This window comes from Drosophila simulans, chromosome 3R, assembly GCF_016746395.2.
Source record: "Drosophila simulans strain w501 chromosome 3R, Prin_Dsim_3.1, whole genome shotgun sequence".
Classification (NCBI taxonomy): Eukaryota; Metazoa; Arthropoda; class Insecta; order Diptera; family Drosophilidae; genus Drosophila; species Drosophila simulans.
Window position 1 is genome coordinate 8181157 of NC_052523.2, and position 121896 is coordinate 8303052.

The 121896-nt window shown below is 42.1% G+C and overlaps 6 protein-coding genes and 1 long non-coding RNA gene across 9 annotated transcripts in view; 1 reads left to right on the plus strand and 6 right to left on the minus strand.

Moving 5' to 3' along the window:
- Nucleotides 1–371, minus strand: part of LOC6727624 — a 1509-nt gene extending 1138 nt beyond the window's left edge. Inside the window, exon 1 of the mRNA XM_016175516.3 lies at nt 1–371. This exon is cut by the window's left edge and continues 1138 nt beyond it. Within this exon, the coding sequence (XP_016034215.1) occupies nt 1–275 (275 nt within the window). The 5' untranslated portion in view covers nt 276–371.
- Nucleotides 372–26715: 26344 nt separating this feature from the next.
- On the plus strand, nt 26716–34526 carry LOC6727626 (fibroblast growth factor receptor homolog 1). 2 transcript variants are annotated; one of them, XM_016176501.3, is made up of 2 exons: nt 26716–27217; nt 31218–34526. In XM_016176501.3, the coding sequence occupies exon 2, from the start codon at nt 31856–31858 to the stop codon at nt 34037–34039; it is 2184 nt and encodes a 727-aa protein (XP_016034228.1). In that variant the 5' UTR covers nt 26716–27217; nt 31218–31855; the 3' UTR covers nt 34040–34526. The 2 variants fall into 2 exon arrangements, with proteins under 2 accessions (XP_016034228.1, XP_016034227.1); XM_016176500.3 differs by lacking the exon at nt 26716–27217 and adding an exon at nt 30413–30686.
- An 881-nt stretch (nt 34527–35407) lies between these two features.
- On the minus strand, nt 35408–37942 carry LOC120285086. 2 transcript variants are annotated; one of them, XR_005544388.1, is made up of 3 exons: nt 37514–37942; nt 36844–37439; nt 35408–36759 (listed from the first exon to the last, which is right to left on the minus strand). It is a non-coding gene; the product is annotated as an uncharacterized LOC120285086 (long non-coding RNA). The 2 variants fall into 2 exon arrangements; XR_006541969.1 differs by having other exon boundaries at nt 35408–36062; nt 36197–37439.
- Nucleotides 37943–47018: 9076 nt separating this feature from the next.
- LOC6727627 (tubulin alpha-3 chain) lies at nt 47019–48649 on the minus strand. The gene is made up of 3 exons (XM_002102968.4): nt 48356–48649; nt 47995–48298; nt 47019–47935 (listed from the first exon to the last, which is right to left on the minus strand). Exons 1-3 carry the CDS (start codon nt 48579–48581, stop codon nt 47098–47100), a joined length of 1368 nt encoding a protein of 455 aa, XP_002103004.1. The 5' UTR covers nt 48582–48649; the 3' UTR covers nt 47019–47097.
- A 29-nt stretch (nt 48650–48678) lies between these two features.
- On the minus strand, nt 48679–50653 carry LOC6727628 (SPRY domain-containing protein 7). Its single transcript, XM_002102969.4, has 3 exons — nt 50406–50653; nt 49588–50154; nt 48679–49532 (listed from the first exon to the last, which is right to left on the minus strand). The coding sequence occupies exons 1-3, from the start codon at nt 50647–50649 to the stop codon at nt 49435–49437; spliced, it is 909 nt and encodes a 302-aa protein (XP_002103005.2). The 5' UTR covers nt 50650–50653; the 3' UTR covers nt 48679–49434.
- A 384-nt stretch (nt 50654–51037) lies between these two features.
- LOC6727629 (plancitoxin-1) lies at nt 51038–52862 on the minus strand. Its single transcript, XM_002102970.4, has 2 exons — nt 52703–52862; nt 51038–52127 (listed from the first exon to the last, which is right to left on the minus strand). Exons 1-2 carry the CDS (start codon nt 52804–52806, stop codon nt 51131–51133), a joined length of 1101 nt encoding a protein of 366 aa, XP_002103006.2. The 5' UTR covers nt 52807–52862; the 3' UTR covers nt 51038–51130.
- A 5947-nt stretch (nt 52863–58809) lies between these two features.
- LOC6727631 (protein couch potato) lies at nt 58810–105049 on the minus strand (the record flags this gene model as incomplete). Its single annotated transcript, XM_039295493.2, is given in 10 exon segments — nt 58810–58888; nt 60301–60887; nt 61029–61066; nt 61404–61762; nt 61843–62045; nt 62975–63119; nt 64661–64723; nt 64831–64884; nt 64950–65027; nt 103703–105049. Coding segments are annotated over 10 exon segments (2901 nt in total), but the record flags the coding sequence as incomplete, so codon positions are not given.
- Between the last annotated feature and the right edge of the window lie 16847 nt (nt 105050–121896).

Consider the following 121896-nt stretch of genomic DNA (forward strand, 5'->3'; position numbering starts at 1 on the left):
TCGATGTCCAGGAGTCCAAGGAATGGCGTATTTGGACCGATGATCAGGTGCAGTCGCCTCTGCCAGAACTTGAGGATCTGGGGCATGAACTGTGGATAGGCCCTAGCCATGCGAACCTGATCGATCAGATTGTCGATCTCTTCGAAAATCTGCTCGAAGAATATGATGTGCAGGTTGTCGATGTAGTTCGGTTCAACTTCCTCCATCGCTGGGCAGGTATTTTGCTGGACAACCAGAGCGTCCTTGTAGAATGCGGTATTGTGCATTTGCGACATTATAAGTATTGTCTGTCAAAGGTGATGACTATGTGTTGCTTCCTCGAAGGCTTCTGTTGGTTGAATGTGCTCTTGGTTTGATGAACCTAAGTTTTTATGCAAATTTAGGTAGTGTATTTAGGGGAGTGAGTCAGGTAGTAGTGGGGGAGGATTACCCAGTGTCCTTATCTCTTCTGCAGGCTAATCCTTTGGCAACAGCTGTGCCAGCTTTCAGCAGTAGTTACCTGTAGTTACCTGATCTGTAGGATCGCGCCGTGATTTGCCGCTCCTCATAAATCGCGCCGTCGTATACTGCCTGCAATTTGTAAGCCTGTGTTGTTGCAGAAAAACCCCTATCTGTACAGTTATCGCTAGAGAGACTCACTAGTTTGCATATTACACGAACCCAGACGTGTTCCCAGCCAACTCCTCTAGCTGCCCTGTTCCAGTCCAGAATCTTGGCCGGATGCGTTGGAAAAAACGTGGTCAGCATTTGGCTTTGCCTGGCTGGGCTTCTAGGAAATGCTAACAACTCTCGCAGAAGAATCGTAAGCGAAGAACAGTCCCACCGAATGGAAGAGAATAGAATGGAATGGATTCTGTGTGAGCTTCAACGATCTAATAATCAAAGCCATGTGTTTTTGTCTGGCAGCTTAGCAAGCGATTAGAGGAATCACAATTGGAAGCAGAACGAGGCAGAATGCACTGAAAAAGATACTACACATTTCATTATCCGAAAAACTACATTTTTAAAAGATATTATCTTTATATTTAAGGGGAAACGTAGCTGATGAAAACTGTTGTGGCCATCGAAAGCGAATCCTTTTCACTGAAGTATATCCAAGGAATATATAAGATCACATGCATATATCTTCGCAAACCTTTGTCAATAATATATTGAACATATAATCAAATAGATAAATCATATATAGGAAAGTAAAATATAAAAATGGTTTGAGGAACAACATTCTTAGTTTGATTTCCTTAAAAATCTAGTAAAATCTTGCTAATATAGACTTAAATACTATTATTAGACAATTTTTGTGAGTGTTGAAGAAGGCTCACACCGTTTCCCGTAAAAACTTGTACAGTTTGCCCTGCGTTTCCCATTGATAATTCTTGGATACCCTCTGTTGTCAATTGTCGTTGGGTTGGCTTTTGTCCAGGGGACTAATGGCATTGTTGTCAGCCTTGTGTGCGTCTATGGCCTGTCAAAGCATAAAACTGGCTAACAGACAATGCTGACAATCTTGAGCGGGGAGCCAACTTAATGTAGATATAATGCACATTTCTGTTTTGGCCCGGTTGGTGAAAATATTTTCATTTGTTCATATTTTTCAACAACTTTGTTGGCTACACCCCAAAATCCCATGTTTATGAATTCTCAGCGACTCGGTTTTCTTCTTTTGGGAAAACGTTGCTTCACACGAGATTTGGAAAACGGGTTGGGGAATATATATCTCTGATGCAAATGCACTTGTCTCTGGTGTTCGGTTTTTCGGCTATAATATACATTTTTTTGGTTGGTCTCTGTTCGACTGTCTTATCTGAGATCAGTGTCGATCAAGGCAGCAGACGAATTGGGAAACATGACATACTGAGTATGAGGGACTCGAGACTGTTTTAATAATTTTGACGTAATCACATCACAACAATCTACCGTGGAGGCTGTTGGCTTTTGACTTTTCCTGGCTCCCAAGTGGACAGTTCTTTTTAGCCTCGATCTCTGCCTGATTTGTTCATTTAAATGAATTACAATATTTTATCTTTACACAGAGATCGTTGGAGCTCACATATCTCCTTCTCTTTATTTGCAGGTAAATAAAAATCAAAAAGTTGTGAACTTTCCAAGCATCCATCTGCCTGAAATTCCTATAGCCATAAAAACCGGGCTGGTACAAAAGGATCAGGCGGCGGCTGAAATACAGCTGCCACTGCTAAATCAGGTAAGCCCTTTTGGCCAAATTACTTCACACCTCCGTAGTGACAAGCCAACACGATCGGTAGCCGTTGCCGCTGCCAGAAAAAAAGGTAAGTGCACGTTTTTTAATTCATTTGTTCTAAAACTTAATCAGCCAGTACGAAAAGAGGAAGACTGCGTTTTTTGGGCAGAGACAAGAAGTCGTGATTGCGCAACTCATAACTCACACACAAGCCAACTTGAACTTGGCTGGCTTTTTGTATTATACTTTTTTTTTAACTTCTTCTTCGCCTTCTGCTGGCTTACATTGTTTAATTAAAAACGAGGCTGTTGTTGCCGCTGCGGCTGCTGTTGCTTTTGCAACACGTACCACGATGATGACAACAACTGCTGCAGCAGCGCAACTGCAACACCAGCAGCAGCAGCAACATCAAGACACACTCTTCAGCTGAAGGGGCAGCACTTCAAGTGGCTCAAAAGGACGACACGTTTTGGCTTCTGTGTAGAGCCGTTGTTAGCTGCGGCTAGCAGTTTGCAGTTGCAGTTGCAGTTGCTGTTTGCAGTTTGCAGTTTGCTGCTGCCATGGTGAAGTGGAAAGCAGTAGCTGCAACGGCAGCCACAAGAGGCGCACCACTTGCCACAATTACCGGGACGGGACTTTCAGCGAAACTCCGTAGTCGTCTGTCTGCGCCGGCTGCTTAATTTTCAGACAACCAGCGATTATATTGCTCCAGAAATATACGAAAATGATGGTTGAGATACGCTATCCAAGAGGGTATATGGCATTCGCTATTAAGTATTAGTAATATGAAACATTTCCTATAAACTACCAACAATTTGTACGATAGTTGTACTAAGGGTCATAAACTATGAGTATTCCCATTACGATTCCTAAGAAGTTAAACCTAGAAGTGTATACTTCCTGGAGTAATTTTTAGTTCGATCCTATCTAGGGTATCCTTTATTCGTAGTTCCCATTCCCGTTTGCTTTGCATCAGCGCGCGGTGTTTATAATTCGCGAATCATGTTGCATTGTTCGTAGCGTCTGGTGGAGCTTTTGCCTCGGGAGATTCTGATTTTGTTCCTGTTTCGGTGGCGATGATGAGGAGCTTCACTTTTTAAGGGGGACCCGTGGAAGCTGGATGGCACCTGGATGGCCCGACATGATGGGGCACATTTGCCATGTGGACTTGAACTTGGCTGGCTTCTGTGAGCTTGACTCGCCTTTAACAATGACAATTGTTAGTGCCGCAGATCCACAGTCGACTGCTGATTATTTTGACTTGATAACGAGCTAAACAATAAAAACAAGCATCAGTCCAAACAAACTGAACAAAACTTTTCGCCAAGTCATGTTTATCAGAAGACCTGGACAGGATTCATCCTCCGAGGCTCAGAGTGTGTTCGCATGTCTTGGTTTTGTAATCAATTTGAATGGCTTGGTGATTTTATTTGGTTGCATTTGAGTTTGTTTTGCAGCATGTTTGTTGTGTGTTTCCATAAGTTGTTGCAATTATGTTCGCTGCACTCTGCATAAAAGTGAAAACTAATTGAGGGGAGTGGCCACTGGATAAATGGCCAAAGTAAACAATTGAGAAATTAACATGTTCTCAGATGCGGATTTAATGGTTTTCCCTTTGCTACCTTAATGTTTGGTAGCACTTTGTGTCATTCGACACGTTTCCTTCTTAGCAGTCGTAAATTGGCGTTCCATAAACTGGCCAAACAATAAGCGGCTAACAATCGGCCAACAAAATGTGGACTATGATCATGAGATCTCCTTTGTTGGCAACCCCAAAAGCGATTTGCATAAGAATGCAGCCAACCTGCGAGGTGGTAGCTCCACATTTCCCACCTGCATTTAGTCACAAATGTTCCTCGCTCATAAAGTGGAGTCCACAGCCGAATGTTGTATACTCCAAATGGACTCCAGATGAAGTGTATTGTGTTGGCTCTTCAAAGGGCGGATATCTATTGTGTGCTTTTTGGAGCTATCCACTGATGGGATGATATTTATTTTAGTGCTGTTTTACTGCAAATTGTTTTGCTTCTGAATGTCCAAACTATCGATCTGAGATTTTAATTCCATGGTGCTTTGATTGTTTTGCTTCTGAATGTCTTAACTAGGGTATTCGTTTCAGCTCATTAGGTGGACAGTTTCTTAAATGGTCTTTTGAAGTCTTGGCGATCACTTAGTCACCTGTTTTGGGGTTACAACTTCAGAACTTCGGTTCTGAAAAGAAAGTATATTTTGCTTTTAGTATGCAATCATGCAGAACCCATCTACTGTGCTCTTTTCCCAGTTCTCCATGATCGGTTTCGATTACTCACCCACAAAATTCCCAAGAGACCCCACAGACAGCGAACACAACCCCCTGTCCTCCTCACTCTGGATACTTTATGTTTTCGCCTTCGTTTATCATTGTACACTTGACTTGACCTCCCGATCCAATTCATAAATCAACAAATCATTAATTTTTCACTCCTCCATCGAGAAAACTACACGCCTGAGTACCTTACCAATTTACCAATTCTTGGTCGAGTTGGAAAACCACACCGAGATCGTCGACAAGGAATGGGGGAGAAATGATAACCCTTGCGCAGTGGGAACTCTTGGCTCCCACAATTAATCAAAGTTAAATTCAGAGTCGAGGCATTGAAATGGAACACGCACACCCAGATAATTTGTTTATTGATCCATTGTGTTGCTTGATCTGTGGATATATACGAGTATAATTGAACATGCTAATTAAATGTGGGAAATGTGGGCTGGGGGGGAATCTTGCGACATGAAAATCCATAAGCTGTGACCCCCACTACTGGAATTTCGTATCCTGTCGGTCCTTAAGATCGCATTCCTCCTTCTTTTTTTCACTGCGGCATGCTACGTAAGATCGCTTATCGTCGCTTCTTAATAAATATCAGTGCAAGGCGATAGCACTCACACTATTTATTATACAAACATATTGTAGATTGGCCGCTTATCGCCGCATATGATCAGCCGGGTATTCCTGCCACAGACTTTCGGATCCAGCCAACCATCGACCATCGACCATCGACGATCGTCGATCGCCGATTGATTGATAATAGCACGAGATGCTGTATGGCTGTGCGGCAGAACGGGTTGGTCGGAGGAAAGAAGAGCAAACAGAAAACTCATTAACGCAATAATTAAGACGACAACAAGGTTTTTAAGATAACAGACAGCAGACAGGGATTGCGACATGCTGCAGAGTATTTATTTTCGGTATGTCTGCACTTGGAAAATATTTGAAAGGACTTATAGGCATAGATACAAAGTAATAGTGGATGAACTAAGAACTTTATAAATATTTTACAACTTGAAAACGCTGCTCAAATGGGCTTATTTCAACTTAGATTATATGTTAGTACATTCGCTTAAACCAAGTTATTCCAAAGTTTGATATGTTTTTTTGAATGTTAGTTCCTTTTCAGACAAAATAAACTTATTTAAAAGGCCAGCATTCACCATCACTTTAATCATTTTAAATGGCAAAGTGAGCTGGTATTTTTTTCCAGTGCACGGCGAATCCGCTTTGCGGATCTGGGCCAGACTCTCCGACGCTGACGGGCTGCTTAGGCATTTGTCCTGAGCGGGACACGCGGCGATTCCCGATACTCGACTCAATTCCCCCTGATTCCCGATACTCGATTCTGGGATTGCTGATTCTCGGTTTTCTGTCAATGTCTGGTACCTGCCCTCGGGCCAGATGTGATAATGATAAAGGGCTGCTACATCAATCGCTGACAGTTGGGCTACCACACTTTTCATTTGTCCCTCCAATCTCTCAGCTCGCGATTCCCGATCATCCGATCTCCAGATCCGCAGATCCCCAGATCTCCAGATCCTCATCCTAAGTACCACTTCACGCTCCGCGATGCCTGCTTGTGATAAGATATTCTGGTTTGCACTGCCTGCTCGCCGATCGGATCGCTGCGGAAAGAAGAGATATTTATTGTGAAATTGATTTTTTATTACACTGTCACATTTGCAGAAGAGGATCGCACATTCTTCTCGGTTCGACTGGAGTGTGTTTAAAAAAAAGAAAAAATAAACCACATTCAAGACCGGCAGCAACGGGCAATTTTACGCTTCATTTAGCGTGACGTTTAATTGGAAGTTGCTCGATCTTTCGCCCAACTCGTTTTTCCATCTTTATTCCCTGCGAGATCAGGTGGAACAGCCAAGCAGATATGGTATGGAACGATCCCGACCAGGTGATCACTATCTGGCACTCTCTCTTTCTCGGTCTCAGCCATTGCCATTGATCGATTATAGCGTTCGCTTTAATTGATTTTTGTTTTGACTCGCTTATGAATTTGGTTATATATACTATGTAGATAAATGCCGTGAGTGAGCAGAAAATTTGGAATATGCCGGCTCATGGCAATTAGATGAACATGATCGGCGATCACAGTTGACCGAAGGTGTTGGCCATAACTGAGTGCATGGGGGATTCGTAGGACTGACTACCTCCTGGCGTTATTTAATTATGCCGCTGATAACATTCCGCCTAGATGGTGGCAATTATTCATCGGGATGCTGCATACAAACAGCAGTAGTCCGCAGCAAGTTGGGTGGAAAGGATTGAAAGGCTTGCAATAAATAAACCAAAATGATAAATGGGCCAGCGCTTTTTTAAATGTATTTTAAATGCAATTCGAATGCGTTGTGGGTAATGGGTAGCAAAAGGGGCATCGGAAGCGGCATCCACGGCGGCGCCTGTTCAGTCTCATTACGAGGATAATTTATGATGGCCAAGTGTGATGGACGACGATGGCGGTGAACCAATGGAGAACCATAAACCTGTCCACAGAGCGGTGGGAAATAAGTAATTTAATTTGTTTAATAATTTTGATTTTAAACTCTAGAAATGCGAAGGAAAGATACCAGAAAAATTACACTCTATAAATTGATTTTTAACAATTTATAATATTTATAAATAATATCTATAGCTTTGTTAATTTGTTGTTGCACTTTTTTGCACCCCTTTTTCTTTATTACATTGTTTGTAAATCCAACTTAATCTTGGCAAATAAATGACATGCTGTACATGCGTCACATTTCATTTGGAACAACTTAATTAGATTGCTAATAGGTCACCCAGTTGTGGCACGCCACATTGAGGGGCATACCCAATCCCCATCGTCTTTTCCACTTGGCGCCATTGCTGACAAGTGCTTGGGTGGCAACAAAAGAAAATAGGCCACATGGAAAAAAAGGGTGGCGGTCCCCTTCAAAATTTCGCACATGTTTATGGCTTGTAAATCGTGTAAATGATTGAGGGTGCATCATTAGCAGTCACTGGTTGAATTAATGAGCACTCAGATTAGCCACACAAGATCATCATGATTCTCTTTTAAAAATGTTAAATGCAAGGAGATGGGATCCGCTAGGTGGAGCTAGTGTGCGATCTAGAAATAGTAGCTTTTCTACTTGCATAAGTCAAATTTCTGGAACTTCCTTTAGTTGAGTTTCAATATATTTAAAATTTTCTTATTGTAAAGATTATTTCTTACACTGAACCAACATTTTATCAACTTTCAATATAGTTACTGATTAAACAGAAATACAAATGTAAACTACCTAATGAAAAACTGACTTGGTCATTCTAAATTCTTTCGTTTAACCTGCTACTTTCTTCCATCTTCAGATACTTCTCATTTGGAACATGCTGTGTTCCATTTGAAAATTACGAATGTTTAAGCTGAACCGCTTTTGTTAAATGGATGTTCGTATGCATTATTAACGAAACATTTATGAACCAACTGGTGGCCGGCTCTTCTTGTGTTTGGCTTTGTTAACACCTGCTGTTTACATACCGAAATCAGCATCTAATTGTGAACTGCCCATATTCCGCCTCATGCATCTGGCATCGCGACTATTGGATTCATTATATCGTTGGAGCTACATAAATTAACATATGCTTTGCTCCAAATAAACTGACATAATTGCCGTTGAATTTATGGCTGCTGCACAAGGGTTTCTTCTCTAAGACAAAGCCAAAGTGTCAAAGCAAGTCATTAGGTCGAAATTTTTGGGGATCGAGAGGTTTTCGATTAATTAGATATTCGTATGCCTCTGGGCGTCTTTTTTTTTTTTGTTGTTTTGGTAGAAATCTTTCACTTTGTCGCCTGGAGATGCCGACACTGCGATCGAGATAAAGAGATAAAGCCACAAATAAAAAATGCGATAAAATCTGATCGAAAATATTTTCCCCCATTTAAACTCTTTTGGCCTTTTAATTTTTATTCCAATTTGCATTTTTTGTTTTTTTTTCAGGTTTAAACTAAAATAAATTGCCATCTAATATATTATATGGGTGGGGTAAGAAAATGAAAACCTTTGGAGATTGTTTGCGGCAATTTTGCGGGCTAATTTGCCAATTTCGAGGCACGCCAAGTGAGATTGATCATAAAAATTGATTTTTTCTTAGCTCAAGTCGTGCGGCGGCATCGAAAGCCAATTGAATTCAATTGCCTGGTGGTTAGACGACCGCTTGGATAGAAGGTGTTGCTTTGGATGGCCTGGAGTTTCGAGTCAAGCCGTTGGCTAAGTGATTTGCTTGTCATATAAATATGTTTGATTTCCCAACATTTCCACGAGCCATGAAAATTTATGAGGTCGTCTCCTACGGAATGTCCAACGAATGCTTAGCTGCGATAATGAGGCTTGGAGTGAACCCAGGTCTGATCTTTATGACAGACCCAAAATTGTACCGTCCATAAAATAATTAAATACTACTTAAAACACAGAATAAAATGCGGAAAAGGTTTAGCATCATTAGAGCCAAAGTTGTTCGTGAGCTGGGCTTTTCTGAACCCGCATGTTTGGAGACAATGTTAACAAGGCTGTTATAGTTTTCTAATGAAGTCATTTTGGTCGATTTCTAATTGGGGGAACATCGAGCCTGTGGCTCCAAGCGAAGAGCTCCAAGCTCAGAGCTCCAATCCCCAAGCTCGCTTTCTAATTAATGAACGATGTCGAACGATCGCCATGTACTGGAATCGAATGTAGCATTCTCCCCCGAAAACATTTATATGCATTTATTGATTTGCTCTCTTGCCGCGTCTGCTGATATATTTTGAATTTTTATGGGAGTTTAACAAGCCAAAGTTTGATGCGAGTTAATAACTTTATTAGCGGTTAAGGCTCCCCGTTGATGGTTTTCAGCTGTCGTGTTGCGTGCCGTAATTTAATGGCCCCCAGTCGGAATTTATAACTCCAAATGAGTCTGAACTATATTTTACAGTAGTTTAAGCTGGTTTTATGATCGCCATGTACCGTAACGCCATTACCAAGATTACCATAGAGATCCTAGGGCCAGCATTTCTGGGTCTCCGACACTGGGAAACTCTGGGCAGAACGGATACTACCAGCACATCCGAGTTTGTGGTCGATAAAAAATCGTAACTGACATTTTTCGTTTACGAAAATGTCACAAACTCACAGCGGGACTGTTGCCAATACAAGTGATTTAAATTCAATAAATCATTGGAAACGCTGTCTCAGCCGAGCTGTGCAATCCATTGATGGCTCCTCCTCGCCAGATCCCCCGCGCCAGCCCTCGTGAATCTCGGAAAGTGTGAGTGCTCTTGGTTGCGGAATCCCGTACCCAAGGAGCTTGGTCTTTGGCTCTGGGCCTGGCTAAAAAGGTTGGCTGCTGCCAGAACAGCGAAAAATATTTATGCAGCTTATTGCGATTTAATTACAATTGGGGGCATTCACATTGCTTGCCCCTCGCCGCGGACATTATCTCATTTAAATTGGCTATTAAGCTAAGTGGAGGGGGAAGCTGTTGGATTGTAGTTTAGATGGTTCTCAGATGATGGTGAAAGCAATTACCAGGAAAAGGAAATAAAATTAGTCGCAGATTGGGTTGCCAATCATCTATAAACTTTTTATTAGGCTACAAATAATTGGTAATACTAATATAAAAACAAATCTGTATAATCTCTACTAGTCTAAATTTTGCAAAAAGCTAGCTACAACTTTGTGCCACTAATTTAGTCATAAATCAGCTTCAAATCGCTGCTTTAATTATTGTTATGGAAAAGGTTAATAATAAAAAAGTAATAGCATTTTCTGGTACAGTCATTCTAAGCACATAAAAATTCGTATTGAGTAGTTAGCATGATTTTAAGTTTATCCACGCCCTGCGAGGCTTAAACTCACCTTCCAGGAACTTAGTTACCTGCATGCCTTGAGGACCCTGACCTGCCCATCGAATCGAATTGAACTCTTCTCCTTAATGAGAAAGTCGGATACGTGTCTCTCTGGATTTTTGCAGCTTCAGACCGCACAGCACCAGCAAACTTTTGACTTTGACTCTTAACATATTTATGGGTTTTTGTATTGCCGCGTGCCGTGTGCCAAGTCAACCTCACAGATACTCGCAGCGCACATCCCAGAGATGCTTGAAAACATATATACATATATAAAGACGCCCAGCGCAAGACTTTGCCGTGAATGGAGTGGAAAAAGGGAGGAGGGCCGCCGCCTTTTTGGCATTCATAAATTTGTAACTTCACTTGGCGTGACAATTGCAACACATTCGTGTGTACATTAGCCCGTCCTCCAGGCCGCCGGTCCGCCAGTCCTCCAGTCCGTCCAGATCGCGGTGTCTGGATATGTGGGGAAAATAGACGTTTCATTGTCGCCTGGCACTCGCCTCGACTTGGAATTGCAGTCGGAGTTGAAGTTGAAGTTGGACCCGACTCGGATCTGACTGGGCCTGATCTTCTGGGGATCTGGGATGTGGGGTCTTGGAGCCAGCGCCGCTTTTATTTATCGGGGCCGGTGCAGCGGCGTGTCCAAAGTGGAGGTCGCAGGAGCAGGAAAACGCAAAAGACGGAAAAGGGATCATCGATCGTCGCGCGTGTGGCGTTGCCCCGCAGCTGTGGGGATTTGTTTTTGGATTTAGTTTTGGTTGTGGTTTTGGTTTTGGCCTGTCCATTATAATGTTGTAGCTTTCATTGTTGGCCCGGCCGGCGACGATAAGAGCCATGTCCACTGCTCCGCTGCTCCATGCTCACCGGATCGAGCTGACCGAGCCCTTTCATGTTCACAACATGTACCTTTAGCTAGTTTTACAAGATGTTTCCTGTCGTCGCAGCCGCATCGAATTGTTGTCAATATGCACTGCGAAAATATATGAAATTTATTAATTTATATAAAGAACATACCAAACATACAATGGATATCATTCAAACAATAGATACGAATTTTCATGCAGAGAATTATGTTTATATAAGCATACCTTTTCGATAACACTTCCCTTTTTCAACGAAGTTTATATTATAAGCAGGCTTTAATGTTTAATAATATATATTGATAACTAACCATTTTGCTAAAATATTATTAAACATTTCTAAATGCATATGGGTATATTAAAATGTCATATAAATTCAAGAAATGGCTTAGTGTTTCTTGGTTTGATTTAAAACACAGAAATATATAGAATATAAAGATATAGTATTTGAATATTTATTACACATTTAATTTCTTAATATAAAATGAGAATTTTTAGTAGTGTAACCAGAATGAATACTCTTAAAATCCAGCAAAGACAAATCTCAAAGCAGAGGTCCCTCTTATTTTAGTAGAGATTTCGCCATTTCCATAACGTGGACATTCTTAATCATTGATTTAGACATACGAAAATTGATTAGATGCGAAGCACCATCGCAATAAGCGAAATATGAAATTGTTGCATGCTGGAATTTATAGAGCTCCCCGTGATAAATAACAATTTGCGGGCCAAAATGAGAGTTGAGTTGATGATGAGCGCGCGACGAGGACACTTTTATGGCCAAGTCCGTTTGGTTCACCTCCGGTTCTCCCCCGGAGCTTTTCAGCTGATTGCAATGGCCATGGCAATGGCAATGGATGGCGAAAATCAGCGTTTCATAAATTCCAGCCGCAAATGGCCAAGCACTTGGTGGCGCAATTTATGCGCCTGTAATTGGCTTCCCTCCTCCTTGGACCAGAAATAAAATGCAGACCCATCCGTCGCCGGCTGGCGGAGCCAAAGTGAGACGACCTCAGTGCGTTATCAATAAATTCAAATTGACACTTCACACTCGATATGTCACACGATACTCGCCAGTCGACACTTTACGCCAAGAGTCGCCAATGAAGAACGCAAAACACGAATACCCAACTCAAAAAGGAAAACTCTGCGACAGATATGGTAGGTATATGGCATGGCAGGACTGCAGATTGGATACATCCAACCTTTGGCAAAACAAAAGCAAAAAAAAGGAAGAAATTCAATAAAAAAAATATGATTGCGATTGAACACTGCAGGTTCATGTAATCTCTTAGCCAGAACAAACTTATTAAATGAGTGCCAAAGCACCAAAAACCGGCCGATAACCGGCCGCCATCGAGGGACAAAAAGATAAACGCATATGATCATGTAAAAAAAAGTGCATTAACCGACCATCCTCGAATCCGGGCGCCAGTGGAGAAACCCCATGCCACATGCCCCATGCCCCAATCCCTCTCCCGCCAGATGGCAGCATCATTAAAACAATCTGCAGAGGAGCGCCGCCGTCAAATCAATGGAATCGGGTTAGGTTCTTCTCTATATACGTTCATATATATATACATACATGTGTGTATATAGCATTTGGGTTGGAGGAGCGGTTCGCCAGTGGTTGACAGGAAAAGGCAGCGCAACGATTGCCACTTATCGCCGGCCTGGCTGAGGTTGGGCATTTCCGGCTGCCCAATGCCCTGCAGAAAGAGAAAGCTGATGGCTTAATCATTTGAATTGGCTTAGTAACTAAATTCGGGTTTATTAAAATTTTTTTTCGAATTTTTAAAGTATTACTTTATCACTTTATATAACATTATCTTGTTTATGTTGATAAGTAATAGATGGTAATTGCTGATAATAGATAGATGAGAGATGATAGTTGATAATCATAAGCTCAATAGAACTTATTACTTTCCGCCTGGCTTCTGTTTGCACATTTGATTTTTGCCAATCTTTGTATAAAATACTTAAAAAACTATACATATAACTAAATATATCTTCGAAATATCTATAGTTATACCAACTCCTTGTTAGTAGCGCACTTTAGTGAAATGTACAGCCTACCCCGAACAATTGCAAATGCCGCGGCCCTGATAAAGTTCACATTAAGAGTCTCGTTTTACAAAATGTAAACATGTTAAGGGTTAATAAACATAAATAATCTACGCTTATTAACGGGGCAGCAAAAAGGGGCAATGGCATGGCTTCGCCTTACCAAGTTATCAGTGCTCGAGTGCATTTTGCAAAGGTGTTTGTCTGTTTTTGATTGGAGCAGCCTTTTTTCGGACGGACTGCAGCGCTCCCGAGTGCAACCTGTACAGGACGACGCCGGGCGTCAAGCATCATGAAATATGTGTGTGCCAGCAGCACAGATAGCGGTGCCAAAGTGACTTAATTAGCCGGGGAAAGCCGAACGGATGGGGCCAACTTTATCGCCCCTTAATTAAGTTGCAGCCAATTTGTCAGACAATTAAAAGGGATTCTTTATTTTCATGCACATTCCTCGCTTTCGGGCTAAGGATTTGCATAATTTGTGGCAGGTCGGGGGCGCAAAGTCCAAAAAAATAATGCAAAACTGGTAGTCCAACATGCGGCAGCAGTCGGCGCCACTCCGCATCACAACCGGACTTAATGGCAAAGCAACCAGCTACCGACTAAGCCAAGTCAAAGCATTTAAACATCACCTTAGGCCTCATTAAAAACAAAATATTATGTAAATTTCATTAAATTACACACAAATCAATGATGGTGGCGTCTCTGGCCAGTGGGGCAAGGAGCAAGATCTTAGATCCATGTAGCAAGGAGCCAGTGCCAGTTTTAGTCTGCGAACTAGCTGCTTGTTGAGCCAATGAGTATTCAAATGGACACTTGTCAAGCCATGCATGCGGCTACTAAATCATATTAAGACCAGACAAGGATTTCCAGACTGAAATTGGTGTAACATGTAAGCACTGGCCGGCGGAGGAGATTGTCCGCGGACGGGAGGGGGGCTTCTACTCATTTACTGTTGCGGTGGTGGTGGGGAGAATCCGCCAAAAAGGGGGAGACTCTGCGCTACGCATGATGTTCAGTTGACACGCAAGGCGACACCAGCCCAGCGAGGAGGAGCAAGTGGCGCGGGCAGGGACGTTGGGACATGGCGTGGCGGACGCAACAAGATCGCTTTGGAAAAATATATATTTTCATTTAATTAAGTTGGCTACTTTTCCGCGATTTTATTTCCATATGTCACTCGCTGTTTTATACACTTGCAGTGGGTTTTTTTTGTATAAGTGATTAAAACTAATTTATTTCGATGGAATTTTTAATAAAATCTATTAATCCATTGGGTATTACAATGAAAATAGTTTTTTTCATTGATTTTTTACATTTTATGGTTTAATTCTTGAATAAATTGATTTGTATTTATCTGTGTGAATTTCTACTATATTTTCAATTAATTTGTTTGCAATTATATTATTATTAGTTGAAAGGAATGTATAGGGCACTTTGGTCTTCGTTTTGCTAGCCTAGCATTTTTTCCTTCTTGTTTTCATTTTTCTGTGACAACGACTGGCGACGGGGAAATGTAAACATTTAAACTCCTGCTCCGCAGTCCAACTGTCCAGCTTTCCAGTTGTCCGCTGTTCCAGGGGCGACGGACAGCTCTTGATGCTGACCTGACACCGCATCATCTCATCATCATCATCGCGGATGCCCGAGGAGAGCGCGAGATCTCTTCCAGCTTAAACTGACGTGCCCCTGTCGCAACATGGCAAAACTCTGGCGGCTAAAACACAACCCGCTCATTAATCAACATGGAAATGGGTTGCTGGTCAACTGGTTATGCAATCTGCAATGGGTTTGGCCTTTTATGTCAATTTCATCTAGTCATAAGGTACACACTCCTGCGCTCCGTTAAAAAAGCTCCTCCTTAAAATGGCCTAACTAATTTGAAATATGTACTTCATTACAAGATGTTTTATGACTTGGAAATTACTTAATTTTATAGGTGGTTTTATGAGCTATTCAATTGATTTTTCTTACCGAAGTTAAGCTAACTATTTAAAAGCTATGTTTATTATGGGTTTTATTAAGATATTTTTGTAAAGCATACCTTGTATACCAATACTAAAGTCATAGAGACACACACTCCAAAATTCCAAATCTCTTTTCTCAGTGATTTCAAAGTGGCCTCCGGAAGTCTGTGCCTTCTGCTGCACCTCAGTCTTTGAGTTGGCCACACTCGACTCCGCTCCACTCCATCTCCATCTCCATATCCACCCGCCAAATCTGCGGCTCCACCTCGGATCGGATCGGCTCGGCTTTGCTTTGCTTTGTCATTGCCGTTGGCTCGGATCTGATACGAGGCAGAAACATATGTTGGCCCCCAATCCGGCTGCTGCCCCTCTTGATTTTCGGGTGGGTATCCGTATCGTGGCGGCCAGCGCCATTTGAGATTAAGTAACATGTTTGCGGGGTCCGTGCGTCCGCGCAAAAGCACCGGCTCTAAACCATTTGGTTAGCCAATAAACGAAGGCTTATCTAAACAAAAAATCTTTAAATTGATCTAGCGAAACCTTTTAGCATATTTTGTGCGATTTGGCAGGCGATCAACGCACCGGCAGCACCATTACCATGGCCCAAACCCAAACCCAAACCAACGAAATGTACCAGCGACTCGATTGAGGTCCAGTTTTTCCGGGGCGTAAAAGAGTTGTTGTCTTAGCCGACGTCTTTCGCGTCTTTTTAGGCAAAAAGCATACATAGTACCAACCGAGTCCCGATTCCCGAGAGTTGGCTCTGTAGGACCGTAAGCCGCCCCATTAAAAACTGCCTGGCCACAGTCATAAACATCTGAGCTATCAAATTACAGAACGATTTGTTAGATGCCGACGATGCAAAAATAAAAAAAAATAAAGCACAATATCACAGAGCAGAAAACGCATCCAGAAAACCTCGTGGAAAAGCAGCGAAGAAAACAACGCAGTTGCTAATGGATTGCCTGGACTGTAGCGGGTTTGGGTTTGGGTTCGGGTTCTTCAGACTCTGACTTGGTTTCGCTGAACTCTAATAGCTCATAGCATGAGGTAAAGCTAGACGGAGTCTCTACACTGAGAAAAATGTAAGCTTTCTTATTATATATTGTTATATTTAAAGTTGAGAAGTTGGTAAGCCTAAAATAATACTGAAAGCTTTAAAGACGCTTTTCAATTTAAAATATTGAACTTTCTAAAGGCAAAATATTCTACATAAAATATTGTATTTAAATATTGTATTTGTATTTAATGTCGTTCTTAAAAAGTAATCGATGAAAGAGCTTAACCCTTTGATGGCATAGCCCATCATTTTCAAGCACTACATCTTCAGATTGCATTTCTTTCAGTATCCGGAGTCTCGGAGGAGACGACGCAGCGTGTCGGTTTTGCGGGCCGATATCTTTGTTATAAATCTGTGAACTGAGTTCAACATGGTACGGGGGATCCATGCTGGGTTTGTTGGTGTGGCCCACGAGGAGAGTTTGGAGGCAGGAGGTCCGCATCTCGTAAAAAGCTCGTTTGTTGCCTTTTGGCACGCGCAGAGAGCAGCTAAAGGTTAAGCTGGACAGCTTAACCTGACTCCACGGACTAGAAAAAGAAGCGGAAAGCTACCCCCATGGCCCCCAAGAACCTAGTGCCCAGTGCCCAGAACCAAGTCGAAAATGAAAACGCCATCATAAACGATTGATGGAAGCAATTTTACAACTTTATAACAGCAGCGTCCAACTTTTGACTGGCCGGCCATAAATGTCTCGCCGAGCTGCCAAATGCCGTCCAATCTCCGGCAGCTGTCAACCCAAACTGGGATCTTTTGGGGGCATGGAGCCGAGCCTTGCGCCAACAAATGACATCATTTGCATGCTACCATGGAGCACCAGAGTCTGGAGTCCGGCTAAGAGCAGGTTAAGAAACAAACAAACAAAAAACTCCGGCTAGAGTGAGCCATTAACAGTGCTTTACAGCTGGGAGCTCCGTTTAATTGTTGTCCGCGTTCGGGGCCCAAAAATCAATAGTCGTCTGTTCCGCCTGCTGGGAGCGAAAGAGGCCCGCCTCGTAAATAAATTGTTTCCTAGCCTTTTTGGCCGCCTTTTACCAGTTTATGGCTTAGACAAAAGCGGCCGTTCGGAGCTTTCTGACTTTTATGGCTACTGCTCGGTGCTCGGTCACTCAAAACATCCATCCACTGCCAGTCAAAAGTCACAGCTCACGGTTGACTGACTGGCGACTGGAGGAGCCCAAAAGCTGGAGTATCTCACATCACCGGTTTTGAAGGGGAAATATCTATGAGATGCATTTCGAAATCCGAAAAAAAGGTCGGAAAAGTAGGGGAAAGTGCCCGAGAGAGAGAGAGAGAGCGCGCGATCAATGTGGGTGTGGGGAGTTTTCAAGCTGTCGTGGTGAAGAGCAACGATCGAGACATTGGCTGATTGGAATCCAATACGAAACGGAGTTTGAATGGGTTTCTGGTTGGAGATTTAGCATAGAGCATAGAGTTTTCATTAGAAAACAACTTGCTGATCAAAGTTTATAAAGATCTATATAGATCTATAGTTAAGACATGTAAATTAATTTGGAAACCCTTAGGTTACTACTTTTAAAAATAAGTAGTATAAGTAATACAAACTACTTTTAAGGTATTTATTTTAAAATAAATACTATTTATTGTTGTTTGTTTCTTGAAAAGTTCGATAAATATACCTTTTTTTTCAATTGTCTAAAAAATTAATATTTGTAGATAAATGTTTGACAAAAGTCCATGTAATTATATACATATATGTAGATTTATTTATATTTTAAACAAAATTGAGATGTTTTCTTCTAGTGCCATTAACCCTTCCTAAAAACTTCAGTGAGTAATGGCAAGTGGTCAGCAATTCACTTTCATTTAAAGCAACTAGCAGCGGCGCCGGCGCCGTTTGTCAATGGATCTGTCTGGCGAAATACGATCGCGGATAATCAAGCCTAATCAGTGACTAACCCTAGCGTAGAACATGTATTTTCACGCCATTAAATTAGCCAAGGAATGCGGAACATCCAAGTCCGGCTGGTGCGGCGAGTAAGTGACCAGCAACTAGTTTCAAGTAGTAATACAAAACGTGAATGCAACTGCAACTGCAACTGCAACGCCAGCGACTGCAATTCACTTTGTTTAATGTGCTGGCTTTTGGTTTTTGAAGAAGTTTTGCCCTCAGCTACTTACAGACAATCAGCACGAGGCCGGAGACCCCCAGTACCGACTTCCCGTGCCCAGAGTTTGCCCAGTTCCCGGCTCCACCAATAATTCCTCCGCTGTTATCCACCATTAGAATTTGTCTCTGCGGCTGCCGGCGGCTTTGCGCACGCGCCATGGATGAGGATTAGGCTGGAGATCGGGGAACGGGAACTCTAGCTGAAACTTAAACGAGAACGGGCTAAATTTAGTGGGTATTCTAAGAAAACGAGGGTGTACAAGGCTGGGTGAGAAGCATGTATCTACTGAGTACTTTTGGTTATATATCGAGGATAACTTCTGTTATGACCACCTTTGATTGATTAAACATAAATTTAAATGTTTGTTAAGTAAAGTACCAGGTACCTTTGTAGTCGTTATCCCCGACTAATCCATCCAACTTACTTCCATTCCCGAAGTGCATTGCACGAGATGCTGGCAGCCACATCCATTCAGCTGGGCTGGCTGTTTGTTATGTGCACTCTGTCGCCGGCGGTAGAATTATGCTCAAAGTGTTAATCAGGAAATCGTTGCATGTGCTCCCAAGCGAACTCCTCCTCGATGGACTCGTACTGCGACTTGGACAGTCTCTATGAGGTCGGACAGTTTGGACCCTTATAATGGCGTCTGCTCTACTGATTACCGACCGGCTGACTAGAGGGAGCTACTTATCAATTGAAGCCGCCGCAGTGAAAGTGGAGCGATGTTAAAGGAGTCATAAGCCCATTATCGGATTTATGAACGAACGGACTACTGTGTGGAACGGAACGCCCACTCCAATGGTAATAAAGCAGCAATGATGGTGATGATCATAAATCAGGATCAACAAGCCATGATTGAAGCATGGAGCCATGATCAAGCAACAGCAAATCAATTGGGATGACAGTTTTACAGCGATCAAAACAAAACCAAAACAAGCCAAAGGGTCAAAACAAAAAATAGAGGCTGTGACCGCACCCAGATATCTCCAGAGACACTAAACTAGTTGAATTTCAATTAACAATAAAATTGAATCATAAATTGGACAAAGGCCACACGCAACCCGCAGCATTCAGTGACGATTGTTATGATCGGCTGCTGTCCCCCAGACAAAAAAAAAAAGAAAAGATCGAGATCGCTGGTGGTCCATTGGAAAATGAAGTCAAGATAGCCAGTGGGGGAAACGTTAGAAGAAATTGAATTGAATTATCAAAAAGCGACAAGGAAAGTGGTCGCATGGCATCCAGGTTGTAACGATTGTTGGCAGCGACACCTCGACAGCGCCGCACCACCAAACTATCAAAACCACCAACCGCCGGTGGATCAATGATCACTATTCGTTGGATTGCTGGATCGGATCTTCTCCAGGCCGTGTGTGTGGCCCTGCTTTAAAATGTCACATAAACTTGAACGCTGATTAGCACAACAAAGTCGGTGCATGACGACGGGAGGATTAGGGTCTATATAGCCATCGATGTCGGCTGGCTGTCGGTTCTGCCGCCCGATTTACTATATAAATCAAAGAGACCAAAAGCTCGACGATCCATTGTTTACACATTTTGGTGGCACTAACTCATTTGACTTAAGTAGCCGACCATCATCTCGGTGTTATGACAAGACTTTAGTCGCTACTCAGACGTGTGGGGTCCCAAAAGACCACCCAATGCGGTGAAATTTCCAAGACTTTAATATAGACCGCTTAGAATTGGTTAACGATCGAGATACTTGGGAATCAAAGAACGCAGCTTAGCTTTTTGTTCCCAAAAAAAATGATAAATTAATGCAGAATCTAATCAGGTTGCGAAATATTTGAACATTTAACCAACGAGATCATTTGCAAAATGAATATCTAAATACTTTTTAATATGCTAATAAAATGAAATAAATGCGTTCATATCTAAATTTTGATTAATTGCGACTTGATGACAAAATTGAGACTCGCAATGGATATTGATCGCATTCGCTGCTATCTTGGCAGATCTTTATTTTAATTTCGTACGACAAACTGGCGAGCTGAATGAGGAAGTTAATTTCGATCAGCCCAAAGCTAGACAAAGTTGGTATTAATTTTTAATTGATCAATTATGTTTGGCGGCAACAACTAGCAAGTGCAACAGTAATAACAGCGCAACAGTAGGAAACCGCAGCCGCAACAACAAGCCCAAACAACCCAAAGTGGCACAGCTCAGGGAAAACATAACGCCGAACGATGGATGCTGTTGCTGATCATAATCGCAACGATTTAAGTGATTGCCATTCCAGCGTCTGGGATTCCACGGGATTGGGGTGGAGTGCCAGTGCCAGGGCAGGATTGGGTTGTGGCACTACACTGCAAAAAAAGGATCATTAAAAACCTATTGCCATTATTTTAATTCGAATTTTTAAAAAGCATTTGAGTGTTTGATGTGGATATCATTTAGATAAATTATCTTAAAAGAGCTCTTCTGCTGTGGTAGTACCACCAATTTGAAAGCATTTTCTTGCTTGTTTCCATATTAGATAGTTTTTTTTTGCAGTGCAGCGCCGTGAAGTGGGTGGAGCCGTGGCTAGACCCGAAAGCGAACGGTTAATGCCAAAACATGCACCACCTGGGAACCTCCGAGATCGGGAAATCTGGCAACAGGCATCCGAAGATCGTGCCTGCACCTGTTGCACCGCTGCATCTTTTTTTGTCTGAGGGTCGCCGCCGATCGCTGATCGCTGAGATCGTTGGTGTGAAAAGGCATTTGTTCTTTGGCCGCCGCTAACGCCGATGATGATGATGATGATGATACCGAAATGATCACGACTACGAGAGCGCTGAACGCAAATAGGCGGAGTTTTAATTTAATTAAAAGTTATTAGCAGTCAGCCAGTGGGGTTTTTTTTTCCACAAAACGATCATTAATGATCACTTTAGTAGCTGGCAATTGGCCATTGAAATATAAATGAGAAACCATTTTCAACTCACTGTACTTTTGGGGCCATAATTGGTGGCTTCCACGAGCGGCGAACCTTATTGATCAGCCATTGATCGCCGGCTGATGAGCTGAGCGACATGTGTTAGATCGTTGGACAACTCATTTGGTTGAGTTGGCCTTTTTGGAATGCCAGACACGTACGTGCCACGAACATGGCGATCAACACCGAGCGAAACTGGGTGATCATCATGGATAGCAGATCGGTGATCACTGATCATGATCAAAGTCGATCAGCATCGCGCTAGCCTGATTAATTTGTGGCGCTGTGTTGTCAGCCGTGCTGGGAAATTGTTTCAATTAATTTAGTGATTAATCCCAGTACGTGATCGGTGTAACAAAGCCGGGCAGTTGCCGTTCAAACCGGGTCGTAAAACGCAGATTAAGTGCAACCAAGTGGCATGTAACGTATTATAACTCATTCACGGCGGCCCAGTGGAATCGTAAACTAAATTGCTGCGCCACAAAGATGACCCAATTTCCTTTTTGCCATAAAATTCGAACTTAATTTGGTGTTAATGCAGCTAGCCGGTCACAAAAGGCGCTGATTTTGATTGCCCCCCTGAAATGGCCATAAACGGGCATTGAGGAAATTATAAACGCATAAAGCGGCAAGGAAAAATCTGAAAGAAAAAAAAGAAAATAATAATAAAATGAAGGAGTATAGACTCGCATGCCAGGATCTCAGGTGCAGCGGCTGTCCCATGCATATGCATTTGATTTATTAACCTTTAATAGCCATTCGTGTCGACAACAACGACCGGCTATGCAAAATTAATGCGCATTGAAACGCCAAACATGCAAAGCCTTAGACCCGAACCGACCATATATCTACTCCGACCAGATTCAGATACCGATTCAGATACAGATTCAGCTCCAGCTCCAGATTCCAGGTCCGCGATCCTTTCATGTGCCTCGACATGTGTTTGATGCCAAAAACAGCGACGTTCGCCGAAATCTGGGGCTGCTGGAGCAGTGGTTCTCGATAACCGCCTACCAAAACCAATGAAACCACCAGCCACCGAAGCCACCAACCACACACCACGCAACACCACTTGGTGGTTGGTACAGTTATGTCAGCGACGTTTTTGGAAGGCCTGCCCAAATGCCAGACAACCTGGCACTGGCACGCAGCTCCAGAAGATTACCCCCTCCTATTTCCTCCCCCCTCTTTTTTTTTTTGACAGTGTCGGGTAATTGCGGGGGCACGGGGGATTCCAGTCTTGGGGGGCAGGAGGCCAAGATCAAATACGGTAGCCTTTTGCGGAATGGATCGCAAATCGGCGGTTCGACCGACAACCGACAACAATAAATTTGCCAACACTTTTGAGTACACTTAAAATCGCAATGGGGTATAATAGTTATATTGTTAAGTGGTTTATAATTTGTTTATAAATCATACAAGAAAGAAACTGATACTCATCTATAAATGTTAGGTTTTAAATATGTGATATTTTTATTCAGTGAGAATAAGTTCAATTGTATCTAAATGCGAAGAAATGCAGAGCAGTATATATATTATATATTTGATCCTTTAGAGTATTTCCTCTTCGATTCCTGATATTTTGGCCATCACCTCGAGTGACTTATGCGAACGCATTTGCATTGTGTGTAACCTGCCCGACATACGTGTATGGCTTGTGTAGTGCCATGCTTTTGGTCCGTGTAAGCGACGCCGGCGTGTGTGGGAAATATTTGTTGAGCCATCGTTGCTTGGTCGGTAGCAGTGGGCACTTGGATCAACTTGGTCCCAGGGATACATGGTCTCCAGGTTCCTGGTCTCCAAGTTCCAGCTGCCCCTTTTTTTTTGCCAACCCAGGTGCAGTTATGATTTATGCGATACTCCTTCTCCGCCTCCTGCTCAGCGGAGGTTTGAGGTGAGGCACCAGTGCTTCGAACGGCGTAAATTATATCGGGCTTAGCATAAATCGTCAATTACAGCACATGATTATTATTAGGGATTATGGTTAAAAACCAGGGAATATACATATACAAAGGCCACGCCCGCGCGCCAAGCCCAATCCGGCCGAAAGGTCTGTTTAAACGCACTTTTAAGCGCCAGTTTTAGCCGCCCCAGCCCATTTTCCTGCCCCCCACCTCCCGTCCAAAGAGCCAGCTTTAAATTATGGCCTAGACCGCGACGGCGGCTAAGGCCCTTGGTGGAACAGAAAACGGCCAGATAAAACCACTTTCCGACCGAGAACTCGAACTCGAACAGTAGCCAGTAGAACGGGGAAGATCGTGTATAAGATCTAATATAATTAATACACCTTTCATTAGATTCGCCGACTCGACTCCGACTCCAGATTTCTGCTGGCTTTCGTTTCGAGCGTCGTGTTAAAAGCAAGATATCAACGATCGCCGGGCTGCTTAAGCTGATTTACCATAGATCCAGAGATACATCAACCCAGCCAGCACAATATAAATCAATCAAGTGCATACAAGTTCATTGACAGCTCGCACAGCTTGCCGAGCCCCAAAGCGCCCGGCGATGGCAACAATTTCCAGCCCCACATGATCCATGAGCCATGATCCTCCGCTTGGATACCCGAACTCCTATCGCTGGCCAACTGGGTCCAAAAGAGCCAGAGAAGACAGAAAAAAAAGGCCAACAGCCTGTCAAATTGCCGGACCACATTGTAAGTTATGATTAGCTCACGCGCTCCAAGATTTAAGACCGGAAATGGCGCGGTGCTGGCAAGGTGGAGCCAATAATTCAAATTCGAATCTCCAATAGTTTTTGAGTGATTGGAAATTCGATTTCGGTCGTTTGTTTTTTTGTTTTTTTCTCGCATTTTTGATTTTTGTTTTCCGTCTGTCTCGAGGCTTATTGCATTTTCATTTATTTATTTATTTGCCTGCTCTTGTGGCAAATGCAAACACACCCGCATAATTTCGCCTGCCAGCAGCAAGCAACCCACTCGGTTTGGATGGCGAAGATGCCAAATTGCCACGCATAGTTGATGCATAAATTATCATCGACATCGACATCGACTGAGCCATCGAATTGGTCTGGTTTTAAGCGGGTTTTGGTTCTGAGCCATGATGAATCAGCTTACTTCAGCCCATATGAACTTAAATTCTACAATTTAGTTTCCCTAATCTACTTTCCTAGCATAACCCCAAACTTAATTGATTTCCCAAGTTACCTGGCCAAGTTAATATATTGCTCTTCCTTATTTCCATTGACAGCTTCAATAGCCCATCTGTTTATCTATTGCAACTGAATAAGTCCAGTTTTGGTTGCCTTATTTTTTGGCTGTTTAATCCGCTGGTCGCAAGCGTTTCTCATTGGCATATTTCGCATATAATTGGCTATAAAAATTCATGTTAATGTGCAATTAATCATATTAGCAATTAACTTTATGCTGTTTGGCTGCTCTGCACGAGATCTCGACGAGCTGCGAGCTGGCTGCAGATCGTGTCGCCCAACTCGAAGATCGTGTCTCCAAAAGCCTGTTCCCGTTCCCGATTTTTCATTTCCCATTCCCAGATTCCCAGAGCGCCAAATGGCCAAAGGCTCGACCGACCAGACTTTGAGCCAATTTCCCAATATTTATTTCTATGTTCGAAACGCTAACAACTTGCGTTTCGTTCTGGCCAAATTGAAAAGCCATACGGAAGCTGGAAGCTGCGATCGGCAGCCTTCGAGGAGGAGCACTTTTGGTAGCCAAGAGGAGCCAGGTTGGAGCCGAGAGGCTTGCCCAGGAGTGCATAAAATTTAAGTATTATGACCATACACACTGGTCGGTCGGTGGCCGTCTTTAACCCGTGCTTTCCCCGGCTCTCTGCGGCTTTACGAGGTTGTTAACTGTTGAAACTATGCTAACCACTCATGGGGATCCTCCCTCCCATTCCGCGGAGCATCAATTAATCAGTCAGGCGTAACGCCATTTGGCACTGAGCGGGCCTCATCGGCCACAATTGATGGTCAATAATCGTTAATTGTTTTCGATTTTCGGCCAAAATCCCCTGCACCGTCCATTGTTTGGCTAACCCTTTTCGTTTTTTATTTTTTATTTTTTTTTTTTTTTTTGTGTCTCCATAGAGACAAACGCTAAACGATGCCATTGTCTTTGGCGCACAGCGTGTGTGCTTTGATGGCCTTTTCTACTCGAGTGTCATTCATTAGAGGGGCTTTCTTCCATCGCCACTTGGCTACTGGTTCTGATGTGGCTTTGGGCCATTTGACATTGGCTATAAGTAGCTCGTAATTAATAACTGCTAACTTACTTAGCGCTCTATTGTGTTGGCTAATGAATCCCATTCCGCATTATCCATCTGGAAAGAAGCGCGATGAAATGCCTCAAGTTTTTCTAAAATTACTGCTTAATAACTATTTGATGTGTGATAGCTGGCAATGAATTTTTCAATAGAATATTTATCATAAATATAAATATTAAGCCGTCAATATTTTTAATAAATAATAATAATTGAATCAAGCTGATTGATCTAACTAAGACTAGTTAGCTATTCTTTATAAAAAAGCATGATGAATCAAACCAATTATAACCATAAAGATCTTAATATAAGGAATCTTTTGGACATAATATTGATCTGAACATAAGGAATCTTTTGGACATAATATTGACATAATATCAGTAGAATATTTATCATAGGCCATAAATATTTTTAAAAAATAATAATAATTGAATCCAAGTAATTGATCTATTCTAATTAGGACTAGTTAGCTATTCTTTATAAAAAAGAATGATCAATCCAACCAATTATAGCCCTAATATTGATCTTAATATAAGTAATCTTTTGGACATAATATTGATCTTAATAGAGGGAATCTTTTGGAGAACTACCCAAGTTCTTTCCACCCTCATATGATAATGAGATTCATGAATTTCCCCGCTGCGCTCGAAACTATGCAACATATTTTGTGGCAGAATATCTTTGAGATATTCCATTCGACTCAATTGAACGAATTTAGAACGAGTGCGGTCTGTGCACTCAATTACATTTCACTTTCCAAGGGAAGGCCGCCACTCAGCAAAACACACACATGTGTGTGTTGGTGTGTGGGTCCCCCATATGTAGGGTATGGGCCCCTATACCATATAGTACCATACATATAACGCATCCCCAACCCCTCGCTTTTCGACCCTTCCTCTCTTTGACTGCGGATTATACAATGTGTGGCTGGCGTTCCGTTCAATTTTTGTGTGTGTTTTCTGTATTTGTTTACGCGCCTGCCGCAAAAATACATTGCAGAGATGTGTTCTCCAGCATGTTGAAGTTGATGGGGGAATGTGAATTCGTTTCATTTGTTCCCTCATTTAATTGAAGAGATTTATTTCGCAGAGCTGGCTCGGTTCTGTTCGGTTCGCTTGCTTTTGGACTCAGTTGCGATCGGACTGCGTGCCGTTACAGTAGGCGAAATCGGAGGAAAATCGGTGGAAAATTGGTGGAAAATCGTTGGAAAATCGAAGAAAAATCGTGGAAAAGTAGAGCGAACGATCGATCGCGTAATAACGCCATATAATATAATTATACTAATAATTATTAGTAATGCCTCTTGGTGAAACACACACACATTTTGTGGGTGGAAAGAAACAAAACAGAGTCAAGTGTGCAACAGTTTCTGGTTCTGTTTAAGTGCCTAAGTGCCATATAAATGCGTACTAAAACATTTCTGGAATTTTAAGTGGAAACATTCTCGAATTCTGTGAACTTTCCCAATTGTGTTTTTAGTGAAAGACTTACAATTTAGACGAAGCCAAGGAGAAATTCCAACGCAGAGACACTTTGGTGGATATTTGGCAAGAAGCTTTTTGCTTTTTTTCGTGGAGCAACGCACTTTGTGAGGTAAGTCTTTAAAAATACACACCGTGCATCGTTTAAATTAGTTTATTTTGTTTTTCGGTTTTTGGTTTTTTTGCGTAATTGCGCAAATCATTTGTTTGGTCTACTTTTTGATTGACCGCGCACAGCAATTTGACTTTTTTAACCCAAAGGCCAAAAAGTGTAAAATGTGCAGTGGTTCGTTCGGTTCCAAAGCAATTTGTGTCGTTTATCCCGCTGTGTGTGTAGTCAATCGTTCAATTATCTATTCTCTGGCTACCCCATAATACTACAGTGAATATGGCCAGTTGTGGACTCCCCATAGAAAAAAGTATCTCGGTTCTGCTATGGTACATGCTCAAATTGAAAGCACTTTTCCACAGGGTTCCCATTCTAATTTATATTTATTTATTTGCTTTTACAAGCCAACCGCGCTCGGAAAATATTTCAAACTCATAATTCTGTTATTTTCTAGCGCTCCCTTATGAGATTTTGTTTATTAACCAACAGCATCTAGCATGTAGCATATAGCAGCATATAGCATCTAGCGTCTAGAGTCTAGATTCTAGATTCTAGATTCTAGACTGTATAGGAACATGCAATATTTTCTAGCCGCGTAAACAAACATTTCAACTTGTCTGCTCTTTGTCCGACTTGCTCTATATCTGTGAGTATATAGCTAAAGATATAGCTATCTGTGTATACATATATATATTTATCGGGTATCTGTTTTGTCGGTCGGTTAGCTTTACGATGCCATCTTCTCGGTGATTCGGCTTCTGTTTTGTTGCCTTTGGCAATCACTCAATTTGCTGGCCGACAACCGACGATGCTGCTTACTTTTCGCCTCCCTTCTCTGCAATTTATTTATGAATGATAATTAAGGTTAGGTTTGTTTAGCTAATTGTGCGGCCAGTTCCCGGTATTGTTCACAACCCATCTCAGGTGGGATCGCCGAAGACTTTCGGCATGGCCCTTTGATCTTTAAGATGCTAAAGTACAAATGTCACGAAAATATATGCTGGCTATATTATATTAAATGTTTTCATGAGATTTTAACATAAAATCATATAATAATAATTTCGATATAGAAATGTATTCACTTTCTATTTAATTCAAATGTCAACAATAAAGTAATAATGTTATTTTTTGTTATTATATATATTATTTGATAATATGATTTTATATATTGGGTTTTCCCTCATGCTTATCAATGCTACAGAATTTTAATAATAGATGTTGTTGTCCAAATGTTTTTGAGTACTAATAAAATATTAAAGCTCAGAATTTAAACTTAGCTCATATTTATTTCAACTAAATCTGATGAACATTCTTTATATAAATCGCTGCGTGCTTTATATTTCTGAAATGCAAATCGAATCAATAATTCACTACCCATATACTTTGTGATAATTTAACGTAGCTCCGCGTTTTTGATAAAGTCGACTTGCCACAATCGACCTTTCGCTCCATCTGCTTCTTTTCGTTTGCCCCATGGGATGCAACCTTCTCGCCGTCACGTACTGAATGGCATATGCTGGATGAACGGGTGGATGGATGGCTGGATGAGATTGGATTGGGTGGCTGATGGCTGGTGGAACCTGCCGACGAACCGTGCGAAATAACAGACTCGTGCCGGTCTCGACTTGGTATCGGGATACACTGAGCGGCAGCGGGGCCACCGCCAAGTGCCAAGTGCGTCAATTGCGGGTCAACCCGTGCGATTGAAATGGATGCGCCAAGTGACCGGCGGGTTCAGTGCGATGGGAGATGTTTGTATGCCGTGCAATGTTTGTATACTTGGCAAATACTTTCCGGAACGTGTTTGTTTATAAATCGGGCGATTTTGGACGGCACAGGAAATACATATACTAAAATTGCGCGCTCGTTATCGATGGAGGTGAAGGTCGGAGGGTGGAGATAGGAAAGCAAAGACCTATATACATATTTATATACAATTTTTGGCAGTTTCCGATTTGGCGGATGCCTTCCTGGAAGTCAACATTTCGGATAACCCCATCATTTAGCCGCTGCAGTCGCCACTCGCTACTTCCCCTCGAGCATCGACGACAATGTCTGTGCAACACATGTGGCACGATCTTAGGTAGACATACACATACATTCGTGTGTGTTCGATGCTGATGATGTGCCCACATGTTGCAGTCAACAATAGAGCAGCAAATGCAAGCCGAAACAATATTTGCCCTTGTCTGCTCTGACTCTGGCTGTGGGCGTGGCCCCGGGGGCGGGAGAACAGAGACAACTGAACACTGTAGTCTTCTCGCCGGCCGTTATTTTTGTTGCTTTTAATTTCTTTAATTTTTTTTTTGTCCGCCAGATGTGGGCTGAATGTTGAATGCGGACTGGAAAGATCAGACCCAGAACGCCGAGAGAAACTGTGTCTGTTTTAATTAAAGATGAGAGTACTACTCGTGGCGAACTGAGAGATACCGCGATACTGAGATACAATGGCTGGCATGTGTGGAAAATTAAGGCTGCCGTTGAAAGCGAAAAGATGCGGGACGCTGAAGGCAACGACCATCCAAACAGAACCGCAATGGGAATGGAATAGCGAGCCTGTCAATCTATTGACTATAGCATACCTGGCATTTTGACAACTCGACTTTACTCGAAAGCATAAAATATGGTAGAAAAATAAATATTAAATTGAAAGAACTAAGTATGCTTTTAATAAGGCTCCAAATTATAGGGTATTAGTGTGCTAAAGAAACTAGCATCCACTTAAGTAAGGGATATAAAATTAAAGATCCTTTATAATGACATATGTATACCAATTATGCCATTATGTTTTTAACAGAAAATAACAAATATATGGCTAGTATATTTATTTAGTATTTATTTCACAAAAAATATTTGTTGAAAAAGGATGTTTATTTTGAAGCACGAAGCTTGAAACGCTTTGCTCTTATGATCATAATATCACATCGTTTGCTTATATGATCAAATTCGTGCATACCCCATGGCACCCTTACATTACAGGGTATTAGGCATTGGAAATTTAACGGCAAAAGTGGAAGCGACTCGAGGGCCCACTAAATTGAGTCGCCTTTTCCGACGCCGGCGCATTGAGTAGGACATTTGTGTGTGGGAGAGAGATGGTGAAAGAGAGAAGGGCGATCGGATCCGGGGTGAGAAAGAGAGATGGCGAGAGAGAGTGTGGGAGAATTAAGAGAGGTAGAGAATCGGAATCGTCGCGATCACCAGTAGAATTGGAATCGGAATTGGCATTGGGCATATTCAGTACATCGGACTACGCGGACCAATTTGGAACAGTGTTTCGCTTGGCTCCGTGAAAATTCACAACATTTCGAATTTGAAAACGCAATCCCTTCTAGAAAACCAAAAAAAAAACGTGACTGAGTTGTGCGAAAAATAGAAACACATTTGAGGGCGCAGTGTTATGTGTATACATAGAATCCCCTCATAAAGTAAACTGACAACAAGTTGAAAAGAGTTTTCCCTCGCCAAAAAGGTAAACGAAAAGACAGGTCGTTATTTTATGGCGGTATTAAAAACATTTTTTGTGTGGCCATAAAGCTATTTTGAAAATCGATAAAATATGCAACGCGTAAAAGATGAAAACCATGAGTATTTGTTGTTATATGTACATATGTGCCGCACACATTCTGAGCTCATTCCACTGGACCATTTTTAATTTATGGCACGCGCTGGACAAAAATCAGAAACGGGTATACGAGAAATTCTGAACAAGTTACCGGAAATGTGCGCGACATTTTAATTAAGTTCGCCAAATGGAAATGGCCTTTAATCGAGTCAAGACCAAAAAGAATCTCTGCGAAAGACACGAAAGTTTACTCGCAAAGAGCCAATAAACAAAATGGAAAGGAAATTCATTGAGTCAAAGAAATTGAGCGGATGTATCTAGTACACTTCCGATTTCCCACTTATTATTTGCACATCATCTTGTATCTTTGCAAGTTTACGTGTAGCTAAATGAATGTACCCAAAGTGATCATAAATCTAATCGCATGCATTCTTTCAGGTGTTGCAGCAGTCACATCAAAAGCGATCCAAGGAATCCACCCTCCAGAAGCCAGCGAATGATCTATGGAACTCACCGTCATCCACGCCCACGAGTGGAGCTCCTTTGGTGACAATATGGCTGCCATAAATCCATCAACTCACTGAGTATATCACACACGAGCAGCCATCTCCCCCCCATAAGTGGAAGTTTTTGGGGGAAAGTATTTCCGTTACATCGAGAAGAGAGATAGGTGATCATCGAGAGGATCATCTCGGCCTCATCTCATCATCAACAGCATCCGATTGCAATCGTGGGTGGAGTGGAGGATCACTTCAAAGGCACACATGTTGCACTGAAGAGGCCACTGTTGCAGTTGTTGTTTCCATTATAAATTAGGAACTAGAAGATCACCGATCTTCTTCCGGCGCTGGCGAAAGAAGGGGGAGCGCGGTCCAAATAGAGCGGAGCACTCTAAAGTGGATTTCCGGTGAATAAAAAACCAAGCAGCACATGCGACAAAACTCCGACAAGGGAGTTGCCGTCGAAGTTGCAGTTGCACCACATCCAGTGGCAGTTGCACATCCAGTTGCACTCGCTGTTGCACATTCGAGGGTGCTGCCCTGCCGGCAAGAGTTACAAAAATAAATATACCAAAAATGGCTGCCGCCTGGAGTTGGCGAGCCAGTCACTCGACGATCACAATGACAAGCGGATCGCTGGTAGTACTCTTCCTGTTGCTATCGATTTGGCAGCCAGCAGTGCAGGTTGAAGGACGACGCCAAATGGCCAACAGCCAGGAGATGATCAAGGACCATCTGGGAGCCAGGAGTCAAAACAAGACACCAGCCATCGCGAGCAATGCTAATCAATCGAGCACATCCAGTGCGGATCTGGATGATGGCGCCGCGGATGACGATGATAACAAGGCCGATTTGCCGGTGAATGTCAGTTCGAAACCCTACTGGCGGAATCCCAAGAAGATGAGTTTTCTGCAGACGCGACCCTCGGGCTCCCTGCTCACCCTCAATTGCCATGCCCTGGGCAATCCGGAGCCCAATATCACATGGTATCGCAATGGCACCGTCGACTGGACGCGGGGCTATGGGAGCTTAAAGCGGAATCGATGGACCCTGACCATGGAGGATCTGGTGCCGGGCGATTGTGGCAACTACACCTGCAAGGTGTGCAATTCGTTGGGTTGCATTCGTCACGACACCCAGGTGATTGTAAGCGATCGAGTTAATCACAAGCCGATCCTGATGACCGGCCCATTGAATCTCACACTGGTGGTCAATTCCACTGGCAGCATGCACTGCAAATATCTGTCGGACTTGACCAGCAAGAAGGCGTGGATCTTTGTGCCCTGCCATGGAATGGCCAACTGCTCCAACAATCGATCCATCATTGCCGAGGATAAGGATCAGTTGGACTTCGTGAACGTTAGGATGGAGCAGGAGGGCTGGTACACGTGCGTCGAAAGCAACAGCCTGGGTCAATCCAATAGCACTGCCTATTTGCGAGTGGTGCGAACTCTGCACGTCTTGGAGGCCGGAGTGGCCAGTGGTTCACTCCACTCGACCAGCTTCGTGTACATCTTCGTCTTTGGCGGACTCATTTTCATCTTTATGACCACCCTGTTCGTCTTCTATGCCATCCGGAAAATGAAGCATGAAAAGGTGCTGAAACAACGCATCGAAACCGTTCACCAGTGGACCAAGAAAGTGATCATCTTCAAGCCCGAAGGTGGCGGAGACTCCAGTGGTTCCATGGACACCATGATCATGCCGGTGGTTAGGATACAGAAACAGCGCACCACTGTCCTTCAGAATGGCAACGAGCCGGCTCCCTTCAACGAATACGAATTCCCACTGGACTCGAACTGGGAACTGCCCAGAAGTCATTTGGTACTGGGTGCCACTTTGGGAGAAGGTGCTTTCGGACGAGTGGTCATGGCAGAGGTCAATAATGCCATAGTGGCCGTGAAAATGGTGAAGGAAGGACACACGGATGATGACATTGCCAGCTTGGTGCGCGAAATGGAAGTGATGAAGATCATTGGGCGACATATCAATATTATTAACCTTTTGGGCTGCTGCAGTCAGAATGGTCCACTCTATGTGATTGTCGAGTATGCGCCACACGGAAACCTCAAGGACTTCCTCTACAAAAATCGACCCTTCGGAAGGGATCAGGACAGCTCGCAACCGCCTCCATCGCCACCAGCTCATGTGATAACCGAAAAGGATCTGATCAAGTTTGCCCACCAGATTGCCAGAGGAATGGACTATTTGGCGTCGCGGCGATGCATCCATCGAGATTTGGCAGCCAGGAATGTGCTCGTCAGCGATGATTATGTGCTGAAGATTGCTGATTTTGGACTGGCGAGGGACATCCAAAGCACGGATTATTATCGAAAGAATACGAATGGCAGACTACCCATCAAATGGATGGCACCAGAGTCGCTGCAGGAGAAATTCTATGACTCCAAGAGCGATGTCTGGTCATATGGTATCCTGCTGTGGGAGATCATGACCTATGGGCAACAACCATATCCCACTATCATGTCCGCGGAGGAGCTGTACACCTATCTCATGTCCGGTCAGCGGATGGAGAAGCCAGCGAAATGCTCCATGAACATCTACATTTTGATGCGACAATGCTGGCACTTCAACGCCGATGATCGGCCACCCTTTACGGAAATCGTGGAGTATATGGACAAGCTGCTCCAGACGAAGGAGGACTACCTCGATGTGGATATCGCCAATCTGGATACACCGCCCTCGACGAGCGACGAGGAGGAAGATGAAACGGACAACCTGCAGAAGTGGTGTAACTATTGAACGAATCAGGATCCTTAGATGAGTTCAAGCAATTGAAGCCTGGTTTTTGAACCAAAGTCAAATTGTTAACTAGAGATTATGGAGTGTCCTTTAAATCCTTGTTAGGATACAAAAGAATCCTACAAATCGTACTACACTCGAATTTATGTATATAACTCTCATTTAAGTCTGTATATCTCTTGAAACATTTTACCAAAATTGCACCAAAGGCGTAAAACCAAAAACAAGCAGCTGCTCGAATTTACTTCTAGTTTAGAGTTGATTTAAGATACACCATAAAACATGTAATAGTATATGCGTAGTAGTAAGTTATGCTTAAGACTCGGTTGTATTTTCTGTTGTATTTCATATTGTACTGATCTTTGTAGTATTCGCAGTTTTATACTCGCTAAATTATACTCGTAGCCCATAGAAACACAACAATGTTCTATCTTAGCGTTAGTTGCATGCCGCAGTGCCTTATGAAACAATAAATGTTGTACACGAATCCCAACGAAAAATGATCATAGCCTGAGCATAACCGAGGAGATCCGACGGAACCGATGGCCAGATCATGACGTCTCAATTTGAAAATCGGTGAAAAAAATCACACTCGATTTGAGGCGCACGAGGCACGCGCGTCACTAAACGAAAAATGATGAATGGAACGGCCTGCGGTCCGCTCTGTTGTTTTTCGTTTTTTTTTCGTTTCTTTTCCTTTTATACGAGTATATTTTCATTTTTCAGCTTCGAACCGCTGCTTTGAGGTGTGATAGGATTAAGGGGCCGGGGGTGGGGCTCTTTTGGGGCTGGGGTCGCGGCGGCGGCTCGTTTGTTGACGCGCTAAATGCCACGAGCGTCGACGATGCAATTAGACGATAATACAAGACCCGCCGCATTGGGGAGAAGAAAAATATGTTTATAAAGTATTGTAATTGCGGGAGATTTGTGGAGTGTCCGATTTATTTGGCGGCGTATTCGCAATGAGCCTCAACCCGCTGCGCCGCCGGCCAGCAGTTGGCCAACTTAGATCTGTGCTGCAGCACAGCGATGCGATGCGAGATCCGAAAGATCTTGCAACATTGTGCGCCTGAGATACTTGCCAGATAAATGGGCATTGGGGCATATTTAAATTAAAACTTGTGTCTTGATTATGAGTCGCTCTAAGCCAGAGATCAGCGGTAATTGCCACGACTTCATGTGGGTGTGGAAGCCAACAGAAGTCCAAACTTATGAGCCTGGGATATTTATTCAGCGATTAACCCGTTGTGATGCACACATGGGCTTGTTTTTTTTTTATAGGCGCTTATTTAATTAGAAATTTCGGTTGAGTCAGTTAAATTGCAATTTAAAATGCACTTTAATTTTTATTATTATATTTATTTGCACTTGTGTTATTTATGTTGATGCTGTCAATTAATTTAAAGGCATCATTAAAGTATTACCAAACCATTACGATATTTTATAACTTTGTCTAGAGTTTAGCTGTTGGCATTTAGAGATTTGATAAGCTCTTCTGTTTTCACTGTTTGATTTAGCATGCAATAAGTTCTAGCAGCTAATGCCAGCGTATCAAATTGTCAAATATTTCATCATGCTCTGGCTTTTGTCTATATTGTTTTTACTTTCCAGTGACCTACTGGATTATACACTTTAGATTTCCATCCATTCTTTCCGAGCGTGGCAACCATTAATTAGGCGGCATTACCGCGGAGGATCGCCAACGCATCCGATAGCATGATGACGAGCGGCCTGCTGGTCCAATGATCAATCTCAATATCTTTTTGTCTAAACTGCATTTCGATAATTTATCAATTCGAGGGCTTTTCATCTGCGAGGGCCATAAAATTAAAATTGTTTTGTCTGTTTATTAATTAGGGCCCCTGCAGCAGTGCGAGTGGGCGTGGTGCGATGAGCCCCCTTCTCCTCCTAATGATCGGAAGTTTGACACGTGTCTGCCGGGGATTCGGGATACGGCGGACGTGGGTGTCTTTTTTATTTGCCTATTCGCTGGCCACTAGAGACGTGGGCCGCTTGGAGACCCCTGCAATTATTGCGTGAATATGTTAATTGAAATTTGTTCATGCAGCCATGGAAATCAGACCACATTTCACCAGCCAAATCGAGACGGCTACCTCAGGAAGTCTGTGATCAGCCGGAGAGCATGCGGGCACTTACCACCAGCACCAAACTTAATTCGCGTCGATCGATCGATTGTCGGGTCTATAAGTCTGGTCCGGTCCGCAATCTCAGCAATGTTACCTGTCTCGAGTGATCAATTAATTTTTCGGCCACAGTTGGCTATTAATTTGCATGCGCTTTTCTGCTCTTTCATTGGGTATATAAGATAAGTTATCAAGTTTGTAATAGAATTCAATAGTATCTACCAGATAGTGGAGACCAAATGAGATTTATTAAATTGGAAAAATGTAAATAATTATTCTGTGTGTTTCCCTTTTAAAGGTAAAAGTTTATTTTGCAATCTATTCGCTTTTTACAAATGTTTGGCTTAATTACTCTGAGCTATTTGGCTTTCCAATTGGCTTCTTTTGGGAATGTTGGCCTAAAGTCGCAGCTTGCTTTTGATGGTAGAAACAGAAAATTTAAGGATATATATTGCATAGTTGTTACTAATATCTTTCACTTGATAAGAAGCTCTCTCATACAGAATCAAGAATCGATATGGTATTTTACAAATTCCGCCTTAGCATTCGAAAATAATGATTTAGCTTTGGATTTCTCTGCAATATATAAAATTTACAGAATATCTAGAATTCTTTAAAAAGAACATCCAAATAAAGTGTATATACGAATGTGTATCTTACCCATTTCGTCTTATCAATCGAAAGTAATGATTTAGGTTTCGATTTCTCTGCAATATAATAAATTTACAGAATATATAACTCGGTTTCTTTAAAAAGAACATCCCAGGGAAGTGTATGAAAACCTTCGACTTGCCAAAAACCGAATCCTTATTGTTTTGTTTTCTGTGGTCAATCGTTTTTGGCGATCGGACAGCGCACAGGTTGTCTGGTGGATTGCCTGCTGGCTGGCTGGTTGGCGGGCTGAATAGTTTGAAACTATTTTAAAAGTCTACAAATTGCCTGTCTAACGTCGATCGTCCAGATCGTGGCCGTCATTCAGTCAGTCAGTCAGTTGGTCAGGCAGTTGGTCGATTGCACAGCTTGGGTTTGACCTCGTCTTGGGGCTTTTTTGTTTGGAAAGGCGGAGCGAAGGCAGATAGATCAGGGTGATCAGTTGGGTTGAGGTATCATTTCGCCACCGACATAATTGGCGCCTTATTGTGGGGATAGTTCAATGGAACGGTGGGTGCAAAGTTTGACAAGTGCTTAAAGCATTAGATGTGTTTGCATTTCTATGGATACATTATTTATCGCTCTGAGCTTGGCAGCACTCGAAACTGAAAAGCACCGGAAATAATAAATTAATAATAATACATTTGAATAGCCAAGCAGATGAATCAGTTTGGCGCACCTGTCAGCAAAATGTTGATTCACAGTGGCATCAGCCAATTCCACAGGAACACTGAATCGCTATTTCTTGGCCTAAGTCCACCGGGGCGTATGAGTAATCTCGAGTGGTGCTTCACGTGTTTTAGATGCAAATTTTACGCTCTTCCATTCATAAAACTTTACCAAAACTCGAAAAAAAGACACAAAAACACACAGCTGAAACAGTTTCATAACCGGCAAACCGGTCTGGCAATTCTCGGGCTAAAAGCTTTGAATCTTTAACGATTTGGTGCCTTTTTTTTTTTTTACTACAGCAGCCGCGATCACTTGACTTGGCTTGTACGAACTATGCAAATCCAGTGAAAAACATTTTGCCATGTGTGGGCAGCAGTCGAATCCGAATCCACCGAATCCAAGTCGAAAACTGTGACAGAGTCTCTGTCGGATTTTTATGAATGAAACGAACGGTGGAGTGGAGGTGACAACGCTGAATGAATCGAGCAGCGGATGTGCCTAATTAACATTGCTGATTACATTTTGTGTGTTATTAATTAGAAATACTCGACTGGTCGCATAAATTTCCGAGTCTTCATATTGCATATGCATTATAATGAGCGAAAGGCAGGGAATCGATAAGTTTTCTGATTCAGTAATTCATTTTCTCGGCTCTCTTGGTTTTTTTTTAATTTTTTTTATTTTGTCGCCATGGTCCGTGTTCGTTGCATCTGTCGGATTTGTGAAATCATTTTCGCCGACTTGCCACCAAATTATTAAGCCAATAATCTGTAGCGATAATAGAATGCCCTTTGCAGCATATGGAGTGTACTTTAATAATTAAAGTTGGAAGACTAAACAAGAATTCAAAATATCGAACTTGTTAATTTGAGTTATAAAATCTTCAAAACTGGGAAAAAGTATCGTTTCATCCTAATCTTAACTTTTAAGTTATTTATTTGCCAAACTAAAATTCGAACTAATCTATCTTGGTTTCCTCAAAGGGCATCACTTTTGGCCAGCAAACTTAATTTTCGATTTGAGTTACCCAACTCAGTTACCCAATTCCTTGGCCACAGCCTTCAACAATCTTGTATTCGAGTGACTTTTGTGGGTCTTTTCTCTTTTTTTTTTTTGCTGCCATTGCCGTTGCCTTTCTGCTACTGTTAAACGCAAAATTTATGAACAATTTTCAAAAGGAGTCACGCGTTAAATGTACGACACGAACTCACGCGACATTCCCAGGGAGCGGAGGTTCGAGGGGGTTTGCACCTGGAGAAGATCTGAAAGGGGCGCCGGAGGAGGATGTGGTGGATGATTTCGTTAACGCATTTGGGCCTGAATGCGACCAGAGAGCTGGGCTCGCAACCCGGTTGGCCTTTTGTATTGCGCCTTGTAATATATTTTATTAACAATAAAATGTTAAGTGCCACAAGCAAGGGGACAGGGACGGATCGGGGTATTGGGGGATCCAGGAACAGCGCGCCGGCTGGAGCTCCTCCAGAAAGTGTTCGGATTTCAGGCCTTCATGCTGGGCCAATGCTACTGTGCTGCAGTTGCAGGCAAAAAAAAAAAAAATAAGGCAAAAAGCCGTAGAGAAATAAGAAAAGAAGATAAACTGCGTGCGCACATATAATCGCGCCATGAATCAAAATCACACCAGTTGGCTATATATAGATATCCGGCTAGCTGCAACTGCAACTGCAACGTGCTGCTGAGCTAACGAGGGCAAAGCTCGCAGGAGGACACGTCCACGACCATTGGAGCTCTGCAGCGGTGTCACCGCTCCAAGTGCCACCTGTGCGAACCTGGATCAGAGTGCCACACTCGCGAATGGCACCACGCAAATGCCGAAGGAGGAGCATTAGGATGGAGTGGTAAGACGATGGCAATACCCTATTGGATGCGGAAACAAAACCAGATCGGAGTCGCTATGCTTAAGTCGTACTTGAATACACTTTGTTTTCGGGCATTTTATTCAATTTAATTGCTACAAATAGGTGTGACTATTATACTTACTATATTATACTATTTCTTTGGTACCATATAATATTTAATACATTATGTGATATATTTAGCCTGTAGAAAAACTTAAAACACAAAGATTCTGCTGCCATACGTGACGATTAAGCAAACAAAATTAAACTAATATTTAGCTCTATGACTCGGCCATTTGGAATAAAACAAACAAAAGCTGTTAAGAGATGCAGTGCAAAATATACATATATTCCAAAAAATTCAGATTTCAAGAAAATTATAATACTTTCAAGTAGAGAACGCAGAAAAGAAGAATGGATGCCTAAGCCCGTTCTCAGTTTTGTATTTCGGGATATGCAGAATGCCAAGACATGCCGAATTCGGTGGCTCAGTGGTGCTGCTGGTGGTGCAGTACATCTGTGGTGCGGCTGCCACCCACAATTGGTCAACAAATAGCGGTCACAATTAACCGTACGATGCAAATGCGTCCCGGGACATTGACAATGCCCATAAAGAGCCGATGCAGATGATGACGGGCCCAGACGATGATGCAGGGTGGTGAACTGGATCTGGATTCCAGACCATTCCCATTCCTGAACGCTCTGGCTCTCTGTCAGCATCATCAGTGGAGCATTTATCTTGCACCCGCTATTGAAATCCAAGGAGCACAGGGCAGCAGCGGCCGGCCCAATGGGTTTGGCCAACAGATTGGAGCCAACAGAAGCCACTGAAGCAACAGCTCTGCAATGGGGGGACCACACAGCATTTGCCATGTGCCTGGTCATTTATCTATTTCGGATTTATCATTGATTAATCGGCCGGCGGCAGTCGGTGGAGATGCCAGTGGCCAGGAGCCAGTAGCCAGCAGTCAAAAGTCAGTGCAATCCGGTAACCAGTCGGACTACGGAGTCCTAATCGTCGGCATATTTGCATATGCCACTTTATATAGCAAATGGTCTAGTCAATGATCGTTAAGCCGACTTCTGAGTTGATATACCCTTTCTAAGGGTTATACTATGTACATATGTACGATTAATCTTGAATTTTATATGAGCTAAGCTAGCATTATACATCAATTTATTTATTTGCTTCATAAACAATAACAATTCTAATTTACTTGAGCATGTGTGTTAAGTTCTTGATTTTTTCTAAAACAAATAAATTCAGAAGCATCACTTAATCTCCTCATATTTATTTAAGCACTAGATTATTTCATAATTTTATACAACCGGAAACCAACAGCTGTTAAACCAATTATCACAAAAAACAATAAACCTGTTTATTCTTCTTTAGATTATAAACAAGAAGATGCTTCAATGAGAGGAATCACTCACAAATAATAACAAATGGTTGCTATTGTTTACAGAACTTATTGTTTTAAACTTTCGCAATGGAATTCAAGCATTCAAGTGTATTCTTCGGTGCGGATGCCAAATTTAGCACAACTCGGATTGCATGTTTCGGAACCTCCCCGAATACATTTATGTTTGTCATAGATCGCGGCTCAATTAGCACACCCAAAGACAGCGAGATGGAGTGGCATGCACCTGTGCCTCAGTAGTAGTCCCCCTGGTTCCACATTCATTTTGGCCACGTGTTAAATGGTCCGCTAATTGGCCATGGTTTCCAACCGCTGGCCACATTCGCCATGGCCTCCAGGGTTCATAAGATCTTGGGCTGTCTCCCGGTTTTGACTTGTGACCAATCAGTTTTCGTGCTGCCTGTCAGCGGGTTTTTTCTGCTTTGCTGACCCTGTTCCCGCGTAATCCTGTCAAGCTGTTAAATTAATTTCTGTGCCCCCAAGTCCAGGATGCCAGACGCACTTATTCGTATATGCCTTGTATATGTGGTACATATACATACATAAAGACAGACGAGAAATGGCAATTGGGAGCTGCCCTGCCCCCAAGTGCTGCCATTTGTGGCGCCCATTCAATTTCGCTGTCGGCCGGGTCCAGTTTTTCTAGCCGCCACTGGTCGAACCACTGGCAAAGTGTTATAATCCATCATCGTAATCAACGCAAAAGTTGATAATTGTGCCTGGTGAGCCCGGTTGCCTCACCAAATAACTGTAACTAATGGAAATTGTAACACTTTGGCAATGTTTTTTTAAAAATGCAAAATTACTAGCCCCACTATCTTCCTGCCCCTCCTCAGTCTTTATCTACGGTTTTCAGCGCATTTATGACGCCTCGTGAGGCGTTCAAAAATGATTAGGATTAGGAACGACTACCAAAGACAGTTATTATACAAGGTACGAACAGATATCGCGGGGTATATCGAATTGGAAATATATATTCAGATGAAAATAATTCTTTCGCACTCCAATAGATTGGTTCATATCACAGCTTGATTTATTACCCCATAAGAATGCTAAACGTATACATTTCTTTTTAAGACTATAGCTTTTTGTTAGATCAAAAGTAATGCGCACAAGCATGCAAATATATTTATACTTGAAAATTATATTTGAATTTTAAATAGTTATAACTTAGCAACTATAAACTTTTAAAATTTTAATACTATAAAAGTTTAAAAGCAGGTATCAAAACGTCGCCATGGAGTGCACAATAACTTTAATTTACCCTGTGATTACCGACGGCCGTTGAGTGGAGTTGGCCACGCATTTAAGCCAAATTATCAGGCCATATAATGCCCGACTCCCCAATCGAGATATCCAGCTGGCCGCGTCGATCCATCAAGATATTGGCTTCAAAACACGTGACTGCGATCCGCGGAAAATTGGAGCTTGACAAACGCTTCGCGGCTTTCAGGGCCCCAAAAACATTCTCACGCAACGTGGAGAGGCTTGGTCTTGGTCTTTTGGCCATAAGTGAGACATTAAGCACAGTTTGCAGTTTGCAGTCGGCTTGAACTTTGACCCAGGCCATATTTGAGCAATTTCGGGCGATCAGGAGAGGGGTGCCGTACGGAGTACTGAGTATAGAGTAGAGTATATGACCACGGCATCATTAGGAGTGGAAAACATTTGGCCAGGCACGACCCAAGGCACTTGATTAATTGCGTTTAGTGCAGAATTTGACTTTTTTGTTGCTCAAATTGCAAGGCTGCAGCCCAGAGTTTTTTAGCCAGAGTAATTACCATGCCAGCACAAAAGCTTAAAAGCTAAAAAAAATCGAGTAAAAACCACAATGGACTGCGACTCAGTTTCAGCCATTCGATTCTATTCCAAAATGCACTTAATATGGAATTTCAAGTTCAAACATGGCCTATGCTTTTCACATGCTAACCGCCGATAGCCAGCTTGGCATTTGGCCATTTCAGTCAGGCGGCATAAAAATCCATTTGATCTGGCCGTTTTTTAGTCATGGCTTAGTTAGATGATGTCATCTGCCGGCTCAAATGGCCCCCGAGAGATCAAAGACTGTCAGATTGGCAAATCTTTTCACAAACTGTTTGTTGTCCGCTAATTTCTACTATAACTAATTGAATTATTTATGTGCGTGCTATGCAATGCACGACTGGAACACTGGGAAAAAGATACAATTTAAGTTTAAAAGTAATGTAAAAAATAATAACAATTAGCTTTTAAGAAGTTTTGTTCAATAGGAAAGAATTCAAATGGATTTATACAAATTATACAATTTATACAAATAATATTTTTAATAACATCCCATTGTTAGAATTAATTTAGATGAAGTTAAGGAGTAAGTATGCTTTATCCCTCAATTAGGCTACATAGTTAGATTGTTTTTTTGGCTTAATATATTATGTTAAATTTACAAACTCTCACAAATTTCGCTCAGTGTACTTACAAAGTGGCCTAACGATTTGCACACCATTTTTGGCTGCCATCCGGCGTGCGTCGTCTGCGTTTCACAGTCAATTTGCATATGTCGATTGTCGCTGCCAGAGATTTTCGAGTCTCAAGTTGCATGTTGCAAGTTGCCTGGCATTTGGCTGCAAATGTGGCTGCAGTGCTGTGCTGCTGATCTGCGATGTTGGCCAGATCTGTGGCCAAATTATGTCGTTATTTGTGCCATTTTTGGCAAACGCCTCCACCTTCGACTCCACACACCGCCACTGACGACGATCCATCGTCAATGATAAATTCCATGCACTTAGAGCTCTCCTCAGAGTCTGTCTGTCAAGGAGTATGTCAATTGGCTTGCTAATGGCTGCCAGCGCGACTGGGTCGGCAGTAAAATCCTCTTAAAGTGTTGTAAACGATGCTTGGGAGACGGCTAACGAGCCGCGTCGGATTCAAAAGCTGCAGAGATCTTGGCATTTATCATAAATTTCATGCCAGTCGCCTCATAACCGCATAGCCAACAAATTTCCAAAAGGGAGGAGCATTGGGGCATGGATGGGGCTGGCGTTCGGCATCCATTGCCAGGTCTCGAGGCAATAGGAAGCAGCAAAGTGCAACAATTGAATAGATAATAACTCACGCCCCACCTACCCACCACCCACCCATCGATGCCAAGCGGGCAAAAGCAACATAATAACCGAAATACTAGCCGAAAGCCACTGACCGTTGACCACGAAGAGTCCCTATAAAAATGGCAGGAGTCCTGGTTAGCCGGCTATTTAAATGCTCTTTGAATGCTGCTGAAACACCTATGTTACTGTTAAAAAACAAGGGGTATGATTTATTTGATATACTTGCTAAGAGTTCCTTTGAATGTTGTGCTTTTGTTTTCATTGATACTGATAACTTACCATCTCTGTAGTTCCTTTACTACAAATTTATATTTGGTGAGTTACCAACTTCTTCCCAAAACCAATATACCCTCTCTGCAGCGCACAAACAAAAGCAACAACAAGGCCTGTTACTGTTTGGAGCTGGCGCTGTCATATTCAAATTGCTAATATGATTGGTGTTTACAGATTAGAAAACAAATATTTCACAAATATTACCACTAATAATTTTGCCATGTAAACATGGAGCGCAGGCGAGATCGGCGTCATTATCATCGTCGTGATGATCATGCCACATGATGAGGCCGCATAAATGCAGCAAGTGTGGCGATAACCTTTTGACTCCGATCCCCACATCCTTCTCCCGCCACCACCAAGATCCGCGGGGCAGGGGCAGTGGAGATCTTCGCCTCGGTTTCGACTGGGTTTCGTTTTGTGCTAGTGCAAAACTGACAAATTGAATGAATAAAAGAGCAACAAGTGGTCTTGCGGCGGGCTGGTTAAACATTTTGAATGAAAATGCCGCAGTCGAGAGACGGCCAGAGCGCATGTGGCATGCAGCATGTAGCATATATAGCATAAAGCCTAGCTGTGGCGGCCGAGGCGCAAAAACATAAATCGAAACACTTGCTGCATGGCATACACTGTGGGAAAATATCATATCAGATTATAACAATAACTATACTTAAGTTTATTGAATGCTATTTAAAAAAATTTGGAAATTTCTGACTAGTAATTATTAAAAATTCTAGCTTTTTACTTGAGATCTTCTAGCAAGAAAAGATTGTTTCAATAGGATACCAGCTTAAATCATCCACCGCTACAATTCTTAATATGTACTGAGTAAATTCCTAGTAAACTCTGAAAAAATCTTAGATACATTTTATAACAATTTCTAGATACATTCCCGAATTAAGTGGAATTTTTTCTAAGTGTCTAGTCGCCTCCCTTATGTTTCCTGCCTCAGTTTCAACCGCCCACCGACGGCTCAGCGGGCTGTGGTGTTTTTTGTTGTTTTGGCCATTTGGTGGCTTGGTGCCTCGATGCCTTGGTAGGTGTTGCCTTGTGCCTCGAACTCGAGAAAAAGAAGGAGGAGGAGGAGGAGGAGGAATAAAGCCAAACCAAGGCGTTCAGAGCCTGGAAATGAAGTCGAAAATTGCAATTCCAAAATGTTTGCCCTCGGCTATGAAAAAACAAAAAAACAACAAAAGTGGAGTGTGCAGTGCATTGGAGTGGTCAGTCATGTGGCATCTATTCGGATTCGCACACATGTGGCATGGGTCGGCGGACTAGAGCTGGAGCTTTTCCTGCCTCTTTCTTGGATTTTGGCCTGCCTGGATTCGTTTCAATGTCTTCTGTGGTGTGTGTCGTTTAATGCGTGGCCGCCTCGCAAGGCGCTTTATTAATTCACTCGACGGTTGTTTAATATTTTTACCTCTTTGCAATACCCTCATTTTGGGTACTATGATGACTTGGTGAGATCTGTTTTGTTACATTGATATACCTCTAACTGCAGTCTTCAGGAAAACTTTTCTATTCAAACTAATAACTGCAAAGAATTTGAAGATTGAGGTCATATCCAAAGGATGCATCTTTCTGCTAAGGAAAATAATATGGTTATAAACAAAGATATATTATTTAAATATCCTTTTATATCCTAGAGCTGTAGAGCATTTCCTAATCGACCTTTTTAATTGGGATCCTGAATTGCTGTCTCTTTTGTTGCGGGTGCGGGCTATAGCAATGGTTGTTGTTCCTTTTGTTCGTTGCTTGGTTTGTGGCATAAATCGGCCCCAGGTGCCTCGACGAGCATTTCCCACGGATTAGTGCATAAATAAAGGAGGTCAGGGCAGCCCCAGAGTTAACTAGATATTTCAAATGTTGTGGCCCAGGGGTCGTCCTTCCAGGCCATTCATTTCGTTGCCTTACCAATATCTACCCCTTCAGATAGCCACGTTCTTTTCGCAATCAGAGCGAATTGCTTTATTAGCCTATGTCGAACGGAATAACAGCTTAATTCGCACTAACAGTGCAGCCCACGGTGGTGCTTCTGGCATTTCCTTAAGCTCATTAACACCCCCTGAAAAAGTATATATGAAAATCAAGTTTGGGCTAAAGCCACACGCAGCGGTTCTCACGCTGCGAAACAAAAGCGAGAGGCTCGACTTCAATTTAAGATTAGCAACAGTTAACACACAAAGGAATTGGCGGAAAGGCACCGGGATCTCATGATGATAGTGCCCTTAATAACAGCGGTCATCCTGCGCAAGGACCACACCAAAAGTTAGCCATCCCGCTGATAAGATGGCCAAGTGAGCGGTCTGCGTGCTCTGGCCAAGATCCCTTCATCGATAATCGCGCACTAAGCGTGCGTAAGTCACGTCACACACAGCTGCCAGCGGTGGGGCCACCAAGGGGTTAAGGGACCAGTCCCGCCGTCCCGGGATGAAGATCATCCGAAGATGCCGGATCGCTAAGACCTTGCCCTGGGTGCGATCGCGATAAGCGCGACTTTTGCCTCGGTACGTGCTAAGCCCCTGGGCTGCGATCATTTTAATTATACCCCATATCGGCCCGACCGGCCACGCCCATGCCCATCGGCTCCATATAGCCCCCTTTCATCCGCGCGCCCCTTGCCCCTCTGGCGCTGGGGTCAAGCAACGCAAATTGCAGGCTGGGTCAATGTTTGTTTTAGCCAACCATAAATACTTAATTTGGGCAACGGTTTCGAGCTGACGAAAGCCTCGGAAGAGAAAGATATAAAAGGGCTGGGTGGCTTTGCAGACCGAATGGAAGATACTCTCAAAAGATATTTAGCTAAAGATTGTCAGATAAGATTTTCTACAATTTATAGTATTTTATATGATAGGTATTAGTTCCACTTAGTCTTTAGTAAAATCTTCAATACGTTAAATTTATTAAAATTTCGTTGATTCAAAAATACAGACGAAAGGGGCAGATACAGAGCACATATCAGTCGAGCGAGTCATCCTCCGGATCGGTGTCTCGTCGCGAGGCGGGAGCCGATGCATCCACCTCCAGATAGTCGTGCACCAGCTGGCAGATGTTCTCGGAGGCCTCGTTGAAGTTGCCCTCCTCGAGTCCTTCGCCCACATAGTGATAGACGAAGGCCCGCCGCTGATAGAGCTTGTCGAACTTGTTGACCAGGCGGCACCAGGCGATCCGGATGTTCGTGTTGTTCGAGATGGCCACGCAGGCGCGATTGGTGGGCGCCAGATCGCCGCCAGGAACATAGTACGGCGGCATGTTGCTCACGCCGATCTTGAAGCCCGTGGGCGACCAGTCGACAAATCGGAAAGACCTGTTACGCTTGATGTTCTCCAGCGCCGTATTGATCTCATTGGGTGCGATGTCACCGCGGTAGAGCAGCACACTGGCCATGTACTTGCCATGCGAGGGATTGCACCTGACCATTTGGTTGCTCATCTGGAAACACTGACCCGTCAGCTGGGCCGTCGACATATTGACGAACTGCGAGTGTGAAATGGGTACCAGTGGTGCGTAGTTGATCAGCGGATAGTGGATTCGTGGATATGGCACCAGGTTCGTCTGCAGCTCCTGAAAACTCACGGTCGATCCGCCGCCAAAACGCTGCGAGGCAGTAAAGCTGGACACGACTTGAGCGATGATCCTATTGAGATTTGTATACGTGGGAGCAGGTACATTGAGTGTATTCGCACATATGTCGTATAGAGCTTCGTTGTCCACAATAAACGATACATCCGCGCAGTCCATGGAGAAATGAGCAGCCAGCAGTGCGTTGTATGGCTCCACAATAACCGGAGAGATTCTAGGAGCAAACCAAAGTGCACATGAGTACCAGAAAACATACATAAACACTCAACTTACGAAGGCGAAGGATACACGAGGAACTCCACAACAGTCATCTTCTTGCCAAAGTCTTCGACCAGTCTCTCCATTATGCGAGTTCCTAGCCCGGAACCAGAACCTCCGCCGATTGCCCGAAAGACCAGGAAACCCCTGAGATTTCTGCAGCGATCTGCCACGCGACGAATGGCATTCATGGAGCGATCCAACAGCTCGCTGGCCATCAGGTTGTAGCCCCTGGCGAAGTTACTGCCGCTGTCATCCTTGCCCGTGATCAAAGTATCCGGATGAAAGAGGTTGCGGTAGGAGCCGGTACGGATTTCATCTGGAAAGGAAGATAACAAATTATATTACACAAGTCAAGCTTCTGGAGGAAACATACCTATCACTGTGGGCTCCGTGTCGATCATGACGAGTCGAGGCTGCACACATGGCTGATGGCTGGTGAACTCAAAGAACGTGAGGAAAGAGTCGTCCATGGACGATTGGGTAAGCCTTCCATTGGCCAAAATGCCGTGCTCCAGGCAGAAGAGCTCCCAACAGGCGTTGGCTATCTGCACACCGGCCTGGCCGATGTGGATCTGGATGATCTCCCCCTTTCCGGACATGTGTCATATCTTAATTTAAACCATTAATTTCCTTTCAAAATGTTCTAAAACCAATTCCTTGACAATCTGAACTAGGAAAACTTGCCACACAACGGAGTAAGTACATAACATTGATTTATTGTCCGCGCGCGGATTAATCAGTTTTCGAAGCGTTGGATACGTGTAGATACAATTTATTAGATATACAGATATATTCTTACAATTAGTTAGGTAATTCCGTGCTCGAGTACGTTGCCGTTGTAAATTGGAATGTGTTTGAAGTCCGAATTGAATTGTGGCCACCTAGTCCTACAAAAAAATTCATCTGTATCTGTATGCAGATACGTATCTCTGTGTATAATACAATTGCAGTCGCGAGGTCAAGCTACGTAAATAATTTACAAAACATTAATAAAATTATACAAATACTTTCGGTTTGGGTAGTGCAAGGACTAGAGAGTTTACAAAGTTTATACACCTGATGTCTAAATGAGAACAGAACAGTGCATTTTACGACTATAAGTAAATATGTGGAGAAAATCTACAAACTCACAAGTGAAATAATTTAATAATTTAATAGTTTGTGAGATAGAATTTAGCTTGGAAACTTTTCTTTTTGACTAGAGAAGAAATATGGCAAAGGATTTACTTATACTAAAACTAAAATGTGGACATAATTTGTTTTATACTACAAGTTTATATTTTAAAACTTAAAGTGTGTTTCTTGTAACTAAACTTTTTCATAAAATAAAAGCTTTAAATTACTGAAATAAAATGCTGCCTAAAGTCCTAAAATGCACCGTCTTTAAGTTGTTCTTGTTAATAATTTGTTCTCATGCTGCTAATTTGTTCAAGGCTTTTTTGTGTGGACTATCTAAAGAAGCGACTGTTCCAATAGAATGCGTTCGAATCCTGGTGGTGGTCCGTGCGAAAAATTATCCAAGATAATGTCCAGAATGGCGCCATTGCCCACTGAAAATAGGAAATACGGGTCAAGCTTCTCTTAAGAGTAGTAGAGGTAACTCACCATAAATGACGGGAAAAAGTGCTGCTCCTCGTACATTTCGGAATGGAACCTCCAGGTTCTTTCCATTGAAGTAGAAATTCAGCTCTACATGGTCAAAGGCAACGCCCACAATGTCTCCTTCATCGGGAAAGTCTCGCTGTGGCGATGCCATCAACGAATCACCGATATCCACATCGGATGGTGCCACTCCAGTGGTCATCAGCAGATCTTCCTGCTGCAAATCCTCGATGGCGATGAGTCCGGCCGCTTTGGCAGCGCTATTGTTCAGGATTCCATTGCTCGTCCTCGCCGGCTGAGTGGTGCAAGCAGCCTGCACCACTGGTCGGAACTCCTCCCGGTCATTGTGACGTGTGGCATTATCGGAGCACAGGCACCAGGACTCTCGATCCCCGCCGCCGCTCTTGCGGCTGAGATCCGTTTGCCGCGTTGCCAAGCCCACCGACCAGCTGCCTCCGTGCTGGATCTTCACCTCGAAGTAGGACTTCGACTGGACCAAAGGCGCCGTGGCCAGGACGCCACCAGTGCCCGTTACGCGCAGCTGGTGTGACAGCAGGATAACATCAGGTCCTGCCAAATGGATGATATTTTGTTAGTAAGATACAAGATGGTTAAGCCTCTATTGTATGTACATATATTGCTATCTGATCACGTATCTGAATTGTGCGATAAAACTGGTAATGTGGATATCTTTATTGGTATCACTTGTTATCGAAACAAATTGGTATTTTGGAAAAACACATTAGTTCTCTCGGAATCGCTTCAGTTGAGCATTATTACGATAGTGTAACTTAATCCTTTTATATTTAGTAAAATTTTACCCATATGCGCTGCATCCAGGTGAACATCGGGTTCCCGCAGGCGACTGGTTGCCGTGGGTTTTCTCATGTGTCCTCCATTGAGACAGGTGCGTAGGCAGCAAAACATCCCCAAATCTATATAGGTTTTGCGACTCTGTTCGTATAATCTAGTTTTTACTTGGATTTCAAAAATCGCCAATAATTTTCGCTTCTTGGCTTGGTTTTGTTTTTGTAAACAGCTGCTCTCTTTGCAGCTGATGGTCATACTGAATTTGAATTATCTGGTATATGTGATAATTATGGGTAGAAGAGTGACGGATAGGTGGTGCTATAAATAAATAAATATATTCATCAATGTAATATGCAATTAACACAATTATAATTAATTTATATATGATTTTTAATATTTCAATGTTTTTTGGCAAATAGTTTTGAAACAGCTGTATAACTAAGTAAAGGTTAAGTACGAGCGCCACCTAGTTTTCAATGCGTTTTTTAGTACCTAAAATGTACTACAAAAGTATGTTGGAGAAATGGCGCTAGCGAGCGTGCGGAAAAGAGCAGAAAGAAGAAGAAAAGGTGCCTTAAATTTGAAATTTAAATTATTAAATGCAAATAAGTTCTTTGTATAAATAATACATTTTTGTAACATCTTTCATTTTCTTTTATGCATTAAAAGTAATGCAAAAATAGTTTTTATTTTATATTTGACGCAACTCTACAAATGGTCTTTGTAAATCCAGATTCTATTCCTGTTCGGCGCACTTGTCGTAGTTGGCGACCAGCTGGCGGTACAGATTGGATACCCTGGCGCTCTTGTGGCACACGGTTCCACCACCACGGTGCAACTGACCTTGTTGCCGGTTGATGTCGCCCACACAAATCCAATCTCCGCCGCCAACTCGCCAATGGTAGATTAGAATGCCCGTGGGGCGAGATACCGCCCACTTGGAGTGATCCTGGGTAGTCTTAAAGTCCACCGATAGCTCCGGATTGGAAATGGACTCCACGTTGAGGATCTTGTCGGACTTATCGCAGCTATTCGGTAGGTTGCCGGCACCGTCGCGCCACGCCTCCACGAAAAGACTGACATCCAGAGTGGGTGCGACCACATCGGCGTACAGCTCCACATTGGCGCGTCCACTCTTGCCAAACAGCCGGAACTTCTTGCCGTCCAAGCTGCGCACCTCCAAGTCATTCTGGAACGGTGTTTCCGTCCGCCACTGACCATGCAGAGCTCTTTCCAGGCTCGGGAACAGCTCATCGGAGCGAGTGGCCAGCGGATTACGTTGGTAGTAGAAGTGCGGTTCATTGTACACCAGAATCTGACCAACCTTCTCCAGATCCTCGCCCTTCAGTGTGACGCAGAGCATGCTCTGCGCGTACTGCTCGCCGGAAGTGGGGTAGCTGTAGTCCGGAAGCGTGGGAAATTTGGGCACCGAGTGGACAATCCAAATAGCCGTCTCCCCGTCACTGGCCACCACTCCCTTGGCATGACCACCGCTGCTGAAAACAGTGCCATTCGGCTGCTGATCGTTGTAGGCGGCCAGCAGAGTGTGGCTGGGATCGGCGTTCAAGGGGTTTAGGGTCTGGGCAGGCAGCGATAGGGGGTCACTAATGAACTTTCCCGACATCTGCCAGGTGTCGTAGTTCTGGCTGGTCACGTACAGGTACTTCAAGCCACTGGTGTCCTTGCCCAAATCGTTGTGCTGGTAGTGCTTGGGCAGCTTGTAAAGGTGCCACCTAAAATGTAAAATGAATATTTAAAGAAATTATTAAATAAATTAGAAACACGATTATTTAATCAAGAAAACCTCTCAATCTTTGGAAACTCGTTTTTAAGATATTAAAAAAAAAGCTAATTACCATTTAATCTATTTTTGGAAATTAAAAAGTATTTAAAATGATGAGATTGTAATCAAATTAATAGTGTTTGTTTTGAACTAATCGTTTGAATTAGACTAGCAAGCAACGTGGAATTAATTCTCTCATTTTAGGAAACAAAATAATATACTAATTACTTTTTAATTTCTTGTGACACAGTATTGTATAATTATTATTAATTTTTCCGCTTGAACTCATTATATTCAATTTGTTTATCTTTTGGAATAATCTCTATTCAGCAGTGTATATAAATAACTAAAATGCGTTGTGTTTGCAAATTGTTAATGATATGCAAACAGGGACTACAGAGAAATGAAAAAGTGTCAATATTTATAAGTAACTTTCTAATGAGCAAATCAGCACATTAGATAATGCAAGTTGATGATTTATGAGCTAAACTCTTTATTGTTCGTTCTGTTAACCGGAATACTTACCAATCTACATCGTTTCCAGCTTCATCCTTACAGGAAACCTTAGACTTAGCTTCGGTTTGGCTGAGAAACCAAACGAGCAGCAAAATGAAGCACTGAGATCGCATTGTACAACCTTCAAGTTGCTCGGCCGGAAAACAACTAAATAAGTGTCAGTGAATCCAATCCAATCAACGTCTCTGCTCATACAGGGTGTCTCAGGGTGTCTCTTAATCTTTTTCGATTTCTTCACTAGGTAAAAACGCTTGAATCGAGTGAAAACTGAGATCCTTGCTGTTTGCCTGCTTTATCTAGCAGTTGGATTTGTAAATATGTAAATGTGCGTGGGTTTTTACCCAGCCCATCGCCACATGGTCGGCTATCTGAGGGGTCAGCCACTTATTGCGAAAGATCAGTCGCACAGAGAGGTCGCTGATAAGCCGAGCTAACTAAATGCGGCTACAACGAATATATTATACCCTATTATATATATTTGGCTTCATTTTTATGGATATTAAAAGAAACTACTGAGAAGGATATTTGCCCAATCTGTATCTCATGATAAATACCTACCCATTTCTCCATCACATAACCATCCATCCAACTGGCGTTGAAAAGAACTCCACTTCTTTACAATTACACAAAACAATTGTTAAAGTTTTTATTTATTATTCGTATTGTATTATTATAATTTGTCGCCTGCTGAAAACTGCGATTTGTTGCTCTGCTCCCCGTTTGCTTGGCAGGGCATATCGTTTGTGCTTTCCTCCTCGATCGTGATCGCATGAAAATATTATCGTTATCAAATTGTATAATTTGTCTTGCGGGCGAGCCCATCAGCTATTATTGAATTATATTGGAAATAAACTGTCTGGTAAATTAATTGAATTCAACTTCGTTAGTTCTTATCGCTTGGTGGCTGTCTGTGAAAAAATGGTTCACCTTTCATTCTGTTTCGGATTTCCACTGATCTGTTCTGATCCGATCTGATATGATATTATCAGATCTGTCGGTTTTGTTCTTTTCTGTTTTGCCAATCGTTTGGTATTGCCATTTAGATTTATATTTAACTTAGGTGTACCGATTTGTTATGTCATTTCTTTGGTTTCGTATGCAACAATACATTTAAACTCACAATACAATATTTTCGCTAAATATTTTTTATGTTTTTGTATCAATTTTTTCATAGTTGTTAATAATTTATTAATATTTTGTATGGTTTTTCATTTTTTTGGTTTTTCAAATATATATATAAAGAACAAGGCTGATATTTATATTTATATATATATATATATACGAGTTTTGTTTCTGCTTTATGTAAGTTTTATAATAATATTTAGCTATACGTTTTGGTTTTCATTTGCTTGAAAAATCAATTTGTTTTTTACAATATTAGCAAAAGATCTTTATTCGATTTGAAAAAAGAAGGTCGTACTTGGTTTCGCGAAAATGTTAAATAAATGAGCCTCAAAATAGACAAATACTTGCCATTTCTTGTAGTTTTTTTTTTTTTAGTTTTAATATCTCAATTAATATTAATCATTATTTTCGTATTATTTACGGATAAAAGTAGACTCAACTGTTGAGTTATGCAAATAAAATTGCATTTCCCGTTAGACTTTCGGCATATTTAATAATTTTATCATTCTCCTTCTTTGTTACCTTTGAAATTTGCTGCGCCTAATTTGCGGCTGCTTTTCATTAATATATGTATATATATATAGTGTATATATATGTGTATATATAGTTTTAATCGGGCACGAGTTTGATATGTTTTGACTTGTGTTATCTCCATTTATCTGCCGGTATTCGGATACCTCTCTCTGCCTTGATATTTTCAATATTCAATATCAGTTACCTTGCCTACTTAACCCTCTAAAGATACTATACATATGTCTGTCTGTATAAGATATAGATATGCATAGTACTTAAGTATTACAAATGTACAGCGATCTTCTCAGACCTGCCAGGTTGAGTACAATGCCATTCTAGTTGGCTCTCCCGCAAATGACTCAAAACTCGAAGTGGGGAGAGAGATGCATATATGTGGTATAATATATTTAATTGTATAGTTGGTTTTAATTTTCTTGCAAAAATTGTCACTAATTCAAAATTCGTTTCTTCAAAGGTTTATCGCTTGGTTGTGTGAGAGTTGGAACTCAATGAAACAATAAGGGGTTTGTTTAACGAACAAAATATAAAGTTTATTATGCGTAATTAATACCGTCAATTGAAAAGTTCTAAGTTAAGGCTACACAAATGATATAAGTATATTTATATAAGGGTTTATCATAGAGGTATACCATACATATACATATAAATTACTTAGAAATTAGTATTAAATTGTTGGTAATTTTAGTTTATTTTTTTTAGGCAAACATAAGGCAATTTCGGGGGCAACTTAAACTAAACAGAAATCAATCAATCAAGTACGCAATAAAAGTATTTTCGAGACACAAATTATAGCCGTACAATAATAAATACAATAGAGTAGGATATATACTGTTACTGATTTTTATCGTTATGTTTACTGTTACTGTTACTGTCTTTCTATTACTGCTGCCACGTATGTAGATATGACATTACTAGGTAAGCATATAGCTAGCATTATGTAAGTAGTTCCGTAATCTATTACTAAGCTTTCAATCAGTTATGCTTGCTTCCCCCTTATTTTTTGGTAACTGCTTTCTGCCTTTTTGCGCTTACAATGTTTAAAAATTTAAAAACCACATCAAAACATATCGGTTTTATGTTCCTTAATAATGTTGCTTGTAAAAGTTTTCTTCTCGCTTTGTTCTTTATCCGTTTTGCTGATATGTATTTGTTATTTTCTCATCATTTGTAATTATTATTAGGTTTTCGTTTGTTTCAAAAATGTTTTAATATATGCGTATGTATATTCATATAATGTTCCCATAATTCATATTGTTTAGTTTAGTTTTTCTGTCATTCATTTTAGCTTGCTCTAGTTTATCCTTTACGAGCTAGGTTTTCATCTTCTGCTGTGTTTTCGAGATATTCCCAATTTTTAGTTTAATATTTGCATGCTGCAGATTTGTAAAATCTGGATGTATATAGAGCTATGAAATTTAGTTTAAAGAATGTCTGGAAATCAAGCCTCGAAATGGTTTTTTTTCTATTTGGGGGTGGGGACTGAACAACCTTGCCAACGCGCTGGTTTTCCCTCTTCCTATCGCTTCCTATCTTCAATGAAAATTGCACAAGATTTTCCCAGATGCACACACACGCACGCACACACACTGTTGCACACTCACACACTTATGCGTACTTCCATTGCTTTTGTTGCATACTTTTGGGCTCGTCGACCACACTTAGGCGCTAAAAATTAATTTCGAAAATATTTCTTTCGTACTTTAGCATCTATCGATTTTTGTTTCGTTATTTATGCTTATTTGTAGTTGTAAATATTTTTGTTTTCCATCGTCGGGCTTTTTGTTTTTCTTAATTGTTTTTGAAAGGCGCAATTTTATGATATGCATTAGTATATTATGTATAATTAAACATTTTTCCTTGCTTACACGCTAAAACTTTAACTAATTTACTTGTCTTTGTGGTGAGCGTGTGCGTGTGTGTGTGTGTTAGGATTACAGACTTATAAGTAGACCTCTGTTCTTAACTCCGAATGATGATGCCTCTCAAACCAACGCGATGCTGGCGAAGAGATGATATTTTTGGGCAAGAGGAAAGCACGAAATGTAATTGGACGGAATATGCATTTTACATTCGACTAAAGTTAGACGGGAAATAATGTAATTAAATATTTAAAGAAAAATTGTATGGAAAATAGGGCTAAAACAGTACCAATTAGTAAATGTTTCTCTTTTTGTTTCATATTTCCTTCTAACAATTGTGGTTTTTTGTTTCAAATATGCCTTTGGTATGTCTAGTCACGTTTACCCTAAACTAAGCTTTAAAAACGTTTAAAATTAGTTGATTTACTCGTGGGTTTCTTCTGTTTTTGTTCAACAAATTGTGTGTGAATTGGTTAACATAACTTGTTTAATTAGTAAGGACAACTTTGGTAAAAATTTAAGATTTTATCCGTATATATATATACTTATATTGGTTTAAAAACAAGGCTGAACGAACTCTTTCGAAAACCATTCGAAAATTATGATGTAAAAAGCTTGCTTACAATTTGTTTTCGTATTTAACTATATATAGTTGTTAGCCTTTAAGCTTTACATTGTTTTTATTAATTAATTATAGTTGGTTTCTGCTGTTCTGCTGCTCTTGCATTTAGTTACAATAGAATTTGTCTTTGTCGCTTTCTTATGCTTTGTTACGTAAGATGATATGCCATTGATTTTATTTACTCGTCCTTGTTTGCTGTTACCTCTTAAACACTCTCCCCACCCTCGCACGGTATCCGATATTCGATCCCTACGCATCCGATCTCGTCCTGCACCCTCCCCCCCACTAAATCGATCGTTGGTTTAGCAAGAAATGTGATTTGATTGTTCTAGCATTTCGAAAGTTGGTTAGGAATAGTTTCTCACTATGTAAATGGAGTCCTGCGGATTTGGGGGCCTCTAGTAAAGTTCAAGTCTTTGTAGGGGAAACGCAGAAAAGTCTCAACCAAAAGTGGCAGAAAGAAAACATAGAGTTCTGGGCGGAAAGTTTGGAGTGTCCTGTGCCAGCAGTTTCAGCATTTCTGGTTTCTTGTTTCTTAAAAATCGTTTTTTTCGAGTCTTTGCTTCACTACAGCGCACGTGCAACGTTCATCCCATGTCGTCGATAGGTCTTATCGGGTAAATTTGAAATTCACATTTAAATTTTGTTATGCTTACGTTTGTAACAAATAAATTTCGAAACCAGCTTTCAGTATTCCTCAATATAAATTTAAATTTATACGATGACGTCGACTACTCGTTGTGGTTGGTTTTGTAGAATTTTCTTGTTGAGTAACATTTTGAAAATTTACCTTACTAGTTATACAATTATTACATTAATGCATACATTTAAATTGTTTTCTTTTGGTTTTTTTTTTGTTTCATATTACTTTTCATAATTCTAGAAAGAGAGCTATTTAAAGGGCACATTCGGTTAAGCTATAATTATATACTTTCTTCCTCCCTACACTTTGTTCATAATTTATTCCCTTACGCTGTTTGATAAATCGAAAAATTAGAAATTATGAGATTAATACGAATTTCATGTCTCAATTCCTTGTGTGAAAAGTCGGTTAGGTTTCGGGGATTTTGAATGAAGGGGAAGAAGTAACAATAAATGAACGCAAACATTTCACAAACAAAAACTTCAAACAAAATCAATTCATCAAGCTACAAAAGAACTTTAAATGGATATTGAATAACAAACAAATTCTCGATCAGCTTGCTCTATATATATGTTTGTATATATAGGTTTATGTATATATGTGTGTATTCGTTTATAGGGGGCATATCGGCTGTATTTGCAACTAACTTAGTTAAGTAGTTCGCTCAGCTTTCGATCTATGGTAAATTGTATATTTTACTACAAGTTTATCCCGTTTTTGGTTTTCACTACAAATCTTTTGTTGCCTGTCGAAAAATTTCACTAAACTGGGGTTATACACGGCTGCTTCCTCTCCGTCACATATAAATTAACTTCTTTTTGCATTTTTGTTTTTAGTTTTTTTTTTTTTAGATTTTTCAACATTTTTTTCTTTGTATGCCTAGAACTAAAGGTTCTTACTCCTCGCATGAATCCGTTGCATGCGGAGCTTCTTTGCCTCGATTTTCTCAAACTCAAATGTGGCCACTTCAGGCTGCTATGTGACTGACTGCCGGCAGCACGTACGAGTAGATGTGGTGCGGCTGCATCTGCTGCTGCTGTTGGTGGTGCGGCTGGTGGAGCTGATGTGGGTGGTGGTGCGGCGGCGTCGTCGTCGTCGTCGCATAAGGTCAGGTTGCTGTCGGCGTCATCAAGAACTGCTGCTGATGGTGATGATGATGGTGGTGGTGGTGGCTCAGGTGCTGCTGCTGTGCCTGCTGTTGCTGCTGCTGCTGTTGCTGCTGCTGGTGGTGCTGCTGCTGCTGTTGCTGGTGGTGCGCTGTCTGGTGGCTGTGGTGGTAGTGCTGCGCTGCTGTGTGGTGGTGCTGCTGCTGTTGCTGCTGCGTCTGGTGGTGCACTTGCGTCTGCTGTTGCTGCATTTCGCGCTCTAGCTTTTTAGCGAGCAAATCATGCCGTGATTCCATACCCGCTCCTCTGGAAATAATTTGCAAAGTGAGAGGTACAATTAGTTTTTGTCAGTGTAAGTGGTCCAACTACGGGTTTCGGTGGTGCTGGCTATTTAAGTGGTTATTTGGGAACTACTCATGCTCAGTATTCTAAATCACTTTTTATGGCTTCTAATTTTCTATTTATTTTAATTAGTTGGGGTAAATATTTGAGACTAAAGAACATAAAATAAATAAAATATATAAATTTAATTTAGATATAGACTTTAAAATACCTGAAAAAGTTACAATAAAATCTAGTCAAACATTTTAATCTATATGTAATATGGTAAAGTTCATTTAGGCAGGAAAACCTTCTTTTTAAAGTTTTCTTACTTAAAACTTAAATAAATTGTTGGACTTTTGTACTTTATAAAATCGCAATTTCCATTAGTTAGTGTTAAAATTTATGGCAGCTCGGGCATGCTCACCCCTCGATATGCAAATTGATTTTCAAACAACCTACAATAAAGTAAAGTACCGACCATGCCTTGAACAAAAGTGGTTTAAAGCCCGAACGTTTAACGTGGTTGGGTTAAGTTGGTGGGGCATTCAAGTGGGTTATGTGTATGGCAATATAGGTGTGGCATGCTGCGTTTAATTTTGCATTTTTTATAAAGCCGCTGCCACTGCTGCCGTGGCTTTTTCTTGCAGCAAATTGAAAAACATATTTATGTGGCCGTTTGGCATTTGAAGTACGTGAGTCAAAGCCCACGTTATGTGGAGATAGAGTGGTTGGCGGGGCAGTCTCCCAGCGGAAGCTGGCATTTAGGAAACGGATGTCTATGAGGAAGTCCCAGCAGCACCTCCTCTGGACCCGCTCCACTCCCATTCCCCTTCCCCCACCTCGTTATGGCTGCCAACTTTTTGTGTGCTACAATTTGTGTTTAAATGCGGCTCCAATTGTTATGGCTAAGTGTGTGTGAGTGTGCGAGTGCGCTCCGGAGTTCGGGCCAAACTCATATGGTTTTGGCCATCCCTTAGGTAGGTTCTTACTTGTTGTTGCTGATTGCTGCTGGATTGTTGCTTGCTGCTGATGCTGCTGCTGTTGCTGTTGCTGTTGTGGTGTTGGTGGTGGAGGTAGCATGCAAAGTAAACGGGCAAGCTTAACAATAACAATTTGCAAAATTTTATAAATAGTTAATGGGTTTCCCCTTTTATATTTTGGATTTGGGTTTCAGGTTCTGTGTTTTGGTTGAGGGTCATGCATTCGAGGGACTTTTGGGCCTGTAAAAACCTTTTTGCGGATTGAAAGGCTTATTCTAATATTAATGGGCCAAGGGCTAAGCGTGTGTGCAGTTTAGTGGAGCAACTTAATGATAATGATGGGGGTTAGATTACACTACACAGACATACATAGAAGAAACTTGGTTCATTTGGTTCACCCAGAATAATACATACGTCTCTAAAGAGATGATTTTGGTGGTGCTGATTTGGATGATGAAGTTGGTGGTGCTGTAGTGAGTTAACAACAACGCTAGTGGTGCTGCTGTGGGTGGTGGTGCTTGCTGCGGTGCATGGTGCTGCCACGGTCAGTTGGAGTTGCTGCTGCTGCAGGTGCATCTGCTGCTGCAGTTGCTGCATCTGGAGTTGCTGCTGCTGCTGCTGTGCCGACGGCGGTGGTGCTGGGACCAGCAGATGCTCGACCCCCCCACCGCCGTTCAGGATGTACATGGGTGCTGGTGGTGGCGGTGGTGCAGCAGTAGCAGCAACAGCAGTGGGTGGTGGTGGTGGCGGTGCCTTGGTGTTCATTATGGTCACCTCGTTGATCATTTTGCTGCGCGCAAACTCGATGCGGATGGAACCGCGATCCGAGCTGAGCAGATATTTACCCTGCAGCTGCTGCATGGCCTGAGACGCGGTCGGTGGGTCCTTGAACTCGATGAATGCCACCGGATGTTGCTGCACCGCAGCGTTGTTGTGGTTGCTGTTGCTGCTGCCACTGCCGTTACTGGTGGAGCAGCTTGAGCCAGTTGCTGTTGCCATGGCTGGTGGTTCAGGAGCAGTCACAGTCGCAGACGCAATCGCAGATGTGGTTGTTGTTGTGGAGTAGGAAGTTGAAGTTGGTTTGGTTGAGGTCAGAGTTGAAGACAAAGTAATAGGCATAGAATTTGTGATTGGGTGCGTACCTTTTGTGTGCATTCGTAGGCGACAAAAGCCAGGCATACTGTGCATATTATTTATCATAGTTGGGTATATATAATTTGTTGTTAGATATATATGTCGGTTATCATGTATCATACAAGAAGAGTGATCGGGTGGGATGGTGGGCAACAAACGAACCAAGGAAGAGAACGCAAAAGTTTTCGGTTAGTACTCGGTTAAGAAAGTTCACAAAGTGCCATCAAGAGTGGTGGTTGTTATGGTGGTTATGTGTGATCGTGATCGTGATCGTGATCGGGTGGTTTATACTGTGGTGATGGTTTCCAGTGATCCCAGTGCAGTTTTCATTGTGTCTCAAAAGGATTACAAAGTACGTTTGGCATTATTCGTGTGCAATTTACCTAGAGAACACCTCCTTCAGCTCGTGCTCCGAGACGAATTGCCCCAGATTGGCCACAAACAGCGTGGAGCAGGGCGCATTGGCCGCGATCTGTGGATTGCCCGGATGACTGGCGTTGTTCGTGGATCCAGCCGGGCTGGCCAGCGCCGGACTCGACAGATAGTGATGATGTGAGGCAGCAGCCGCTGCAGCGGCACTTGCAGCGGCTGTCGCAGCAGCACTCTGCGGTGCAGCAGCAGCGGTAGCCGCTCCCCCGCCTCCGCCGGCTGCTGCAGCTGCCGCAGCCGCAGCCATGTGAGCCATCGCAGCTCCGGGATGAATAGCAGTTGTCTGATGATGTGGCGGCATGGTCATTTGAGTCTGCAAAGTGGGTTAAGAAGAATATTAATAATCTTTCTCTCTTAGATGTTTCTATTTTTATTGGAAATAGTGACACTTACTTGATGCATCGGCTGCTCCATTACTTTGTCTGTATTTAGTCAGAGATAGGAGCGCACTGGCACCTGCGGATGCAGGGCCGGATGCACTAGCGTTGCATGCTGCAGTGCAGCAGCTCCTGGCAATTCGGCGGCGGCGGCTGCCGAATAGGCTAGCGGATGATGCCATAGCTCCGGTCCGCCCGGAAAGAAGGGACCGCCCAGATCTGCGAGTCGAGAAGAGAAATAGTGGGGTAAATCAGATGGCAGCTCACCTAAGTGGGGTACTAATTGAGTATTAAACACTGGTTTTAGTTGACAAAAATCTAAATGGTAAAAACAAGAACGGTTTCCAAACGAAAAAAAAAAAATATATTAAGAAATGATTTTTATGCTTAAAGTTCGTTGCCTCAGTCTTTTGTTAAAACAGCTTATTTCTCAATGACTCTAAAATTAATCTCTCTAAGTTAATTAATTGTTTTAAACATTCTTTAGGATGAAGCTATAGAAGCCTATTTATTCAGTACTAACTTTTAGCTCTTTGGCTCATTTTTTTTCTATTTTTTGTAGGCGTGTCTGGTCTTTTCGTGTGTGAGTTGCACAAAATGTGGCAAGTGATCAAAGTGCAGTACATTATATATAGATGTTGTAGTTATCGTGGCTGTAACCTAGTTGGGAATATAAACAACGCAATAGCGACTCGAAGTATGCAGAGATAACAACTTGATATGGTAGATATAGCATACAAAAGTATTTACGATATATATTTGCTGTTATATATATGTATATATATATATTTAAAGTTGTGTGCACTTGAAGCTAGTTTGGTTTTGTTTTGTTCGTTTCCATATATAACATTTTCAACTGCTCAATTGTTGGATAGATCGGTGTAAGAGTGTGCGAGTGTTCGGTGTGTTCGGTGTGTTTGTGTGTGGTTTTGTCAATAGTTAGGAGGAGGTGCTCGAGTACGCCTTCGGTTCGGATTTCTTGTACCCTTAAACATAGTATCGGTATTTCATAGATATCAACTACATACACAAAAGGAAAACAAAACAAACTCAAAGAAATTAGCAGCTGCCGAGTTCTTTTGCTTTTGATAATTTCTCGTTACTGTTTTTATATTTGTTTTATTTTTTGTTCATTTTTTTTTACTTACGTCCAGTGAGTGGGTGCATCAATGCAGGATGTGAGGCTGTTGTCGCTGTATTGGGCTGTGGTTTGGGTTTGCTCACTTTCGTGTTACTCTTGGCGAATTCCAAGCGAATTGTTTGGGGCATATCGGGATCGAAGCGTACACCCTGCTGTAAATGATCAGATCAAAATACAGCGGTTTGTATTTTCCATTGTTTTCTTTTTTTAAGTAATTTATACTTTCGGCAAAGTTCAAAGGTTTCGTGGGAGACTTTTCAAGTAGTTCTTTTGCAACAATTCGCCAAAAATAATTTTGAATGTCGCGTGAAAGTAACGTTAACAACAAAAAACAAAAAAAACTGTGGTCAAACTTGTGTTTCTCATTTTTTGACTTGGAGAACTATTGCTTGGGGTTTTTTTTTGGGGGGCGGGAGACATTCAACGCGTAGCATTTGTATTACGTGGTGCCTGCTCGGTAATCTGAGTTTTGGTTTTGGGGGTCGTGACAGCTGGTTTTGGCTAAGTGTTGCTATGGATTGGGGTCTTTGGGGGAAAATCACTTGAATCGGTTAAAATCCTAGGCATTTTTCAATATTTTTCAATCACAGTTTTGATAATACTACAAAAATCCAAATACTGTCGTTATGAAAATGATTTGATTTTAAAATCATGATTTTTCTAAACATAAACAATCAATACACATTTTTTGTTCCTTTGGAAAAGTTTGAAAATATCGATATTTAAGTTAATTTCTGAAAAATGTGTCTTCGAACTAAATATTCTTTGCTGTTCTTAGTTTTATTTCAAGGCGAACTATAAAATGACTCAAAAATGCTTTTAGCTTAAAGTCAGGACATCAGGATCTCCAAGGATAATTATAAGTTGTTTCAAGGAACTTGAGGGTGCTCTTCCAGGGGCGGTTGGCTTTTGGGGGGCGTGGCTGGGGGACATGCACCACAGGCTTGAGACGTTGCTTTTCGTTTGTTGGTGCTTTTTGCTTTGCCATTTTGCAGATTTTTTGCCAGAGATGGAGGTGTGTGTGTGTGGGTGTGATGAGTGTACCAGTTTACGTGTGTATTTGTGTTCTCTGCGTGTCAAAGAGTTTTCGTAGAATGAGCAAATAATAGGGGGGGATGCAGATACCAAAAACAATAAGATAACTCAATGGCAAGTTAGAGAGAGATATATAGAACGACAGAGAGAGAGAGAGATATAGATACATAGAGAGAGAGAGAGCGGGACAGCAAAGGCTAGACAGAGAGGGAAACACTTAATGCGATTTGGTGAATTTTAAGATTCTTTCTTTCAAATGCAAGCACGTGTTCGTGTGAATCGTTGTTTGTTTGTTTGTTCGTATTTTGTTTGCTATCATTTGTTTTTTTTGTTTGGTGATTTTTGATTTTTGGGTGATGCAAAAGGAGCTTGCAGCTCGATTTTTGAGCAGCGGCAACGAGGGGCCTAAAGGTATTTAAGCCAGGCAATACGAGTATACAAGTATTTTGGTTATTTTCGTAGTTTCAGTACTTTTTCATTGGGTGCTTTACAGTTCTTATGTTATGTGTGTAGGTTTCATTTGCTCTTGTCGCTGAGAAAATATTTCTGGGATTTTCTGTTTTTGTCGCATTGCTCATACAAATTTGCTAAATCATTTTGGTGTTTCTTCGATTATAAAAGGTACAGAGATATGGGTGTATATGTTGTGCATATTTACCTGCAGATCCTGTTTAGCTGCCTCAGCTCCAGCTCTTGTATGGAATGTCACAAAGCCAACGGGCTGTAAATATTTTTAAAAATGATTAAAAGATTGAAAGGTAGTTTAAAAAATTAAAGAAAATTCCAGGATTCAAAAATAAAGAAATAATGAAGAAAACGTTTACTTACCGATGCAGTTTTGCCATTTTTGCTAGTTACTTTCAAAAGAGATCCTTCATAGCCCTGTTCGTGTGTAAATGTTGTATTAATAAATGGTTTAATTTAGTTTAAATATAATGCAAACCCACCTCATAGGCTCTGAATAACAAATAGAGCTCGCGCGGCTTGGCGTCCATGGGCAAACCACTGACGAAAAGTGTGCGAACCTGCAATGATGACAAGATAGATAGAGAATCGTTAGATGATTGCTAGTTCGCAAAACCAATTTCCCATGATTACATAATTAAGTTGAAACTGTCACGTTGTCGCTGCGAAAACACAAATACAACCTTCAGCCTCAATTTTCAACTTCAAATGTTTGTAATGCGCTTTGTGCGCCACCAAACCCGCTGTGCCCCTCATTTGGCCAAAAAGTTCATGACACCAAACGCACACGACATTGCGAAGGGCGGGGTGGGGTGGCAAATGGGTGCGGGTGGTGGGGGTCACATGTACCCACTGATAATGAAACCAAATGGAATAAGCGCCATAAACGCTGAATTCATTATGACAACGCCAGAGACGTGACTCTTGTTCGTTGGACGCAAGGGGGGATGGTTGGGGCAGATAGGCGGGTGTTGGGGGTGTGGCAAGTAGGGACCAGGGGAATACGTATTACAGGTGAGTCAGGTAAAACCAACACACACATGTGCCGTGCTGCAGGGACTAAATGAGTCCCCAGTTCTGACAGCTTTTTATTTTTAACACCTAGGCGAAAATGTTTGAGTCGAGGTGGCGAGCGTTACTTTTGAGCGATGTGAATGTGAATGTGTGCAACTGGGTTACATTTCCACTCGCTCTGCTTAATTTCGTCCTTTTTTCGGGCTGGCATTTTGTGCTGAGCGGGTGAATTTACTTTGTTGCTGGTCTTTAAAGCTGTAGCGTCATTAGCTTAAAGGTAAAATGTATAATGGTTTCAAGTAGTCTTGCACTCAGCAGGTGTCTTCAGCTAATTTAAAGCATAATTGTGCAGCTAATTCAAACATTTTCTTCAAAAAATACATATTTGAGAACTAACTAGCTTACTTTCTATAAATTTCATTAGGCTTTCTATCTTTCCATTCAAGTTCATTTCTGATTTCGATCATGGCCACGACTGGCTTTTTAAAAAGGTACAGCTTCCATGACAATGAAGTTTACATTTTTCCGACCAACTGATTTTTCCCAGTTTTTCATCCCCTTGCGGCGCACATGTTGTGTTCAAAATTAAAACGTGTTCTATCATTGCCATCTACCTACTTCTTTTTTGTTTTCCCTGCTGTAATCTACTGCAAACTCTGTCCTTGTGTGTTTTAAATTTGTTTTTATAGAAATAGCGATACAGGTTGGCAACATGTCACGCATACTATCAATTCGGAGTAGCTGTATGCAGAGGAAAATCCCCCATCACAGATGAAAATTCAAGTGCAGACAAAACGGATAAGAAACGCCGACAAGAGCAGTTTGTATTTGTCCACTGTCTAACCGAAGAAATGCTCATAAATTAATTAGGAAAAGTCCTGCCTCAAACTTCAGCGGAAAAACAAAAACCGAATTCTGCTGGGGGGGAAAGAAGAAAAGCCTAGCTGGTTTAGGAAAACGCCGAGCATGGTCAGTTAAATAGCAATTTAAATTAATTTTTATGCACTAAGCGGTCGGCTAATTGAAGGCAATAATGAGGCAGCGGGTGCAAAAAGGGCAGTCAGCCAAGCTAGCAGGCTAATTAGAAAAGGGCTGCTTGGAATTGGTGGCGCGGCTAAAAGGCTTTCCAGCTAATGGCAATTGAAATGCAATTATCAAAATGCTCCAGAAAGTGTTAATCAACTTGGGGCAAGTGCCGGAAAAGATGTTGAAGTTTTTATTCATTCTTATTCGAGTTAAGACTATGAATTTTACGCTTTTACCCCCCAACCACCCTGTCTATATATGGGTTTATCTTTGCGACTCTGTCTGGGAACGTGGATTTGGATTGTGTGCGCTTGTGGGCATTGCGGATAGACATTTAGTATTTTGGCAACTTCAACTGCAATTGCAGCTCCAACTCCGTCGGCCAACTCTCAACTTTAAATGCAAACTTTGGCTTACACATGCAAGCTACAGCATATCAAAGCACTGAGAAAAATTGTAAATGCTATCTAAATTGGTAAATGTTACTACTAATTACAAATATGGAAAATAAATAAAGAATATTTAAGGGGGATATTTATAATAAAGCTCTTTGCTAACTAATACATTATATTTTGTTTTTTATCTTAAATTTTAAAGAGCCAACTCTTCTAATTAAACTTCTCAGTGATTCTGTGGCTGATTTCGATGCTGTGGGTGTTTTGTTTTTGGATCCGTATCTGTATCTGCAACTGTTGTTGTTGCACTTTGCGGGTTTGCCCAACTCCAGTTGCCAAAATCCATTTAAATACAGCAAAACTGTTGTTGCTGTTGTCTTTTGGTCAACCTTGCAACTTGGCTCTGATTTTGGCTTGCAAAACATGCACTCCACTCCCCGCTTTTGTCTGACTCTCATACTCTGTGTATGTTTATTTTTGCTATTTGCGGTTTGCTGTTTGTTGCCAAGAAGTTAAAATACCCCATTTCCCCCACTCCCTTTCCCTGTCTTTTCCGTTTGCCGCAATGCCTGCCACGCCCACCCCCCTTTTTGTCAGTATATATTCCTTGGCCAAACTTTGTTTATAATTATGCTCGATTCCATTTGTTGTTTTGCCCACAATTAATGTTCTAACTCTTGTGATTTAGCTGAATATTCTATACATTGCGTATACGCAGTGTTGGCCACTGGAAATTTGCGCTCGAACGGCGATGGCGACCTTGTCTTTCGACATTGTTGTTGCTAGCATAAACAGTGAAAATAACAACGTTTATAAATCACTCGGTAGTCAAGTGTTGACTTACAATAATTAAGCATGACATACACACTAACACATGCACATCTACCGGTTCAGGCCGCCACTCACTAACGCCCATGCAGCGCGGACGTGGGCGTGGCAATGGCATATAAATGCAAACAATTTGGCCGGCCAAAGTAGCCACCAATTACTTGAACATGTTGCAGTCGACGCTAAAACTATTTAGCCTCAACAATTTTGCATACACAGTATTCCCATGTGACGCGGCTTAATGAGCGAGGCTTTTGAGCCACTTTTAAGCTGATTTGTTGCTGATTTTTATCGTTCGGCGGCGTTTTTACAAAGCAAACAGCATGGCTTTCAATAGCTTTTATTTTCTCTATATGTATAGCTGGTAATTAAATTGCAATTGATGCAGGCTAAAAATTTATGGCAAATGTCGATTGGAGAAAAATGGGCGCACGAAACGGGGAAATATTCGCATTTGATTGATGTTAATTTATTTGCAAATACATTTGGTTATATAATTGAGCTCATTTAATCAGAAAAATATACCACCATTTTAGGCGTATTTATTTGAATTCGAATAACATTAGCTTACTGTGTGATTATGTTTACTTATAAATTATTCAGCTTATGCGAATCAAAACGAATTTAATTGTGTAAATATTATTCAACACTTGAAATGGCTGCAAGTATTTGCATAACAGTTTCCATAATTCCTATTGGTTGACTTTAATTAACAAATTGTGCTCAAGTTGTGTTTTGTGTGTTCTTTTTTTATATACCCTTTTGTTAGTGTTCAATCAATATTTGCACTTGCGACAGTTTTTTCTTCATATGCAACCAAGTGCCACTTTTTATTATAATTACATTTTTTATTCGCATTGTTTACATGTTTTGTATTTTTATGAATTTCCTGGTTGGTGTGTTTTTTTATAGTAAAATTCGTTCGCAATTTAAGTCGGTTTTTTAACCTGATTTGTTCCATTTTCAAGTCAAATCGGGTCAGGCCCAAGTCTTTTCAATAGTCTGCATCTAGTTTTCAATGCCTCTGATTTTTCCTTTTGTACTGCATTCTGTTCTACCCTCGACTGTTAGCCAATTAAGTCGAGCATTTAGTCAACTAAAATGCCAGCGGCTAAAAGTTTATGTTACAATTTGTTATTGTTGTGCTGTTGCTGCTGCTGTTGTTTGTGTTATTGTTGCCAGCTACTTGTGTTTGTTTAGCCTTTCTTTGCTTTCTTCGCTCCTTTCTCATTTCTTTGCTAACGGCAGCGGAACAACAATAATAACAATAAGATTGCTTTGGTGGCAACAAAAGCAGCATCCGTGGAAAATCTTCAAGTGTGCTGCAACAGCGATTGTTGCCAGTAAGCCGGAAAAAGTAGTGTTAATAAAGTACGTTTTATGTAATAAGTGTTGTAACTTATCATTTAAATGTTGTATAAATCAAATTTACTATCTATAACTACACAAACTTTATATCGGCGATTTTCGTGATAATTTAAATTTGAATTAAGTGAAATTAAATAATTTCGCCCAGTGTAATCTGCAATTGTCGTTGGCAAGTGGAAAATGCTGCAATGGTAGAAAAGAACTGCAACTAAATGAGTAAACCAAATGAATGAATGCATGTGGCTTGACTTTTGTAGTCCGCATTGTTGTTGCCTTCCATTGTAGTTTTACCTTTTTCCCCGCCATTGATGTTGTTGTAGTTGCTTTGGCGCATTTTGCATACAAAATGTGAACTGAAGTCGCTCTCGGTGAAAAGGATAAATAAGAATGCCAAATGGCAGCGATTGCCTGTCTCTTTCTGCATCTCTATTGCCGTCCCTGTCAATGGGCGCATTTCTTTGCGTTGCACAGCACTGCTGCTGCATCACAATGCTGCAAACGTTTTGTATTTTCCTCGATTTTCCATCCTTTCGGCTTTTGGCATTTAGCTCACGCGTCTGGCAAACATCGCGTATACGCGATGTGGGTTGCTACCCCACCCTAACCATTCGCCGCTCCTCCTTCGCTCAATTAAGCCTGGTCGCGGTTTTAATCTCTTCACAATCTTAGTTGTTGCTTTAGCCTTGGTTTGTTTTGTTTTTGTTTTGCTTTTGGCTTTGGCTCAGCTTCCAGCCATTGTTTAAGCTTGTTTCCCAGCCATGTCTTTTCTTTTCTTCTCATTTCTTTTCCCTTCAGTTGTTCTCACTTGTTCCCATTCTTAGTCTTTTCATTCTGGCTTATTTATTTTCTTCTGGCGCATTTCTTTTCTTAAGCAAGTGAATCGCGGAGCGTTGCGGATAATTAGCGCCTGTCGCATTTACGCATTTAATTAAAGTTTATTTGGGTTGGCCAAATCTTAGCATAAGTCGCTTTTAAAACTAATATTTTAATTGTGATCCGCGACGAAGTATGCACAGAATAAATGTTTTGCTTGTGCTGCAGCTTATTTTATAAATTAGCCTACAATCTGGATGGGAAAATTTTGAAACTCCTGGCTGTGTGAGATACAGATAGTGGGTGAGATAAACAGCTGGAGGCAAAGCCACGCCCCTCACACTCACACAAACACACTTACTCACTGGGAATTTCCGTAGCCGGCAACTTTTGATTGCAAATTATTTGCAACACACACACACTCATACAAACGCCGAATTTTATACACTGGCTGACAAAAGTTAGTTGCCAGCAGCGCAGTGTGCTTGTTGTTGCTGCCTGTGTTGCTTGGCAGTTTGAAAACAACAAAAATTTATAACAAGATAAACCCAGGAACACCAGTTTGCGACTGGGAATTGCTGCAGTTAAGCAAAAGTCGCAAAAGTGGGCGGCGGTGCCTGTATAACCCATGAAATATATAATATCTTTAAATAAAGCCCAGCTGTCCTTAAAATTGCAACAGCAGCCGCCGTGGCAGTAACTTCAAAATTTTAATAATTAAAACTCATTAACACTTTCGCCTGCCAGCGGACGGTGGGCGTTAAGGGTTAAGCAGGACAACAGCAGCAGCAGCAGCAGCCGCCCCTTGGCCGAAAAAGGATTACATAACAAATGAGCGATGACTTTTGCAGGGCCATATTCGTTGCATACTTTTTGGGGCAAAGTCAAGTGGAGAACTTAAGTTAAGTTGTGTCAGCCACGCTGGCTTATTAATTATGAACTGAGCTGGAGCGAAATCTTCCCCAACAGCAGCAGATGCTTCTAATTTATGGGATTTCCTGTAATTGCAATGAATAAACTACAAAATTTATCAGGATGAGTATGTAGGTGAGTAATATCCTAGCTACTCGAAAAACCAGGACAAGGCCTTCGGCTCGGCGGTCTAAGCAAACAATTCAGCGTTTAGGCCAAGGTAAGTAAAACAAAACGAATTGTTTCCGCCAGCGGAGCAGAAAGAAATGAAAGAGCGAGGGAAAAACTCAAACAAAAAATGAAAGCCAACAGCGACAAATGACAAAACAATAGAGAAGTCCGAAGAAAAGGATTGCTATGCCACAAATAAATTGCCAGGCAATTTGACAGGAAGCATTATTCAAAGTAAATGATTTTTATGTGCGAGCGGATTAGGATAAATGACACAGGCTAAAGCAAAAGTTTCCAGCAACATAATAATCATTAAGACAGTAATTAACTGGCCGCTCTCTAATTAAATTGATATAACATTTTGGCTAAAAGTTATCTTCATTTATATAAAACAAACTTTGGTCATTAATTACTACTACATTATTTGATATTTTGATAATATCTGGTATATAGATAGATTCGAATTTACGCCCGTGTCTACTAGTTGCTAATTGCAATTTAAGTGCCATCTAATAAAATGCATATGCGGCGTATACGTGATATGTGGCCACATATACAGGACACATTTACCATGGCCGTAACGCTGGATAACTGTAAACTGCGTCGACATCAGTTAATTAAGATTGAAGTTGCCGCAGTGCCAAAAGGAAGGGCGGTGGCAAAAGCAGTAGCTTCAGCAACCCGAGCAGCTAATTTATTATGCCAAAAGTATGTTGTGGCAGGCCACAGGGGCAAAGAGGGAGATAGAGAGAGAGTGTGCGAGGGAGAGAGCAAAGCATAGGGGAAATGGGAAAATTGTGTAGGTACCACGTGTATGTGTGTAAGGTGTTGAAGTGCAGGTGTTAAATGGCAGGTTTAGGGCTGATTCTAGCTGGTGATCAACAGCGTTTGGCTTCTGCAGCTAATTATGGCCAAACTTTTACACTAAGTCAATTGAGAGTAATCAAATCAGAAAAGGCAGCTCCAAAAACCTTGTAAACTGAACAAACTAATGTGATTCGATGTGCAATTTTCCCATCTATTGTTGCTCATTGAATTTTTTGGAAGGCCAATTGAAAAGTTCGCCCCGAGCCATATTTTTGTTTTCAATTTGCTGGGGAGTCGAGCAAAAAAAGAGAAGAAAAACTGTTTTAGGCAGGAGTGGATGCGCAAAACAGAGTGAAAAATCAAAACGAATCATCGCATTTTTGGGTCAATCACGGAGACAGCAAAGTGAGGAGCCTGGAAGGAGCGCAAAGGAGGACATGGATTACGTGCCTAGGATATGTCCTCTTCCCACCTTCACCCCTGACCATCTTCTCGTGCCAGATTTGAGCCATCTTTTTGGTTAGCCCCGGGCTAACGAGCGCCCATCCTGCGCCACTACTTTCGTTACTTTTCCATGTCCTGGCATGTCCTGTTCAGTTCTGCTCCGATTGACCAAACAACAGGCTACGCATATTAAACACGCCCCTCTTAAATAAATAATGTTGACCTAAGCAGCGCTGCGGCTTTTCAATCAAAGCCGGTCTGAAAAGGCCTTGCTTCAAGTGCAGCAAAAAAAAAAAAGAGAAAATTAAAAATAAAAAACGGGAAAAATATACAACTTGGGCATTCGCTTTTCAGGACTTTCATTCAATGCGGCTGTTTAATGATTCGCTGCAAAGCTGTTCATTGTGCCAGAATTTGCATTCCCTTTTGCAAAACGACTTAGTTCTTGGTAATTAGTTTTGTCGCTCGGAAACAACATTTTTATGGCACAAACAATTAAGTTTTGATCAATTTTTCAGTGAGTCACCGAGGACCCAAAACGATTTGGACATTTTGCATCCTTGTAGGAGTTCATTTGCCATTTACCGCAAAACAACAATGAAATACCAACTGAATTATTTAAAACCTGACAATTATCCAAAGCTCATCTGCGAATGTGGTAGTGAGTGTGCGAGTGTGTGTGTGTCGGAGTGACAATTAAACATTGGCCATGTGAGTTGTTGTCAAGTTGTTTGGCAAAATGTTGCTCCACAAATATGTAATTAAATATTTATAATTGTTATTTACACATTCGGTCAGGTTAAGTGCATTGGGCTCGGGCTGGGATTTAATGTGGTGCTGACTTTGTGGCCATATCTATCCATAACTATTTGAATTGCTGATTTGCCATTACACAATATAAATATCAAAAATAAACACAATTTTATTCGGCAAACAACGAAAGAAAGTAGTCTTCAGTGGTTCAAGACAAAGAAGTTATCTTAGCATTTGCATAATTCAGTGGCTGAACCAAAGGAAAATTGAATAATTTTGGGAAGTATATTTGCCATTATTGATTTGGTCAAAAGTTGACTTATTGTTTTCCTAATTGCTATTTGCATATAATATTGTATTATTTTTTTTCTCTCTAACTATTATTCAGTTATTTGCAATTTAAATTGTTCTTTATATTCTATGTTGCTTTCGTTATTTCTAGCTTTAGTGTTTTAATTTAAATATTTTGTAAAGTCTTTACTTAAATTTCTTTCCTTCTTAAATTTTCTGTGCTCTCTTCTTCCTATTTTTTCCTATTTTCTCGCCACCAAATTTCAGCTGCTTTTCGTGGCACTTGCTTTTATTGCCGCAAATTAGGCAAAACTTTTCTTCCGCCCAGTTTGTCCGAATTGCTGTCCCTCTTTTTTTGGGTTCTTCTTCTTTTTTTAAGACCATTGTGGAGGAAGTTTATTAGCTGCTTGGCAGGTGGCCAGTCGGAAACCAGAAGGAATCTTAAACTTGCAGTTGGGCAAATGTTCGTTGCAGCCTAGTTTTCTTTTCTTTTTTGGTGCGGCTTAAATGTGTGTCTCTGTTGCAAGGCTCGTTTTCCGGGCGCTTATTTATAGACAGAGAGAGACACCAATGTGAGGCCCTCGAAATGCTAGGGGGTGCAGCAATTTTCACACTCACTTGAGCTGCCATCGATGTGCACACGCATCTGAAATCCTGTGTCTCTCTCTGGTCCGCTTGTCAGTCACAATTAGCCGCTTGGCTAAAAATAAGGATGTGCGATGCCAGGATGTAAGGATGTGAGATGGGATGGTATCGTATGCTGCTGTGCTTCAAACTGCCTTGGGGCTAAAACGGGTTTGACAGCGTGTGACAATACAGGGAAACAAACACTGGCAAACACTTCAGCTGGCACTTGTTGGAAGAGCACAGCGATAGCCAGCGCTTAGCTTATATTTTCCTCTTTTTTTTTTGAAGCTGAAGAGAGGGACAGACACACTTGGACACAAGGATTCAAGTGTCCTTCAGTCTATTTGGATACTTTGCATTTTCTAACGCTTTTTTTTCCATTTTTCCGCTGCTGTTGTTGGCTAAATGTGCTCTACTTTTGAGCCAGAGAGTGGGAGGGCTAACACACACACACACACAGACAATGCCACTTTGGCTAATGAAATGCAAACGCCAAGGCAAAGCCGTGTATCTGTTTCTCAGTGTGTGTGTGTGAGTTTTTGTGTGGGAGTATGAATATTTATATAAACAAGAGTGTGCGAGTGTGGGTTGCAAATAGCTGGAAAACATGGCTTACACTAACTAGAGAATCTTCAGCTGCCACATTAATATTTATGCTCTGCAGCCGTTTTGTAGCTGAAACACATAACCGATTCATAACCGCTAGCTAAGCGATGCCTTCTTGGAAACTTAAAATCTCAGAATATATTCCATTAATAAATCGAAAGAGTTTTCAAAGAGTTTTCACATTAAAGCGTTAATTAAAGCATTTAAAGCATAAAATTCCCGGTAAAATCTCATTCAAAGGATTACCGATGTGATTATATGTCGGTGATACAATATATTCATAAGCGTATTGCAAATATTTTGTGCAATAATGATTTAACTTTTAACCGATTCTAAACCGATTGAATTTTCCAAACTGAAGGACAGGAAATTGGTCAGTGCCTTTAACCAATGGAGAACTTTAATTTCTGCACACAAAAACGGGGTGTTCGAAAAACTTGTCGTCAAAGTTGAAAGGTGAAATTTTCCGCCCCTTGGCCAACTGGCAATTTGATTTGCAAATTGAAAACGGAAATCTGGTTTGGAAATCAGTGGTGGTAAGAGGTCAGGACCCCCAGATTCTGAGATCTCAACTTTCGGATGGGGAGTCGATGATTTTAATTAGCGGTTTGCTTGGGGAGCGGAAAACGGCTGGGGGTGGGCAAGTCGACAAGTGATTTATACGCTGATTTATTCATAAACTGCAACTTGAGGCAAATATACGCAGAGTCTGGGGAATATACTTGATTGAGTGCAAATAAAAATGTTGCAATTGCATTTGAAACGCTGCGTGTATTTATTTATTTTACTTGCTTTTTCTGCTTGGCCATGCAAATTAATTGAAATTAATTACTTCATTTGTTACGGCATTTCTGATATGGCCAACAGCAATGGCATGTGTTTTTATGTAATTTTTCATTCCGCTCCGCGCTGGCTTGGCAATTGAATTAAATTAAAATCGTTACCCCAAACTCTGTTTGACTACAATTTTCGCACAATTTAATTTGCATTATTTCGGTTATTTGTTGTAATTAACGAATGTGGTCAACCGTTCAAGTGAAAGCTGTCAGCGCCAGAGTTTGTTAAGATTACTTAAACTTTTGGTTGCAAATCCCGTGTGCTGGAATTTAAAAGAACTGGCGCAGTGGATTCAATGCCAAATGGTCATCCAATTGAGTTTTTATAGCGCAAATATCGACACAAACAAGCGCGTAATTGAGTCTGCACTGCAGTCCTTGCCCTTTTGCCGGATTTTTGAAAAGTTCAAATGGCATGAAAATGCAGCAGAATAAACAAGAATTAAGCCGGAAAAAAGGGGAAATAGTCTTTTTGGCTTGCCATAACAAAAACATCTAAATATAAAACTCGACAGGGCAATAAAACATACATTTAGAGTTGCTAAAATATTCAGCAGTTTTATTCTAAGTTTCAAGCCTTTCAGCGCTGCATTAAATTTACATGGAATTTAATACGAACAAAAATTGTATTTTGTTCTAATTCTATATTCAAGCGAATGATATGTATCTCATGGATTGGTTTCACAATTAGATAGTTTAGATATTGCACTTGTCATTGACTTTAGTTTATAAATTGTAGCCGACCTCTTCATTTGGTGAGTGTATGGAGTAGCTTTTTTTACTGGCTTGTCGACAATCGCGATGACAGCTAGTATCCTCTGCACATCCTGTTCCTACCTCCCCTACCCATCATATCGCTCTGTCAATAGACATCAAAAATGAAAATTGTAATGCGAACAGTTCGGCAAACGCAGTCCGGAGTCCTCGAACCCGGAATCTGTCCGGTTCGCCAGGCAGTGTGGATATAACATGGTGGTGGCAATGGGCATCCCGCTTGGAGCAGGAGCAGGAGCAGTAGGACTCTCTGGTCCCGCCCGTTTGTTGTTTTTATGCAGTCCTGCTACTACTGCTACTCCTCCTGCTCCTGCGTCCTTTTGCCATTTCTCTCCTCTGGTAGTTGGCCATATTGACAGCGGCAAATTCATTAATGTCAGAGCAAAGTGGTGGGTGGGGAAGCGGGACGTGCAGGTATTGCTGCAGTTTCGACGAGGTCCTGCGACAAGGACCTCCCACTCGCTCATCCACCGCCTTCGGTAATCCAAGTTTATACTTCTGGACGCCATTGTTAAATGGTTTGCATGCACAGCAGGGTGGATGAGGTAAATTCCCCCAAAAAAGGATAGTGGGTGCGATACATATAGAGTGAGTTATTGAAGCACCACACAGAATGCCGGTTGCAGGACGCAGGACAATGCGCGTAATGAAGTGACAGCTTTATTGACAAATAAATTCTGTTTGACAACACTCAACGTGGCCGGAGCGCTAAAAAGTCCAGAAAAATGCCGAAAAAAAGCGTTGAAAACACTAGAGAATGCACTCCAACCGACTGCTGGTGGCCAATTGTGCAATTTGCTTTGATCTTTGGCTCTAAAATAAATTGCGTAAATATAACAAATGGCCAAAGGGAATCCAGTGCGAGGCGAGGAAAGTTTCATTTAAAATTCAAATCATCACAGAAATGATGGGCCATGGAGTTTTGTGGAGCCACGAGGCCATAGTGGGGATAGTGCCACAAACATTGCATCATGAACACAAAAACAAACTACAATTGCTGCAGTTTCAGTGGCAATTTCTGTTTCAGTTTGCGACGTGGCGCCATGAATTATGCAACAAATGTGCAGATTAAACACAAAATGCCAGAGCACTTAAAATGCCCCGAATAACTAATGCTGCCACCAGGCTGGGTACTGGGTGGTAGGAAAAATCCTATCCCGGATTGCCATTCAACATTCGACTCAATGACAATGAAATGCCAGCAGGGTTAGCCGAAAACTCCCCAGCGGAATTTCCATCTGTCTATTGTCATTAGCCGACTCGAAGCGTCGAAAGACGATGCATTCACACAGACCATTATAATTGTTTGAATTATTTAGCCAAATAATAAAATGCAAATGAAAGAGGAATGTGTGAGTGAGCAGGATGCATTGAGGTAAATCCCCGACTAGAAAACCCCGAAGTGAACATGAATGCCAGAACGACAAGAGCTCAAGAACGAGGAGCAATCCTCCAGAGTAAGCTGATGACTTAGAGATACAATCAGCCGAGTATCGCTTATAATCGCATAAGTTGCATTTTAATCAAGTTTTCATTAGACGGCAGACAGGAAGTCACAATAATGCAATGAATAAATAAATTGGAACAATGTGACTGCCTTTGTATTTAAAACATCAGTTTAATGTGCTGTAAAGCGAAGTTTGCTACAAGTTTAGTGTCTTAATTAAATTCAACGTATGATTTAGTATTGATAATGATAAGGATAACATAACATAACACAACCGAAAGTTATGGATAAGGCAGTGCCATTAAAGCGTATTCTCTTGATCCTAAAACGAGTTTAAACTCAAATATATCTATTTCGAAAACTAATAGGAATGCTTACCAATATGGAAACTTATTATATAATATAAAAGTGGATATTTTTTAGTTTTAGGCTCTTTAGGAGATTATTCAATTGGTCACAACTACTGTGTATTAGTTTAGGTAATCCCTATACATATTTATCTTATCAAACGTACTTTTTCACAGATCTTGAGCTGAGTTTCGCTTTCTTTTTCCAGCGAAGCATTCCTTCAAGCCCCACAACTTTGTGGGTTACTATCAAGTGAAAATCCCCTTGAAGCCGAGCAACTACAACCAAGATTTCTTTCCGACAATTGCAAAACTCAATCTCGAACCCTGAGATGAAGACATTTTTCATCCATGCGGTTGTGCGTGTGTGTTTGTGTAGCGGAGTGTTTAGCACTGCATGTGTGTGCGTTTGGCCCCAAGGATAAGGATTCTTGTCGCCCGGCGTGTTTGCGTTTGTTTGTTTGTTTGTTTGACTCAATGTCTGTTTGTCTGTCTGCCTGCCTGTCGCATTTTATCTTTTGCCTTTTTATGGGCAGCCATTTTTTTTATCGCCTAACGTGGCTGAGTTGATAGACCACCAGCCGCACCGCCCTATCCATCTCCTGGCTTATCTTCCCAGCGACGTTTTGTAACCATTTTTATTGTTTTTGTGCCGCCATCGCCTGGAGTTTGTGGCTTTTGAGCAGATTTATCTTGGCAGTGGCAAGAGTAACTGGAAACTGGTAAACGGGCTTAGTGCAGCGCCGATAAGAGTGCCAAAGAGCTTCGGGCTGGCCAAAACGTTGAACGATTTATTTTCTATTTGTTGCCTGTGAAATGAACTCAAAATTAAATCAAGCGCAATGGCTGGGGAAAGAGTTCCAGATCGATTCGATTCGTTTGATTTTCGGGCAAGCAAAATACGACCCATATTTTCAGGCTCAGCACGTTCGCTTCAAGTAGGCACAACTACACACTCATTGTCCTGGCAAACATCCTGCAGCGCAGCATGAAATCCCCGGGAGCCCTGGCAGCTGCAACAGCAGCTCCTGATTTTATGCGATTTCTGGCTTATTTCACAAATTTACCGCGCGCGGCAAGAAGCAGAAAAAAGAAAAAAATGTCAACGGGGAAATCGGCGGAATCAGGTTGAGCACCCAGTCACGTTTTCCAAACTCAAACCGCCTCATCAATATTATGGCTTTCCATGACTTGTCCTCTCAGTGGGGGATATGGAATTATGATGCAGTAAATTTAATGCCAACGTTGGAGGTGGGTCAAAATCACATACATATGTACATATGTATGGTGTTTACATATAATGCAAAATCAAATGGCAACTGGCAACATTGAGTGACAATGAAAATGCAACCAGCAGTGTCTGCCAGTTGCATGTCAAAATGAAACTGAGCCAGAGGAACAAAAACGGGAAAGTGCCAGTGGATTTTCTCGACATCTGACAGCAGGCGACAAAAGGCAAATGAAGCAAACTCTTGAAAGCCACGATAAACAGGAAAAAAGTGCCACTCCCCCAAGTGCAGTCACAAAAAATTATGTACAACCAACATTTATCACACTTTCTTCCCTTTTTTTCCTGGTGGTGGTGGTGGAAAATGTTTTCTTGGCTTGAAAAGCCAAAGTGTGCGACATGTGCAAATTTCTGGAGTTTTTCCTGGATCCAAACTTTATTGGTTTTCAGCAGGAAAGTGGCAAAAGAAATTTCGAAACGTAATCTGCCAACTTAACATTACTTCACGCTTGAAGTTCCCATCTAAGTGTAATATATATATATATCTCATAACGTATCTGAAGCGTTCACACTCTCGCGTAATCATTCGATATCAATCAAAGGACATAACTATGCTCAGGTAGCTAATAGCAACGTCCTTAGCCATCGAAATAAATGAGCGATGTGCGTGTTCCACTTGGAGTCACCTCCACAGGCGAGGTGGGCGAAATTTAATCAAGTTTCCATGCTACGCGATTGATGTGCATATATAAATCAGCCTATATTAAGGCTTGAAAAGTGGTAGTCATAAGCGTCAAGCAGCGTGTCAAACGTGGCGTATGCGTGATATCAAGGAGAATCTCCAATGGAGAATAAAGAGATTTTTGCTTAACTGCTTGATAAACTAATGAAAGCTTATACCTTTATGTGAATAGCTTTATACATTTCTTGGCATATATATATATGAGGGGTTTCTTTAAAGAAAACTATACTGTAAAGTGATTTGAAGGCCCGCAGCCCTTGGTATTTCCTGTAGCTAATTTCCCCACATTACGTATACGCAGTGGGTTCACAGGAGCCGCAGAATTGGAATTGCCTGCCCGTCGACTCGTATGCCCTGCCGATCTGATGGCATTTCCCAATCAACGCCAATCAAATCAATGCCGTCTAATGGCATTAACCCATCAACTTCAGTGTCAGACTCCAGCGGCCGTGTTCTCATATTCGTATTTACCCATATGCATCCCCGATTTCCAATCGATTCCCGCCGCCCGTCTGTCGTACTGAAGTTTTCCACTTTTGCGTTTTCGCCTCGATTCGCGCAACTCTTTTGCAAACTTTGCTTTGATTCGATCAGGAAATGTTTTTCGTTTTTTTCCTCTACCTTTTCTTTTTTTATTCAAAACCCTCCGACTTTTTGCCGCATGCTCGTCCATGGAGTTCTGTAATTTCACCAGTGACCAGTGGGCGTGGCGGCCAGGAATTGAAAATGGCATTTGCCCAAACGTCAGCGACATCGGCGGCCAACGACATTTGCAATATTCAAAGGTACAGCGGCTTACTCGTTTTGAAATTTTGTCAGCTTAAATGTGAACTTGATTTTAAAGGCATATTTGAAGAGGGCTTTTGTCCAATTGTATTTATCATCCTCGAAAGGATAAAAGCACCGATGGAACGTGTCGAAATGCCAAATCACGTAACACCTCATTGAGCTCATTAAATGGCCACGCTGGGGTTAATCTCAGTTTACTTTCGCCATAACGAACTTAAAATTTTTCACAAATTTTAAAGCGGCTCGGAGTCGTAAAAGCTTAACGACTGCCATTTTCTTAACCCACCAAAAAGGCGTCGACCGGGAATTGTGAAACATTAAACAGAAAACAAGTCGAGGGGTATGGGCTGTTTGGTTGTTTGTCCGTCATATTATTGATGAAATGTTGTCAGGCGAATTTTTCTTGCTCGCCTTTATTGTATTTGGTATCATGATGAGCGGCAAACTATGGCAACGGCAAACAAAAGGCAGAGGCGTCAGGCGCCAAAGAACACATCAAATTTTAAGGAGGGGCGAATGGTTGGGGATGGTTGGTTGCCTAGCAATTCGGCAGACACGAAAATTTAATAGCCTCCGCAACAACAGCAAACTTGATGGGCCAAAAAAGTTGGCAGGGGCGGCGGGGGTGTGGCAAGGCTGGCTGCCCCTTAATACCAAGGAGGGCAGCGAGCGGAGGGACACTGTGCAACAAAATTTTCAACACTTGCCGGAACATGTCATGAATGCGAACATGAGGGACGACGTGGCCAAAAAAGACGAGGGCGTTCGGAAAAGGGTGGCCATTTTCTGGGGGGGTGTTATATGGTTTACCCCCAAATGGGCACAAAGTAGAGCAGCCAGACACGTGACAGGAACCAGCTTTGTGGGCTCCAAGTAGTTTGTCATGAGTCAAGTCAAAAATATCGCTGGAAGCCCAGAGAGAAAGGAGGTTCCAAGGGCGTTAAGCAGAGGGAATATTAAAATTACATAATATCGCAAACATATTGTTTTACAACATTTTTGGCCGTCAGTCAAACGTTCGAGCCGAGAGAGTTCGACGAACTCTAAGTACTCTGAAATAAAGAATAATATTTTGGCAGCCCCTTGCCACAAGTTGTATTTCTGTCCAACTTGACTTTTTGTTGGCAAACGCGAAGAATGCAAATTTAATGCCAAATGCTGTGTGCAATTTTAGCATCAAATTGCAATTAATCAGCGACCTAGTCAAATCTCCTTTCGAATTTGTTTCCCTCGATTATTTGTGTGGCTTTTGTGCCACTTGCCTTGCCTCGCATATGTGCAACATTTGCACTTGTCGACGTGGCAAGCTGCTGAACTGCTGACAGCGATAAATGTCCTCGCATTTATAATAATTTGCGACTAATTTATTGCCCCAACACATTCCCTTTTCGCAGAGTTCGTTTCGGCTGATCGGCGGCGAATTATGTGCTTATATGCTCAAAATCCATGATGTATTTCGTCGGACTTACAGATGGTCGAACTAATCGAGATTTATGCTGTACATACCTGCAACGAGAATCGGAGAAAAGTGTATAATTAGCATTTTGTTTCGATTTTATGTTGCAAGAGATCTAACGCTAAGTAGGTTAATTGATTGCAAATTTAATGGAAAATGTGATATACAGTAAGTGAAATAATTATTTGGTTGCAGTTTACAATCATATTTATTCAGCTTCTTTCAATCATCATGACTTTTAAGAGTTCTATGCAACTTGGATTGCTGCTAAACTTAAAGGCGTTTAAATTCCTGAGATCAAGTTTCCCCTGAGTTCTTAGTATTTATGCACATTGTCGCATAAATCTTTTGCATATGCATTGAAATGCGTCTAATGGGAGTTAAAGTTGCCATAAATAAGAGGGGTTCTGGCTTAAAGGGTGGCACGATGTGGCAGGATGCGCCAGGATGTGGGAGCAGAGCCGAGTAACAAGGACTCGTTGTGGCACGCACGTTCTCTCCTGGACACATGTACAACAACCGCTGGGTAATAACTGTCCTCGCACGAGGACGATGCTGTTGCTTGTTGTCCTGTTCGAGAGGATATCCTTCCCAGTCCTTAGCAACACCCCGCACCCGCCGCTACTCAGTTTCAGTTCGCAACTTGGGTCCTGTCCGTCGTCTGGCTGGCAAAACATATTTCGTATTTTATGCAATGCGGCGCATAAAACTTTGCGCTTAAGCCTTCCTGGCAAAAACACACACACACACACACTGCCAAAGGGAAGAACTGGGAAAAATTCTATCAAAAATATACAAAGTTAGCTGTGTATCTTTGCTTGAGTAAGGCTCAATAGTTTTAGCCAACAATTATCGTCAGATTGAAATGGTGCTAATCAAAGGGGATTGCAAGTTTCTATAAGAGTATGTGCATACCACTTTGAAGCTATTTTATTTTTTATAATTTAATGAACTTCTAATTCTTGTATATTTTGATTTTTAATACATTTTATATATATATATATTTAAGTTTTAATTGTTTTATATATTTAAAGAGCAAAATAAAAGTTATGTTCATCAATATATGTTATTAAAAAGGAACTCAATGATTTGGCTGTCAGTTGTTATTTCTAGAAGTCATGTGGTTTTTTGTCCAGTGCAGTGGTGCCGTAACTGACCAACGTCCCCGCATCCTGGCGCGTATTATCCTGGACCCACCCTCTTGGTGGTGGGGAGGCAGTCCGTCAGGCGAGTGTCTCAACACATTTGGCACGGTTCGTTGGGGGCGCGTGACATGTATATGAGAAATTATTCCGTCGACTGCCCCTTTGGAGTTGCCAGCTCCAAGGATGGATGTGCATGGGGCGCACGCTGCTGTTTTCATGCTCGACTGCCAGTTTCGTCCGCATTTTATTCGATTTTCCTTCGCCGGCTACGTTTTTGCACCTTTTTCGGCTGGGGAATAATTTATTATTGCCATAGCCATTGGATGGCCGAATGGCCACTCCTTTCTCCGCTTTCGCTGCTCTTTTTTCCTCAGCGAATGCATAATTCTTATTTTTTTTTTGCTTGGCCACAGGATTTACTCCACACTCCTTTGACCTTTGGGCTCTTCATTCCGGATGGACATGTCATTGTAATGAAATTATTTGTCAGCTTAAATGATTTTTTTCAGCTCTTTAAGTAGCACTTTCAGCTATTTTGCTTTTTTTGTACTCCACATTTGACTTGTGAATATTTTATTATTTTTGTGCCAGTTGCTGGAATTTCAGTGAAATATTTGACTGGCGTTTGGGAAATCTCTGTGGAAAATCCCACCTAGCCACTCTCACTCGCAATCACTTTAGGCATTAAAATATTAATAACAATTTTGTGATGCATATTTTCAGGCTGATGGGCAGCGAGTCAATATCGAAAATACGGCGAAAAAAAACAGAGTGCAAAATAAATTGACAAAATGCAAATCAGCAGAGTAAAATGTTTTTCTATACCCAAACTTTCATTGGGGCATTTGTGAGCGATGAAAGGCTTTGACATAGGATTTCATTTTTCAGATTGAGTGAAATTAAAGCCAGCGATTTTTCAAATTTCAAACCTAATCTTTAATCTATAAGATTATAAACTAAGACCATAATAATTAGTTGGTTTTGTCATCAAATATTTAATACTTCTATAAGAATAACTATAATTTTATTGAATGAAACTATAGTGCCTTTTCTATTCGGCGATTGATATTATTTATGGTTTCCGCTTCATTGATGTTCATATTTGTATGTGACTTTTGAGCCGCATCGATTTAAATTTTTTCCAATGTATTTGGAAATGAGTTTTGCGTTTGGATGTTTAACATAAATGACTTTATGCCAAGCCAATTGAGTCCCCAGAGCGAATGTTCTCAGAGGAGGAGGAGGCGCTCGATTAATTGCCACCGATAGCAAATGGTAATGAGGCACGCCCCTTCCTTTCCCGATTCCCCTCGCCACACCGACCCCCCTCGTCTGGCATGCATTGTGAGCAGCTAATCACTGTGAAATCTGCCCAGGCAATGATCATTGGACCAAAACGTGACATAATTTGGCCTCCAAAATGGGTGGGGATATCTAATTGATGTTGCAACTGCTGCTCTGCTGCTGCTTCTGTTGCAGCTGCACCCTTCGTAATTAAAGCCTGCACCCATTTCCGCGATGAGAACGCATTTAGGCCATTAAACAGTCCGCTTTTTTACCCCCTTCACAAAATTCTATTTCGATTAATCCACATTTAGTTGTCACGGCGACGAAATTTATTGCAAATCCAATTAGATGATAGTACTTTTGTTGCATCACACGTATTTGCTCTGCCATCAATTAGTATTTGCTTTTAGCGCAATGTGTATTTTTAATTCAAGCTTTCATTTCGCATAATAAGTTACATAAATGGGAAATGTGACACAATTTAGTTGCGTTAAATAACTGGCAGCAGCTTTATGGTGTCAGAAAGTTGAAGGCAAAAGCAGTAGCTCAATTCACTTTTAACTTTACTTTGGCCAGCTTCTTCAGCATTCATTAGCCTTTGAACTGAAGAGCCTTATTGCATTCAGGACATCGTTTGCTGCACTTCCTGTTGGACTCGACGTTGTTTTGCCTCTGCCTGCACGATAAGCATTTGATTGGTTTCCCAGGAAACTGGGCCAAAAGGATGCCTTTATTAAAAATTCCATTACTTCGCCACAGAATGCGACCCAAACTGACAAATCAAAATTAAAGTGAACTGTTGTAACTAGCGACAATGTTAATTGCAATTGTAATTGCACTCGCACAGACACACACAGACACTCCCTTGCAGCAGTGAAAATCACGGCAAGGAAATCAGCTTTTTGCTTTTTGCCTTTTGCCATTTGCCCTTCGGCTTCCCTTACCCTCTCTTTGCAGGTGAAATATGCGCTAATTAGTGTGCGCTCCGCAAAAGGGTGCAAAATGGGTTTTCGGGCATTACGGTGGGTGGCTGAGGGGTGAGTTGGCGAAAAACTGGCGCAGCAAGGAATGCCATTCACTTGCAAAATACGCGAAAGCAAGAGGCAACAAATGTCTAACAGAGACGACAACTGCAGCAGAAGCAGCAATATCAGGCTACCATTGCAGCAGCAACAATAGAACAACGCAAGCAACACGAGCAACAACAGCAGCAGCAGCAACATGCAACAACAACACGCAGCAACTACATGCAGCAGCAGCAGCAACAACTATCATCAGCCCGAGCAGCAAACAAAAACCAATTACAATTATATCTGCGCTTGGTTAATCATGTGAGTCCGCCGGAGAAGCGGGTATTAACTGCTGCTGCTGCAGTTGATGTTGCTGCTGTTGCTAATGTTGCTGATGTTGCTGTTGCCGCACTTTGCACGTTGTTGCTTGTGTTCCGCTTGGTGGCCATTGTTATCTGGAAATCCAGACTGGGCGTAGGCCAGTTTGCGGCAGAATCGTTCTTAAAAGGGCGACTCCCAATCGAGCCGTGTTGCTGTTGCAGCTGTAGTTGCAACAACTGCTTCTTTTTTGCAGCTCACTTCCGCTCAGTTGTGAGCTGATGATGTGGCTTGTTTGTCTTTCACTTCCTGTTGGCACTTGGAAACTTGAAGTACTCGCAATTATGCTACCAAATTTAATACGCTACTTCTGTATCCAACTAAAATAATAAATATAATTTTCATTGAATAAGTATATATATTTATAAAAATGACTTTTGTTCTTTCTAGCCAAAAGCGTATAAATTCCCTTTAATTTTAAATCCTTGCTTTCCATTTAATAACTAGTTTTATAAATAACATTAGCAGCATTGCATTGAAATTTAATATTGTTATAACGATTTAAACTGGCTTGTCATTTAATTTTAGATCTCTACTTAAAAATGTATAGTTTGAATTTAATATAGCTCGAAAGCTTTATCCCAACACATGTCTTTTCTTACGTATTTATCTTATTTTTTACGTATTTTTCCATATTTTTATTCTGAGTCAACATTAACAATGACCACGCAACTGTGGCAGCGTAAATCCCGCCTTTTTTTCGTCCCGTTTCCGTGCAGCATTTGCTGCACATAGCGGCTGCGGCACGTAAGATAAGCGATAATCGGCATGGCAACATTTTGGGCAAATATGACGCGGTTGGAAAAAGCTTCTGTTGCAGAACCAATTTGCATTCATTTCGGACCGCCATTGATAGGGTGGCAAATTCCGCACATTACGCATACGCAACGTGTTGCGTCTGCTCGTGGAGAGCGGACGCCACATCAGAAACACCGATCACGTTGCCTAATCAGGTTGCCAAATCATTTAATGATGCGTCATACTGAGTCGCTGAGTATTTCAGTTGGTGAGTTCATGTGTGTGTAGTTTCGTCCTCGGCCAGGACATTTTAAATATTCGTCCATGACTGGGGCAAAAACAGTTTGCAGGCCTCCGACTGAATGTCATGTGGGGGTGCTCGGGTAAATAGCGTGTTAAGGTTTGGGGGCGGAGGTCAACCTTGTCTGGCCGCTTGGCCGTTCCATTGGCAAATTGACGTTGACAGGCGGACGCTAGAGTGAAAACAGGATGAGGCGCATCGATCCAGCAGCAGCTGACAACACATGTTCCATTGATTTGTGAGTAGGTTTTGCTGTTGTCGGTTAGAGCTAAATTAGTTTATGGCCCCAAAATGTCAGATGTCCAAATTGGCGTACCGTTTTACTGCTGCGATTTTTGCAAACAATAACAAGCACGTATTTTTTTTGAAAATGATCTCTGGCTTTATGTTTTCTGAAATTGATTTCATTTCAATTTGCATTCGGCTTGACTTTAAGGGCCATGCATTTTTAACCAACATAAATAATGTGCACACTTTTTCAATGCCACTAGATATTGGCTTTAATGTTTTACGCTTTGTTCCTATTTCATTTGAATTTAATGAGCTTTTATTGGTAAATATTAATGACCAGCAGGTTGGCCTTTTTGGTTTCAACTTGAACCATTTGTTATCCTTAAAGCCCACACGTGTATTTATTTATGGCCATTAGCCGTTCTTTCCGCTCTAAACTGAATCTGCGGTCTAACCACAATCCATGATGCAACAACAACAGAACTGGCGCCCACGGCAACCAGATTTTTGCAATTAATTTAATTAGCTTTAGGACACCGACACGCAAAAAAACTGCATTTAAAAATGCTTCAAATGCATGGCAGCAAAATGGAAACATTTTAATAATTAAACCGCAAAAAATGCTTACATTTCTGTTTTTATTTGTACTTATTTGCGTATTTTCCTCTTGGCAGGAAAAAACACAAAACAGCAAATGAGCAATGCGAAAAATGTGAAAAATGCCGGCAAATAAAATATTTTCAAGCGCGTAATTTGTCAGCCTGGCAGGTAAAAAAAAAAAACAGAAGGCGGTTTGAGCCAGAAGTGGGCACAACAAAAGCCTGTGGCAGGTCAGCCAGGCATTCTGGGCTTCCAAGGGATCAGCTCCTGCCATAATTAGCATCCCAGTGTAGCGAAGTGCATAGAGTAGTTCTGCAGCAGCAGAAATATCTGGCGAAAACGTCCAAAAAGCTCATTAACATAATGTGCGGTTACCTGGCCCGAAAACCTCCATTTCCCTAACCTTTTAGCCCGACTTCTCTGGCAATTGCAGCAGCTCGGAGATTTTTATTTGCCTGCTTAGACACGGACTTTATGAGCAAATCTGCGGTCCACTTAATGGGCCACAAAAAACCTACATAAATAGTTTTTAGCTTGGCTGCGGCTGCTGGCTACTTTTCACTGAATATTTAAGTAGTTAACGCTGGTATATTGTTTTTACAATAAATTTGCAGCTTAGTTAGGCGCTTTTACTAGCTGCATTGGAAATTAATTACGCTTTGAATGAAGTTTAGGCGATTCATGCTGCCAAAGAATATATAGAAAATATATAAGAGAAATCATTCTAGACTCCTTGACTATCTTAAATGGCTTAAGCCATTAACAAGGTGCTACTTATATTTCTTTTTCGCCGTAAATAGCACTTCTTTATGTGGCTGGTTTTTATGCAAGACATCCTCTTTTTACACATTTAACTTTTGCATATTATTGAACCCGGCTTAGTCCTGGAACAACGTGCCCGGCATGCTGAGCACTTCCTCCGCCATGCAAAAATTCCCTCGACACCCGCATATCGCACTGCTGTATATCGCACATTTCACTTTGGTTTATGAAAAATTCATAACAAAACATTTTTCCCTGTCACGGGCCACGACACAACAAATTTGAAATGGAATTCGCTGCCACGCCATCATACACACACGTTTCTATTTAAATGTTAATGCAATTGAAGTACGTACTATATATATGCATCACATGCCCTTTCTTAGTGAAGAATCCTTGAAGTGTTTTCCCCCTAGGTTTGTGCCACCACTTTAATAAGCCACATAGTTACATCGGTGGCAAGAATCAAATGGCTGTAATTAAATGAAATGACGTCGACAAGTCTGCGGGCGGAGCTAAGAAGTTCAAGCCAAGAAGAACGCATTAAAGTAACTTATTTCAATCTCAAAAACATTCAACTCTGAGCAGCTTACTGCTTCTATTTCCTTTCTTTTTTTTTTTGCTCCTGGCAATTGGCGCATTTGTATTGCTAAACCAACAGCAATTCACAACGCCAAGCTGGCTTAAACGATTCTACATAAATATGACAAGTTGTCGCCGGCGAAGGGGGAAAGCCGAAGCCAAGGATGATTCCCACTTTTCCGCAGTTTTCCGCAGCCCTGAGACATCTCAGGAAAAGCGACTCTTGCAGCGCGGGGGAAAATTCAGCTCAAGTGTCGGGCGACGCTTATGAAAAGTCATGTGATGTATTTGCGGCCATTAAAGTGGCAAAATGGCTGCCACACACACACACACACCCACAAATACAGTTAAGCAGTTTGAGGAGTGCGTGCGGCAAAATGAATATTTATGTTGGCCATGTGGCATACACATAATATTTTCATGGCATTTATTAGTTTGTTTGCACAACGGATGAGGGGAAATGGCGGCCAGATAAGCATGGGAAAACCTTTTAGTTAAATGTCAAGAGCTGCGGACAGTTTTCATCTCCGCAAATCATTAATCAATTTGCCGCAAATGTCATCGCCACCTGGTCAGAAAAGATGCAAAAACGCAACCGAAGTAAAGTTATGAGGTAGATTCATATGTATATATGCGGCTGATGATGATATTTCCCAGGCGTTAATTAACAGTAAAAACCAGACAGAGTCGACTCCGCCTGGCAGGCGTGACCCGGCAAATAAACTTTAACCCCGTCAGGCGGGATATCTTACACTGGGAGAAACGATCTGCTGATTCATATCAAAGCTATAGGTGCTTGTTACTCCCATTTTCACCCAAATTAAATATTGAATATATTGATGGCATCAGTGCCAGATTTAATTAAAAATGTCATCTCATAATAAATTCCCCAATTTGACCATCCATTAGCAAAGAGTTTTTCTTTCTGTGTACTGGCGTGCCCTGTCAACCAGTTAACCTTTTTCCGCCAACTGCACTTTTGCATATATGCAAAATGAATGTGGCAAATGCTATATTTTTTCAGTTTTATTCGCTGGCACACATATATATGTGTACATTTTTATGGTCTGCTGACAAATTACGCGAACTTTCCATTAGTACGAGGTTATGACGCAGAGGAGGGTGGGACTCGATTGCTGTTAGAAGGAGGAGGAGTGCATGGTGGTTTGTCCATGACTTGTCACTTAATGTTTAAACTCCAAAGTGGCAATGCCGAACGAATAAAATTATTCCCAGACTCAGACGCCATGTCAGTGCCTTAAATTGCTTTTTAATTGTCTAAGACAGGGTGTTTCTTGCGCTGAAATTTCAAAGCTAACCAGGCAAATACCCCCATGTAGCCCGCATGTAGCGCACCTGTCGCCGACAAAGATTAATCTGTTGGAGCTCATTAAAATGTCAGTTTTAATATACATATATGTATAGCAAACACGGTCCTGCCGGCGGAAGATTCATTCCAAAGGGCCCTCTAAATAATATGTCTGCACGCCAAGTTCGAGGAACTCCAGTCGTTGGGAGGATGTGCAGAAACTTGGGCTTTGTTTCAGGCTTCGGGGGCAGCAGTATGTTACTACATATAAAAACATATAAAAAAAAGGCCACAGCTCTTGGAGCCCTTGATATATGGTCCAGTATATCTGCCATGCATCATTTGCTGAGGCAGCAAGCAGGCGGTGGAGTGGGTTGGGATACTAATAAATTTATTACATCCACACGCATGCTGGCGGAGTTTGAGAATGGTGGTGTGATTCCAGGGGGCAGACACACGCTAATGATGTAACCACATTTGGTTAGAAAATTATCTGCAACATCAAAAGGTGGAGGTGTGTGTGCGGCAAAATGGTGGAACGACATGTTTTTAATGAGCACTTTCAGTGGTTTTTCATCAGAGACTTAAAGTTTGACTTTAAGCCACCTTCGCCGACATCGTTGGTGGCTTCAAAGTTTCACCATCTCATCTCGCTTCATCTGCGCGCATAAAGCAACCAACTAATACTTCCTGTTGACAAATTGGCTTAGTCGCAGTTGGTTAAGAAAAAGTTGGGCTTTAATTTCGGCTTAGTCTGCCATTAGGCAACAGCTGGCCATCTTCTGGATTCTTCGTACCGAGCGTGCTATTAACGGACCATTTACCGAAATGGTTTTCTGATTAGATGCCAAAGCGGCCGGGCAAAATCTCTTATCAGGGAAAAACTACGCCTCTGGTTTATAGTTGCAACTGCCACTCAACTTCTGCTCCCAGACGCTAGTCACAGTCCTGAGATGAAATTGCCGCGATAAACGTGATGGAAGTGTCTGCTCCGTCTGCTAGAAAAATGGCAGTGAAAAGCGGCGGGTGGGGCGGGAAAACTCGCAGTGGAGCCGCCGTGGAGCAGAGATTTATCAAAACTGGGCAATCTGCCGGAATCTGTTTCTGTTTCTGTCTCTTGCCTGCTGCCGAGTGTGTAAAGTAATTTGTTTACCAAATGACAGGCTGGCGATTCTTTCTGTGTTGCAGAGGTGGTGGCAAGTCGGATTTCAAATGAAATATTTAATTATGCGCCAACGGAAAACACACTCGCACTTTTCCTCATTTTATTCGTCGGACGGATAGACAGACAGCCTGCTGAAATGTCCATGCAAATCCACTTTACACCATCTTGCAAATGCGTTCAGCATTTTTGAGCAGCTTGCTCCGGCAATTTGGGGAGTGCGAAGTGAGGCTATTTTTAAACAATTTCAAGGTGGGCCATAAATGTACATATAAGGCGAACTCAAGTATTTATTTAGGAACTTCGGGCGAAGTAGCAAAATTTAATCACTTTTTATTCCGATTTAATTGAGGACTGCTCTTTGTGTGCGCATAAATGCATTCAATCGAGCTGCAAAACAATTGAACCTATTTGATTTGCGGTTTTTCTTATTTGATTTTAAAATGGAAACCATTTGGCCATTTGACCGGCAAAAATGGGTTTAATTTAGGAGCTGGCATTTATTTATTTTGGTTTTTATTCAATGATTTTCCTTCAACTAACTTGGTTTAGCTGCAATTTTAATTTGAAATGTGTATGTAAATTGTGAATACATTTCCTAATGTCTAAATGGCATTTACTTTTAGTTGAATTGTTAGACAAGGTGATTGATGGCACGATCTTTGGCTGTCAAAAGTTAACGCGATTCATACACTTAATTGGTTTAATTAGGGCTTTGCAAAACATTGTTTCACTTGAGATGATGATTGAAGTGAGTGCTCATAGTCACAGTCGGATTCGAAATCACATTCAAGGCAATCAACTTTCGAGCGAAGGCGCCTGATTAATATTTATTATTTCATTAGCTCATTACACCACATGCAATTGTGGGTGCTTTTCGGATGGTATTGGATACGAATGGATTGAATTGTGGTTGCTGGTAATTTGAGCGGGAGGCCTAAGGCTTTGGGCGTGGCCAAAAAAAAATGAATAAAATGAATCATTTGTTGTGAGTGTGTGCCGAGGTAACTGGATAAGTTGGGCAATTCCTCGGTGGGGTAAGGCTACTTTTTTGTATACACTCGCATTTGGTTAGCAACTCGACTTGCATAAGTCGCTTTTGTAATTCGAGTCATCACCTCGAAGGCCCCCAGCTTAACCGCACTCGAATGTAAACATTATTTCTCTACTACCCTCTATGCATAAATGTTATTATTTTCCATTTTCATTTCAGTACAACTTTTTGCCATTTTCCATTGTTTGTTTTCATCTGTTTGGCAGCGAAATGCCATTAGCTTCCTGTACTTGCCACTCTTAATTGCTGCTGTTGCTGTTTTTGTCTCTAATTTGTCAAACATTAAACAGGGGGTCGTAAATAAAACAATCAACTCGAGACATTTGGACATTTTGCAATGAATTTCGCAGCTTATTTTCGGTTTGTTTATCTTTTTTGGAATCGACGATCCGTGAAGGTTGAGCGACGATAGAGCAAACACCAATCCATTTAGAGGTGGGTGTACTAAGCCATGGGAAATTTGTGGGGCTTAGAACGCAATAAAAGGCACAGTATCTCGTTTTTGAGATGGTCTTATGGCGTTTAAATAGTCTTTTAAGACGTATCTTTCATCAAAAATCATTAGACTTGCTGCAAACCCAATGCTCAGATGTATTTTTCAATAAGTGTCATCATTGTTTATATCTTACAGTGGAGAATAAGTCAGTGAATTGACTTTTTTAGAGGCTGAGTCCACATTTCAATTGCGACAAACATCATCAACTATAATAAGGGGGCAATCTTGGCTGCCATTGTTGCCCCCGCACTCACGACAATCGTACGAGACACAAATTAGCATTAGTATGAGTAATTAACTTAAATACAATAGAACAATTTAGTTTCCCGAATTGCGCGCTGCGAGATGCCAACAACAAGGCATCATTAGTAGGGGGCGACATTGTGCGACTTTGGTTTCCGCACACAATTGAAAATTTTGCAAGCTAAATAAGGCTTTGTGGGTGGGTGGAAAATCAGCAAGGGGGTGGGGGGTCGTTTTCCGGCGGACTGTCGACATTTTGGACTGTAATTACGCGAAAGCACGTCAACTGACCGCTCCAACGAATATCGAAGCCATCGCACTCCCATTTTTCAACCCCTCTATTTGCTGGGCATTATGTTCGGTGCATATTTGATTTTCAGCTGGGATTACAAATGCTCGCTGGCCATTGAAAAACTTGATATCGTGCACTTAAAGAGGATGTTTTTAGGGGGGAGTGTGCAGCACCGTCGAATCGGATCTGTATAATTTGTGTGCGATTTTTTTTTTTTTTTTGCATAGCCAAATGGACATTTCATGACCCAAATTTCTGTGCCGACTAATGAGCTTTTGATTGAGTCTATACTCTCTGGTTTTGGTTTTTTCATGATATTCCTGTCAGCCGAGCGTAACGAAAGTTGTTTTGTATACTTGCGTGTGGTTTGAGATAAATTTCAATAGATACACGATATTTGATAATTCGTATAATGAGCACATACCTGCAAAGATATCAAAAAACACAAAAATCGTATTAGTTACCTTGCACACTATACTAATTTAATTTTAGTTGGGCCAGAAACCATACATGGCTTATAAAAAAAGTATCCTGCGAATGCTGAATCAACAGTTATGCAGAATTCAGCACACTTAACCCATGCTGACCGGCAATAATTTTCATCGCTGCTTGCCAATGTCCCTCTAAATGGGTTTTCCCCATTCAGTGACAACAATGACCATTCAGAATGCTCGATTATGTTTTCTATACCCAAGTGTTTCTACTCCTTACTCCTTTTCTCCACACTCGATTTTTTCCTTTGAGACAGCAACATTTTGGAATTAAGCGTCGATTCCTTTCTTATTTGCCGCCTTTCTGGAAACTCCTTCCTGGTTCGCCTTTTGTGACGTAAATAGGCGGAAAAGAAAATTATGTTTACGCAGAGGGAGCGGGATTTCAGTGGCAAGGGAGTTTCCGCCGGTTTCAGGTTTCAAACGGATACCCTTTCTGAAAGGTGAAGGCTTACAGTGGGCTAAAAAGCTTTTCGAAAGTGGTACAAACTTTCTAAGAAAGTTTTATTGCTTTTTAAGGAATTATACATTTCTTTTAAGTGTCTAATTCCGCTTTGTTTGCACAATATTTATTATAATCTCAGTTTGATTTAAATACATGTTACGTTTGAAATTAAATCCATACTATATAAACATCTTATTTTTCGCATTTTCACTTTGCTAGAAATGTACTTAATTCTCCTGCTTGCCTGGAATCAACTTCCATTGAATCCCTTCGACGTCCCACAAGGACGACCACAGTGCATCCTGGCCGGCCGTAAACTTGCACCCTTACGTGGCACGCAAATTAAATGAATTGCTTACCCAGCTACATGGATACCCATGCCCACACCCCTGGACAAGCGCCATTCTACGACTCTTTTGCGCTGCCATTAAAATCATGCTTCAATGGTTTTTGACCATTTTTACCCGCTCCGCTCCGCTGTGCTGTTGTTGTTGTTGTTGGTGGCCCCAGGATTGAATGAAGTTTTTTTTTCCAGCTTTGTTGCAGCGCACAAAAAAGTTCCGAGCCAAGTGGCAAAGTGGAACGTGTAGCGTGGAGCATGCCCCGCCCACCAATCCTGTTCTAGGTAAATGAACCTGCTGAACACTTGCCTGCTAAATGATTTACGCACTTTGGGAAATTTAATGGAGCAATTTTCCCCACAGTCAGTTAGTTGGGGGGAAATCTTGAGAAATCACCATGGACTGGGAAATAGCAAGGTGCTGTAATTTGTTGAATCAGCAGGGCGTGTCCTCAAACATTAAAGTTGTTTTATAAGGTAGCGCTCTCGAAAAAAAAGTTAAATTTGTGCAACTCTATGCTATCCAATCAATTTTCAGAGAAATGCCAAAGCTCTCCTAAGTTTCTCCTAACCGCATTTGATACCCCAATTACCATATTATTCTATTTAACTATGGGTAACCTCAGTTTCGTTTTCCAATCCTTCGGTGTTATTCTGTGGACTTTTCAGGTTTGTTTGCTTATTGATGTCTGTCCCCCATCGTTGGGGAATCTGCCAGACAGCCATTCTTTCTCTTTCGGCTTGCATAAAACATCAAAAGCTGTGTGAAAACACAATCCTTGTGCCAGGCTTTGCCCATCGCACATGCTAAACAAATAAGGACCATGAAGCTGCGAAATATGAGCTAAAAAATGTTGTGGGTGGAAAACCGAACTGATGGCGGCCCCTAAAGCTGTGCTATGATTTTTTCCGAGTGCCGTTCGTTGTTCTTGCTGCAGTTCGTGTTGTGGTTGTTCTTGTTGTCGATGTTTTGTTTTCTGTGTTCGAGTGCAGAGCGCAAAAAAATCGCATAAACAAAAGGCGCCCTAAAGTTGATTTCCGGTTTCCGCTCAAATGGCTGCCTCAGCCGCGACACCTTCACCCTCCCTCTCACGCTCATCCATCGCAAATATCCGTGTGAGAAGTCCGTGCGAGATTGAGTGCAGCTGCAGGGTAATTGCATTGGTATGTGTGCGTGGAGGCGTGCGGGCTGGTGGGCGTGTCCATTGGGGTGTGTAAATTTCATATTTTATGATTGACTCCACCCACACGGTTCGGAGAACAGAAAAACAAACAAAAACATCGCTGCCTGCCACCGAATATCACAAAAACTAACTTAAGTCCTGTCAGTTGAGTGAGTTCGCTACAATTTATATAGTATTCACTAAATTGTATATTGCAAAATGTTGAATAAGTATTTCAAATATGAACATATATTCATTTTAACACCCTTTCACATTTCAATGCATGAAGTTGGCTTTTTGAAGAAACATCACATTTGTGAATCCGCTATGTTCTTTGCGAACTGATAGGATGAACTGGCCTTTGGAAATCAGGCTGAAATCTTGAAGTGAAACAGCGAAACAAGCAGAATTTTTGCTTGAGTGAAGATGGGACTGAAATGCGGTCTTGTTCGTAGGGGGCACAAAACACATGTTCTGGACTGCGGCCTAATTATGATGGACGGCAAACACTTTTGGTGTTCGGGGGCTCACTAATGAAGCCCTCCCAAGTGCGACAGATCAAACACACAGCACGCGCCGTCCAAGAATTATTTCGACTCTCCAAGGAACCGAAGCGGAAACAAAGCAAATAGTCAAAGGAGCGGCGGGAGCAGGAGGAAGAGGAAGCCCAGGGTAACACGAATGCCACACTCACACATAGACAAATCGTGTGGCATGTGGCACTGTCATTTGTCTCTGGCCTGTAGAGGATGTTGATACGCTCCACGACCGCCCTCACTCCTCCAAAAAGGGAGCTTCCTGATTGCGTGTTGTCAGCACATTACCGCCAGCATGTTCAACACATTAACGTTTTTCCAAAGGGGGTGGTGTTCCTTAGGGGGGCAAAAGGGAATCTGGTGCATGTAGGGTCCTCTATTCACTTAGTGCCACATCACTTACCCTACACTTTCTGGCTACTTTTGAAAAGATATTGACAATATAAATAAAAGCAGTAAAGGGTGGTAAAAATATTACAGAATATTACAAGAAATTTAGGGATAATTGGTACAAGAATCCTTTTGTGGTGTGTGGTTTTTCTTTTTTAGAATTCTAACAAAAGTTAGAGGCTGTCATATTTTATTAATCTAGCAATCTGAAAACTTAAAATATTTCTGTATTTACTTAAAAGGCATTTAGCCTAGAACGCTATTTCAATTGTGCTCCTTCTTGGAAATGTCTTTGTTGGAAATGCACAATGGAAAAACCTTTTCCTTACGTACAATCCTTATTTATAGAGCCAACCCGGATTCAACCGCAGTGTGTAAATTAAATTTTCCGCAAGGCAGAGCGGTCAGCAAGCTTATAAATTTTCAATTGATGGAAATTCACTTTCCCCCATCCCCTCGCCATCTCCATCAATATTTAATTGAGCTTAACCCTTTTTTTCACTCACTCGCCGTTGACCGCAGGAGTTTCGACTCCAACTTGGCAACAGTTTGTCCACCTCCATCTCCTCGACATAAAAAAAAAAACAACAAAGGAGGACAACTCAAATGAAACTTCAATTATTCCACGTAAAAAATAAGCAGCCAAAGGTGAGGTGTTTTCCTTTGGAGGGTGGAAATGGCGGAGTTTTGGCCTGACCATAAACAGTAACTAAAATAAGGAAACAGAAAAGGTAGCGAATTCTTATTCACTTTGTTGTTTCTGGCCTTGTCACGATTTTGTGTTTACAAAGAGCATTTTGTGGGTTGAATCTTTCCATTTGGCGTTACCTTTGTGCCTGGCCGGCCATTCCCAAAATGCCCGTTTGCACTTATTTGTTTGGTGATTTGTTTGACTTGCGTGTCGATGATGACACAACACAAAACATCAGCACACAGCACCCACGACGAAAAACAGAAAAAAAAGGAGCAGCACAAGCGGTAAGTGAAAATTTCGCCAAGAAGGGGGCAAAAACCACCACATCACCACCCACAACAGCAACAACAAACAAACGAGGAAAAAAAAACTGGGGGGCCAAACTTATAATAATCATAAAAAAGGCAGCGGACAGCAGATGTCGCATTGCATACAAAAAGGCGCTGGGACATGGAAAATGAGTGCGAAGAGAGGAAACAGCCAACTGACCGGAACCGGAAATTGTTGCAAATGTCAGCAGCATTTTTGTATATGCGTGTTTACAGACAGCCTTATTTATTAGTTGGCCAGAAATCGGTGGGTGGAAAAAAGGATGCAAACTGTGTAGGAATTTTCACGAAAAATAGTGGGCGTCAGACGGATAGTTGCACATTTTAAAATATTTAAAAAAAAAAGTATTTCCAAATGAATCATCTTCAATCGCAATCTTACCTGAAGACCAAGTTTACGTCTTCAGCACCCACAATGATAATTCCACCTATCCAACAAATCCATTTTATGGCGCTTTAATTACTTGGCCTTCCACTCATTTGCTTTTCCCAATTGCTTTTTTCTGGCGTGCTGATGGGAATTCTCGTTTATGAGGCTTTTGCATGTTGCGTCGGTTTGATGGCAACGCATAAACAAGAACACGAGAAAAAGCACTGTATTTGGTGCAAAGACAAAGCGACTAATGAGTTTTAAGGGGCCAGAGATGGGGCTCCCGGGTGCGATTTTGCGAACATAATGAGCACAGGAAACAAAAGGCGAAAAAGCAGCCACAATATGGCCAAATCCGAAAAAGGAGTACCGCCTGCGATTCCACAACCAGCTAAAAGGAATATTAATGATGGCCGGCGACTGGGCGAAGAAATGGACTTTGGAGCTGCCAGTTCCCTGTGGGTCAGCTCGACAAACATGGCCAAGAAAAGTGTGCAGACTGCACAGTGTTCTTCTCCAACTTCTCCATCAGCTATCTGCTTTCTTTCTCGCTCACCTGTCGCCGCACACTTTCTCCTCTACCCTTTCGCCCACGCACGTATCCTTATGTAGCTGAAGGTAATTAAGAGTTATGGGCCTGGGAGTCGAGGCCGAACAGAACTTATTAATTTCTGCATTATTTAAGCGTGTAATTTATGTGTTCAGCTGGCATTTTTAATTGCATTACACGGCGGTGGGTTAATGCATGTTAAATGCATAATGAGCACCGCAAGCCGATAGGAGGAGCAAAATGCCATTGGAGAGATGTGTCACACACGCGAGGTGACGTTGCATGGCGTTTGTTTTATTAATTGAAGTTTAATCAGCGACAGCTGCCACAAGTCACGTTCACATTTCCCATTTTCCCATCACCTCATTTCCCAGCCGTCTGGAAAAGGTCAAATTTGATAGTAAACCCACTTTAAATGACTCCGCTGCGTCTCGTAACAATTTCGAACTAACTTGAACTATCTTAGATCTTTTGTAAAACGACTTGCACTTGCAGCTTTAGTTCTACTATTTTTATGTTGGCACCTTTGGTTTTTACACAAATTATTTCCGATAACATCTTAAGAGCCTTTTCTTTCCTCCCCGTTCTTGGCCTCAACCTTTTAATAATTTCATTTGGCGCGAAATTGTCTTTAGCCAAATTGAATTAGCCACCAACCATTCCTTGGAAGCCATGAAGGCATCTTCAGGGGTTTTTCTTTTCACACAGTTTTATAGAGTACTTAAATGCACTCGAAAAAATCAAATTAAATGATTCAGACAGAAAATAGTATGATTTAGTTAAAGAATTACTTTTTAAAAGGGTACATTTTGATTTAATATCTAAGCTAGAACTTTATTTCTAGTGTATTTTGGCCATCTTAACCCAAACTTAAGAGTTGACACTTAACTTGGCCTAATGGCGATCAAGATGCTTCAAGAACTTGGCCGCAAAGTGGACATTGTTAGGGGGAATGGCAAGAGATGGGAAATGGAATTTAGAAGTGGCTTAGACGGTGACCAAACATTCGACCACGTAAAGCAATTTGCCAACTGCATCGATGTTAGCTTAAAAGCCCTGTCAAAAAAAAGGAAACGGAAAAATCGGAAAACATTTCGGCAGAGAGAGAGCGGAGAAAAGCAGGGACAAATAAAATGCAAATGTAAATAGGTAAATAAAATACATACAGTTGGCATTTTGATTTCAGGGGCGGGACACAAGTGTGAAGAGACCATCAAAGGGGCGTGAATTGTTTTAGCCAAATTCATTGGGCCAAAAAGCATCTGCGTTCCCTTTCCTGCACACACATTTTACCCTCATTTTATTCGGCTCTCTTTTTATTTTTAGCCCTAGCCATATGGTATACATATATACACACTACTGTGAGGTGAGCAACAGTTGAAAACTTTTCTTTCTAATTTGTTTAGACAACCTGACAGTGTGACGCGCGCCACCTAGTGGCCAAAACTCTCAACTTTGATATACTTTCGGCCATTATTCTATTTGCAATTTCGCTCACAAACAACGGCAAATAAATAAGCAAATTGAAAAAATGTGAAACGAAATAACGCAAACAAACTGCTAAACTGGAAAACTGCAAACTGTCAGGGGAGTAAAAATGGAAAGCGGTCGCCAGGAGGAGGAGGAGGAGCAGTAGGAGTTGGAGGCCAAGAGCTGAGTTGGAGGCAGCTACCGTTTTGGCACATGGCAATTTCCGTTGAGTGCACATGACAAAAATGTGGAATGTGCATAAAAAGTGCCACAAGATGTGGGCTCCTGCGAGGGGATGCAGCGGGTAGAATTCCTTTCGCAAACTGGCAAAAAGTTAAAAGTTTAATTGTGCGCAACTTTGGGCAGGATGTGATGTCAACCCAGGCAACCGGCAGGGGCCAAAGGACATCTGTGACAAGTTCTATTAAGTTTATTTTATATATTCTCACATTTTGCATTTAAACAAAGCAGAACGTGCCAGTCGGTGCAGTCAGGGGAGTGGAGCTAAGTATGTGGAATCTGGAGGGGATCTGGGCTACGGAGGTCACTCGATTGCATTGCACACACTTTTATATGGCAGGTTGCGCACACTTGACTGCTCGATGGCCCCAAAAGTCCAGCACTTTGCATCAGTTGCAGGACTCCTTGGGGGTGGGGTTTCGTCCTTAAAAATATAACCCAAAATGTTTTCTGTTCCGTTAAGCAATAAAGAAGGAGTCCTAGGCTTAAGATTGGTTTATTGTTTAACTAAGTAAATTATATATAACTTTGTAATTAGCTCTACCATTTTTTGTTGAAGGAATATCAAGAAAGTGTGATAAGCTTTATTAACTAGCTCGTATTAAAGTTTAAAACTGCATTAATATATCATTGAAAAGGGTTTTAGTTCATGCTTTAAATTTCAAATTTAATCTCTGAGGCAATGCCAACATGTTATTCTTAATCAAACTCCGAACTTTGGCGCAGTGGAGCCAAGGGAATTGGCCTGCTCGACTCATAAAACGTTTAAATGAAAGAAAAGCAATATGTTGTCGCCTGCAGATGACAAGCAAACATCGTGGCCAGGATGCACCGGGCTTCGGAGTGCCTAGTCCTTCGGCTTGAGGTCTCTGTAAAATATTTACCAACCATCAGCCGCTGTCATACTTTTTTAATTGACTTATCAATAATTCATGCAGCTCACACAGAGTGAGGAGAGGGACACATATGAAGGGACTTCGCAGGACGAAGTGAGTGGGTGGATTGCTGGATGGGGCTGAGAATGAATACTCATAAATACAAATGAAGTCAGATTGCAGTGTGAATGAATAGGACAGCAGAGAGAGAGTGAGAGAAATGGAGATTCTGGCTGAGGGGTAGGCAAAAGGTGAATTGCATTTACAACTCTTTTCCCACGTTCAGGTCAACGACTCTCATGCTCCCCATGTCATCCTTCCACTTTTTGTCGTATTTTCCATCCTTTCGCATTGCCAGAAGATTGCCTTCGTTTACTTTTCGGCTTGATATTTATTTTGATTAATTTAAGTCTCCTAGTCAGTAATATTTTTCATTTTCATGTGCAACTTTATCTTACACCGCCCTGGATTTTCCTTGCCTTTCATTTTGGCCAGAAACTGCAGCGGCTTGCGGGGAGAGTGAAGTGCAAGTGGAGCCAAGTGATTGATGCATTTTTAATGCGAATTTCCGTGGACTAAATCCAGCAGCAAGGCGGCAAAAGGTTCTCTGTGCATCTGTGCTTTGCAAACACATCCCAGTTGGATTAGGCTAAGATTTAAAAATCTTAAAATATATCTGCTGCACTATTCCTCTGGCCGCTTTAAACTAAATCTTTAGCTTTTTGCGTTGGCCAACTTTTCCCATGCCATTAAGCTCTTGCCAACTATTCAGCAACCTGTGCGATAGGACTTCAATAAATTTCCCAAAATCACGCGCGCATAAAAATCCATAAGCGTAGTTGGAATGGGTAGAGTAAAACAAAAGTAAGAGCATTTCTTTATCAAGGATAAAATCAAATTTAACGCATCGCTCGGTAGTAGGGGTACCCCTGCCCCCTTCTTAACCATCCCCCCTCCCAAACGACGGCCTTTGTGTGCGTGTAAGGCCACGTACCCACTTGACATGAAGGCAGTGCAGCGAGGCAAACGATGGGCGGTCGGTGGTTTGGTGGTTGGGTGGTTCAGTGGGTGGCTGGTGGCTTGGGTGGCTGGGCACGTGCCGCGTGGATTACGCGTGGCACGCTGCTGCGAAGAAATATGAAAGGGAAGCAGCGTGAAATATGTGCAGCATAAGACAAGGCGCATAATCAAAATGTAAGCAACAACACAGCGCATTGCAGCAGCAGTAGCAACACCAATGGTTGCACATGCCACTTACACAAGTGCAAAGCATCGCCCCACATCTTCCCTGCCTCCCCCTCGTTTCCGGCTTTAGAAAGCAGCAGGCTGTCCCCCCTTTTTTTTGGCCAAAAACAAAGGGCGCCGCACAAAAATCTTACGCCCGAGCTGCCAGTTGATGTAGCGCACCATTATTTCAGGGGATTTTCCGAGGGGGTGTTGCTTGTATTGGGCCAGAAGCACTCGACATATCGATCATACTTTCTATTGCAGGCGAAATCGGGCGAAAGTCTTTAAATGATTCAGTCGAAAGCGAATGATTGAAAAGGATACTTTCAGCACATGTGATTGAATTTATGAACTTTTAATTTGAGCTCTATAAATCAAAGTTGTGAAGGAAGAGCAAAGGGTAGAGATACCCTCTAAATAAAAAGATACTATCGAAATAATTTAATATAGTTGCTGCGGAAATTTCCAAGATGAAAACTGTTCGAAAAGCTTTAAATTTAAGATAGCTGTTATATTTTAGTACTAGCATTTTCTTGAAATCCAAGCCCCCCAAAGATAATCCCCAGAACAATTTGCATGGACCTTGCTTATGTACTCAAATGCAAATTCTAGCCCAAATTCTACTACTCCACTTAGAGTTTTCAGCTGCCAGTAGAAGTTTGCGCGACTTTCCACCGATTTATGCAATATTTCAGTATGCAGGACTCAGTATTCCCCAAGCTGTCACTTTTGTCGCATTTCGCTGCTGGGCCAGCTTCTTTCTTTCGTTTTGGCCCGCCCAACGCTATCTTTATCTGCAGCTTTTTATTTCGTGCATCTTTGGGGATGGCGGAATGGAAGCTGTCACTCACCTCTTCCTCATTGCTGGCCGTATTCACGGAGTCCATGCTCTGCGAAAGTCCCAACGGGGCCAGAGCCATCTGATTCTCCATTATGGCGTTGCTGTTGCTGCTGCTGCTGCTGTTCAGGTTGTTGTTGCTGTCGCTAACGGCCGATGTTGCTGTTGTGCCAGTTGCTGCTGCTGTTGCTGCAGCGCTTCCTGCTGCTGCGGCTGTTGCTGCTGCTGTGGGGGCGGCGCTGGTGACGCTGCCTGCCGGCGAGGGCGTGGTCGGCGCGGAGGCGGTCGCGGAGTTGGACTCGTGCGAGTGCGATTCGTGGGCGGGACTGTCCGGCAAGCTGCCGCCGCTGGTCGGCACAGCAGCAACGGATGCTGCTATGGGCACAGCCGCAGATGTTGCTCCTGCACTGGTGTTGCTGTTGGTGTTGCTGTTGTGCTTGCTGCTGCTGCCGCTGCTCAGAAGGATGTGTTGCTGCTGCTGCTGCTGCTGTTGCGGTGCGTATCTGTGCAGCTGATAGCCGCCGTAGTGGGCCAGAGATTGCTGCTGGGCCTGGTGTTGCTGCTGCTGCGCCTGGTGTTGCTGATGCAAGTGCTGGTTCAGGAGAGCTGCTGCTGCCGCCTGGTTGAACTGGGCCAGTCGCTGTTGCTGCTGCTGCTGCTGTTGCTGCAACTGTGGTGAGGCGGCAACTGCGTAGGCAACTTGTTGCTGCTGCACGGCCTGCTGCTGTTGCTGCTGCACGGCCTGCTGCTGCTGCTGCGCCTGCTGTTGCTGCTGCTGCTGGTGGTGGGCGGCAACGGCGGCCGCGAACTGCGTGGGATGGGCGAAGCTCAGCTGGTGGTGGTGCGGATGCGAGATCGGATGCGAGTGCGAGATCTGGTGTGTGTGGGCGATCTGGTGTGTGTGCGAGATCGGGTGACCTTTGACCGAGACGGGCACGGGCACGGAAACGGGCAGCGGTACGGACACCGGAACGGGCACGGGAACGGTCACCGGCAGCACGGAGACGGCGGCGGCACACTGGCGCTTGGGCGACGGCGACAACACCTGTGGGGCACTTGCTGGCGTCTGCGGCAGCGTCGGCCTGCGTTTTATCGCAATCGACGAAATGGTGATGGCTTTTTCGAACACCGCCTGCTGGTTGTTGTTGCTCGGATGGCTGCTGCTGCTGATCTGATTGATCGGGCCAATCGAATTGATAGGATTGCTGATGGCTGCTGGTGTCGTCGGCGCTGCTGGCAACAGATGTTGCAGTTGCAGTTGCGGTTCGGCGGCTGCTGCAGCGGCTGCGGCGGCGGTGGCGGCTATGAGCAGTTGATGATGGCTGCCCAACAGGTCCTGGTAGTTGGCTATTTTGACGAGTCAGTTGAACTGCGAAAGAGCAGAGAAGAGAGGAAATTAATATTTTAACTAAACATACATTTCACTATGAATTACATATATGTATTTCACCAAATATTAATTTTCGCAAGTAATCAGAATATGTAGCCCTCCCTTCGTTTAGAAGCGCTGAACTTCTGACGTTAAACAGAAGTCAAATATTTGGCCATCGTGTGAGCTATTGTTTTTTCGTAGATGTATGCAAATAGTACTTCGATATGTCGAAATACTTTCGGGTTTATTTAGCATAATGCAAATGTTTACATGAGAGGCAACGGGAGCACGAAGGTCTTGAACAACACTGCATAAATCAAAAGCAAATATGACGACAAATGTGTTCAATGGAAGGGGGTGAGATGAAAAAGCAACTGGCAAGCATTGAGATTCAAAATGTACTGAAAATATGCAAAGCTTATCGGTGTCGCAGATAAATCAAACTTATGGAGTGCCATTTGATTAACTGATAGTCAAAGCCATACAAACTATGAATGTGAAATGTATCTCAACTTCGAACCCAAAACATTTCAATACAGCAGATGTTTGTCCAAACCATCTGCCTTTAGGATTGCAAACACATGTGCAAGTATGCAAGGAATGCACATAAACATAGTGGGCCAGTGCGAGCAAACACAGAGGGCTCTTGTTCTTTCTTTCAGTGTATGGCACACTCACACACTCGCACTCACTTACACTTATCATAGTGAGACATCAGCAGCAGCAGCAACAACAAGGCCAGCTGGCAACTCCATTGCGTAGTTGGGTACGAAAAAATTTAAATACACAGAGGCAAGCAGCAGCGGCAAAATGGGAATAACAGCAACCGCAAGGCAAACAGAACAAACAAACAAACAAAACCCCCAGATACTCAGGGCAGACTATCCAGAACTCACAGGAGGGTGATGGAGTGAGGGGGGTAGCTGGGGGGGAAACCAACTTGAAAATTGAGCTGACAACAAACCGAAATTGTATTACAAACGCTCGCTTGAGCTGGCAAAAATATGCACATAACTAAAGTTCAGATCTCGAAGATATGTTTCGGGATCTCCATATGCATATGGATGTGAGTTGATGTGTAAATATATGCGGGTTGCTACACAAACAGGGCTTTGAATGCGGATTATAATGGAGCAAGGACAGAATCGAACCAACACCCCCTCCCCACATCGCTCCACTTCGACGCCTGTGAATTGTATCTGTATCTGAATCAGTATCTAGCGAATGATTCTATGCAGCTCGCTTGGATAATTCCGCATACTTTGCATATGACAAACTATGCAGGCGATAAAACAAACTTTCGGGCTGCTAAGACCTCATCAGCTTCGAAGAGGAAGTCGATTCAAGACCTAATGCGAGTTTAATACGACCCCGCCAATCAACGATGATTTGAGGATGGCAGCCGCACTAATCCTGTATGATTAATAATTGATCAAGAAACAACCGTGGCAACCGCACAATGAATTTAAAGTAGACAATGGAGCGTCCAGTTATGTGTGGGCTATATATATATATAAGTGGGTATATTTAAAAGTGTGTTCGGTATCGAGTGGCATGAGATTTATGGCCAAAACTTGCGGACACTTTGCGATTAATGAGCGGGCGGTCCACCGGGCGTATGCGCAATGGCCGAAAAAAAAATAACATGCGGCTAACAACTATAACAAAAACTTATGGCATACGCATTAATATTTGCCAATTATAGCATTGATCATTAAGCTGAGCCATAGATATAAATGAAATTGATTTCCATAGGAACAATTAATTAAATACGAGAGCGAATAACAACTTGTTGCCGCAATTTGTGAGATCAGATAATGCGATACGGTGTGTATAATAGAATTGAATTTCTCCCAAAAGGCTGCCTGGGCTTTGAAATCTGAATTCTCAGTGCACTTTTGCAGCAATAAATAAGAGACTAACACTCGCCAGGCATTGTTTGCATAAGCAGCAGCAAATTCTAACAAAATACAATGGGAAAAGTCGGGGAAAATCGGGTTTTGAGAGGGAAGGAATGGAACCCGGAGAGTAACTGGTTGGTTGTAGCCCGTCTATGCCATGGCCCTGGAAATTAGACGGTAGAAATGTGAAAAAGTGTACAGAAAAGGTCGGAGGGGAAAAAAAAACGCATACACAAAACAGCGAGTCATAAATATTGCTAATGAATTTCCCGCACGCTTTGCTAAATAACAACAATAACAAACCGAACCGAATCGAGTAGAGTCGCTCTCGCAACTATGCTGAAACGGAAGTTGGGAGCGGGAGCGTTTGTTGTTTTGTTTTTGGCTCGAAATAAATATAATTAAATGTAATTTTTATAATGACAAATGCCTTTGTTGTCTGTGGCGCGCCCTCACTAGTATAAAAAAAGGGGAAGTTGAGCAATTATAGCTGAGCACATCCACGAAACCGAAACGAACTCAGAAATTGTGTATCCCAAATTGCTAGCGCAAAATCTAGAGCAGAGCTCGCAGCTTTATGGCTTGGCTTACAGATCAATTTTTGTTGGCTGTATAAAACGCGAGTTTGCCCTCTGGCAAAGTCGATTTGCCTGCTGTTCGCTCGATTAGCTGGCTAAAGGCCCTATCCCTTCGCCGCCCCCTCGCAATCAATCGAGATCCATTGTAAAATTGAAGAAAACAGAGACACACACACGGGGGCTAATAGATGCACGCCCACGATCCTCAGGGGCATTATGATGATGATGATCGGATCGCAAACGAGTTTTGCCATAAAAATAAAGATGATTTTGGCTAGATCACTTGTCAGCAACTGAAATCGCAATTAGCATTGCTAATGCGTGCGGACAGACAAAAGCCCAAAGTACTTGTATCTGTAAGTACGCTGCAAGTATCTGCAGCTCCCACGTGATATTTTTTGTGTGCTGCGCATTCCGCGCGTCGTTGAAAGCACTTGAGATAACTGCGATGTGTTATAGATACACTCGTCCGTCGCTCGTCTTGGATGCAAATGTATCGTGTTTCGTGTCAAATGCCCAAATTTGTCAACAGTTCGTCATTATGATGATGATGATTGCTAGATAGCAGAGCCCCAGAATTGGATGAGCTGACACGCCTAGTGGCACTAGAATAATAAACTCGTCTCCATGGGCCAAGTGGTTCTGGCCATAAAATAGGCAAATATCTGCTGTCATTGTTATTGCTCTACACTCGCGCAGTTGCATAATTAATATTTAATAAGACTAAGGCATTGCCAAAAGTTTTCTCGAATGAAATATTCTGTTTCTCGGCTCTTTCCTGCCCAATTTTATTTTAACTCTGCCTCGTACACCTGTCTTCATTCGCAAATTTGATGAGAACTATAGACTTGGGCTGCTTAGCTATCTTTTAAAAAGAATATATATTTTATTTATGCTTTTTAAAATTTTTACTCAAAAGAAAACTACGCACATCTTGACCCACTTTCCTTCATTTGCAATTCTTAATGCAAAGGCATTGCATTAGCTGCAAACTATTAAAATTATATCAATATCGAAGCATATATTATTAAATATATCTTTAAGCTGAACAAGATATATTTTGACTTTCGGCGCACTAACTCACATTAGGATTGTTCCAAGGTTAAAGCCGCAGGGCATTGAAAGTTCGGCTTGTTCCTCAAGTTCTACCGCCCGAATGTTTGTTTTCGTTTTCAACTTTTCCCTGGCCAAAAGAACAGGGACGTGGGGGAGAGGAGAGGAAGTCTCGGTTTTGGCTCGTTGCGATGCTTATGTGCCGCATATATTATGATGCTCGAGCAACATTTTTTATAAGTTGGCATGCTCCAATTCTTTGGTGCAAGAGCCCGACTCTTGCCTCACGGCGGCCCGTCTCCATTTGCCATCGGCTAGGGGATTGGCGGTGGAAAAGTTGAGGATGAACCATGCCGAATGTGTGTGCGAAAGTATCTACGAGTTAGTTGGTTCTCGGCAACTTATTTCTCCTTTGGCTTCGACTCTTCGCCATACATTGAGATGAATACAAAAAACGAAGAAGAAGGGTGTACTACTTCCTTCGTTTTTCACAAAATTACAAAATCCATTAAGTTGCTTGCACGCAACTTAAACATAAATCCATCATACGCCATGTGGCACACACAGATACACAGACAGACAGAAAGAGAGGCAAGGACAAGTTGCAAGTGGTGGGGTGTGGGTGGTGTGTGTGTGTTTTAGGTTAGTGTAGCATAAGTATAGGTAGCATATCCACGCTATATGGCATGCACCAGCCACGCCCCCGCTGCGACGCCCCCTGCTCTGCTGATTCGGCTGCTTTTATTATCCACGCCATATTTAATGCACAAACATTCAGACACTCGAGTAGGTAAGTGGGTTGGGCGCAGTCGACATCCACATCACATCTCTATGTAGTCTGTGTAACTTTGGGTCTGTTATGTAGCCTCTTGCCTTTTCTTTAGCCTGCAAGGCTTTCAATTTAATTTCCTTGCCCGACTTGACTGCCTGACTGACGAACTTTGAGCTCACACTTTTCGCCAGCTCGTCGATACTTTCCAATTTGCTTTCAATAGACGGCGACTCCCTTTCTGAGGCGCTGTGTATCTTTTAGCTGATAGCTTGAGATACCATAAATAATAGAACCGATTACGCCAAATTGCAAACGTTAATGTAATAAAACCTCGGACCCAAAATTGCCAGTGAACTTAAGTAGTCGCGAAGACGAAAGAGCGATGTGGGAAAAGTAAAACTCACGTCTTGGGAGAATTGAGCGGGAAGAAAGAGCAGACAGCAAGACAATAGACACACTCTGCGTGTGAGAGTGAGCTTCAGTCTGCAGAATCTAGTTCAAAAGTTCAAGCGAAAAGCGGAGATTGAAAGACACCAGAAGACACGACGATCGCAGAGAAAGGGAGTCGCAAGATGAGATTGCTCGTTTTCGGGGGCTTCTCTTTTGGGCCAAAACCTGGCTGGGTATTTACACCAAAGTCCGGCAATAAGCTAGCTGCTAGCTGCTAGCTGCTTGCTGGTTGTGGTTTTCGAGAATGCTTTTCGCCAGTTGCTACAGTTGCCACAATCAAAGTGTAATGCCAACTTGGCCAGATGACCGCAAATCAATGTGCATCAGTGATTTGCGTGTCGGTGACAAGTACGTTCCATGTGCATGCATATTGCAAAATGTGTGGATGGATCGAAACAATACGAAACGATTAAGGTGAGGAACTCTAGCCTGCTCGAAGGCAATTTTGTAACCGCACCAAACGAACGAAACTAGAACCGATGACAAATGCCCTGACGCCTGACAAATGCCATTGTCGTCATCTCCATCATCATCAATGTCGAGATGAACACCCAACGTCACCCACCACCCACCACCCACTTGCTGCCCTTTGTTGCCGCAATCTCGGGCGCTTCCATTAGCATTCGCAATTAATTTCCATCTGCGCTGAATTTTTACAAATTTCTAAGCCAGCCCGGGGAATCAAAATGCTACGAAATGTGAAAAAAATCCTACACAAATCGCTGGGGAAGAATCTCTAAGCTCTCGCATATACATCTCTACTCTATATATTTTTTTTGTATTATTGCACGAGGCTAATTAACATTAATTTTGCATAATTAAAGCGGAACGAGCAACGGAAGCCGGAAAAACAATAGAAAAAGAGACCGAAAGTAGTGGCGGTGGGGCCGGAAAATCTCCATGAGTAAGCAATCCCCAGATTGTCTGTCAGTGGGTCAGTGTCAAGGGTTTTTCCCGCAGCAGCGGACAAGGAAAAGCTTTCCGGCCAACCCAATTTATATTAATTTCGACTGCTTGAGATGAAGAGCTAAACCCTCATTTGATTACTCAATTATTGTGCGTAAATTAAGAGTATTGTCTCTTGGCTGCCCAAGTGTTGGCCTTTTCGCAAATCCCTGGCAAACCGCAAAAATCTTTGAGAAATCAAGACCATTTGTGGTTGATGTTTGACACTATGGGTAGAGAAGTCTCTATTGTATTGAAATGTATCTTCTTCTGCAAGGCAAAAATCAATGAACCAGGCCTGCGTAGTACTCCCACTTTTTTGGCCACGACTGTATGCGTATGCCTATGTCTATCCACTTCCGCTTGGCCATTCAGCAAAGTAAGCAGTCCTCTCTGTGCATTTGTGAAATTGCCTCGAATTAAGCGCAAAGTGCGTGTGCGTCTTCAACTGTTTGCTGCTCTTTCTTTTTCATAAATTGCGCTTTGTTTATTATGCCGCCCCCTCAATCACCCCCTCCGATGCCGCCATTCATTGCTGACCCGGCTTGGGAATGATGTCATTAATTAATGTGAATGAGTTCAGTATGATGTCAATTAGCTGCGGAAAGCGCACTTGGAGGCAGAAGCTGAAGCAGCGGCTCAGCAGGCAAAGTGCATCGGGTAATTTGTTATTGGAGAGAGAACCACCCACACATTCACACACACACATGCACACACTCACAGATGCAATTGGCAGACAGACACACTGGCGGCTTAAAAAAAGGAGCCGGAAACTGGGAAGATTCTGTTCATTTCTCCTCGATTATCATAAGCAGCTGCTCGGTGCTTAGGAAACAGAATAAAAAACGCTGAAAGCTTTATCTTCGGCAGGCAGAAAACTTGGCCAAAAGTACTTAACAATAGTTAAGACCCACTCGCAGTGGGCACTGAAAAAAAAAGTAGAAGGCTGGCATAATCATTAAAACGCGACGCCCAATGGAGAAGGCCAAGAGCAGAAATATAATAACACTAAGTAAATGCAATAAAATGAAAATCCAACTGGGGAAATTTCGCCATGATTTATTGTTGTTCCCGAACAAAAAGGAGAGCAGCAGCAAAAAGAAAAGGAGCTCGGAAAAGTGAAGTAAAAGGCATTATGCAGATCAAACTCGATGGAAAACTTTTGTTGGCTCTGCGCTTACTTACGAAAACATTTTCGTATTCCTTTTTTTTGGGGCACAAAGAACTTGGGATTTAGCTCACCTGCAAAGATAAAAGAGAAGCACTCATTAGTTATTTGCTTATTAAAATATTGGATTTCATAAGCTAATACTTAAAGCATTAAATTATGGCCTTTGTGGCTACTTAAATATGTTATTTCCAAAGCGAACAATATATGGATTTTTGATTTATGGCTCACAACAAGCGTAAATCAATATTTTCAACTCATAGAAAATCAATTAAATTTCACTAAGAAGAGGGAGACATACAGCGAACCGTAAAATGTAAATGGTTTTTCAACTAATACAGAAGCCTCATAAATTTTAAGACGCCAAAATTTGAAAGTTTTCAAAGCTCAACTTAGATTCGTTCCCTTTGCAAATTGCAAATTGCATGTTTCAGACAACCGATTTGTTTGCGGAGTGCGGTCATTGATTTTGTGCCTCTGGTTTTGCTACACCGGCCAATTGTTGCCACAATTTGTTAATGCAAAAAGGCGAAAGGCAAAATATCGAACCGACTTCAGAGCTCCAATTCGAGTTTAGTCTGTGATTTTGCGGTATGTGTTTGTGCAGCGAAGGCGAAACAATTTTTGTGGTCAAGAGCCTTTCACCGAACGAGAGGAATAAAGAGCCAAAGAATGGATGGAGTACAGTCCGAGTTCATAGCTCATGAACTCCCTCCTTTTCCAAGAGATACCCACTTTGGGGCTGGTCATGTTTTCGCCCCCTTTTTGGCTAACACTGTAAGCTAAGCCCGCTTTTTTTCCCTTTCCAGGAAAATTAGTTTAGCCCTTGGCTCGCCTCTTATTCCCGTTTAAAGAATGCTTTCGATGGTTTTGTTTTACGTTCCTTTGCTTTTGTTTATTCCCTCTGCTCCTGGCTCTGACTTTTTGGGGTTTCCCTTCTGGTCGGAAATGGGAAATAAATGGTTACCGAGACCTGCAATCAGTGTGCATTCCTATCTGTCAATGGGAAATCAGTCAAAGCTACGAAACAGGCTCCATCAAGAGGAATTACCCTCCCAGATACAAAAGTATCTCGAAGTGTTTGGCAGCAATTGCTAATGATGTGCAAACTCAAGGCTAGCAAATAGCTAAAAAGAAGCAACGATTGAGAAGCAGAAATCTTTCGAGAGGTGACAGATGGGAAAATACTGATAAAACTGGACAATGTTTGCCAGGAGCTGCTTCCCCAATTAGCTTATTGCAAAATAAATTGAAATATAAATTATAGAGTGAGTGGGGCAGCCCACACACACACAATATAGCAAGTGACAGCCCTTGAAGACAAAAACTCTGGCGATATTTACTTATGAGCAGCTCAAACTTGGTATCCGAATGCTTACATATCCTCAACTTCTGGTTTCTGGCACATTTGCATGTTTAGTGCAGTGAGAAAAATAAGTTATTAGTATTAAATTATTTAAGTTAATAGTGTAATAACTCGATATTTATATTAGTCGCATTATCTGACTGGATTTTATGATTTTACCGATAATTATCTCGAATGTTTATGCAAGGATATTGGTTTTTCTTTCTCTGTGACTACCTGTTCCGAGTTCTGAAGGGGTGGCAGTTTTGTCTGATTGGGGGTGTCTGGGCTTCCGCACACACACACACCGACTGTCGGAGTCTCGGATTACATGCTGGCAGCCCTTTTTGATGGATGGATGGATGGATGGGTGGGCGCATTCCGTGCCTTTTCCCTTCTGCTTACTTACTTAAACAAGAGCAGCGAACACACAGAACACAAAACTGGTTGTCGCCGAGCGAAGTGAAGAATCGTGTGAGCAAACCTGGAGATCAGTGGAAAGAGTGGTGCGGAGTGCTGAGGAGTGGAGTGGAGGTGGACTGCCAAAAGGGGTCGGGGAACGAGTGACAGTTGGCACGGAAGTGGTTTTGATTTAATGCCGCTTGGCGCTGAATGACGCAAGATAAACAGATGCTACCCGGCGAAGAACAGGTGTCGACAAGTGGGAGAAGCAGCGCGGGAAAGGTAAATGAAGGAAAGAGAGAAAGAAGTGGGGCGAAACCAAAGTCGATTAGGATACACCTTAAATGGGTATCGGAAAAGGAGCACCTTTTATGATTCATTTGGCGACTGCCCAAATCGGCAGCTTATTATAAATTCAAGTTAATCTACAGTCAAAGTATATACAGAATGGCCAGAAATGAAAAAGGTCATGGCACAAGTTTTTAAAAAATCTGTTCGTTAATATGGCTTAATATTGCTGCAAAATGTAAGAGCGAGCTTAAAAATGGGACTGTATCTTTTCAGCTGTTTCAGCTTCTCCCCTGCAAACATTTCACGCACTTTTGATTGTTCTTGTGCGGTTTATCTAATTTGTAATTGCTGCTGAAAATGAAATTCCGAAACAGAGGAGGGCCAAACCACAGAATACAATCACAGGAAACGAATGGCTGGTACTCAAGGACTAAGGGCTGATGGGGAATTTTCGAAGGAAGCATCAGGAAATGGAGGCAGACAAAATAAATCCCCCCACTGGGCATACTTGTGGCTTATTGGCAATCAAATTTGGCACAGAGCTCGTGTCTAAGCCAAGGCAAATGGAGGCAGTGCCACAATGGAGCAGGCTGGAAATGCAGGGTGGGAATGGCAGTCTTGGCTGATTAGCATAATTGACTTTGTGTTAAATTTAGCATTTAATTAATGCGAATGCAGAGCTAGCGAGCAATTGGCCAATATGTAACGCCAAAGTGATCCGCAACCCTCGAATCGGTTTGCAAACTGGCGATTTGTAAACGCAGATTTAGGGGAAACACCAACCAACCAACCTACCAATCTTCCAACCAACCAGGCAGCCCAATTTTCCAGGCGATTGTTGGTCCTCCTTTTCGTTGCTCAGTCTGGCAAACACATGTGCTCCAATTTCGAGCCCAAAACTCTCTCCCAGCTCGCCGGCACTTGAACAAAGCCCGGCCATAATTGACTTTTCCAGCAGCAGACGCCGGCGGGCAAGCCACAACCACTTAACACCTCCCAGCCACCCACAAACAAAGCGGCTGGAAGAAGGAAAGGCGTTCTAGAAAACTTTGGGCCAACCCCTCGGCAAAGCACTTAACATGTTCATCAATTGCGCCCGTCTTCTCCGCTTTCCCCCACAATTTTCCGGCCCAGAGTCACACATACAGCAGACACCCGACAAAGTGTCCCGGCTTACAGTGAAGCCTGGAAATGGAAAATAGAGCAGGTAGGAATTCCGCTGGGGGTCGCCGCCAGTGATGGTGGTGGTGGAAATCTGGCCAAGCCAAAACAATGCAGTGCTCCCCAGCAAGGGAAAGAATCCAAAGACCAACAGAGAGCGCCGTGAAATTGTTTGGCGACAGGAAAAGCAGTCAAGAAAAGTGGAGCACATTTCGGCACTGCGAAAAATCGGATAGAAGTCAACATAATATAAGAAATTATACTCTCACACAAAACTAATAATCTTTGTTAGGTAGACTTTAAGTAGTTGAGACATTAAGTAGTTTTGCATTGTTATAAGCTTTTAAATTAAATGCGGTTTAATGCATAGTTTAACCCAAGAACTTCTCTTGCGATTTTCGTACACATTTTCTCTCAGTGCAGCGCAGAGGGAGTTGGCTGACAGCGAACGCCTACGCAGAGACGCTGTAATTTGTTAGATGCGCCACACCAAATGACAAAGCCAAAGCCAAGTCAAGGCCCCAAGATGTTGGGGCTGTAACTCAAATGGAGCTTGAAGAAGAGCTGTCTGCGATGTAGGCGATCAAAAATGTGGCAAACTAAGTTTGGTCAAAAGTCTAGACAAGAATCTTAGCTAATGAATGTCATCGCAAAGAACTAGTTAAACCAGTTTAAGGAGCACTCGCGCCACGGCGAGTCTTTCAAACGGATGAGTTTTGGGCCTTTGAGGAATCTCCCAGGGGCACTTTACTTTAATGCCATACCAGAAAGGTGTTACGCGCTTTTCCCCAGGGCATATTTTTCCCGAGTGATGATGGCAAAACCAGTTTGGTTTATTACATTAAAATTTCTGGGACTAGCTTGTAATTTTTAGAATATCAGCTGGGCAAGGGTTCATTACCTTAAAGCGTAACTAAGCTTTTACAAATCATTTCTTCTCTCAAAAATAACAAAATATCAGGTATATTTAAGTCGCTTTTGGCCACTTTTGTGAGCATGACATCTCTATGCGATCTTTGCGAACCAAAGCCATGATTAATTTGCCTTTTTGGCCGCACACGCTGAACGCTCGAATGACAGAGAGCTGGAAGGTTTCCTCACTCAACGCGGTGTCAAATGCGAATGGTACCCCGCTCAAGTTGATGAACACTTTGTGGAAGTTTATGCAAATGACCAGTTGTTGGAGTAGCTGCATAAGTATCCGCATAATTACCCATAATGAGTAGAAAATGGAAAGTATCCGACGAGTGGGTTAAGCAAACTCTGGTTGAACGACCAAGGGATTTTCCCATTGGCGGTCATCGATTGGCGGCGGCGTTTCCACTGAAGCATATGACTACGTTTATCTGTAGTTATTACCAACTTGAGGTGTAAACGGATACAGAACTTTGGCTAGGAAGGGGTAACACGTTGCGCAAATTTGCATGGCGTCAACAGGTGGCTCGCTGGCAAACCGAAGCGCGAAATCTATTTATTTAGTTACACATTTCGCTTTGTTTTCGTCTTGCTTTCAACTTGAGCCAACTTGAAGCACTTGGGCCACAGTTTTGTAGACTCTTACTTCTTGGCTCGCTCCGGGCAATGTCAGCTCACTCGGCTTTTAGCTGCACTTCACATCTTCGACTGGAAACCAACTGCTGCTGCTGCTGCTGCAGCCAAAATGCAAATCTAAGTGATGCAACAAAACAGTCAAGCTCAGCTGAAAAGCGCCAGAGTCAACGTTTTCTTCTCGTTCGATCTTCGATGGCTGCTTCGAGGTCTCCATCTGAACTCAACTCGGCTTGGCATGACTTGGCTCTGGAGTTGGAGTTGAAGTTGGAGCTGGAGCTGGAGCTTCAGCTGGGAGGCAAACAAAAAGACGGGGCCCCGGGCATCGGATACTTTGTAATAATCCCCACTAACAGTTGGAACACTCGCCATATACAACGCATAAATATATCCACATGATGTGGCTTCGGGGGAACGAATGGCTTTCTGATGATGACGGGGTTGAAGGCAGTCTATCAATGCAGTTTGCCCATTAGAGATGGCTTCGTGAGCGTCAAGAGTTTCAAAAATAAATCTAACCAACTTCTTTGCTAGTTTATTTAATTTTTTCTTGATCATTTGGCTCTCTTCGGATTCTAATAAGTAAAATAGTTTGTTTGGTTCAATTGATAGGATCCTTTTCCGGGGATTTTCCCTCGCCACTTACGCAGTGCCATCACTACTCGCATATTACTCGCTTATTGCCATTTGCAATTTCCCGCTGATTTCTGTTGTTTTTCAGCAAAGCCATTGTCTTCATCGCCTCGCTTGAAGTTGTGAGCCACTTCCACTGGGATTCGTATTCGGATTAGTATTCAGATTCGGTTTTGTGTTATTTTTCCAACTCTTTCTGCTGAGCGGCGCGTCAGAAACTCGAGCATGGGGATCAATCTCTCCATTAGAGTCGTCATCGCAGTTCGAGACCCTCTGCATCTCGACTGCCAGTCGGTTATTGCATTGTAAAGACAGAAGGCGACAGCCACAAAGGCAACGTAATGATGTTTGCGTCATGAGCGGCATTTCTAGCTCAAGAGTGTGGAGTATCGCCGTATCTACATATATCTAAGTTTATCTGTATCTTTGTATCTGCTGTCGTGCACTTGTAGAGCTCCGCTGCTCGTCGCCCGTCGCTCGTCGCTCAAACATCTCACATTTCGCAGTTGCGGGTACTGCGAATGTTGTGTAATATATGTAGGACGGCATTGTTGTTGGCTTGCCGGGAATTGGGTAATCCATATGGCCAATATCAAATATGTACCACCAGCACCTCAAACTCAAAACTCACTGAAAACGAAACGCTCGACACGGCAAATATATGAAACCCATCTCCGCACATTGAGATGGATTGGCGCGTTACATTTGCATCTTTTGCATAGTTTATCAATTTAAGGTGCCATCGAGGCTAAAGCCTTTTGATAAATTGCTCGAAACGAAAGCAACGTTTTCTGTATCTGTATCTCTCGGATATCTCTGTGATGTGTACATAAATATGAAACGAGGCAAATTCAACAATCAATCAGCGGAAGACGACACTCAATGCAAATGGCCAATTTGTTTATAAATAAATGTTTGACAATTTTTGAGAGGCTAAGAGGTAGGAGAGAAATAAGAGTTTTATGGGCAACACAAACAAGTAGCAAAACAATATTTGTTCTGGAGATACAAAAAATATTGATTCGAAATTGAATTTTCCATTCGAAATGGAAATAAACCTTTATTTATGTATATTTTCTTGAGATACATATTCTGAAACCTTTTCTTCTTTTGTTTTTGAACATTTAGTAAATGAATTATAATTTTTGCTGGACCGTAGAGTACAGTTTATAATTTGTTCGAGTGCATATGGCTTCCAGCTAAGCACGTGCGCCTACAATAAAATTTCGAAATTTATTGCCTGGTTACTGTAAAAATACAGGATACCTTTTTGGCCACTTCCACCCCTCGGGTCCTTGCCAACCCCCGCCCCAAGCAACCGGCTCCTTGACCCCGCTGCATGTGTGTGTGAGTGTGAGTAACCATGTATTAATGTTGCATGTTCATTTGGTTTGCGTGCAGGTCTTTCGACGCTTTTGCTCCGACTCATGCTGGTAGTAAATTACGGTGGCCGAGCCACCGAACGAAAACGAACCCCTAACCTTGGTTGCAACCCCTGGTCGGTGCTGGCGTATCCAGAGTTTTGGGCTGGTTTCCAGGACTCCTTGCCACTATTTCCAGATCCTGCCATGCCTTGTTGTCCTGCCCCTAAAAACGAGCCGCGCGACAGCTGATGGCGATGGTTTCCTCTTTCTGGCCCGCTTCGCAATTGGTTTTATGACCACCCAAAGGCCACTGAACCGCACCTTAAAAAAGGCGCTAAAGCAAAACGTGGCCAAGTCGCAGTTTGATTAAAACTATACACGGCGCACACGGAGACAGATACACATGGACTACAGTAATAAATGGCCATACATGGACACATGGGAGCAGCCGCCTTTGGTCTTCAAACTCGCTGATGTCGCTTTTTTCTTTTTTGGTTCTGTTTTTGGTTGGTATACCCTTACATAGGGAATTATAATGGATTCCCAGAAGGTCGACGTTATCGGAGGGAAGAAAGCGTATCCACACCTTTGTTAAATATTTGCGTATTTTGTATAATTCTCAAAAATGCATTATAACATTTCCTGTCTTTACTTTTTTTTTTGTAATTTTTTGTTTGGTGTGAATACCTAATAGAAATGACTGAATTATTCGCTTATTTGGAATTATTTGTAAGTTATGTAGCAGAAACGATCAGTTCCAATCAATCTTTTCTTTCTAGGGTATTAAGCGTTCGACCCTCATAACAGTTCACCTCTTCTCGTATTTTGTAATGCTTTTTTGTTTTAATAGTCTTGGTTTGACCTCGTCACCGGTTCGCGTTTTGGCCCAGCGGCGCTCCCTTCCTGACCCTTTGGCTTCCTCTTCCTGTCGACCATCTGTTCGCTGTTCGCCCTCTCGCTGTCTCTGTCGCACACCGGCACACACAAAGTATCCATCTCTTTCAGACCGCGTATGTTTGCCGGGCGGCTGGTTTGTCATGTTTCATGTCGGAAGTGGAAATTATCCGCAGTGCACTTTGCCATTGCCATTGCCCTGGTGACTGACTGGTTACCCACTGCCACTCCACCAATCCACCACTCCAGCTCTGTCCTCTCCGCCCCTCTGCATCCGTATCTGTCTCCCTCTGGGCCTCCCTTTTGGCCTTAGCATTTTGGTTTCGTTTCGTTTTCATTACCCGCTATCGCAATCCCCTGGCAAGTCATTGACACACCTGTGGTGAGCATTATCAGGGGCGGAATGGACTGGCAAGGAAGGTAGGGAGAGGTTGGGTTAGGTCCCTAACAACCAGGTAATACAACTCCCCAAACCCTTCATTCCGCGCCCGGAGACTCGCATTCTCTGGAGAATTTGAGCATTTGCAGGCGGTTTTACCTCAGTGAATTGCATTGTTGATGGCGGAATGGATAGATACGCGTATGAAATGTATAGCATTAGGTGCATGCGACGAGATCGTTAGGTGGTCATTAAAAGTCACTGTATTTATATAATGTATACATATTCATTCCTAATCAATGATTATAAGCGAAATTATATTTATACTTGGCAAAAACTTTTCTCAATCAAAAGCTTGCTAAAATGTCAGCTTCCAGAGCTCTAGGTGATTATCTAACTTTCTACTGCCCCCCGAAATTATTCCAAACAATTTTGGAAACAGTAGTTTCCCAGAACAGAACTTCCCCCCTGGCACAGAAAGCGAAACAACACACACAAAAGTTCGAATAACACTTCCGAAAACCATTTGCGATGTTGGCGATAATTGTTTGTAACTAGTTACAAACCAGACCCGCACACCGATGCCCCTTCTCCATAAAGCAAATGACCCTTATGTGGCGAACCTCATTACGACACTTTGGTCATTCGCCACGCATTCAGAAACGATTCTTTTCAGAATCGAAGAACCTAATGATCATTCGATTCATTTCTGGTTTTCATGGCGGTCTATAGGATGAGAGAGAGAGAGAGATAGAGAGAGAGAGAGAGAGAGAGAGAGAGAGGGAGACAGAAGTCTCGGCATAAATTCAATTAGATTTTATTGATGATTGATTTCTGTTCGTGGGGAGGGGGCAGAAAAGCAGTGCGGGGTCAGAGTTTCCCGCGAGATCTTCGAAGATCATTCTCTCTTTTTCTCTTGCAGAAAACATGCGCTAATTGTCTTTAATTCAATTAGGACACAGTCACACACACACACACACATACTAACACACCATTCCACACTTAAATTCAATTGCTGTGACCCAACAAGCCACCTCCCCCTGCCAACCAATCCGACCCTGACTGTCTTTACTCTTAGCTGAATTCATCGGATACTCGAATTTATCTGGCGTATCGCCTGTTTCCCATATGCATATATTTTATGGATTCGTGATTATATTTCCGCTCCCAAACGCAAATAAACACGCATACCGATAGGCAAACAGTCCAAGTTTATTGATATAGTTTCCTATAGCCTTCTCTTTCGCCCTCTGATTTGCTGTCTCATTGCCCGACTGTTAAACAAATGCGAGAAAAGTATTCATGCAATTGCCGGCTCTTGTTATCAGCGTTATACCTAGATATGTATGATATTTATATTTATATTTGTATACGATTCGGTCCTCACTTGGGTCGATATTGTACGCAAACAGCATTTGGCCATCAGCAATCGATAGATAAGTTGGAATTGGCTTTGGTTTCGACTCCAATCTCGCCGAAGACAGCTGACAACACTCCCCATGCCGCCGGAGCCAAGCCCCCTTCCCCACCCAACATAATCACCCCTCCAACCATCGATCAGTTGGACTTACTGCGGGGCTCGTTAGGCGACCCATGACGGATATTATTGGGAGGTCTGGGTCGCTGGTCTGGCATTCCGGGCGAGAAAGAGAGGAAACACCGCATGCAAGTCGTGTGCACTGACAGAAATTAGTAGGCATTCCAAATTATCACATATATTCTATCATACTATCACACTTAATGATAACCCTAATATATTGCTTACAATTATGCATACTGCCCAGGTGCGTTTCGTCACTACGTGATCTGCCGTCTAATAAAACTAATTGCTTAACTTCGACTCTTCCTAAATTATAAGTACTTAAATTTTATTTAATTTTTTTTTAGAGGTGCAATTGTTGCTCCACTCAAACCACAACTTTCTTTGGCTGCCACCAATAAACTCCTTAAA

What these genes read in the sequence shown, in the direction of transcription:
- LOC6727626 (XM_016176501.3), top strand. Translation starts at nt 31,856, where the DNA reads ATGGCTGCCGCCTGGAGTTGGCGAGCCAGTCACTCGACGATCACAATG.
- LOC6727627 (XM_002102968.4), bottom strand. Translation starts at nt 48,581, where the DNA reads ATGTCCGGAAAGGGGGAGATCATCCAGATCCACATCGGCCAGGCCGGT. An exon ending in CACGGAGCCCACAGTGATAG is followed by an intron (nt 48,299 to 48,355) that starts GTATGTTTCCTC and finishes CTTCCTTTCCAG; the next exon opens with ATGAAATCCGTACCGGCTCC. An exon ending in CTCGTGTATCCTTCGCCTTC is followed by an intron (nt 47,936 to 47,994) that starts GTAAGTTGAGTG and finishes GTTTGCTCCTAG; the next exon opens with AATCTCTCCGGTTATTGTGG.
- LOC6727628 (XM_002102969.4), bottom strand. Translation starts at nt 50,649, where the DNA reads ATGACCATCAGCTGCAAAGAGAGCAGCTGTTTACAAAAACAAAACCAA. An exon ending in CCTGGATGCAGCGCATATGG is followed by an intron (nt 50,155 to 50,405) that starts GTAAAATTTTAC and finishes TCCATTTGGCAG; the next exon opens with GACCTGATGTTATCCTGCTG. An exon ending in ACTTTTTCCCGTCATTTATG is followed by an intron (nt 49,533 to 49,587) that starts GTGAGTTACCTC and finishes TCCTATTTTCAG; the next exon opens with TGGGCAATGGCGCCATTCTG.
- LOC6727629 (XM_002102970.4), bottom strand. Translation starts at nt 52,806, where the DNA reads ATGCGATCTCAGTGCTTCATTTTGCTGCTCGTTTGGTTTCTCAGCCAA. An exon ending in GCTGGAAACGATGTAGATTG is followed by an intron (nt 52,128 to 52,702) that starts GTAAGTATTCCG and finishes TTTACATTTTAG; the next exon opens with GTGGCACCTTTACAAGCTGC.